Source organism: Peromyscus californicus, unplaced genomic scaffold (assembly GCF_007827085.1).
Source record: "Peromyscus californicus insignis strain IS unplaced genomic scaffold, ASM782708v3 Scaffold_9__1_contigs__length_137607984, whole genome shotgun sequence".
Classification (NCBI taxonomy): domain Eukaryota; kingdom Metazoa; phylum Chordata; class Mammalia; order Rodentia; family Cricetidae; genus Peromyscus; species Peromyscus californicus.
In genome coordinates this window covers 19,074,783-19,218,961 of record NW_026294617.1, presented here as the reverse complement: position 1 = coordinate 19,218,961, position 144,179 = coordinate 19,074,783, and the positions used below count along the sequence as shown (strand labels likewise).

Sequence of the window (144,179 nt, the reverse complement as noted above, 5' to 3'; positions counted from 1 at the left end):
ATGGGTGATCTTTCCATCTTCTGATATCTTCTCCAATTTCTTTCTTCAAGAACTAGAGGTTTTTATCATCCAGGTATTTCATTTGCTAAGGTAGAATTACCCCCAAGATAATTTTTTATTCTTTGAGGCTATTGTGAAAGGTGTTGTTTCCCTGATTTCTTTCTCAGTCTATTTGCCATTTGTAAATAGAAAGGTTGGTGATTTATTTATTTATTTTAACTTAAGATTTTATCCAGCCACTTCGCTAAAAGTGTTTATCAGCTCTAGGAGTTCCCTGATGGAACTTTTAGGGGCACTTATATGCACTATATATCATTTGAAAATAAGAATACTTTGACTTCTTCCTTTCCAATTTGTATCCCCTTGATCTCCTTCAGTTGTCTTATTGCTCTAGCTAGAACTTCAAGTACTAGATTGAATAGATATGGAGAGAATGGACAACCTTGTCTTGTTCCTGATTTTAGTAGAATTCCTTTGAGTTTCTCAACATTTAATTTGATGTTGGCTATAGACTTTCTGTAAAATGCCTTTATTATGTTTAGGTATGTTCATTGTATCTCTGATCTCTCCAGGACTTTTATTATGAAGGGGTGTTGGATTTTGTCAAGGCCTTTTCTTCATCTAACGAGATGATCATGTGGGGTTTTTTTTCTTTCAGTTTGTTTACATGGTGAATCACATTTAGTGATTTTTATATATTGAACCATCCCTGCATCTTCGGGATGAAGCCTACTTGATCATGGTGGATGATCTTTTTGATGTGTTCTTGGATTCAGTTTGCAAGTATTTTATTGAGTATTTTTTCATTTATATTCATAGGGAAAATTGGTATGTAATTCTTTCTCTTTGTTGAGTCTTTGTGTGGTTTGGGTATCAGGGTAACTGTGGTCTCATAAAATGAACTGGACAAAGTTCCTTCTGTTTCTATTTTGTGGAATAATTTGAGGATTATTGGCATTAGCTTGTCTTTGAAAGTCTGGTAGACTTCTGCACTAAAATCATCTGGCCCTGGAATTTTTGGTGGAGGACTTTTAATGACTACTTTTGCTAGGGGTTATAGGTCAATTTAAATTGTAAAACTAAATTTTTTTAAAGAAAAAAGTGAACAAGACAAATCATGGAAATCAGAGGATACTCCCACTTTAGTCACTATGAACATCAGGTGTTAAAAATGATGGGTAACAGTGGCGGGGCTTGCCACCTGTGAGGATGTGTTACCAAAAGAGTGAAGACAGAAGATCAGACACCAGAACTAAATATGACCAAAGTAAATTGGTAAGATTGCAAAAGGATGTAAGAAAGAAAAACAGCCAGTCCCAAACTCCCTTCTGTGCCTGCTGCCCCACCAGCCATCGGGTGTAATTTACATATGAAAAGATATGACACACAATTGTGTATCTTTAGAAGTTCAATTGTGCCTGCTTGAAAGATGCCAATAATAGCCTGGAGGTGGTGTGGCTGGGTGTGGTGGTTCATACCTTTAATTCCAGTACTGGGAGGCAGAGGTAGGAGGAGCTCAGTGCCTTTGAGACCACTGCTTCCACCACCACCACCAACAACAACAAAATGGTGGGGTGCAGCAGGTGTGCTCACTGTCTCGAGGTGTTCATTGGTACTTAGGGCTTTCTACTCTTTGATATTGCAGCCACCATCTCACTACAAAAAGATAAAGTATACAAATACACCTGAGTGACCTGACCTAATGATACAGGTCTGTAATTCCAGCTGCTTCAAATTTGATTGCAAGATCAAAATCTGCTGGGGCTACAGAGTGAGTTCAAGGCCTAGACTGGGCAACACAGTGAGACCATGTTTTAAATAACATTGAAGGACAGGATTGACATCCAAGGTTGTGTTCTGACCCGCATAGATGTGCCTGCATTTATACACACAAACATATATACATAAAAACATGTTTCACACACACAATGATTTACAAAATAAAACACTTATTAGTACTGAAAAAAGAATATAGTGGGCATATATACCCTATATACCCTAAGCTATATACCTTGAGCAATTACATTCATAACAGTACCCTCTAAAATTAATAGACTTTTGTTGTTGTTGAATGAGTAATAAAGTTAGAGGCAAACTACTAACACCGCTATAACTCAGCCATTGCAAAAACAACAATTTCTCTAATGTTGTATTCTCACAGACGAATCTCCACAGACCTTTGCATCTAGGTTCCAAAGTTCAAGGTTGATTCTCGAATGTTTAGTTCCTGTCTATTGGATGTGAATACTGGGAGAAATTTTCTTGACACCCCATTTACTAAAACTAAAAATATTACCTAAAAGATAGATTTATATTTTAGACTGTTTAGTATATTTATTTTTACAATTTCTACATTTATTTTTACTTCAGTTTGCTTTTAACTGATTCATAAAAAGTATGTATGTTTGTAGAATATAATATGATGTTCTGGTACATATTTAAAGCTTCTTAAACATCTCTATCTCCCTAAATATTTGTTTCTTTAGCCAAAATCAGTCAAAATTATTTCTTCTAGCTTTGTGAAACACAGGACATCGACAGTATCTGTGAGCTAAGAGGCAGGTTTCTGGTTTGGTGGATTTTTTTAAGGCTGGAGAACACCTCCACCTCTTCTCTTCTGTGTTGGCTTCCACCAAGGGCTTCCTGCCAGGAAATGCAGCTGTCCGGAAGCACTACAGAAGACATGTGTTGTTTTCACAGAGAGCAGCCTTGGGAAAAGGTGATCCAGTCCCCACAGGAACTAAAGTAACTATGCTTTGTTTAAATCAACATTACTAGTGTGAGTTTAACATGCAGTGAAATGTTCCCAAGTCGATCAGATTTGCAAATCCACCGGAGGAATTGTCATCTTATCAGGGCTTCTAAAGCCCTCTGCTCAGGCCCTTTGTGCTCCAGCCCCGGGCTTTCTGAGATCACTACTGGTTCCATGTGGAGTTCTGCTGGGTCCATGTGGCTTCTGGCGTCAAGGGCGTTTCCTTGCCTTCATCCCCTTCTGCTGCATAAGCTCTCATGATAAGCAGGGGAGATGGAGGGCTCTCCCCATCTGGAAGTCCTCCCTCCCAGTTTTGTGTTCAGAAACCAGGGGACACCCAGCAGGTGTCTGTGTGTTGGGGAGGACCCAAACCAAATGTGCATTTCTTTATCCCTGGACACTATCCTATCATGACAGAAGTGAGCAGCAGCTGGGTACCAGTGCATAGACCCTGGATCCAACATGTATGTACTCTAGGAAATGGTTACAGGTATCTTTCTGAAAGGACCAATGTACCACCCCCGTACACATGACACTATTGTGCTCGCTCCACAGCTGAACACATTTGTCACAGTGTCACCAAGAGTCCTTCCTCCTGCTGTGGGGAGGTCTAAGCACTGGCTCAGGGCTGAAACCGGAGAATGAACTGTGGCTTTCCCACGGATGTGGGTGACCTCAGTATTCACCCACCCAGTCCGTTCTATTTTCATTTCTGTAGCTGTGATAAAATACTCTACCCAGAAAGCAGCAGAGGGAAGAAGGCCTTTAGTTGACTTATGATTCCTGGTTGCAGCCCATTATCTTAGGGAAGCCACCTAGGAGTTCAGGCGTCACAACCACAGGGAAGAACCAGGAGAGATTGAACACAGGAATATCTGCTTGCTTGCTTTTGCTTTTTCTACTGTCTGGAGGCCCTACCTAGGCAATGGTGACATCCGCATTCAGAGTGTGTCTTCCCACCTGCATTAACCAAGAAAAACCCTACTTCCCATAAAACCAATGACTATTATCAGAAACAGGTTGAAAGCAGTCATTGGATAATAAATAACATTAAATTCACTGGACATAGTCTGGCATCTTGAAAAGCATGTGCATGAATATATATATTATTTTTGACGCTGAGTCTCCAATTCAGCTTCAGTGTACCCCCAGAAACATGTCTACATGATGTATCTTAGACTAGGAGATTAAGAAAATAGCAAACAGGTTTCAAAAGGAGTGAAATGACTTCATTAGGGAATTGTTCTCTGCATTTTAAGGAGGAATTAGAGAAACCTATTATGACATCCCTCAACAAAAGGAAGGAAAGCGTGTTTCATTTCCCTAGAAGTGGGAAGGAGTTCTCTTCCTAAAATCAAATGTGGGGCTAACCGAGTGGGTCCCGCCACCGCCCCTGCTGTGTAGGTTTAAAGCATGGCCAGGTGGCTTTTTAATCAATCTCTGCAAAGCAAAAGCTTTTTGGTTCAATTAAAAGGTGCTTTTCCAAGCCTGTTTGTATATAGGATTTAGGCACCAAATCTCCTAAGTTGCACTAATAGGTGTGACAGGATTTTCATTTGCCAATTAAACATGCACCTTTTCATCTCCTGAGCTCTGCTTTACAGGGTTTGATCTTCCCTTAGTGCAGAGCGACTTTGAAAGGCCGACAAATGCTGTGGTCAGTCAGTCTTCACTCACCACCTCCTGTTTGAAGTCCCCATGCCAACTCATGGTCCACCCAGCCCCTTGAGACAGAGATCACACCCCTTTGTGATTACCCAAAATGACCACTAAAGGTCACTCTTACTCCATTTTCTCAACCCAATTTTGTAACCTGGGCTCAGGTATAAGAAAAATCAGGAAAACCTCCTCATTTACAGAGGCAGAGGAGACACAAGGCTGTGGTTTGCACAGCAATCCCCACCCGCCTGGGGCCTATGAGATCTAAAGTTTACATGACCTCTCTTCGTTAGTGCTTAGTTATCAAGATTATTATTAGCAAAGTTATCAAGATTCATAAAAACTTTATTTCCAAACGAATATAGTACAGATGTGAAAGCCAGCAGTTCTGTTCCGGACCCAGACTTTCAAAGGGAAAATAAGTCATTTTTAGGAAACACACTCAAACCTTTACTGAGTTCATAAATCATAACTGTCCCCATTTGAAGAGAGAGGAAGGAAGTTTGGAAATGGTACTTGCCAAGAATTCAGAGCCTAAATCATCTGTAAAGGACAGCTTGTATACAGGACCCACTTCCTTCCTGCTTATAGGGAGGGCTCAGATTTGAACATCTTGAATTTTTAAGGAACAGAGCACATGTTTTTCTGCATAATTTGTGAGCAACTGAAGTCAAATGGTTGATAGACATGTTTAATATCACTGGTAATAAAAGTTAAAACACTTCAACAATTATCATTTCTTGTCCAAAAAATGACAAAAAACTGAAATCAGCAAATGGAAATTCTTAAGACTGCAGGCAAACAAAGCCATATTTTGCTGTACTGTAAACATGCAGAGGCAGCCAGAGTAGAAAATGTCACTTTGGGAGCACCTCTTTACCTATGAGGATTAACATTAAGGAAACATCCCTTTGTACCAGAAATACCTACAATGAAATCAAGGAAAATGAACAAACAGATGTATCACAACCCAGAAGCTTGTATTGACAGCATAGATAAGTATCCTATACCTATTACTATGGTCATTTATTTTCTAAACATGACAAATTCAAATTCCATCTGGTAAGTACTCCTCGTCTTTCATACTTCTGCTCTCAAATATATTTCTATGCATTCTTCCACCATTTCCAAAACAGGAATGTCCCTTTGAGAGCTAGGACTGGAAAAACAATTAGCTTTGTATCCTCTTTCTTAACTTGTTTCTATTGTTTGCAACGCACTTGTGTATTATGTGAATAACAGCATTAAACAGAAGCATCTTATGATTTCCCCCTCAAAATGTAACATTTAAAATCATCATTTACCTGTGAAGTTCTTAAATTGACAGGACACACAGCAAAAGACAGAGCCTCACATACTCACAAGCATGTTAACTATTTCTGCACACAAGCATTAGGTGTGAAGAATCCATGCTAATTTGTTGTGGTGAATTAATGAGGCTGACTGATCCTGATCCGAACAACCAAGCAAAGCTCACATTCTACAGGACTTCCTAGAGTGAGTATGAGGAAAGTCTTGGGAATCCACCAAGTAGTCTTCCTCATCAAAAGAAATCAGTGGTGCTGGGAACACGGCTCAGTGGCTGAAGTATGAGCTATGCATGAAAGGGGACCTGAGTGAGTTCAGATCCCTGGCACCCACATAAAAAGCTGCAACCCCAGAGCTTGAGAGGCAGAAAAAAGCAGACCCTGGATGGGCAGCCTAGCCAACTGGCGAGCTCTAGGTTCTGAGAAATTTTCAAAATGTGAGCTAGACTTGATTTCTCACACACACATTCCTCCAAGAACTAGAACTTGAAAGATCAACAATAGATGGGTGACCATCCTCTGTATCTTAGAGCAGCATCTGTGACTGAGAACTTCCAGTTTCTATTTTTAATCTTTTTGCTATGCTTGTTAGGATATCTTCTTGGTTTTCACTCTGATTCTGCCTTCCTCTGTACATCTATCCATTTCACTGTGTGAATTCCAAAATGTATTGTGTGTTAGCATGTGGGGGAGATATTTGGCAGGAATGAAAGACAGGCTCCTGGATTGGACTGGATTGGATGTCAAAAGTGGACTTGTGTGAATCTCTGACAAATCAGGAAGTATTCCAACCCACCAATCATGAGGAACTGGAATTGATTCTTCCAGTGAGAACAATCTGGAAAACTCATGCTTGCCTAAGTTGCCTACTGGTCAACAGACACACAGAGCTCTCCTACACTTCCTCCCCTTTCCCTCCTTAGTGAGGCTCTGAGTTCCTTCAAAGTCTTGAACACCTTGAATGCTTATGCAATGAAGGTCTTGGTTTCGTCTGCACTATAATCCAGTTCTTTCCAATGTGCTGTGGGTTTTTTGTTTGCTGTTTGTTTGTTTTTAAGCTTCTAGAATTTTCTTTTTGTCTTTGATATTGGTAAATATCAGTATAATGTATCTAGATACATTTGTCCCCATCCTTCCATTGTTTACCCTAGATCCTCTCAACCTGACATGTCTGTCCCTTTGTTAATTTGGGGACTGGAGCCTTTATTATTTATTCAAAATTTCCCTCTTGTCAATATTTACATATTCTTCCTGTTAATTAAATTAATGATTTTGTGATTGTTCTTCTTTCATACATCACTTTACTCTTCCTTCAGATTTCTGCTCATTTAGACTTTTCTGGTTCTTTTCAGAATGTTCCCCAGCTAATATTCTGAGTCTGTATCTGTCGGTTGCTTTCCCCATCTACTCTGTACTTGACTGCTTGTGTTTCAGGCACGATGCTCCAAGTTGGTTTTTTCATGGGTTGCATGCTTTATGCAGCTTATTTCAGCTTTATAAATTATTGTGCTTATTTTATAAAATTATTTGTTTCTTTGTTCTGTTCCCTCTATTTCAGTGGAATAGAAATTACAATTTAAACAGTCGTAGTTTTTTACTACCTCTCCTCTGTCCTTGGTGTCTGTGGCCCATGTTCTCCAAAGTTACAGGACAGTGTGCGGAGACATGCTTCAGGGGTCCTGCACTCCCTATTGGCTCAGGAAGTTAATGGAAACTGTGATACAAGCCTCCTGTCTACTGTTTCTGCTTTATTTTTCAGATAGAGACCATATGCCTCAACCACAGAACAATAAATTTAGGATTTAATAATAAACAGATAAGGAAAATTATCTTGTACTTGGAAATTAAAAGAAAACCTTTGCCAAATAATTCATGAGTTAGGATGAGACACAAATGCACACTGGGAAAGAATTAGAAATGTAAGATAATGCACTACATTTCAAAGCACACAGGGGCACGAAAGCCACCCTTTAAGGGATTTTTTTTTTTTTTTTTTTTTTGGAGACAGGATCTCTCTGTATAGCCCTGGATGGCCCAGAGCTCCCTTTGTAGACAGACTGGGCTTGAACTCAGAGACCCTCAGGTCTCTGTTTCCCAAGTGCTGGTATTAGAGGCATGTACTACTATGCCTGGCCTTTATTCTTCTAAGCACATCTGTCAGAAATTAACATATGTTTGTGTTGTGTGTAATTTTAAAAATTTAGAAAATGAAAAGTAAAATACACCTAAATAAGGCATGAGGAAAAAGAAAACAAAAATGATAGCAGAAGTCATAAAATTGAAAAAGGAAAAAAATAAACAACAGAATAACAAGAATATAGTGGATCAGCAAACTCAAAACTTGGCTCATTGAAACAGAACATGTAGTACTCAACATGACTAACAAAGGAAAAGAAAAACATCATAAGCATCATAAATAGAAAACATGAGACAACTAAAGGTAGAAAATAAAAAGAGAAAATGATCTCCACAAATATTTCAATCCTGAGAACTCTAAATCAGAATCAAGAAGAAATGAAAAGCCTCAATAGTTCTGGAAAGCCCCAGAAGCACTGAGGGCTTGAAATTGTAGCTCAGCATAAACACCAGAGTGATCTGTTAGCTACCATCTCATTGTGACATCTTTAACATCTGAAAGACAAATTACCTGCAAGTTCTAACCCTGAAAGTCCACATGCTGAGAATTGATCATTCACTGCCATTACAAAGAGGAACTGGGGTCATGTGATCAAGCTTACTCAGTAGATCAGTTGCAAGTCACTTCAGTTGACCCAGGTCCAAATGCTAGCCAGTGACTTCCCTACACTTGGAGCATCACCACATTGGCAGCTGACTTACCACAAACCATGCCTAAAGATTGAACCACCCTGTGTGCTTGTGTGGGAACATCAACAAACACTTTGAAAAGCATTAGAAAATATGCATGAACGACCGTTGGCAACCCATTCCTGCTTCTGTGGCCAGTGGAAGACAGGCATTAAGAAGGACTGAAAAAGCTGCCCCATACCTCCACCTTCATTTAAACCTCACAGCAAATAAGCAGTTGGCACCTCTCAATTAGATCTAGATTGTAAATGAGACCTCCAGCCCTCCATAAGGTCACATTCTGTGGACTCTCCACCCCATAAGTATGTAAGCATGGTAGCTGCCCTATAAATATGTAAGCATGGTAGCCACCTTATAAATATGTGAGGTTGGTAGCTTTTGCCCAAATTCCATCTGTCCTTCAAATTCACAGCCTGATGAATGTAATAAACAAATAAGCACTGATTTGACTTGCTGCAATGTTGTTATTTTGCTAACATCATAGTGATAACCAGTAAGGTCTTTATTTTTGGTATACGAACATGTTTGTATGTATACACACATATGCGTGGGTGTTTGTGCATATGTATGCCCATGAGTGTGGAGGTCAGAGGTTGATGTGGAGTGTCTTCTTCCAGCATCTTTCTGTTTTGTTGTTTGTTTGTTTTCTTTTGAGATAATGTCTCTCACTAAACTTGGGGCTTGATGACTAGCTAGACTGGCTGGCCAGTGAATACTGGTATCCTCCTGTCTCTGCCTTGCTAGCAATGAGATTGCAGATACACATCGAAGTACTTCATTCTTACTTGAGTGAGTGCTAAGGATCTGAACTCAGTTTCTCGGGCTTGTTCTGCAAGCACTTGACTAACTGCACCATCTTCCTAGCCCCTCAGTAGGTCTTTAGAGATGTTAATTAGGCCAAATCGTGCTACCTGACAGGCATTTTTCTCATTTCCTTTACCTTGTAAGGCAATTAGACATTGGCCTTTGTTATAAATCATTAGCTCTTTTGTGGCAATATCTGGTCATGTTTTTACTTACTCTGCATATTCTTTTCTTCCTCTTTTGTTTGACTGTCTGAACTCTAGTCTCACGTGTTTTTGTTTTTCCCTGGATTGTCTTGTTGAACATAGAAGGGAGTCACTTTCCCTGGGAAGGGGAGACATGTTGGCAGATCGTTAATCTTCACAGGAAGCAATGATGAAAGTCTCTAAACAAAGGCCCCTGATAGGGTAGAAAAACAAATCCACTGAGTTTGGGGTTTGCCTTGAAATTCCAAAAGAAGACACTGGGAGCAGTCTAACTGCAAAATGCTTGAGGTTACAAGAACCCCAGATAATTTTAAACAGAAATATGGCAGAGGTCTCCTCTGACAACTGACCACAGTTGGTAGCCCTTGACCTCATGAAACAAACTCTAAGGAGAAAACCTTTCCAAGAACAGAGATGATCCATTCACACTTCAGCTGTGATGGTGTCATTAATAGACATGAGATACCTTTAATTATAGCTGCATTCTGAGTCATCTAATGACACCTAATAATGTATAGAATAGAATACTAAATGATCCTATGTAACTTCTGTCCCACTGAAGATTTGATGATGAGGAAAAGCCTCAAACAAAATAAAATTACCATGAATGAAACTCAACAGAAGCCAGATTTCTGCAACCCAATGAGAATTTCAAGGGAGAAATTAGCAAATGTGGCAGAAAGGTGGAGAGTCCCCATGGTCTCCTGCAACTTTGATTAATGAAAGATAGGAGAAACTGCAACTTTTTGAGCATCTAGACTAGTAGAAAACTAGTGACTGTTCTGTAGAACATGATTGTGGGCATATACTTACAATAATAATTATACATCCACTTATACACATATACCTATCTATAGATGTGCATAGGCTTTGACCTACTTGGCATGGTACTTCCTGTGAGTCAGTGCTTCCATTAAGATTGGTGATAAGTGATAAGCAGATCCATCTTCAATCTCTGGAGAAGGGCGGGGAGCTGGGATTTGAGTCCCCTCTGGTACCCAATAATCTTATTCACACCTATCTAGGAAGCCTCAATAGAACTTCTTGAGTGATGCTGTCTGGTGAGTGTACCGTTGTTCTGGGAGGGTGGCTTTCCAGACTCCCAAGGAGACCCCAGGAGCCTGGGACCTCTTCTCCCACCATGTCTGTCTTCACACCTCTTCCATTTGTCTATGCCTGAATCACGTGATTTCAAACAGAACCATGATTTTAGGTTTAGGACTTCGCTCAGTTCTGTGAGTTGCTGGAAAATCGAAGGTGGGATGGTGAGATCCCTTGACCAGGAAAGTCAGAAAGAAGCACAAACAGGTCAGAGATCCAGGGTTTCCAACTGGCATCTGAAGTAGAGGCGATTCCTTTAACTTGTCAGGTCCAGCTCCAAATTAGTGTATGAGCTGAAGCAGATCTAAGAAAATTGTCAGACTGAAGAACAAGGGCTCTTCAACCCACTTACCTAGTCAATGGCGCGCTGGGAGCACACACCTGAAAGTTGGCCACCCGCTGTCAGCACCATCACTCAAGCCCCATTCTAAACTGAGTATTAACCCAGCCCTCTTCTCTGAGCCACAGAAACCAGGCTCTTGTAAACTTAGCATCAGCCCACTCTTGCCTCAAACCATTTGTTCTAGTTAATGTGATTATTCAAATTGGTCAGATAAAGACGAAGGAAACAAGGCTTTTAGCAAAAAATGACATGTGATGCTGCTTGCCATACCTTGATACTTATGTGAAATCCCTCTTAAATAACTTATGCAGATTCTCCTTCAATAGTGAAAAAGCAGCGTGTCTCAGCTTGTTCTGAGATGTGGCTCTGACCTATGAGATGAAGTTAGCAAAGGATATAATCAGAGCACACATTTCCTTTGTACATATAGAAAACAAATAAAATCTCTAAGCAAAGCATCTGCAAGGCCCTCTACTAGAGGACAGCTTGAGGTGTGGCCAAATCCGATTTGTCCCTGGCATGTATATGAAGTCCTAGCTCACTGTTAGCAGTTTGCCTCAGATCAACAAATGGTAACAGTTAAGTCTTTGATGTAGCTAAAGTTTTCCTGCCTGGCCCACAGTCAGGACAAATCTCTCTCACCTGCCAGTCCCACAGCCACTCAGATCCAACCAAGTAAACACAGAGACTTATATTGGTTACAAACTGTATGGCCATGGCAGGCTTCTTGCTAACTGTTCTTACAGCCTAAATTAATCCATTTCCATTAATCTATACCTTGCCACATAGCTCTTGGCTTACCGGCATCTTCACATGCTGTTTGTCATCGTGGCAGCTGGCAGTGTCTCTAACTCAGCCTTGCACTTCCCAGCTTTATTCTCTTCCTTGTCCCACCTATACTTCCTGCCTGGCCACTGGCCAATCAGTGATTTATTTATTGACCAATCAGCAACACACTTGACATACAGACCATCCCACAACACTTTGATTTTTTAAAATGTCTGTGTAAGTTGTAAATGCAATGCAACTTTTCAAAACTAATAAAAAGAAGAAAGCTTACCACAGATGCCATGGTCAAGGGGAACTTCAGAAGCATTCTGCACAAAGTCTAGACAGACAAGGCACTTAGTACCAGAGCATCCTTCAGCATCCACTCAAACTCCATATATAATGCAGGAAAAGAGCGTTATTATTAACTAGAATGAAAAGAGGAAAATTGTGGTGGTATTGTGTTCCCAAAATATTGTGCACCCTAATAAACTTATCTGGGGTCAGAGAACAGAACAGCCACTAGATACAGAGGCCAGAAAATAGTGGCACACACGCCTTTAATCCTAGCATTCCAGAGGCAGAGATCATCTGGATCTCTGTGAGTTCAAAGCCACACTGGAAACAGCCAGGCATGGTGACTCATGTCTTTAATCCCTGGAAGTGATGGCAGAAAGTGAAAAGGTATATAAGGTGTGAAAACTAGGAACTGGCTGGTTAAGTTTCAGGCTTTGGAGCATCAGTTCAGCTGAGATCCATTTGGGTGAGGACTCAGAGGCTTCCAGTCTGAGGAAACAGGATCAGCTGAGGAATTGGCAAGGTCAGGTGGCTGTGGCTTGTTCTGCTTCTCTGATCTTCCAGCTTTAACCTAATACCTGACTCAGGTTTGATTTTATTAATAAGACCATTTAAGATTCATGCTACATCTGGCACCCAACGTTCGTGGTACGAATTTGCGAAAAAGCCACTTGCCTGTGGCCTTGCGGGCCCCAGCTCAGGCCCGAGCTACACTCAGCAGGTTGTGGTAGTTCATGCCTGTAGGATTTACTGAAGAAGACAGAGGCAGGAGGATCCCGAGTTTGAGGCCAGCCTAGGAGGCTTGCTAAGGAGAAGCTTCGACCAGGAGCAAGCCACAAACGGTAGTGGTGGAACCATGGAGGCAGTGACTACTGCTTTGAGTTGCTGGCTGCTTCTCATCATGTTGGTGACTGCGGTGATGCTGCTACCTGGGACAAAGGGTTTACTACTGCTTGTTCAGAGAAGAATTGCCAGGACCTTCGTGTTACAAGAAAGCATCGGCAAAGGTCAGTTTAGAAAAGTTTGGCAAGACAAATGGTGGGGAGAAATTGCTGTGAAGATTTTCTCTTCTAGGGAGGAACACTCATGGTTCTGAGAGACACACATTCATCAGACTGTGATTGCTCCAAACCACAGAGGAGGCACAAAAAAAAAAAAAAAAAAAAAAAAAAAAAAAAAAAAAAAAGTCTGCAGGGAACAGCAACTTTGAAATCTTCAAAAGGATGACGGGACCCCACAAAGATGATTCCACATGGACTATGCTAAAGCCATTAAGCTGATTAACACCACGGAAAGATCGACTTTGGACTACAAACTACTCAGGACAATTTTGAGATGGCTAGCTGAGATAATTCAGCCTAACAGACTACTCGAGCAAGGACTTGAGACAAGTCCTACATTTTCCCATTATGCAGAGACTGGGCAACAAATGATACAGCTACCTCTCTCAGGACTTGACAATTAACCCTAAAAAAAATTCTTTTCAGGATTCCCTAGAGATGTCTTTACCCCCAGAAAGCAGGAAGTAATTTTAAGAAAACGACGCCCACATTCCCAAGAGGTGGGATGGGAGGTTTTTGGTTGTTTAATGAGTTATGGATATCGTCATTGTTTATGATGGTTGGTTACAAGTTGTTAATTGTTAATGGTCAGGAAAAAAAGCTAAACAAGGAGATTAGATTCAGAGTTTTTGTTTGAAAAAAAAGAAAAAGAAAAAAGAGAATATAGATATGAGGTAGATCATTGAATCTACTCTGAGAAAGAAGATAAAGAAATAATAAGATAAATGGGTAGATCATTGAATCTACTCTAAAAAGAAAAAGGGGAAGATATAAAAATGATAAAAGGTAGATTATTGAATCTATTATGAAAAGAAAAAAGAGAGAATATGGATATGATAAGATAAAAAGGGAGATTATTGAATCTACTTTTAAAAAGGAACTACTTGTTTTAAATAGGATAAGTAATGAAATTTTTTGTCTGAATTCATCAAATATTAATGGACTGGACATTGTTTTATATTAATGGAATTTTTTGTCTGAATCTGTCAAATGTTAATGGACTAGACATTGTTAATGTAATTCTTGACTATATATATATTGTATATACTTATTGGATATAGTTTTTCTTGTATTAGTTATAAGACTTTTTTTAATTTTAGACTAAAAAGGGGAAATGTGGTGGTATTGTGTTCCCCAAAATATTGTGCATCCTAATAAACTTATCTGGGGTCAGAGAACAGAACAGCCACTAGATACAGAGGCCAGAAAATAGTGGCACACATGCCTTTAATCCTAGCATTCCAGAGACAGAGATCATCTGGATCTCTGTGAGATCTCTGTGAATTCAAAGCCACACTGGAAACAGCCAGGCATGGTGACTCACACCTTTAATCCCAGGAAGTGAGCCTTTAATCCCAGAAAGTGATGACAGAACTATCGAGGTGAGGAAGCTGTGACTTGTTCTGCTTCTTTGATCTTCCAGTATTCATCCCAATACCTGGCCCTGGGTTTGATTTTATTAACAAGACTCTAAGATTCCTGCTACAGAAAATCGAAACTTTTAACTGGCAGGAGCTAAAGAAATTACAGGTAATTACTAGGACTGATGAGAAAATTTGAAAAAATGGAGGGACTTAAGATGGATAGATAGGTTGGGGCTGGAGAGATGGCTCAGCACTTAAGAGCACTGGTTGCTCTTCCAGAGGTCCTGAGTTCATTTCACAGCAACCATATGGTGGCTCACAACCATCCATAATAGGATATGATGCCTCCTTCTGGCCTGCAGGTAGACATGCAGAGCACTCATGCATAAAATATAAATAAATAATTAATTAAAATTTTGCTGGACGGTAGTGGCTCACGTCTTTAATCCCAGCTCTCAGGAGGCAGAGGCAGGCAGATCTCTGTGAGTTCAAGGCCAGCCTGGTCTACAGAGTGAGTTCCAGGACAGGCTTCAAAGTTACACAGAGAAATCCTGTCTCGAAAAACAAAACAAACAAAAAGATTAATAGATTATATATATATATGGAGATATTGACACAAAGTCTCATGCGGAGATGGTAGGGTGACTGGGACCACCTCGTTAGATGCAGGACAGTGAGGAGGGGTGTCTGGAAGACCGTTCTGAGGATACAGTGTTTTACTACAGCTGCAGGAGGAGCCAGAGGAAGGCCTGGTTCCCTGGACAGTTAGGGGGTGGGGTATGTCCTTCATTAGGACACAAAGAAGCATAAAGGTCAGAGGTACCATGAGAAGCTATCCGTGTAGGTCAAGGAAATAGCGACTCGAGAAAAAAAGAGAATCAGTGTCACATGTCAGCTCCTAGATCAAGTGAGACAGGGGGAAAAAGGAGGCCTCTGCCCCTTATGTTCACGTCAGGCATGAGTGCACACACATCATGATGTCAAATGTTCAAGGGAAGCCTCCTGCCAGAAAGACCAGCAACGCTCGATGGCTCTCATGGTGTGACAGTCCTGGTCTAATACACAAGGCAAAGAACATTTTTAACATTCAGTACAAAGGGGAAATTTGTAAAGTTTTTGAGTATACGAGCAACACGATCCTCCTTTCCATGCCTCTTATTCCCCCTCCCTGGCTGAGCCTAAAGTTTGGTCCTAGACTGGTACATTTCCCTGTGTGTGTATCCTCTCTTGAGGACCTCTTTAGGCTAAGCCTCTGTGCAGAGAGGCAGAGGTTGGGCTGGACCCAAAGGCATCGTACAAGAGAAGAGTGACTCTAAGGAGTCTCAGCCTTTCTAGACAGGGTTTCTCTGTGTAGATCTGCCTGTCCTGGCACTCGCTCTGTAGACCAGGCTGCCCTCATACAGATCTGCTTGCCTCTGCCTCTAGAGTACTGAGATTAAAGGCGTGCGCCACCCAGCTAGCCTCCTCTCTCTTGAAAACAGCTTATTCTCTGCTCTATTTCCATGACAACTCAAACACTGTCAAGCTGGTCATGCTGTGCAGTGACTCTTCAAGATGGTCACAGTAAGTACTCACAGACTCTTCCTACTCCTCAAAAGCTCTCAGAGGAGCCACAACTGTCTACACAAGTTTCTCTTGCTCCAGCAGACAACATATAACAGAGTAAGAATAAAGTGTCGCTCTAGAGCTATTAAAGTTCATCTATTAAAGTCAATTGATTTTTAAAATTATTTACTGTGTACTTGTACTTGTATGTGTGTGAGCATGTACATGCCAGTGTTCACGAGGAGGTCAGAGGACAACTTATGGGAATCAATTCTCTCCTTCAACCATGTGGACCTCAAAGAGGAACTCGGGTCACCAGTTTTAGAGCAATTGTTTTGTTTGCCCCAAAGAGCCAACTCACAGTCCCAGTTCACACTCTAACTCAATGTGTCTGTTGCATTCTTCTCCAGGTCTGTCTTGCTCCCCAAGTCATCATGTAGCACAGACCTAGAAGGCAGGTATGCTGATTTTATAATAACCTGCTTTCTCAGTAACTAACTGGCAAGGGGTCCCTAGAGTCTCTGGGAAGCTACACTAGAGAGCCCTTTCACTAGATCCCTTTCTCAAAAGCTGCCACAACCTCAGCACCATGGCCTTGAAGACTGTACTAGAGCATGGTCCTCACAGCTGCATATTCACCATATTGTCTGTGTCTGCTTGTAAGACTCAGTCACTATAGGGCTTGTTGACTGTTGACATTCCCTCATTGAAGAAGAGGGTAGGGACAGTTATTTGACCCTCTGCTGAGATTCCGGCTGCTTTCCTTAACCACTTGTGTGCAAGTCTACCATAATTGTACATATGGTTGAGGTCTGAGAATGTGCTAGAATATGTAAGCTGGGGAAGGTTTAGTAAATGGAACTTTTCTATTGCTGTGACATAACACCATGACAGAGACAATTTATTTTAAAAAGCATTTAATTAGGCTTATTGTTTCAGAGGGTTAGAGTCCATGATGGTAGAGAAAAGGCATGGCAGCAGGGACAACTGAGAGCTCACATCTTGATCCAAAAGTAGGAGACAAACAGAGCACATGTGAAACCTCAAGGCCCACCACCAGTGACATACTTCCTCCAGCAAGGCCATACCTCTGAATCCTTCCCAAACAGTTCCACCAACTAAGGACCAAGTGTTCAAACATATGATCCCATGGCATGGGGCATTTTCACTCAAACCATTATACTGTCTATGACCACAGGGGGAACCATCAGACATTCTAGGGAAAAAAATCTATTGGTGCAGCTGCTTTAGGGCCCTCTGTTTTCCTGCCTATGACCCTTCACCCATGCTGTATAAGGAAGTCTTATGGATTCACTTGTTTTCCCCAGGGTAAACTTGGACAGAATCATACTTGGTTTGTCCCTGGGACCTTATGAAGAAGGGATAGAGTTTGTTTGTATCTCCCCAAGGAAAAAAATTTCATGTGATACAGGTGTTCACTATAAATTAAGAGATACATTTTGTACCTAACGTTGCTAGCAGAGAATGGAATAATATAGCAGGTAAGATTAGCAGAATATAAGATAGAAGAGGGTGGGTGTCAAGCACTGTGAGCAGTCTCACAGGTACATCATGTCCATCTAGTAAAACAGCAGCAGTTGCTTACCAGCTAAAGCCTGTGACCTCCTCCCTAGCTACAGGCTTTTCTGGGTCTATAGTCCCAGGCATAGGTTCCCTTCTTTGGATAGGCACCGATTCCAAACCAAAACCAGTAGGTTACTCCAATAACAGACATTCTTTGAGTGCACTGCTGGACTCGCTTTGCTGGCCAGGCAGTATCTCCATGCACAGGGCCCATAGCCTGCAAAACTGCCGATCCAGTTCTCTCCCAGCCTGTATAGCAGCTCCTGGCACTATAAGGGCTATCCAGCAGGAGGGAAGGTTCCAGACCATTTTGAATTTAATTTCAGGTTTTACTCAATATTAAGGCAACGAATTAGCCTATTATCTCATAGATATGGCTAGAAGATGTTCAGTTACACACAGGAGAAGAGTGGGCCACAAGATTATCAAGTGTGTCCTAGGTTCCCTACTCCACTGTCTACAGCATGGCAGAAAGGACCCAGGACACCCACCTGAGAGGAAACTAAAGTCCAGAGAACTCAAAGGTTTCATACTGATCAGTGGATATGGCTCCCCTTCACTGTGACAGAAGAAATCATACTTACTATCATAGATAACACAACTGCCATCTGTTCCAAAGGGAGCAACTATCTCATCTGCCATGCCTGCAAGCAAATCCGCCTCCTCATTCTGGAGGAAGACTCTCTTCGTTTGTAGTTATTTTCTTTCTCTTCATCCTTTTAAAGAGAGTTTACAGCCAAACACAATTGGTCCCTGACCTGTAAGATGAGACTAGGATTCCCACAGATGAGTTGCATGGCACCCATTGAGAGCTATCTCCAGACGACAAGGTGAGCTGTGCTTCATGTGAGTGAAATATTTGAGGTGGAAGCGGCTCCCTGACTTGAATTTCTTAGCGTTCTGGGTAGGTAAAAAGTCAGATATGTTGCTTCTTTGAAATTTCCTGTGAGTTGGAAGGAAACAGGAGCAGAAGTCTCAAGACAAATAGGAAGATATAAGATGTAATGTTGGTAAATGAGGGGGGTTAGAAAGACCACAGTGTCATTGTCAGATCCAAAGGGGACTCCAATTCCTTAAACTCTAAAAGACAGTTCAAATATCCAGAAATGAGCTCAACCTGGCCTATAGGAGGATTTCTGGTCCTTAGATTAAAGCCAGCATTCCTCAGGAACTTGTGAAACCTGCTGGCATCTGGCAAAAAGAGCCACTTCCCTTGCAACTGGCAGAAGGGATGGATGGTACTGTGGCACCTATCAGCATATCAAAGCTCCTGCTGGCCTCCAGGCTCCCTCAGTCTCACAAGCACCTGTTACACATTTCAAAGCCCATGCTATCCTTCTAGCCCCTCCAACTCCCCCTCTACCCTACCCCCAGCTACTCATCTTTCCTTTGTTTTGTTTTGTTTTTTGAAAATATGTTCTTCTCTCATACAGTACATCCTGACCACAGTTTCCCCTCTCTCACTCCTCTCACCTCTCCTCAACCTATGCTCTCCTCCAGATCCAACCCCCCCCACTTCCCTTCAGAAAAGAGAAGGCCTCCAAGAGACAGCAGCCAAACATGACAAAACAAGATGCAATAAGACAAGACAAAGGCCCTCATATCAAGGCTGGACAAGACAACCAAATAGGAAGAAAAGAGTCCCAAGAGCAGGCAAAAGACTCAGAGATACACCCACTCCCACTATTAGCAGTCCCATAAAAACAGTAAGCAAACAGCTATAGCATATATGCAGAGGACCTGGTATAGACCTTTGCAGGCCCTGTGCTTACCACTTCAGTCTCTGTGAGCTCATGTGAGCTTTGCTTAGTCACTTAAACTCAGTGGCCATGTTTTCCTGGTGTCCTCCATCCCCTGTGAGTCTTATAATCTTATTCCTGCTCTTCTGTGTGATTCCCCAAGCTCCAAGGGGAAGGAGCTGATGGAGACCTCCAGTTTAGACTCTCTCTCCCCATAATGTCCGGCTGTGGTTCTCTGATTTTCATATATTGAACAATCCCTGCATCTCTGAAATAAAACCCACTTGATTGTGGTGGATGATCTTTTTGATGTGTTCTTGGATTTGGTTTGCAAGTATTTTATTGAGTATATTTACATTTATGTTCATAAGGGAAATTGGTCTGTAATTCCCTTTCTTTGTTGGGTCTTTAAATGGTTTGGGGTGTCATGGTAACTGTGGCCTCATAAAACAAATTGGGCAAATGCTCCTTTAATTTCTATTCTGTGGAATAATTTGAGGAATATCGGCATTAATTCTTCTTTGAAAGTCTGATAGAATTCTGCAGCAAAGCTGTCTGACCTTGGGCTTTTTTTGGACAGGAGAATTTAACAACTGCTTCTATTTTCTTAGGCACTATAGGTCTGTATAAATCGTTTATCTGATGTTGATTTTACCGAAGTGAGTGGTATCTCTCACTATCCATCCTTCTCATAACCCAGCTATTCTCACTTTCTCCGCTCCTGTCATTCTCACTGTGCTCCCTCTCTAGTTTCTCTCTCTGGTTATTCTCCTTTCTCTCACAGACAGCCCTGGCCATGTCCAGCCTGCTGGCCATGCTCAGTCCTCTTCTTTCTCTCTCTGCTCTGGACTCTTCCAGATGCCTCTGGATATTTTTCTGTCTTATGCTCAATCAAACCTTCACCATTACCACTGAGCAGTCATGTAGGTAGTTTCTTTACTGCATCCTCTTGCATACAGCCATTCGAGTAGGCAGTACAGTCTTAAACTAACTAAAACTTAATGTAGTAAGTATAGTCGCTGGAGCCAGAAAACAGTTGTATGTTGAGCGAACTAAAAATTAAAGCAAAGAAAGGCCCTTTTTAAATGTCATCAGCATCCTCCTCCCAGGCTCTCCCAGATGCTCCTACCAGAGACTCACCTCCATGACCTGGAACTCATATTCTGTCGTCTTAGAACCATCTAGAATAAAGTGATTTCAACTAGAACACCTGTGAAACAGCCAGTGAGAGACATTCCACATCCTCCCAACTTTCAAGTCCTTCAGGAAGGCACTGTATTGCAATCATTCCCAATGCTCTGGTTGAAAAAAAAATAACCCAGTCATTTTGTTTTCCCACCAAACAATGGAGCCACATCTTAATGAATACACTGATACACGTCATGTGTTAAGAATCCAGGATTTGGAATTACTCAGAATTAACTGTGGTTCCCAGGTGTGACCCTTACTGGTTGTATAACCCAAAAGAAATTAAATTCTGCTTATTATTTGTTTTCTTCATCTATAAAAATGAATGATGAGAATACACAAAGATGGAGAAGAAAAAGAAATGAGTGACATTTGGTTTTTGTTAAATGAGACAATAAACCATGTTAACACTGCTATCCTTTTAGTATTAGTTGATACACCTTTATCATACCAGCAACAGAGTTCTCCTTATCCTGAAATCCAAGAAGTTGGTCTCCAAGTAACATGAAGTCATATTTGAAGTTGTGAGGCACCCTGACACAGCCCATTAGGGTACTGCATTCAAAATTATATCTTCAGTTAAATCAGTTAATCAAGTCAACATAGTAGATGATTTTTAAGAGCCTATTTCTGTTCCCAAGTTTTTGGAATACACACACTATGAAGCTGTTGCCCTGCTGTTGAAGAATGTGAAATGCTTCATGGGATGTCATCTCAGGACGTTTGTACTCCAATGGCCATCTCCTGAGAAAGGGTAGGGGATGATGAACACTCAGTGCTGGAGCCCTTGCCTGGCATGCCCCAGGCTCAATCTGAACAGGGCAACACAAACAAAATCCCTACAAGAATTAAAGTCCACCTGTTTTGAGTTGCTCCCTAAAGACCCAAGAAGAGCCAGAGTGCATCTTCAGCCAGACGGGGCTGGAACAAAGGCACAGCTACCTTATCCTTTTGAGGATGACCTCATCACTGTCCTGATGGTCAGACATTTGAGTTGATCTTGGAGAAAAGAAGACCACAGAAAGTTGACAGAAGAAAAGTTGAAAAAGCTGGAAAGAATATCAAGAACTTGGGGGAAATTGTCTAGGAAGCTAGTGAATTCCTATAGGGAGGGAAGGCACAGGAGTGGAGAGGAAGTGGGCTTGAGAGTCTAGATGGATCGGGAGGTAATGGGAAGTACCAGGATGACTGCAAGAGCAAATCCATGAACAGGTCAGGCATTGCTCACTACGACTGGCAACAATCCACAGCACCAAACCATTCAGGAAAAATCAGGGAGTGGAAAGGAGAGGTATGCAACTGATAAGCCCAATTAGATGTGAAAAACAGAAAGGCAATCCTAAGTAAAACCATTCCTCAAGACATGACTAGTTGCAGGACATGACTAGTTGCATTCCTTAACTCACAGCAGCTGTGGTTTCCTGCACAAGACCTACACAAGGTCAAGCCAGTCATGAGGGGGAGGGCCATCAGCACCCTTCCCCAATTGATGAACCAAGTAGAGTTGACGGCCGCTGGGGGAGGGAGCCAGCTTCCTTTAAGGGTTGTCTCCTGGAAAGCAGTAAGTACCAGTGGATGGCCCCACACCCAAGAGTTTATGGGCAGCACAAATTGACATGAGAGAGAGAGAGAGAGAGAGAGAGAGAGAGAGAGAGAATCAAGTTGAGAGGGAGTGGGAGATAGGATGGACCTGGAAGGAGGTAGGGACAAGTGAGGGAGCATAATCAAAATACACTACATAAAATTCTCAAAAAATGAATGAAAAAAAACCATTTAAGGCTGCTCAAGCATTTGGCTAGAATACATTGAGTTTTATATTCTTGGTACTGCTTCATGGAGAATTGACTGTGTTCCGAGTAAAGTGCTGACATTTGTTTTTGTTCTTAAAGTGAATATTGCTGGCTCTGCAGACCCCCACAGCTTCTGTCAACTATTCAGTTGTGCCGTTGCCACAAAGAAGAGGCTAGTCAGTAAAGGAGTGCAATTCCACTTCAATCAAACTTTATTTAAAAAGCAGATGACTGTGGACAGGTCTGCATTTCAGGTGATGCCTGGAGATTTGGCTTCTGGAAAGGGTACCATAAAAACAAACTACCCATACCACAGCTGGGTGACATGAGGCAGAAATAACGTAACTAAAGACACAGGGAAAGTACAGACTCAGATGTAAGAACTTAGGCAGCAGCATGTAGCTACATCCAAACTCAGGACATGGTTTTAGGAGGAGGAAATGGTCACTGTGTGTGCTATTCCAACATTGCTAATGTCACTCCACCAGGAAGTGATTTGAGGAGTCCAATCATATACTTAACTCACTTTTCTGATATCTCAGACAGAGAACATTTCAGAATAGAAAGTTCTAAGTCCTTTCTACTTTGAATGACTTCAATAAGACAATAATCCTCCCCTATGTTTCCCTTATATTATCTGAATTTACAAAGATGATGGAAAGTGGTAACTATTGCAGATCGAAGAAACACTGAGGAGGATGGTCCACAGCTCCTGAGAGTGATGTTACAGCTCCCCACACCAAATCACAGAGATACCATAAGAAATTTCCCATAGGAACAGCACTGTTGTGTGGCGACATTTTATTTGTGCTCTAATAAATAAAGCTTGCCTGGAGATCAGAGGAAAAAGTCAGCCATTATAAATAAACACAAAAGTCATGCAATGGTAGCACACGCCTTTAATCCTATCACTTGGCAGGCAGGGATCTGTCTGGATCTATGTGAGTTCAAGGCCACACTGGAAACAGAGCCAGGCATGGTGGCACAAGCCTTAAACTCCAACACTAGTTAACCATGGAGGTCTGGAGGTCTGTACAGACAGACAGGAAGTGACAGAGCTGGGCAGGAAGAGGAAGTGATGTAGCTGGACAGAGAGAGCAAATCAGATGGCAGAACAGCAAGGCATGGGTAAACAGAAAGTATCATTCATTTGGAAGCTGCGCAGTTGGTAAGATGAGGTTAGCTGTGGCTTTCCCTATTTCCCTGAACTCTCTCAGGCTTTCACCCCTATTTCTGGCTCCATGTTTTTTGTTGTTGTTGTTGTTGTTTTTACTTAATAAGTGTATTCATCTACACTGTTGATTATTTGGTATAAACAAATACAAAATTATTTAAGAAATATTTCATATATTTATTTTTAAAAACTACTCTCTTTTGACTTCTTATTTTTTGGGGGAAAACAGGGCTCAGTAGTACATGACTGAGGAAAAGAGTCCTTTGAACAATAACTATAAAAATTAAATTCCAACTGGATAATGAAAAGAGAGGTTCTAGGGCCATAATCAAAGCTAGCTAGAATTCAATGGATTTCCCTTTGAGGAAGGACAGAGGGATATTCAGGATTTCAATGACTGTACTGAATACCTAAGAGAGACAGACATAAGGCCATCTTCTCTTTGTGGTAATATTTTCATGGAACCAAAAGCAAGATACACTCAGCAAAATAAGTTGGATTGCTTCATATTCCAAACCTTGAAAAAGAAAAGAAAAGAGGGAAGGGGAGGAAAAGGGAGAAAGAAAAGAAAGGAAAAGAAAAGAGAAAAAAAGAAGAGAAGAGAAAAGAAAAACATTGTTCACCAAGGCTGACTTAACCACAACTCCCATTGCTTTCCACGGGAGTTTTGCCATGGCTGAAGCCCACAAATAAGACCCATGCTTCTGATAATTAAAAAGGCTGCCCTGATACTGTGGAAAAACTTCTGAACCTCAGGGCGAAAGAAAACACTTTCTTGTCACTGGAGACAGCTCCAAGTTGACTTCCATTAAAATGTAACCTGAACCCAGGATGCGGATGATTAAAATGTGCTTAAAATAACGGACAAAGGTTACTTTACCCTAAGAGGAATCTTCCAGAACAGGGGTGTGTCTAGAGGGAACCCCGGGGGTGCTGGCTTCGTTCCCATGCCGACTCGAATTTGACTTGTCTTCTTTGGCAAGTCGCCTCACGTTTCCCTGCACCCCTAATCCCTGGGCTGAGTCTGGCTTCAGAGCCGTGGTCTTCCCGATGCTGGTTTCCAGTTCCCCATCTTTCCTGCAGGCTCTGCCTCCTGAGTCTGCCTTCTCCATTCTAGAGGTTTCCATACCCGCTTCTTTCTTCAGTCACGTTCCTTGGCCCCCTAAAGTTTCTCAGTTATTTCCCATCTGTTTTCAGAAAAGCCACTTTTTAGCTTTAAAAATATTTTTGGCTTTCAGTTCTTCAAAGGCAAAAAAGCCCACTCGCTGCCTATCACCCGATCTGACAAAGAATGTGCCGAGGAAAGTCGGCCACCAGCGATGCCCCAGGGGCGAACTGCAGTGCTCAGTCACTCTGACTCGGTCACAAGGGGAATAATACAGCAGAGAACAACTTGTTAGCCCCCCTCCCCCCACACACACACCTCTTTTTATTTCATTATCCAAGAAGTGTCTCCTCTGATTCCCCAAACCCCTCTTGTGGATGTTTCTCTGCATAACCACAGCCAAGTCATTGGGGGACATCTGGTATTATCTAGTTCTGGGTGGAAAAGCTCTGTTTTCACAGTGCTGTTTATTAAGACACCTTGGCGTTCTCACTCAGGTAGGTCTTCAATGCTTGTTCTGACTGTCTCAAGTCAGAATAATGGGTTGGGGCTGTGAGATGCCACCAATACATTGTAACATCCACAACTTAAAGTTGAAAACACTGACGTTGTGAGCTTGGAGTTAAAGACAGAAAGGATAGAAATTAAAGTGTCTCAACTCTGAGCCTAATTTCTCCCACTGTGGATTTTATTAATATTCCTTCCCATTCTTCACTTGAGAAGCCTTTGACCCAAGTGGGATGTTTCTTTGTTTAATTTTTAGCTAAACCAGAGAAATTGACCCCAGTGTCTCTGCTGAGAATTCTGTGATGTCTATAAAGAATGTTCTAGACATTCTCTGGTCAACAAACCAGCAGCACAAATTTGGGTGATTTCTATTAATTGTTTAAGCTTCTTTAGGGACAAAGATAGAAATTATGAGTCTTCAAGAGAATAGGGAGATCCTAGGTTCAAGACAGCCTCAGCTCCATAACAAGTTCCAGCCTGGACTGCATGAGACCCTGTCTCAAGAAAGGTCAACCAAAAAAAAAAAAGATTCATGACTAGCACTTGACCTACAGAATGCATGTCTAATAAGTTGAATTTATAATATAAAACTACTTGAGAATGTCCTACATGGTTGAGAAAAGAACACAAGTAGAAACTGTTTTCTATCAGGCCAACCTCCACCTTGTGGGTCTCAGGCCACAAAGGAAGCCTGTATCTAAAGACTAACAGGCTAGACCTGGAAGCCATGCTGACTTCCTCCCCCATGGCCCCTGCTGTCGGTTCCCTAAGGCTCCCTATTACAGTCCTGAGGCCTTGGGGTTCCCGAGTTCACCCTGGACTACCCTGGACTGTCTTGAATAAACGTTCTCTTCCCCAAGTGGACCCTCTGCTGTACCACAGAATGGAAGTTGAGGTTGATCACAGGCTTCCTGGATGAGTAAATTCACAATCCTCGATGAGACCAACCTACACAGGACCCCTCAGTAACCAAGTATGTATACATTTCTCCTCATTTGCTTATGTGACACAAGACTTCCTGGCTCAGAACGTTTCAAAATTGTCCCTTGTTCTATCAGTTTTAATTTTTACATTTTTCCCAAGCAGAACTCAACTAGATGAGTGATTGGCTCAGTACATAAGCTAATCAATTCTGATTGTGAACACAGAGAAGAATTTTAACAGCTTATTTGAAGTTGATATTTCACTTTTGTATTTATTTAATGGACTCTCATGTGTGGTACATAGGAGAGATAACCTAGCCCCCTTCTGATTAAAAAGTAACAACTTGTTGCATGGGAACTTCCCAAACCTGGGGACCAGAATATTGGTACACTACAGCATGTAAAGTAGATTTTGTGTTCACCGAGGTAAAGAATTGTTAACCCTGTAAATAAATAAATAAATAAATTTATAAAATAAATGGCATTGTATTAGTTACTCCTGACCTTACCATATGTGACCATTCAAACTGAGGATGACTCTCATATACAGTTCCTTATGTGTGTCCATGTATATGGTGTGCACCTGTTCCTGTGGGTGTGTGCAAGTGTGCCCATGCACATGGAGGCCATTGGTTGACATTGTCTGTCTTCCTTAACTGACACCTTATCTTCGTCTTTTGAGAAAGGGCCTCTCACAGAACTTGGAGCTCATCATTTAGGCTCAGCTAGCTGGCCAATGAGCTCCGTGAACCCTCCTGTCTTTGCCTCCCCCAGGATGAGAACATAGGTGCGCACCACTAAACCCAGCTTTTTACGTGGATGCCAGGGATCCAAACTCAGATCCCCAAACTTACACAGCAAGCACCATCTCCAGCAGGGCTAACACTCCAGCCCTGTGTACCACCCTTCTAAGCCCTCCACTCCTGAAATGCCACTGCTGAATAAAACATGAATTCCTTAAACCCTCAGCTAAATTCAGTAGCCAATGTGGGCACTTGAAAAAATGAGACACCCCAAAGCGCATGGCTGCATCAGAAACCAGCTCACATCTGTAATGTTTCCGCTCACGCTGGTATTTTCCACCAACAGGTAAGAGTGAGGTTTTGACACACTTAATGTAACACAGGGTGTTAATCTTATAATCACCCTGTCAGCACTTTCTGTGGCTGTGTTAATGGCCACCTTTCAGCCACTCAAAACTCTTGCCAATAAAAATAATCCAGAATTCAGTCAAGCAGAAGTCAAGCAGCTACTTTTTTCTCTTCATTTTTTAAAGCAATGAAGTGTTTTTAAGGGCCAGCTTTAGACGTGGGGGTTGGCCTCTGTGCTGTACATCTTGAATTTGCAAGCAAATCCAAGCTTTCTTCTTGGTCTGAATCTTAATTTTTCACAGGAAAAAAAATATAGTTATGACTGAAAGCTAAACCATCCTTTTCTTCACCCAGACCAAAAGCCATGACTATTTGCACATATCTAAGGAACACCAATGAATTGATGCATTTAGAAACAGCACAGCCATTAAGACTGACACTTGGGTTGGCACATAGTGAACAGGAAGGTGGACTCCAGCTCTCAGAGAGCATGGATCCATCAAAGGAAATTGTGACTACATGGTTTGTGTTCCTGCAAAGGGCAGGGTGTGAGACCCAGTGACGCGGCGGTGACTGCCCCCTGACCTTGCTTCTCTGAACTGACTTCACATCCATCACACTTGAGTTTTCTCCCTCGCTCCTTTTTGAGGACATCGAAGAGTGTCTGAAGACCTCCATTACCTGTCAATTTTTCTCTTCCAGCTCAGCCAAGCTCTACACAGCTACTCTCTCTGCTTAGAGCTCAAATTCATTTGTGTTTCATTTCTGTGACTTATGAAAATACCTTGACAAAAGCAACTTAAGGAAGATAGAGTTTAACTTGGCTCCCAATTCCAATGAAAATACCTTGACAAAAGCAACTTAAGGAAGATAGAGTTTAACTTGGCTCCCAATTCCAAGTTAGAGTTCACTATGGAAGAGTGGTCACATCAACAGGGCATTGAGAGAGCCCTTCACATGGCATCCATGGTTAAGAGCAGGGTACATATAGATGAAAGGAAGAATGCATGGTTAGCACTCAACTTGCGTTTTCTACTCTCATATGGTCCTGAGCCCCCAAACCAGAACTTGGTGCCACCCACTTTTAAGCTAGATCTTCCCACATCAATGAGCAATCAAGACAATTCCCCACAGACATGTCCACAGGCCAACCTGATCTGGACAATCCCGCATTGAGACTCTCTTATCAGGTAGTTCCAGTCAGTGTCAAATTGACAATTAAAATCAACCATCCCTGTGGGGTTTTTCTACTCTGTTTTCTTTTGTTTGGCTCTAACTTACTTATAACACCGTTGTCAAGAAGTGTGTCAAAAGACATCAGAATTTACTCCCAGATAAAACACTCCACCTTGGAAGGAAGCTCATTAAGACTCAAGATGTTCTAAAGGGAGGAGAAATGTTCCATCCTTTTTGGGAAGCTGGTTAACATTCTGAAAGTAAACAACTCAAAAGGCTCAGGAAGTCCCTGAACCTGACCAATGAATTGACCTCCCCAGCCCTCCCCCCGAAGTCATATAAGCATTAAGGAGTGCTGAGGCACTCTCAGACCAGTGGAGCTGCCTGGAAGAGACACTCTTCAATCAGTTGAGGTTGTGCAGTAACTTCGGGGGTCCAGTTTTCATGAGCTACCATCATGTTAGTGTAGCTTTGGGTAACATAGCTGACTGAGTTACTTCTGCTACTGTAATTAACACCTCCCCCAAACTTCTGTAACCTCAAATAAATTCACTGTCCACCATGACAGACTTGGGAGGTATTGTTACTCTGGTCTGTCATTGGTTCCCTGTTTGTAGCGAGTTAAACTTGTTCACATCTTCCCAGAGATGGTGTCATACAACCTGGTCATCTGACACATTATTTCTTGCTGAAGAATCAGGGAACTTAAACATCACAAATGCACTTTCCTAAATGGAACACCTGCCCATTGACCCATAATTACCATTACCACAAACATCAGTGTAGGAATCAAATTCATAGCTGAATTTTTTGTTTTTTATTTCACATTAGTGCACATGCCTTTCACATCTCTTATGTACTATTTAATAATAGATGTACCCACAGCAGTCTGTGGGTAGTATTGATCAAAAGCACCAAGATTCTCTGAAGCACCTAGACTGATTAATCAATGTTAAGGATAAATCTGTCACCCTTTTCTTTTTAATCCTAATAGCTTTGGGGTGGTGTTTTATTTTTCTATGTACAGAAAATGTGTTTCCAAGAAATAAAATCCAAAGGTATTCCCAATATCCTCTTCTGATTGAAAATTAACAGAAAAGCCTTTTCCCTGGTTTGGGCAGTAAAGCGTGGACAATAATGAACTGCCAAGAATAAAAACTCGGTCTTCTGGTACACACGCTTTTCTGAGAGAAGGCCTCTTTCTATGTACCCATTAAAAGAGGGTGAGACTCCAATGTGAAACTACACAAGTTCATTTTAGAGGACGAATGCCAGATAATCCAGCCTTCTTTGGATTGTGCCTTGTCTAGACACAGAAGGCAGCAATGGAAGAAGGGGAGTAAAACACTGAATTATGTGTAAGTATATATTATATAAATATATCTGAACTTCTCATTTGAAGCAAATACATTTGTTTGAAAATAAACTTTGAAATCTTAGTTGGTTGGAGGACTTGTTCATCTCACACTGTAGAATTTTAGTGAGGTTGTGGAATATATAAATAATGCAGCTTTAGTCATTTTTACTTTTTATGTTTTTATTTCATTTATTCACTTATTTGTATGTGTGTGTGGAGGGGTATGCACCACTGAGCACCTATGGAGTTCAGAACCAATCTCTTTTTCCACCATATGCTACCTGGGAATCAAACCCAGGTCATTGGGCTTGACAAATGGCAAGTAGAGCCATCTTGCTGGCCCACGTTAGCCATTTTTCAAAGATTAATCATTTTTATGCAAAAGAAGATTGAAATGGCCTGTTCTATGAATCTTTAATATCAAGACATGAGGACAGATTAGTGCTAATTCTGTCCTTTGATCAGGAGCACTCTCCCTTGATCAGGAGCACTCTCCTTTCAGCACCCTGAAGACCTAAGTGTTCCAGAAAGAAAGCAATCGAGTTGGGAAAGAGGGATACTGTTTGTGATGGCACTAATCAACAGTGGCACACCACTGTCTGTCTCTGGGGGCAAGGTTTGGGGTTAGATAAAATTAAGCTCGACCACAACCAACAAAGTAAAGCACTGGGAATAGTTCGTATGTGACACAGGCTTTCTGCAGCAATCCGCTGTATTAAAGTACTCAGGGTCAGGACACAACATTCACAGAACAAGCAAGGCCTCTTCCTGTTACATGCTTTGTTTCAAACAGAACATCCTTAATCTTCAAAGGAATTCTGCAAATCTATCAAGCAGGTGTATGTGAGAAAGGCAGAGAACAATTTTAGATTTCTCCATCTCAATCTCCATTAGATATTTTAATTTGTATTTCTATTCATTACTCCAAATGTGTGATGAATAACGTAATTATATTCTTATCAAATCAAAATGCATTAAAATCAAATTACCGGCAGGCATGGTCCTTGTGTTCCTACCTTATTCCATCATATCCCCATCCTCAGAACATGGAGAGACTCTAGTTTACAACCATTTGTCTTGCCCCTGCTCCTGGATGGTCCATCATTCCCACCATCTAGCCCTGTAGCACCAGAAGTTTGGAATACTAGGACATCAGATGACATTGGAATCATTGCTTTGTCTCTTTAATCATGGTTTTGTTCTTAGTTCAATGTGCACCTCTTATCCACATGGGTCGCACACCAAGACTCCCAGGATGATGCCTCAAATCATAGATAATTTCTAACCCCATAAACACTACTTTTCTACTTTAATTCATTCATTGTCACAGTAAGAGTGTAACAAAAAATAAAGTAGAAAATTCACAGCTATATAAAGCTGTGGGAATACTGTATCTCAAACTACCACATGATACTGTAGCCACGAGGAACCTCAGCCTGTAGTTTTTTCTTTCCTTCTTAGGTTAACAGATTCACTTCCAGGAAGTCCTTTATGGCTTCCTTTGTCACATCAGAATTTGAGGCATCATTTGATTTGTTTTGTGACCATTAGTAAGCAAAACAAGGTACACAGAGGCTCTGACTGTTGACACCAAAATAGTTGATCTGATAACCAAGATGGACACTGAGTAGTAGTGCTTACCACAAGAATACACTAGACTGAAGGATGATTCATGTTCCAGGAGAGATGGAGCCAGGTGACGCAGGATTTCATCCTGCCACTTAGAATGATAAACAATTTAAAAAGTATGGATGATTTATGTCTGAGTTTCCCACGTAATTCTTCAGACCTCAGTTAGGCCACAGGCAACTCAAAATACAGAAATCAAAATCATGGATAAATGGAGATACTGTAGATGTAAAACACATGTAAAATAATCCTACTGAATGTTAAATCATAAAAATATAAACTATAATTACAGCTTATGCATCTCTGATAGGAAAGTCTGAATTCTGGAATGTTCAGAACACTGAAACTTCTCATGAGCTAACATGACACAAAAAGTAGAAAATCCCACACTGTAAAACTTGGTTTCATGTATTATATTAAATAACTAATAATATTACGTTACCTTCAGCCTGTGTTAATGAGATATACATGAAACATGTAAATTTTGTATCTAGACATGCTTCCATCCATGAAGTAACTCATCATGTATATACAAATACTCTGAACTTTTAAGAAATCTCTAAAATCTGAAACACTGGTTCTCAGCATTTCAGATAAAGGAGACTCCACGTGGGGCAATAAGGCCAACGTGCAGCTATATTTCTTAGGAGCAGCTTGGGACAGAAGGAAAGAGAATTACAAGGAATGGTGAATTCACTGTGCAAGTTCTTTTATTCACAGGCAAAATAGAAAGACTAGATTCCCTGAGAGAACTGGCGGTGGGAAGAAGGGCTGAGTGACCCAGAACTGGAGCAACAGGAGGTCTCTCAGCAGCAAGGATGTGGTGATATGACTGCAGCGACTGTCCGCAGCCCAACCCACTCCCTTGGCCTCACTTCACACCACTAAGACTTCAAAGCCATTGCTTTCACCAGCGCGGTGGGGCGCAGAAGGCATGTCTAATGGTCTGCAAGCAGCTTGGGAGGAAGGAGGGTAGGCGGCCCCTGAGCTTCGGGTTCTGCCCAAATGACTTTCCGCAAGCAACGAACTGTGACCAAACTGTGAAGATCTAGTCCTTACTGTGAAAGGACTACAGTTTCCCCGGTGAGAAAGAGACGTGAGCAGGCACATGACCACTAGGTACTACAGCTTCTCCAATGAGAAAAAGATGAGAGCAGGCACGTGACCAGTGACCACTGGATAAGAGGAAAGGACAGAGGCAAAAAGTGCATGTTTTTACAACGTCCTCAAATCAAGCAAATACTATTTATGTAAAAACTCTAATTGCTGCAAAGTGCTAGTGACTTAGGAGTTTGAGGTAGATGGCAGTAGAGACTGGTGTTAAGACCTTACGAAGCCTGATGACAGTGTGCTCAGTGAAAACCTTAGTGGAGATCTGTAGTGTTTGGGCGGTGTGCAGTATGCACGGCTCTGCCCCTCACACCGGGTTTAAAGGAACACTCTCGGTTTCTTTCTATCGTTAAGCAAACTCTTTTTAATTAGCAGTCACCTCTCAGGTTTGCCAAACATTGCTTGGCATTCAGTCTAACTAAACATCAGACAGACTCAGGATAAACTTGAACCAAACTACTTTATGGTCTTTTATGGAATGTGCCAGATAGAAACAGGAAGCCAAAATAAATTTTAAAGAGATCAAAATCTCTACAAACATATCAAAAAAATAATTTTTAAAACTTGGGAACACTTGGGAAAGAAATGATAATGAAAACTGAGAAATTTTATGCAAATTGGGCAAATGATGTCATTAGCTAGTTTATCATCCTATAAATATAAAATATTAAAATCATCAGCAATGCAACTGGGTTTTAGCCATGGTCCCAAACAAACCACCTAGAAAACACAGCATTTTCTTTGTGGGACCTGGAGAGATGGCTCAGTGGTTAAGAGCATGGCTGCTCTTGCAGAGGACCTAAGTTTGGTTACCAGCGTCCACATGGGTGGCTCACAACCACCTGTAACTCCAGTTCCACAGGATTGGATGCCCTCTTTTGGCCTCTATCAGTAACTATGCATATTTGGCATGCATACAGTCAGATACACACAAATATACATAAATAAAAATGAAATCTTTTTTTGAAAAACGTAATTTTTCATCCTGTTTTGATTCAACTAAACAAAAAAATTAACTTCCCAAATGTCAGATAAAACATCTCAGGAGGAAATGAAACTGATCCCTGGAAATGCTCACTTCACATAAAAAGACTGGGGAGGCACTGTGCCAGTTGATCCCAGCTGTCATTGACATGTGATTTAGAATCACAGTGGACCCTAACCTCTGGGTTTGTAGATTCTCAGTTTTTAGACCACATTAACTGAGCTGGGAAAACCCACACTAGATGCGGTGGTACCATTCCATGGGCTGCCCATGTGAACTGAATGAAATGGGAAAAGCAATTGAGCACCAGCGTTTGCTGTTGCCAGTGTCCTGAAAGTGAATGCAACGTGGCCAGCTGCCCCTTGTTCCTGCTGCCTCCCCCATCATGCTGGACCGGACGCCCACAACCCATGAGGCAGAATAATCCCTCTTTTCTTCGGTTGCTTCTGTCTGGTCTTTGTCACAGTGACGAGAAAAGTAAGACCTTTGTAAAACCGTGTTCAGAGCATCTGAGTTGTGAAACATGAAAAGATGAAAAATGGCTTCTGTTCTAAAAACTTCAAGTCCACTTCAGGATGGCGTGAATGATTGTGGCAGGAATCAACAGCGGAACAAGATGAGCCCAGGCATGCTTAGGTTGTACAAGCAGGTTGGGAGCTGAGTGGGAAGCTGAGGGTGACTGGCAAACAAGAGTTTAGCAGCAAGGTGAGCTTCCCGAAGAAGGCAAAGTCAGGGAGACATCATGTCCTGGGCCAGTGGGCCTCCAGGAGTCAGTATTCACCACCATGGGGAGAGGACATTGTCTTTGATCATTTATTTACATTTCACTTTGATTTGTAATTATGTGCATATGTTTGTGTGCAGAGACCGAAAGTGGGTCATATCCCCTGGAACTGCAGCAGTAGACACTCTTTGAGTTGTTCTGGGTGGGTGCTGGAAATAGAACCTGGGTCTTCTGCAAGAACAGTACACCATCTTAACTGCAGACATTTCTCCAGCCCTGAGAACTCTTACTTTAAAAATACTCAGAACATTTACCTGGGTTGACAGCAAATCATATTGATAAGACAGGGACATGCCATAGGAAGCCTTGAAGCTTGGGGGTGGGCGGATATAGACATATTTGTACTTCAATAAGGCATAGCAGAATGGTAGGTAGGAAATAACAGAAAAACCATGAGAGGGGTTTGTAGAAACCAAATTTATACCTTTGTTTCTTTGACATGACTAACATCAGTGGGTTTTAAACAGAAACCAACATCAACTAAACCATGCCGACCAGAAAACATCTTTCCAAGACTTAGAAAGCCTTTGCTTTCATCAACAGTGTAACTAAAACAACAAATGTTGAGTTACTTGAATTTAAATTTTTTATTATGGTTTATTTATATGGTATGTGTATGTGTTCACACCATGTGTGTGCAGTACCCATAGAGGCCAGAAGAGGGCATTGGATGTCCTGGAACTGCAAAGACAAAAGTAGTGACCTGCCTAATATAAGTGTCAGGAGCTGAATTTAGGTCCTCTGCAAGAGCAGCAAAGACTCTTAACCAATGAGTCTGAGTTGTCTTTTGTTTGCTTGGTTTGTTTTATATAAAGGGCATTATTTAATGAGGCAACTGAGTGAAACCGTCACTCAACTCAAAACAGCCCAACAGTAATCAATCATCTTTTGACCTCTAGACCCAGGCCCTCTCCTCTGAAGCCAGTTCTACATTAGATCAGGTGGTGCTGGTGTGCTATATTGTTGTATCTGGTTTAACATCATAGCAGATATTGCCATTTCTCACTTCACTCTTTTCAAATTCTGCTTTGTTAGGAGTGAGGAGGGGGAGAGACAAGGAAGCAAGAGAGAGGTCCAATAGACTAACAATTTCACCACCTTTGATGCTTGGAGTACAGAAGCACAAGGAAGGGTCACAGGGGGTAGTTATGAACCCTGAGTCTGCAGGCAAGAACTTCCTCTGCGGAGTTTCTTCCTTGCAGGTTAATAACTTGACAGAAAATGCAAGAAAAGACATAGACCTGAAAACAAAAACTGCAGAAAATCTGTGTTCAGAATGATGTCACATGCAGCCATGTCCACATTGCAGAAAACCTGTGTATGGAATAGCATATCACATGGTCACCCACGTCCACCATGCCTCCTGAAGTGCAGGTAGCCATGATCAGATTCTCTCAACTCAACCCACTCAAGCAGATACCACACACCACCATCATCTCCCCAAGGGGATCATGGCACTGCTGTTTGGAATTACTGGATCAGATAGTCCTAAACTTAACAACAACAGGGACCAAGAAGAATGGTGGTGGGTGTCCTAGAGACAAATGGAAAATCAGTAATGAGTGGCTGGGGATGGGACCTAGCATGCGCCAGACCCCTGCTTCAATCCCCATGAAGAATCAAGTGTGGTGGTGCTCACCTATAACCCCAGTACTCTAGGGGCACAGGCAGGAGGAAGAATTCAAGGTCATCCTTGGATATGTTGTGAGTTCCAAGTCAATCTGGGCTACATGAGACTCGGCCCCAAATGAACAAAGAAATGAAACTGAGGACGCCAACCACTTTCCCAACCACCTTCTCAGAATTTCAGTAGCTGGAAAAATAACTCAAGATGGCAGTGGGAGGCTCCTTTCCTGTAGAAACATGAAAGTTGTAGGAAATAAAGGTTGGTAGATATTGACATTTGGATGTCACCCAGGGACATGTCAGTTTTCTCTCTAACCACCCTATGAACAGTCCACCTGGACACGCAGCATCCTGTCCCAGACTTCCCTGTTTAAGCACCAGAAAGAGCCATGAGCTACCCAACATTTGAGAAAAACTTTCAGTGTGAAAGAGATATGGAACCATGCTCATAAAAGGAAGAAAAGGAGCACAAAAGCATTGGGTTTTTTAAAATCTATGTATTACCAGCTACATATGAGGGAGATTTCACCTTTAGAACAGATGCGTTCAACAGGCAACAGGTCCACAGAGAACTCTTGGGGACCATAGGCATGACTTTTGGGAGCAGTACTCTTCACATCAACATCTATCATCCCTTCACAATGAAAATATTCTCAATCTTTGCTTTTGGTTTCTGGGACTGTACAGTGACTTGCTTATTTCTAATGATCCTGCTGAAACAGCTCACTGGGGGGCCTGTTCCTGACTGTGTCCTAGTACCCGCTGCCCCTCATTGCTCTCTCGCACTGCTCGACAAGACTTGGATAACCAACATCCTACAATTGGGCTTTAGAAAATGGAGGTTGGATGTCCTTGGGAAATTAAAGACCACCCCTTTCTAGCTAGGCTGTATCCCTGCTTACTCTTCTGACAGTGTGATTGTCTCTAGGCAGCCAGAAGACCAGAGACGGTTTCGCCAAGTCCCACAGTGGCAGTGGAATTTAGTTCTGGAGCACTTACATTCTTCATTGTTGTATTTTCTAAAGTTTTTTTGTTAGTGTGGGATGATGTAACTGCACGTAAGGAACAATATGACAACCACATTTAGCCAACACGGAATGATGGGGTCACTGTCGTCTCCTCCTCATTTCTGTGACTTCAGAGTTTCAAGTTCCACATTAATTATAAAACAATATTTTATCATGAACTGTAGTTGGACTGCTGTACTCTACAACACTAAGAGCTGTTCCTTCCTTAACTATTTGGGTGTTCATTATCTACCCTTTAGACCATCCCCAAACCTTCCCTTCCCGATCTCCTTGCCATGTGACAAAGTGCTGTCGTTCTGGGTGTGGCTCATTTCGCTTAACAAAATGCCTTCAGGTTCCACGCACTCACCGCTCCAGCATCTCGGACTCTACACCAGGGAATAGCAGACTGGTGGCTCCAGACTTTGATTTCCCACTCACCTCCAGCTCAGCGCTTCTAAACTCCGTGTTCACTCTTGACTGGTGAGGTCTGCTCCTGGCCTCTGGTGGTGGAGGTCACTTTCCTGCCTGACTCCAACCCTCTGCTACCTGCACCCTTTGACTTGTCAGCATCCAGACCTCCTGCTCTTCGTAACTGCCTCCCCAGGTCCTTATTGAGGCTCCTTGACCTGGTCTTGCTCCCTCTTCTCAGACCCAAGTAGTTTAGTTTTGTTTTTTTAAAGCTCCTACCTCCAGAAGGATAATACAATGGTTTTTCTAATGGCTGCTGTCCCTTCTGCTGGAGGAACCATTCTCTCACCAGAACCTGTAATTGGATTTCAGATGCATGAGGGCTGTGGGCTTGTCCTGGCGGGAGGAGGGGATGGCCTTCTTTCACCCATATTGCCATTTGGAAGAAGCATTTGCTTAACCTCCATGTACCAGGGACATGGAGCTATGATCAGCTTCCACTTATTGCCCTGTCTCCCATCTTTCTTTCTCTGTGCTTCCCAGGCATCCTTTCCTTTCCTTTGGAGACTTCTGAAGCGCTTCCTCTCTTTAGACTCATCATTTTTCTTACTCTGAGTTTTTCACTCCCTGGATCACACAGGGGCAGCCTCTAGCCTGTCATCTTACCCAGAAACCCAAATGCTGTAATTCTTCTAACGACTTGGTGTGGGGTGATGGAGAGGCAGTGGCTAGGAGCACATACTACTTTTGAAGAGGACCTGGGCTCAGTTCCCAGCACCCAAATCAGGTGGTTTCTAATCATCTGTCACCCCAATCCAGAGGCTCCACCGGCCTCCTCTGGCACTCAAGCACCACAGTGGTGCACATATCGCCATGCAGGTATTCACACATACACATAAAATAAAAATAAGCAAATCTTTAAAGTAAATGTATACACGCTTGTTGAAATGTAGGAAATTACACTTTTTCTTCTAAGGGTGAGTTTAAACTAAATTTTAAGGGGAAAATGTATATAAACCAGACTAAATGTGGATTAACTTGACATTGAAAGAGGCATCAGCTTTCCACTTATAACCCACAAGTGCTTCTCCGTGAAGGATCCCACCACCCCCTGACTTCACCGGACTATGTAGACAGCATTATAGACTACTTCATTGGGTTAGCCCTTAGGACCTGCCACTCAGTGTGATGGGCATCCTCCTCAGGCTCATCACCCAGAGGCATGCCTATCATCACCCAGAGGCATGCCTATCATCACCCAGAGGCATGCCTATCATCCCGGATCCTGAATCTTCAGTCACTGTGTTCTGAGGCTCCTTCAAAGTTACCCACATTGTTCTAATTCTAAAAGTTTTCTTTCTTTCTTGGGGTGAGGGCCTGTCCCTAAACTGGGTGTTGGTCATAAACATTCTCCTGCTGTGTTCTATTCTCTCATAAATCCTTCAATGGGTAATCCTCTACCGATTAAATACCACTAATATTAAAAAATGTGGTGGTGCATGCCTTTAATCCCAGCACCCAGGAGGCACAGCCAGGAGATGTGAGTTTGAGGCCAGCCTGGTCTACAGAGTGAGATCCAGCACAGGCACCAAAACGACACAGAGAAACACTGTCTCGAAAAACCAAAGAAAAAAAATAGGGAAAAAAAGAAAGAAAACGTGTAAATGAGGGTTTAAGGAAGAAGTTGGGCCTTCCATTGAGCCTGCTACAACACTGGTTAGCTAATTAGAACATCAATAATTGTGGGGAGGTTGGAATGTTGCAGGTCTAGCACACAACTGCAGTTCATTTTGGGCTACCCTTAGCCTCCTAAACAGGCATTCCTTGCTCACCTGTGTGACTAACAGGTAAAACATTTCAGAATGTATTCACTTAACAAAACTCTAGTTTCCACTAACCAGAAGCCAGCGACTAGCATAAGACAGCATCTTAGGCCTACAGCTGAGAGTTCTCTGCTTTGCTTCAATCCACCTACTTAATGTTTCCACCAAAGTATTTCAGAGTGCCTTGACTTACGATTTTCTTTGTTCTGTACTATTACTACTTCCTTAAACTGTTACCATGTTAGATCACAGAATTTAGGGTAACCTAAATCTGTTTCCAGGCCGTGGTCACTCATATTCAGATCCAGAATCAATTACATCGTATCCCCTTTGAGGTGAGAGCTGTAGTTTTGTGTTTACACCTGTGTGATAGACTCTGAAGTTTTACTTCTTACATGAGTACAGGACCTCACTTACATCCAGATGCTATTACTTAACATATTCCAGGTTCCAGGAAGTTCATAAATAGACCCTTTGTATTAGCCAGCTTTTTGTTGCTATAATAAATACCCTAACAGTTAAATTTATCAACCACAACAGAGAGAGAGAGAGAGAGAGAGAGAGAGAGAGAGAGAGTTTAGGCTGGCATCCTCTTTTCTGTTATGTGGTGACAGACTGCAAAGACAAGCATGTGCAAGGTGAAAAAGAGAGAGACTTGTATCCATCTGGTCTACCAACTTCCACTCAAGCACTGCTAATGGGTCCCATCTAGATTCCTTCAAACTTCCTTGAGGGCAGTAGCTTTCCATGCTGAAGGTACTGTACCATCTCCAAAGACCACAGGGTGTGGCCTCAACACAGGAACCTTTGAGAGACACGCAATATTCAAGGCAGAGCAGAGCAGACCTGGTGTTATAAGCACAAAGCCATTTTAGAAATACACAAAAACCAGTCTAAAGAAATGGCTCTAAAATAAATAAATAAACAAATAAATAAATAAAGGAAAGAAAGAAACAGCTCTTAAGTGAGAACTAGAATACAAACACGGCTTACTATCAAAAAAGTTAAATAGATCCCATTTCAATAGTCCCGAAGATTTAACCTTTAAAATATTTTCAGTAGGCCGGGCGGTGGTGGCGCACGCCTTTAATCCCAGAACTCGGGAGGCAGAGCCAGGCGGATCTCTGTGAGTTCAAGGCCAGCCTGGACTACCAAGTGAGTTCCAGGAAAGGCGCAAAGCTACACAGAGAGACCCTGTCTCGAAAAACCAAAAAAAAAAAAAAAAAAAAAAAAAAAAATTTTCAGTAGATTTTCCCCTATATAGAACAGTATCCATTTTTATAAAGGAGTCAAAAACTCTAAAACATACTAACAAATATTTTCATAAAGTGCATATATTTTATTTTCATGCAACTTGCAGGTATCTAGATAATCTTAAATAGGAAGCATAGCTCAGAATGCTTTAAATAGGAAGGTATTGCTCAGAATGTTTTAAAATTTGGACAGGTTTGGTGCAGTTCACATAAAGATGGCTGAGAGATCTATTCAAATAGCAGTGGCTTGTATTTGAATTTTAGCCTAGATTATTAAAACCTCAAATCGCAAAACTCCCCCAGGAAATCCTGCTTAAGAATTGTTCTCACTGAGGATTGGATCAGAAAGGAAACGAGGGGTTCAAGCTGGAGCTGACTCTGAAACATCAAAAGCCAAGAAGCCAAGTCTCCTTTAGATGTGTGTTCATAACCCCTTTTAGAGGCAATGGAAATTATATGTGAGGATTTGAGGAGAACATAACCAGAGTAAGCAAATTAAGAAATGCCAAAAACAACCAAGTTTTATGCTTCAAATATCTGGCTTATACAATAGTTATTTAAACAAATAATTTTATGTAGTATGTCAAGAAAAATCCATTCATCCATGATAGGGTTTCTATGACCAGTTGGAAGGAAGACTTAAAAAGAATTTGAACCATATTCCCCTTCTGGTTTTGACCAGGAAAAAAAAAAGAGTGTGCTCTTGTTTTTGAAGACATTGTTGTTTATGTTTCTCTAAAGCAACAGAACTGTTGTAACTCAAAGCACCATAGCCTGATGGGAAAGTTTTCCATTTGCTGATGGCATGGGATACTGAACAGTGTTGGCATGGAAGGAACTTCTGGACCAGCCATGTTTTGGACATAGGTCCTATCACCACAAGAGGAAGTCATGTTCTAGAATATTCCTCAAGATATATTTAGTAGACAATATATTGCCCTAGCATAGGAGAGGTAGGGAAGGACAGATGCACGTAGAGGTATTATTTTTGAGGAAGTGGGTAGGGAGTTCTGCCAAAAAAGAAAACACTACTCACTAGATCCAAACCACAGAGGCTTACTAAATAGAAATTTAAATGAGAAGGAAAACAGGATGCTGATCTGGGACACATTCTTGGACACATACTTCCAAAACCACATAAAAGTTGCGCCAACCAGATGGAGAAACAATACAACAGAAAGCCTGACAATAAAGTAAGGAGTGGGCTGGGCAGCTTTGCATGGTGTGGATCACAGACAGCAGCTCATGCTGAGCAAGATGTAGGGCAGGTCCTCATGCTTGCAGCTTCTCAAAATGGAAGAAGTTAAAGGCAATCTGGATTTAGGAAAGAGCTTTGGAACACAGCTCTCTGAACTGTAGTTGTCTATCTTTAGCCAAATGGAAACTTTTTTAGGCCAGTTCTTCATGATTAGATGAGCTGCAGGATGGGAACAGACAAATGTTTGGTACATGTTGTACCTAAACACTGAGAACCTAGAAATGAGTGACAGTTCCTGGGATTATACCCCGGACACTCTAATCTAAAGATGAGTAGTAGTTCCTCACACTGTACCTGAATACTGTGAGCATGGAGATGAGCAGTGGTTCCTCATATTGTAACTGAACATCATGAACCTAGAGATGGATGATAGTTCCTCATGTTGTTCTTGAACAACATAACTTAGAGATAAATGATGGCTTCTTATGTTGTATCTGAACTGTGAACCTAGAAATAAATGATTTTCAAATGATATATAACTCAAATACAATTTTATTTGGCAAATAATATTTAGTTTCTACAATGTTCCTCCATTTATAGAAAGTAAAGATGGTTTTGAATGCTTTTCCAAAGTTTGTAGTCTGATGATGAGACACTAATACAGACACAACATGTTATCACCAACATGAGTACACTGCATGCTATGGGAAGGTGTGGATCTGGGATGAGCTTTCATGGAGAATGGTAGTAAGCCAACAATATCAGATGGAGTTCACAGTACATGCAGGAGAGAGGAAGAGAGAGTAAGCTCATGGAGCTGATATAGGGGCAGATTGCAAATAAGTCACTTACAAGAAACACAGCATATCAACAAAGAGTTGCACAATAATAAAATATCCAGTTGAGCAGAGATCATCATACAGGCACTGACTGAAAAATGCAGACTTGCACCATGCAAAAAATGAGGTATACACAAAAGATGTTAAATGAGACATAAAAGGGCTCCCTTTCTGCTTTGGATGTTTATCTGGTAGGAGATAGAAAATAGAGGTAAGAACCCAGCACTTCACCCTGACCGGAGGAGGTAAAGGCTAAACTTCAACTTAACAGATAAGTATACTTCAGTCTCAGGTGTTCTGAAGGGATTTTTGAAAATATAAAAGCTTGTATAAAAAAATTACTGAAGCTCCAATTTCCTATCATAACCATCTTTAGCATCCTCCTCTTTCTTCCAGGATGTCTTTTATATGGGAGGAAAGTCATCTTCTTCATGGAGTTGGGAGGAGGTGCCCCTGTCATTGCATGCTGACTTCCAACCTGAGCAGGCCTTTGATGGGGTAGGAGCATGGCTGTGAACCTCCTCCCAAGGACACAGACAGAGTGGTTTAGACTTGATTCTGCTTTTGAGACGTCTCAGTAACATCTGCCACTCCTGGACCTGGCTCAGGGAAGGGAATTCAGGGTTAGATGTTTCTCATGTATACTTCACTCACGTCTGGCCCTGCAACAGTCCTGGGAAAGTGCTGTGGTGGACTTCCTTCATGGCTTCACTTCATCTATTGTTATCCCTGGCCAGCAGAAAATTAAATAAAAAATAATGTCTCGTTTCTTTCCTAGTAAGCTGAATACTCACGTATAGCAGTGGAACTAAGAGTTCTAGAATGTTCTTTCCTCCCAATCAAGTTTGGCTTTGAAAACTTGGTCTTGCTGAGTACTCACTCCAGTGTTTCATTCTACAGTCAACAGGTAAAAAGTAACTGCTTCTGGTTCATTGCATCTCAGCCTCAGCAAGTCCAGTTCTCAAAGGCAAGCAGATCATTCTCGAAGGAAGAAAGAGTCCTGCTCAGAAAACGTAAAACAGAAAATAACTCTTTTCAAAATGTTTATCATTCTTCATGAGAGAAATATGTCATGTTTTTTATGCATAACAATATAAGCAAAGTAGACAGGAGGAAACTGAAGTTATGTAAGAGAGGGCCAGGTAGAAGGTGGATTTGCCTAAAGCATGCCTGAAGTACAAAATCCAAGCCCAATTAAAAGGATTTGCCTCAAAGGAAGACCTGGCCGCTAGGCTGAAGTACAAGTAGAAAATTAAAAGCATAAATCACTGCTGGGCTGCCTTCTGACTATCCAAATTTCCAAATGATTTTAAAAAGAACGTTGTAATTGTTATATGCTACAAACAATGAGTAAATTTCCATGTTAAAAAGTGTGACTGTTGTGTCAAAAGATTTTAAAGAAATAAAGACATAACGAACAGAGCCCTGTAATGTATAACAACGTTCCTTTAAATGGGGATGTCCTTGCCATCAGGAAATTGCCCATCCCATTATCCTCCTTCAAACAAGTCCTAGTCATATTATTAGGAAAACAATAACTCCATCTACTTGCAACACCAACACAGTGTTTTATTGGTTTTGCTCAGATTTGCGCATCAGTCAGACAAAAGTCACACAAGTGGACTGCTTCCCACATGAGCTGGCATGTGTTTTAACCAGAATGGATGCCTTGTCTTGTATTTTCTTTCACTGTTTCCTTTTTTATGTTTCCTTTAATGCTTTTCTTTTGTTTAACTTTAGAGATGAAATATGACATCCAGATTTTAGATCATTAGCTCATCCAACAGGAAATACAAATTCCTGTTTCAAATAGGGCATCTGTCTGTTCTCAGGAATGTTAAATAATAACAATAGCAGCACTCCTGAGCAGCTTAGGGTCGGAAATGAAAACCACCAGGGTTTTGGAACACTTGGGAGGACACTCCAGGCAGAATGTAATTAAGTAGTCGGAATTTGTGGTTTGGGCCACCAGGGTTAAAAATATTGCCTCCTGAGCCAATGCCTTAGATTTTTCAAAGATCAAAAATACTGGCACATTTTTAGGATGATCAGAGCAACCCCCTCCTACTTCTAGACATATCCATCATCAAAATTTATTCTTTGTGTCCTACAATAAGCTTCAATCTTTCTGCAGAAACCGGAAAGGAGAAAATGGTTAAGTGTTCCTGGAACTAAGGGAAGGGAATCCCTTTTCACCCTTCCCAGAGAATAGAACCCATTTCTAGAGTAGCCATGTAAAATGAATTGCTAAATGGTCTTATTAATAAAAAACCCAGAACCAGATATTGAGGTGAAAGCTGAAGAATCAGAGGAACAGAACTAGCCACAGCCACAAGTTCTTACCCTAGGAAATCCTCAGTCCAAGAGAAGGCTACTTCCTGTATACTCACACCTATATCTTTTCTGTCCCTGCCATCTCACTTCCTCTTTCTCTCTCTGTACAGACAGACAGAAAGCTACATCACTTCCTGTCTGTCTGTACAGACCTCCAGACCTCCATGGTTAGTGCTGGGATTAAAGGCATGTACCACCACGCCTGGTTCTGTTCCCAGTGTGGCCTTGAACTCACAGAGATCTGGATGAATCTCTGCCTCCCGAATGTTAGGATTAAAGGTGTGTGCTACCACTGCTTGACTTCTATGTTTATATATAATGGCTGGCTTTTTCCTCTGATCTCCAGATAAGTTTTATTAGGGTGCACAATATATTGGGGGACACAATATATCCCCACATAGCCATGTCCCATATCACAGATATTGTTGATGGCAGGATCAAGAAAGGAGCAGCAATGCAGAGAGGAACTTTGTTGGTGAACCACTTTCCCATCACAGTTGCATTTCCTGCTTCTTCCACTCCACACCAGCAAAAATACAGTTAGGAGCTGGAGACATGACACAATGTGACAGCACTTGGGTAATATGCACAACACCTTGGATTCCATGCCCAGAAACACACATACACACACACACACACACACACACACACACACACACACACACACACACACACACACACACACACGCATTGTTACAGAGGGGTCTGCCTAGTGCACACCAAAACAACATAAAGTGAAACAGAACTCCTTTCTTGCTCTGTGATTGTCACAGAACTAATCCTAATATGTCACTTTATGCTACAGATTAAATGATGATATGCCAAGTTAGCCAGACCCTAATCTTTGCCAACTGTGATGATGAGTACTTGGCCACTGTGCTAGGGTGGGGAACTTGAAATGAGGAGGTCTTCCTAAATCATCTGGCTGGACCAAGATTTTGCCACCTAGCTTCCTATAATAGAGATGGAGGAAGATGGGATCATCAGACAGGAAGTCAAAGGAAGCAACCCCACTGGTAGAGCGCTTGCCCTAATTACGTGAGGCTTTGGGTTTGATCCCTTAGCACTGCATAGAATGGGTGCTGTGGTACCCACCCACAGGAGATAGACTCAGCGGGGGCTGAGGGGGAGTTCTAGGATGTAACCTGCTACATAGAGTTCTCATTTTATAAAACGGACAGGCACATGGATCAGCTCAATTCTTTATGCTATGAGGAAGTCCTAAGGATAACATGATGGAAAGGGACTCCAAAGGAATGACACTGTCATTGTTCTTGACACAGAGTGAGAAGCTGAATCAGAGAGGAAGTCACTATGGGATAGAACTCAGTACCTCAGCAATGGGCACTGAACAAAACTGATCCAAGCAACTTGTGCAGGTCAGGGTTACCATCTCTGCTTAATGAAAAATTACAGAGATTTCAAAAAGTAGAGAGCCCTGTCCAGTCACATGACAAGACTGTTGTTGCCCAGACCTAGTGGGCTCTGGTCACCCCAAAGCACCTGAGAAGCTGAGGAGTTAATTAAGCATCTAGTACATCCTTAAATTCTTTTTCTTAACTATAATGAAAAGGGAATGATTTGGATGAAATTACTCATGATTTTTGTTGATCACTGTATAATAGCTTGTACCTGCTTCTTCCTATATTATCATTAGTTTAACATTATAACAAACCATGAATTCTCCTGAGACTGCTATCATCTTTAAAATCTCAAGCATCTGACACCAACATCTCTACATGCCCATTTATCTCAATGAACAGGAGGTGGTTGGAGATTTCTTGATGTGAAATTTTGATGCTGACTGTGGTATCATATCTTAATCTCTCAGCAATTATTGATGATGTTTAGAAGCATGCAGGTCATAAGCAGCAAAACTATTAAAAAAGAAGTAAATGGAGAAGGCCACTTTCTATTTTCACGGGAGAGAAATAGTGTGGTTTGTGAATTCGTCTCTTAGAATAAATGTAATTTGACAATAGCATGGAGCACTCCCTAAAAGCACAGATTTGATTGGAATCATTAAAAGCTTTTTAGAATAATTTGTCCTCAGAAGTCATTTGCTATGATGTCATCACTGTGCAGAGTGAAAGCTCAAGGCATGTGACATGCAGCAGGTGGAATAACTGAGCTTGACATCCAGCAGGTGGCATGCACTGAGTGGCATGCAGTAGGTAGCAAGCAGTGGGTAGCATGCAGTGGATGGCATGCAGTAGGTAGCATGCAGTGGGTAGCATGCAGTGGATGGCATGCAGCAGGTGGCATTTAATAAGTAGCATGCAGTGGGTAGCATGCAGTGGATGGCATGCAGTGGGCAGCATGTAGTGGGTAGCATGCAGTGGGTAGCATGCAGTGGGTGGCATTTAGTAAGTAGCATGCAGTGGGTGGCATGCAGTGGGTGGCATGCAGTGGGCAGCATGTAGTGGGTAGCATGCAGTGGGTGGCATGCAGTAGGTGGCATGCAGTGGGTGGCATGCAACATGTGGCCTCAAGTCACCTCACTGGCCAATCTATATCTCATGTTAAAGTTTTGGTTAACATTTTGAAACAATCCTCTTTATTTTATTTTTCTTAGTTTATTTGACAACTTAAATACTAGTCACTGACAACACAGCTCCTTCCATGTGTCAAAGCAAGCAAGCAAGCAAACAAACACATATGGATATGGGGGGCAAAGGGTATGTACTGTTGATACAGGGTTAAGATAAGTAGTCACCTGTGGGTGCTAGCGACACTAAATGACAGGCCAGGAATGAAGACAAGACAGATGTCATGGAAATGACAAAGTAGTAACCAGGAAAAAATGTCTCTCCCTGTGATGAAACTGTCAGTGTTTTAGTTGTGACTTCAGAGTGAGCCACAGAATGGACAGGGAAGCCTGCTCAGCAGCAGTGGAGCTGTCCATGGCTCCATATTATGGTCTCATCCTTCCCTCACTTAATGCCATGGTGGTAACAGACCACAGTGCTTAATTCTGTGGGACAGCTTGATTGCTAGTCAAATGTGATTTGAGGATGATCTGAGAGAGTGATTTGTCAAAACAAATAGCTTTCAAATCAGTAGACTTAGTAAAAAAAAAAAAAAAATCTCTTGTCTGCACAATATCCAAACTGTTGAGGACCCCGACAGAAGAAAAGGCAGAGAAAGGCTTTCTTTTCTTTTCATCCCTACTGTCCAGTGCTGGATCCTTTGGGTTTCAGACTCTGTGACCCATATCTGTCAGAGCTTCTCTGCCTTTTCAATTAGTGATGGTGTATTACAAAACACTTTGGTCACCGTAGTCACATGAACACTTTCCATAATAAATGTGTCCACATTTCTACCTGTCTGTCTGTTCATCCATCTACTCACCTGTGGTGGTTTAAATAATAAAAAATAATTAGATACATATAATTGAATGCTTAGTCACCAGGAGTGGCATTATTTGTAAGGATTGAAAAGATTAGGAGGAGTAGCCTTGTTGGAGGAAGTGTGTCATTGTGGGTAGGCTTTGAGATTTCAAAAGCCCATGCCAAGTCCAGAGTCTGTCTGTCTGTCTGTCTGTCTCTGTCTGTCTGTCTGTCTGTCTGTCTGTCTCTCTCTCTCTCTCTCTCTCTCTCTCTCTCTCTCTGCCTGTGGATCAGCATGTATTCCTCAGATACTGCTCCAATACCTGCTTGCATTCTGCCATGATCCCCACCCTGCCTGATGATAATGGACTAGATCACTAAAAATGTAAGCAAACCCCTAATTAAATGCTTTCTCCTGTAATAGTTGTCTTGGTAATTCACTTCACAGCAATAGAATGGTGACTAAGACACCATCCATCCATCCATCCATCCATCCATCCATCTACTAACCTGTCTATTCATCTACCTACCCCCCCCCCACATTAATCTGTCCATCCAGCTATCCAGACAACCCACACATCCATCCATCTATATCCTATTGGTTCTGTGTTTTAGGAGAATGATAATCACATTTTTAATGAAAATCATAACAAATTTGGCAACACAATGAAAATAAAGTTTCCCAAGTCACCAAGTCAAAGTTTTATATGTATTTATTCAATCTATTTAACAAATCTCAGAACTAAGGGAGGGGGAATGTGGTAACTCATTGTAACTCATTCCTTGGAAAAAGTAAACACAGTGCTATACATTTCCCTGAATGTTGTAAGTAAGTACATCTCCCCATGGAAATCAGTGTGTTACATTTCTAAAATGAAACAATAAAACCAGATCTACCATATAATTTAGCATACAATGTAGACCCTGTTTCTGGGTCTACATCCAAAGGAACTGAAGTCAAGATCTTTAATAACTGTCTGCCCAAATTAGAGTTCTGTAATGGAACAGAACAGATAGAATGAATATACGTGTGTGTGTTTGTGTGTGTTTGTGTGTGTGTGTGTGTGTGTGTGTGTGTGTGTGTGTGTGTGTGTGTGAGTGTGTGAGTGTGTGTGGTTATTAAAGTGGGGTACAGGCTATGCTCTGACTGGGCCCAACAAAAAGGCCAAGAGTCTGATATTGGTTGAGTCCACAAGGCTAGGAGTCTCAGCAGTCCCAATTTGGTAGTGGAATCCCAGGGAACTCCTAGAGAGATGCTGGTACTCAGTGTATGCTAGAATCCAAAGAAGTAGGTTCTAACACCAGGGAAGGAATGCCTCAGGAATGGGATAGATGAACTTGCCATCGGGAGTGAGTACAAGCAGACAAAAGAGCAAAATTTCCTTCTTCTGTGGCCTTTTGTATGGGCTACCAGCAGAAGGTGTGGTTCAAATTTAGGGAGGATCTTCCCAGCTCAAGAATGATCCAATCAAGAAAACCCCTCAGAGATGTGCCCACTACTCAGGTTTTAGTCGAAGCCACGTGTAGCCAAGTTGACAACCAAGACTAGCCATCACACTACCTGTCCATTTTTTCATTCCATGCCTTAACTTCATGTTTTCTGTGACTATTTCAGAATACAGCAGATTGAATAACTTATAAATAAGAGAACTTCATCAGACTCATGATTCTGAAGGCTGACAAGTCCATCAACACAGAACTGGTATGTGAGGTAGGCCTTCATCTGCACTGCAGCATGGCAGACAGACCCTCGGGGCCTGCAGCATGGCAGACGGACCCACGGGACTGCAGCAGGGCAGAAGGTCCTGCAGGTCTGCTGTATGGCAGAAGGACCCGCAGTCACAAGCAGGAAATGAGGGAATGAGTGGACCTTATGCTTCCAGGAAGCTGCTCCTGCACCACTGCTTGACCGAGGCCTCCTGACCTGATAGGGCACTGACACTCTTGCAATAATTCCACCCTTGATCTAAAATTCCATCAGGAGAGTTCTAGAGGTGGCACTCAGCCTGTGTCTCACTCTAAAATTGCAATGTTGTGAACTGATGATCCATTAGCTGCTTCACAGAGTGTCAGGTCTTTATAGGAAATACATGGATTCCAAGGGATGTTTTAAATAGACATAACAAAGATTGGCTTTCAGCTGGATCCATCAATAAATAAATAAATTAGAAATTGTCGTTTCCTGTAATCTCAACTTTGGGGGTGGTGATGAGGAAGGAGGATGGGAAGTCTGAGGTCAGCCTGCTACAAATTGAGACCTTTTCTCAGAAAACAAGGGAACAGAAGAGAAAGGAAGGGGAGGGGTGAGAGAGGGGGAGGAAACGTGGAGGAGATGGGAAAGGAGAGGGCTAAGAGGAAAGGGGAGGGGAAGGAAGAGAAAGAAAACGGGGGAAGAAGGGGAAGGAGGGGAGATATGGCAGGGATGGGGAAGAAGGGGAGAGGGAGGAGAAAGAGGAGAATGGGGAGGGACTGTAATAAGTTGTTTAAAACCACTGAGTAATCTAATATAAACTTGATATTAAAAGTCCGGGCAGCTGCTGGCCCGTCTTCATCTTGAATGTCACCATAGTGTTCCATCCTCTGTTTTCATTGAGTAAACATTAATGATTAAGGCAAATCGTTCTGTATTTGTGCGCCCTACTACCCCTGTGCCCACTGCAGGTCTGAGGACCCGTCCACCTGGGTAGTCTCAGAGCAGCTCTGGACCGTCTCACTGGAAGCCTAGAGCGGTGCGCCAAGAACATGTCCTGTGTCTTCCCACTGTCTAACTAGAAATCTATAAACATGGGGGCTCCTCTCTTCACCTTCTCTTTGGTGCCCTTCCTGGTAAATCAAGAAACTGAAGCATTTAATACGACACGTTCGCACAATGTCTGTGCAGTGTGCCTGGTGTTGCATTTTTTCCAGCCAATCTTCAGAAACAGCCTGGGCATTGGCACAGGCTTAGGAGGGTATTTGTCAGCCACTTAGTAGTTTGGCAGCACACGAGCTTGGTGAACAGGGTGTGCTGAATGTTGTTGCTATTTCCATAGTGGGTTCTTTGCCGGAAATCTCTGCGTTTTTTTTGTGAGGCCTGGCCATTCAAATTGACTGTCCAAAATAATGGCTTTGGAAGGTTTTGCCTAATATTTCAGTCTTTTATACTGCCTCGATGATTCCACTAACCTTGCTGGCTGCTCCTTTAAAAGTTATTTCTCAGTACAGCGTGTTAGTACAGTGCTATCAGAATTCAACTGGACTACAAGTGGCTATTCCATAGCATTCTTTGACTTTGAATACTCCACCAAGCAAGACAAAGGAACCAGGATTTCAGTCTGCCCTCTCCTGTCATATTGTCCTTGTTTGTTCCCCCATGAAGACTGGGAGTATCTGATTCATAGCTCTTTTCGTCTGACCAAACACCACTTGGGGAGAAAGGAGTTCATCTGGCTGGCAGGCTGCAGTTCACCAGCTAGGGCAGCCATGGCATGAACTCAAGGCAGGAGCTCGAAACAGAAACCATGGAGGAACACTGATTATTAGTTTGATCTCCCTGGCTTGCTCCGCTGCTTTATTATACAGCTAAAAACTGCCCACCTAGGGAAGACCAGCCACAGTGGGCTGGGTCCTTCCGTATCAATCAGCAATCCAGAAGTGCCCTCCAGACAAGCCATCGGGCCAATCTGGTGGGAGCAATTCTTCAGCAGAGACTCCCTCTTCCCCAATAGATTTAAGTCGGTATAAAGTTGACACAAAGTAGTAACTATGACCATAACCAATTTAAATTCTGTGTCTTTTTAGCCACTACATGGCTTGTACATCTTGAAATGTCATCATTCTTTAGATTTTAATACTACATACTTTAACGTAACAGACAGTTCTTCCAAAAGTCCCCTGCAAAGTCAAGAAGTTATGATGTCTGAAGGCACAGGCTTATCAGCTAATCATGTTGCAGTCAGGGCAACTCTGATTGTTCATATCATCACTACTGTACATCTTGTAGGTTGTTTAGAGTGATACAGAATCTAATCTTTTAGATTAGCATCAAGCTGACATCTAAACACTATAGTTAATCACAAGATTCTCTACAGCCTGCACTCTGTATCTCTCCACACCTCCTTCTCCTCCCTGGAACAGAGTTGATGAACTCTTCCAGTGTCCAGGGCTGCTAGAAAAAGCCAACAACTCAAAACATTGATGATCCATGAGACTGAGAGTCACAGTACAGTTGTTCAATATACTCTTTCCATTTATGACCTTGATTCTTAATACCAACAAGAGAAGGAACTACCCTGACCCTTGGTATGCTTGGCAGTTGGTACTAGGACACCTTGTGGGTACAAATGTCACTTGTAGATTCATATGGGACACTTCATGGATGTCAGTATCCTTGGGAGTCTATATCAGACACTCCACAGATGTCAGGGTTCTTCAGGGCATACCAGGACATCTTGTGGATGTCAGTATCTTTGGGTGCCAGTCCCAGGATAGCCCATTGATGTTATAATCTGTGGATGTCAAGTACCTTCCTCGAATGATGTTCCATTCCCGTAAAGCCCACAAAAATTTCCCCATGTGCTTTCAGGTGGGTCTGGGCACATAGCTCAGTGGTAAAGCCTTTGAGGCTAGCATGAGTGAGGCACTCCTGATTGCTGTACACTGTGTTTTTAGGGAATAATGGGGGGTCTGTACATGTTCAGAACAGATGCCAGGTTTTTCAAATATTTTCTATCCAAGTCCGGATAAATTGTTGGATGTAGAACCATATATAAAGAATGGCAAACCGTAAATTCTTATTCAAAAAAGCATAATAAAGTCTAAAGTGTCCTAAAAACCTAAGATCAAAATGTCAGATCTAAAAACAGATTGGAGAAGGGAAAACCTCACACAAATGTTTTCAGGTGAACCACAAGCTAAAGGTCTTGCTGTTCTGAAAGCCGGCTAAGAAGAGAACATTTGTGTTACTTCTTCTCACTGGAGAAGAGCTGCTCCATTTCAGGACCTGTCGACAGAAGCAAGGAAACCATGGTGAGCTTTAAACACTGCCTGTCTTCGCCTATTAGAAAATGAAATGAGGGGCTGGAGAAATGCAGTTAAGAGTCCTTGCTGCTCTTCCAGAAGACCCAGGTTAGGTCCCCAGCACCCATGTTCAGCTGCCCACAACCCTCTCGAACTCCAGCTCCAAGGAATCTGAAGCTCTCTTCTGGCCCTCTATGGGTACACACACACACACACACACACACACACACACACACACACACACACGCACACATGCACACACACGCGCACACACACACACACAGACATGCACACACACAGACAGACATGCACACACACACACACACACACACAAACATACACACAGAGAGACACACACCTGCCATCCCTCTTCCCAGACACACATATACACATAAATAAAAATTAAAAAAATAAAATATGAAAGAATATGCAATTAGGACACTTAATTTAGTTAATAACCAAAGGGAGTCGGACTTAGAACCAAAATATCTATAAAAAAGCACTGCATCTTGAAATATTTAGAGCATATTTTTTCTATTGCTTTATGGAAAATCACTGGATGATTGTTGTACTGGAAGCAAACAAAACTCACATATTGCTTATATTAAAAAGTATATGTGTTAGAAATATAATTAAACATGCATTTTATATTGTTTGTGTTAGAGTATTATTAATAGATATGTCTTCAAATTTAATTATTGTTGTAATAGAATCATGAATATAACATTCTAGTTAGTTTTATATTATTTTGAATAGTGAATATTTATTAAAAATCATTTTTCTTTTTTTTTTTTGGTTTTTTTCAAGACAGGGTTTCTCTGTGTAGCTTTGCGCCTTTCCTGGAACTCACTTGGTAGCCCAGGCTGGCCTCGAACTCACAGAGATCCGCCTGGCTCTGCCTCCCGAGTGCTGGGATTAAAGGCGTGCGCCACCACCGCCCGGCATTTTTTTTTTTTCATTTTTTTTTCTTTTTTTTTTTTTCATTTTTCTTATTTTACAGAATGGCTCTTGAAAAAATGCACAAAATCTCAACACAATGGGCAACCCTCGGCTTATTTAAGGGTACTTGTTTTTTTACATGTCTTTATTATGTGGGGGCACACATGCTATGGCATGCATGTCAGAGGAACTTGTGGGAGCTGGTTCTCTCCCACCACACTGTGAGCTCTGAGATGTGTGAGCTCTGGGACTCGAACTCTGGTCATCAGGCTTGCTAACACTCCTCCTCACCTCTCCAGCCATTTCAGTGAAATTTGTCTTTATTGGACATAGCCAGAGCCCTTTACCCTCAGCTCAGTTGATTCTGTGAGATGTTTGAGGCTTTGGACTTTTTCTTACAGGCAGGAAATCTGCAAAAGCAATTTATGCATTTCTTTTCTTTTAGGCAACTTGGAAGTTAGGTGCCATTTCTATACCTGTTTGAACCCAGTGTGAGAAAAACCAGGCAGTGTAGAACTGAGCCTGATTTGGTGTTAAATGATAGCCCCTCCAGTGCCTTTGCCTTGGTTAGACAATGGCTGACCACCAGGAGCTAGAGTACCGTAACCAAAGCATTGTCTATAAACAAAAAGAAATGTCTTCTTTACCATGTGGTGCTTCTGTTTTCTATAATTGACTTTCTCCCTGTTCTAATGTTGTTCTGTTTCTACCTTAGATCACCTGTAATCACGTGCTGAGGTCACAGGTTGCGACTTCACTCAGTATTTACTACATCCAGCATGGGAGCTAAAGATGCATGGAGACCTGGCTGAGTGTCCCCCAGGAAGGAGGAAAAGCAAAAACTGCAGAAATGCAAGCACAGCCTTTGGAAGTTCTGTGGATATATAGTCCCTCTAATCCCTGGATAGAGACAAGTCCCATGCTGACTGTGGGCAGGGTCTACCTGTGACTGGAGTATGGCGTAGATCTGAACCAGGCTCCACCATGGTGAGGCTCACCTAGAAACATGGGGTCTGCCAGCTGCCAATCACCCACAGACTTTTATTAAATTTGAATGTTAAACAGACCCCTACCTTTTCTTCTTTTATAGTTCTTTCTTCCTCTCTGTCTACTAACTTCGTAATTTCCACCAAAAGATCCACCTGGAACAGAGCAAAGAAAAACCAACCACTTTGAATCCTGTTTGCAGATCATGTGAAGATTTGATTAAAGGAAAAAAAAAATGGTTCTCTTTCTGGAGAATGCATGGCTTAAAAAAAAATCTACCATTTGAGGTTCTGAAATTACCCTTAAAACTAAAACAGCAGACATTAAATGACAGTTCCCAATATTTACTGCTGGCAAACGAAAGCATAGTCTTCTAAAGTAGACTATTTTGAGTATAATCTACAGACATTTTACTTGTATTTTTCCTCAGCTCCACAGAAGAATTTGCCTGCCTTGAGGCTTTATGTATGTGTTACTTTCCAGAAATCTAGCAAAGGTGACATCACAGTAGAGTTTCCATTGCACAGACCTTGTAAGGCACAGTGTGTGCAAGAACAGACTGTTAACCAAGAGTCTTCTCAAAGTGGCCTGTGGAATCTGATTCTCTTTATTGTTGGAGGGCTGTCTATGAAGACACTGGCTTATGCATACACACATTCTTTTCTAATTAAGAAAACCTCTTCTCTCTTCTCACAATGACTCAAGAGGAACATGAAGAATGCACCTTAGTAAAAAGTTTCTATGGGGCTGGAATTCCAGAGGCTTGTGATTCCATTCCCAGCACCCACATGGCTGCTCACAACCATCTAGAACCCAGTTCCAAGGGATCTAGTGCCCTCTTCTGGCCTCTGCAGGCACTGCACTTACATGGTACACAAACATACATATAGTCAAAAACACCTGTACACATAAAAGTTAAAAAGAAAGAGAGAGAAAATAGGAAAGAAAAGGAAGGAAGGAAGGAAGGAAGGAAGGAAGGAAGGAAGGAAGGAAGGAAGGAAGGAAGGAAGGAAGGAAGGAAGGAAATATTGACCAAAAGCAACTTGGGGGAGTGAGAAGTTTATTTGGCTTACAACTTACATGTAGTCCATCACTGAGGGAAATCAAGGCAGGAACCTGGAGGCAGGAACTGAAGCAGAGACAATGGAGGAATGCTGCTTACTGGCTTGGTCCCCAAGGATTGCTCAGCTACCCTTCTTGTATAGCTCAGGACCACCTCACAAGGGTAATGCTGCCCACAGTAGACTGGGCCTTCCCTTGTCAATCATTTGTGAAGAAAATGCCCCCACAGACAGGCCCACATGCCAGTCTGATGGGGGTAATTCCTCAGTTGAGGGTCCCTCTTCCCAGGTGACTCTAGTTTGTGTCAAGGTGACAAAGCTCCCCAGCACAATGTGGGAACACAGAAGTCTGTGCTGATCTCAGTCAAGCATATCCTTCCTTGGAACTTCAAAGGCCTCAGAGATTAGGAAGTAGGGGGAGGGAACACACCAGACAACTTGCCAAGTTCTCAGGCATGCAACAATATAGAATTCTCTGTATCTATTTTTTAATAAGTACTTCTTTTATTTTTGAGATTATAATATAATTGTGTCATTTCCCCTTTATATCTTTTTAAGGCATTATTTTTCTCTTCCTCTTTCACTTCCTGCTTTTTTCTTTCCTTCCAGTTTCCCCAAGGAAAAACGACATATAAGAGTATACATTTGAAAACAGAGTCTTCTGACAATAATGTTTAAGTAAGTGCTATATGTAATAGTGTAATAAAGTCTCTTTTGTTTTGACCTAACTACAGATAAGAAAAACATCCCACACATTGAAAGCATTTTCATCTGCTCAGAGTTCTAGGAAAGCTATTTATCCAAATAGCTCATCTTTCAAGCCATCACAGAGTTATGGTCTTAGAGCAGAACGCAGAGCATCTGGGAGAGTGACTGCTCACCACACCCCAGGATTCCCCTGGGGAAGGGCAGAGCTTCCGGTGGCTGCTTGCCCTCTGCAGCTGCTGGCCCCATGGGCCTCCCCATGGGATTCTGGAACTGTTTGGCTTTGCTCTCTAGCCCCTTCTCCACCGAGGATGAACTAATACAAACCAAAGATGCCTACAGCTTGAACCTGCATGCTTCACATGTGGGAGCAGAAACTCAGAGGCCAGAGAAGTATTTCTGAAAGCACATAGAGATGACATCCTGTGGAAAGACAAGTGACATGGACCAAAAGGAACAGTTTCCCGTGGCTTCCATGTCTAGGAGATAAACTCTGCGCACTAAGAAGAAAGGAATACAAGGCATGCTGAACATTCCTTGCTCAGCTGACCTGACTCTCTATAGAAAGGCCAGTACAGGAAAGATTCTTTTAGACCAGCTTGGGTTTCTGTGATTTATCCTTCTTTAAATAATTACTTATAGACCAGGGACTCTCAGCAAAACCAAACTGAATTTATAATACACAGCCGGAGACTAATTAACTCTGTTTGAACAACTGATACAAAAAAGTCATAGAATCTTATTGAAATTATGGAAATATCTATTCTTTGTTTCTATAGTCCTAGCTGATGAGTCATAGGGTGATACCCTGGGATCTTCAATTCTTCTGCCAGAGCCTGTAATAAAGAGCAAAGATGTTAAAAGTCAAACGCCTAGAGAATTCTAGCACAGGTGCTCCCTGGATGCCCTGCTTCTGAAGGGATGAGGCTAACATGTAGTCTTTGTGTGATCTGAGTGGTCTTCAGGGACGCCTGTCTTTGGGTATGTTCACTCCATGATTTCCAATGTGTAGATTCTACTGGTTAACTAAAATACATGCTGATTTCCCAGTTCATGTAACAGAAATAAAGCGAGCTGCCCCAGGTTAGGAGTTGTCCAGGTTAATGGTTCCGTGCTTTAATATTAAGCAGGAGAGCTGATCATTGACCTTGAATAAGGAAGCGTGCAGGACAGTGAGCACACTTCGGGAAGAAAGAAGCCCCGTTATGTTAGCTGAGCGGGAAGGCTGCCCAGAACTTGTCCCCTGCCATAAGATAACTTTGGGAATTAGGGATTTATGGTGCTTATCCCTCTGGATGAGGCTTGGCAGGGTTCCCTGGGTCTGCAGAAATAAACTGCCGGGAGGGAAAGAAAGCAAAGCCTGGGGTAGCTGGATGGCAGCTCTCCTGTCCCTGAGCCACGTGAATGTCGAGCGCTGGAGTCTACCCAGGTGCTAGCCTGGGCAGAGTTTCTGCATAAGGACAGCGCAGCTGGCCCGCGGTGCGTCCTGATGGCCAGCTTCACGCTGGGAGTAGAAGTGAGACATGGGTGGCTTGGAGGGGCCATCCTCTCAGTCTCCTGCAGAGAGACATGGGTGGCTTGGAGGGGCCATCCTCTCAGTCTCCTGCAGAGAGACATGGGTGGCTTGGAGGGGCCATCCTCTCAGTCTCCTGCAGAGAGACATGGGTGGCTTGGAGGGGCCATCCTCTCAGTCTCCTGCAGAGAGACATGGGTGGCTTGGAGGGGCCATCCTCTCAGTCTCCTGCAGAGAGACATGGGTGGCTTGGAGGGGCCATCCTCTCAGTCTCCTGCAGAGAGACATGGGTGGCTTGGAGGGGCCATCCTCTCAGTCTCCTGCAGAGTGCTCCTTGGTCCCTCACCTCTTTTTAAAAAAAAAAAACATTTCTCATAATCTAAATCATTTATTTATTTATTTTTTAAAGATTTATTTATTTATTATGTATACAGAAGAGGGCGCCAGATCTCATTGCAGATGGTTGTGAGCCACCATGTGGGTGCTGGGAATTGAACTCGGGACCTCTGGAAGAGCAGTCAGTGCTCTTAACCTCTGAGTCATCTCTCCAGCCCTGGTCCCTCACCTCTTAAGGTGCCTGTATCCACCAGATTTGAAAGGAAGACAGAATGGGTTTGATAACAGCCACAGAGATGATGGGCAGATTTAGAAATGATTTAAGATTACAGATATTCCTCCAAATCAACACCCAGCTGCATGAAGGCAAGGGAGAGGGATCTGAAGCAATGTCAACACTTCTTCAAGGGTGAGTCCATCAGAACACACCTTCATCCAAAGCCAAAATGAGCAAGACTCATTGCAGTGCAGGGAGACCACTTTTAGGAGCTGCTGTGAAAGGGGGTGCCTGGATCAGGAGGAGGGTTTTCTTTCTTTCTTTCTTTTTTTATTTAAAAGGATTTTTTCCATTTTACATACCAACCACAGTTCCCCCTCCCTCCCCTCCTCCCACTCACCCCCCACCTTACTCCCACTCCAGCCCTCATTCACTCCTCAGAAAGGGTAAGGCCTCCCATGGGGAGTCAACAAAGTCTGGCATATCAAGTTGAGGCAGGACCAAGCCCCTCCCCTCTGTATCGAGGCTGAGCAGGGTATCCCTCCATGGGAAATGGGCTCCAAAAACCAGTTCTTGTACTGGGATAGATTCTGGTCCCACTGCCAGGGGCCCCTCATACTGCCCAAGCCACACAACTGTCACCCACATTCAGAGGGCCTAGTTCAGTCCCATGCAGGTTCCCCAGCATCAGTCCAGAGTCAGTGAGCTCCAGCTAGTTTGGGTCAGCTGACTCTGTGTGTTTCCATCATGATCTTGACCCCTTTGCTCAGATAGTCAGGAGAAGGGTTTTCTTGTTATGGAAAATGAAGCAGTTTTTAAAGTTGGCCTAGATAATCTCTTCATCATTCCCAAATACCACGTGGAACGTCCTAGCCTGCTCTTTGATGCCCTGTTGTCCTTTAAAACAAGAGAAAAATCTATTGCAAATATATCGTCCATGACCTCATTTTCTAGCATTTTAATAGAACATATATATATATAACTTACTGATGTTGTCCTCCATGTCTTCCTCCCTCCCTTCACTTATTCCTCCCTCCTCCTCCTCTCCTCCCGTCTCTTTCTCCCTCTCCCTTTCCTCCCCCTCCTTGTTTTCTTTTCACCATTTTTATTTCTCCTCCTTACTTTCCTCTCTCTTACTTTCCTGTCTTCTTCCTCACACCCCTCTTCCACACTAAAAGAGACCTAGTAGGTCAGAATAGCCTGGATTTCATGGTCTTCATTCAAGAGCACGTCGTCCATGTGTGTCCTGTGCGCGTGTGTGCATGCAACTGCCCATGCCTGTGAAGGCTAGAGGTCAAGCTAGGCTTTTAGCAACAGAGTCTTGCACTGGCCTGGAGCTCTCCAAGTAGGTTAGGAAGGCTGCCTGTCAGCTCAGGACCCTCCTTTCTCCACCTCTCAATTGCTGGGGTTACAGGTGCATGCCACTCTGCATGGCTTGGTTTGGGGGTATGGAAGTCAAGTCCTCAATAAAGTCCTTACACAGTAAGCACTTTATATTGACTGAGCCAGTTACTTTGTCTTCCAGAGCATATCTTTAGAAACTAGAAGAAGCCGGGCGGTGGTGGCGCACGCCTTTAATCCCAGCACTCGGGAGGCAGAGCCAGGCGGATCTCTGTGAGTTCGAGGCCAGCCTGGGCTACCAAGTGAGTTCCAGGAAAGGCGCAAAGCTACACAGAGAAACCCTGTCTCGAAAAACCAAAAAAAAAAAAAAAGAAAAAAAAAAGAAACTAGAAGAAAAGTCAAGTTCAGACTCCTGAGTATGAGTTGCTGCTGTGACCCCAGCTCTTCTTCCAGATGCAGAAACATCAGCTGATGGCTACTTTCCTTAGTACACCTGAGCTATGAAGACAATTTTTACATTGTCAACAGTGAGTAGAGGCTATGTCGGCCCCTTCAAAACATTGTGCATGTTACTGAAGGAAACAGCCATTGCATGTCTTCTGAATGTTTAGTGTAGCAATTTCTATGAAGATCTCTGCTGTCTGGATAGCATCATTTTTATGGGGCGTCATATCGGCTCACAGTGGACTGTTAAAGTACAGTCTGGTATGTTTAAGTGACATGTTTCTCCAGCTCAAGAATTATAGTAACTTAGCTTGATATGCTAACAAACACCTGTGATCTTAGCACTTGTGAGATTGGAGTGAGCTACATACCAAGACCTTCTCTCAACAAAAGAAGAGAAAAGGAGGAAGAAGAGGAAGAAGGGAGCTGACTTGAAATTACTGTGCATGGCTTCCATCTGGCCTTGAGCATTGGACTCTGGTCCCCTCATAACCATCAACTCAGCATGTGACTCCAGTGTGTTGGAGCCTATAAGCGCTCAACACTGAATATCATAGAAACTATGGACAGGCCTCAGTGTGTGAGGAAAAGGCCCATGGATATGGTGATGGCAGGATGGTGCAGCTCAAACTACCTCACTTGCAAGCAAGGAGCAATCCTAGTGTGAATGTAAGCCCTTCCCCACACAACGGGGTGATAAGGGTGGACAGATCCATGTGGGTGTCTCACCTTGAGCTCTGCACCCATTTAGGACTGCCAGGCAAAGTCTAAGGCTGCCAGTTCTACTGAATGCAACATAAGCAACAAAACATTTTCAATGCAAGACCCATGCATGTGTCTTTCTTACACTCATGTGTCTTACCTACATGCATGTGTCTTACTTACATGCATGGGTCATACTTATTCCAAAAATATACCCATTAGTCATTTGAAAATCAGACTTAAATAGTAATTCTGATTTTCTTTTCGTTCCTCAACATAGCCACCCTGTGATGTGACATACTCACCCATCATACTCAGTCACCTGGCAACTACGGTGCATTTGTCTTCACTCTTTTGTCCTACTCAGCCTAAATCTTTTTGTTGTTGGTTTGTTTTTTGTTTGTTTGGTTGGGTGGGTTTTTTTTTCTCTTTTAGGGGTCTGCCACCCAGCTCCCAAATAAATCATACATGGAGGGTTATTATTACTTATAAATGCCTGGCCTTAGTTTGGCTTGTTTCTTGTCAAGTTTTCTTAACTTTAAATTATCCTGTCTATCTTTTGTCTCTGGGCCTTTCCTGTTCTCTTACTTCTGTAAATCTTACTCTTACTCTGTGGCTTGCAGTGTAGCTGGGTGGCTGGCCCCTGATGCCCTCTTCCTTCTCTGGCTACTTCCCTCTACCTTCCAGAGTTCTCTTTCTATTAATTCTCTCTGTCTGCTAGCCCTGCCTATCCTTTCTCCTGCCTTTCTATTGGCTGTTCAGCTCTTTATTAGACCATCAGGTGTTTTAGACAGGCACAGTAACACAGCTTCACAGAGTTAAACAAATGCAACATAAACAAAAGTAACACACCTCAGCATAGTATTCTACAACATTCTTTCAAAGATATGAATGAGACTAATTTTTATTGACAACTTATTAGCTGATTCCACCCACAATTATGTTGCTTCCATACTCAGGAAAGCTGATGAAGTCTGAACATGTTTTAGTCTCAGTTTGGCAAACACAAAATGAAGCCTAGGGTCTGGAAGGATGGTTCAGTACTCACTGCTCTAGTAGAGGACCAGAGTTCAGTTCACAACATCCTTATCCAGCAGCTCACAAAGACCACTCCAAAGGATCTGGCACCTCCTTCTGTTTTCTCTGGGCATCAGCATCCACACACTGATATACACACAGAGACACTTATACACACCCAAATAATAAATGTTTTTAAAATGAAGCTCAGAAAACATCATGTACAACCTTATAGAAACCAATTAGTAAGTGTGCCTTGATTAATCAATTAATTGATTGATTGATTGATTGATTTACTGAGACAGGCTCTCCTATAGCCCAGGCTGACTCAAACTGTATCCAACGATGACACTGAATTTCCAGTCCTCCTGCTGCCACCTCAGGAGTATAGCATTCCTAGAGCACCTCACCACACTTTGTTCATGTGGCCCTGGGGTTCAAACTCAGGGTTTCATGCATGCTAGGCAAGCACTATGCCCACTGAACTACATTCCCCACCTCTGAGACCTCATTTGCAGCTGTCCACGTGCTCAAATCTCTTCTCAGTGTGTATTTTATATTGTTATTATCTTAAGTTCATAAAACCCTGAAAGATACATGAGCAACATTCTCACTCCTTTTTTTTTTTTTTTTTTTGACTTTTTATGAAAATGTGTCTTTACAGATCCTTGCCTGGAACACTGGCGAAAAGCCAGGGAGAAAATTCACCAGCCACCAACTGACTGGAATGAATTACGGATGAAGTACAACTTAGCATTACATTCTCCAGAGGTGAAACTGTATGGCTTTTTAATTAATTTTATACACATATTATAAATAATTAAATGCCGTAGTAAACAATCCAGTTTCTGAAGCATTTTCACTCTGAGTTACACAAGTGCATTCAGAGAAAAGCAGGAGCTTGGGAGGGGAATGTTTCTTAGATTATTCCATCTCCTTCAGGCTTCTGGCCAAGGCCTGCTGTAAAAAACGGAGCAGCCCCCTCCCAAGTGGCCTCCTACTCCAGATCCGCTAGACCTTGCCCCCGCACTGTGTTTTGCTTCCTTCCCTTTCCTTCCGCCCACAGGCACTTCACTTGTGGAACGGCCTTGGATGGGAGGCTGGGATGGGAACCTTGGCTGGGGAGCCCTGGCTCTTCCCAACAGGGCTCTGGCCTGCATTCGACACAGACTCCAGCAGAGGCCTCTGCCTCACAGGAAATGTCCCGTTTTCCGTGGGTCACCTTCAGAAGTGGACACAGGCGGCCTGCTAGGGACCAGGGGAACAACAAAGACGCTTGATCTTCCTCATCCCTCCATATTGTAGAATTTTCACAAATAAAGACAAAGTGATTGTTTTTGGCATGAGCAAGAAGAAAATACATCAAAGGCACAAATCCAGTCAATTCAAAGTTACTTGTGAAAATACATACATGCTCAATCACAAGTTAGGACGTCAGAACAGCTTTTTTCTTTTATTCTAAGTTATTTTAATAACTGCAGTGTTATGAAAGTCATTGATATTGGTCACAGTGTCCATTCTATGTTGTTTCTTTGGCGCCCTGTCACAGGAGCAGATGGGGTACAGTCAGTGGGGTATTCAGCTGTCTTTCTAGTCTCAATGGATACAGAGCTGAGAGGTGCCACATGGAGTCAGCATGTACCTAAAACACCCTTGCTCTGAATGGAGACGGGAGCAAGGAGAAGGTGGGGGCACCTGCGTGAGCGCTCAGAGTGTGCAGACTTAAGTCTGACAGGCCACGGACCACCTGGGATTGGCTCCCGAAGAGAAAGCTGGGTCTTGGAGAAGTGGGTGCCGTTGTACCGATTGCTTGTAGAGGATGTACGTAGGCGTTCTGGCAGCTGCTATAATACTACAAATATTGCCCCATAAACAGCAGAAATTTATTCTTCTATATTATTGGAGGTTCAAACTCTGAACATGGTTGTCACTGCATTGAGATCAAGGGGACAGCAGGGCCCCACTGCTTGCAGATCCCTTAGGAGAGGAGGATTTTTTTCCTTTTTATCCTCAGGGGTCTCTAACATTCCTTGGCATGTAGCTACATCTTTCCAATCTCCAAGGCCAGGAGGTTACAGATGCACACTGCCCCACCCCAACACACCTTCTCCTCTGCAAACATGACCTTCTGTACAGCTCTCTTGGGGACACTTGGTGTAGACTGTGTGAGTTTGCCTGGGCCGACAGAGTAAAACTCCATCCTGCCAACTGTGTGGCTTACACAGAAGCCTCCTGTGTTCCCACATTCCTGGTAGCTGGAAGTCCAAGACGGAGGCCAGTTTGTTCCCCAGGGTCTCAAAAAGCTCCTCATTGGGGTCTTGCATGTGGACAGCTGCACCCTGGTGTCTTCCTGTGTTGGCCTACTCCCCTCCTGAGAATACCAGTTAGAGTGGACCAGGCTCATCCCAGCGGCCCCTTTTTCACTGCTTTCCTGACTGGTTGCCACTCTCCTCACTCCAAATGCAGCCATACTCCGAGATGCTGGAGGGGTGGTACTTTAGCACATCCATTTGGGAGACACAAGCCAGTAAGTAGAGGCCTGGGATACTTTCTTTATATCAACATTCCCAACACACTTCCGTGTGTTCGCCATGCAAGGAACCTCAGGTCCCAAGGATTAAGGCTTATGTCTTTGAAATCCAGCGTTCAGTTACGAAGGTGGATGTAGAACTGGACCAGGCAACCACCACCCAGCATCTCTGCTCATGGTGGTAGATTCCCACCTCCAAGGGTCATTTTTACCCAGAGCAAAAGGAAATAGCATTGAAGAGAATCTGGGCTAAAACAAAAAGCTGATGGGAAGCACCAGGTATCAGGGTGAAGGAAGGAGAGCTCAAACCAAATTCCAGTTTTGAGAATGTTCTTTCTACTTTGGTGAGCACTAAGATTGGAGGCCAGGCAACAGCCAGGAGCTGAACAGGTAACACTGTTATGGTGGTCCATACACCACGTGGCCAGAGCCAGAGTGGTGGCCGAGAGAGTGGAAAGCTTGGACCGGAGACTCCAAAGAAGAAATGTCGAGACCCGAGCCTGGGTGGAGCAGAGAGGCCAAGGAGACAGGAGAAAGTCCAGTCCTTCCACATTTATAGACACTGTCCTCACCACCGCTGTGTGGACCCACATACGAGGGATTAGCTCACAGCTCTTCCGACTTGAGAAGCACACCGTAATATAATACAAGAGTCTGGTGATGATGGAAACCACACATGCCTGGGACAGTGTTACGGTCTACCTGGGAACCCACGCAAAGGCACCGGGGGGAAAAGGGGTGTGATGCCCCAGATCAGGTGACTGCAGGTGGAGTTCTGCTGCAGCAGCCCTGAACACAGATCCCAGGGCCAGTCAGAGTAAGACGGGGAAACGCAAATGAGAGAAACAGGATGGAGAACTGAGTGACAGCAACGAGGCGCATTTCAAAGTCATCAGTGTGGGTCCCTGGACCACAGTCCTGCCTGCTGCCTCAAGGGGTTGGTGTGGAGAACCTGCTGTAGGGTGGCCCACCCAGTGAACACGTGATAAAATCGGCTGCTGTCATTGTCACACTTAGCAGTAGACTTAACTAATAGAAGCTCCTGCCTTCAACATGCAAGTCTTACTTCCCAAGCTCTTAAATGAGATGTCAGTATGGATAAACCAGCAGTGGGGAGTCTGGCACTAAACATGTATCAGGAATAGGCGGTCCAAGATCACACTCTATGGAAAGCCGTCTCTAGCTCTGGGAACAAGGGCGCTGTCTGTTCTGTCTCCTAAGATTTTTCCCACCTGGGGCTTTGGCTTCTTACCCTCTAAGACTGCATTCTAGCTCGGATGGATATTGACTGCAAACCAGGCATCCTGACCCTGATGTGACAGATCCTTCCCTCATCTCCATTTCAAGTTGCCAGTGAAGTCTTTCTACTTCTGTTTCAGATGGAAGACTACTTCATACTATGATAAGGATTCCTAAAGGCATAGGACTCAAAACAGTGCACTCTGGGAATTATCAAGGGTCCCAGGAGTGTGCTGTCAACATCACCTGCGGTTCTCCAGGCTTAGGTCTGAACGCCCTGACACAGAGACCTTCAGGCAGCTCTGGAATGTGGTCGTTGGCATTTCTGGTATCCTTTAAATGTCAAGAGAGCAAAATTTCTCTTGTCTGTTGTCACTGTAGGGCTGACAATTAAAGCCGTCTGCTCTCCATTCACTCTCCAGGGGCATCTGCCATTTTTTACCAACTTCCTGCTGCTGACAGCTGAGTTCCTCTGTCTCCCGACACTGTGAGGTCACCTCCAGGCTTAGACCATTCAGTGAACAGCTGACCCCTCCCCCATCCGGCCCAGGGTGCCCTTTGCCTCAAGAGCTCCAGGCCCCTGAGCATCCACCCACCTTGAGCAGTGTTGACCAGGGCAGGGATGTGATCCCAGGGCCAGCTCATGGGTCTGGCCTCTTTAAGGATGTTTTTATATAAGAGAAAGACATAAAGAAGGGGGAAAAAGGAATACAAAGAGAAGGAAGAGGAAGAAAAGGGGAAGGAAGTGGCAGAGAGTACAAAAGGGAAGGAAGAGGAAAGGGGGAAGGGAAAGAAAGAAGAAAGGAAAGAGAGAACAAAACGGGAGAGAGGAGGGAAAGGAGGCTGGAGTGGGTAGGGATCAGGAAAAGCAAGTAGTAACGGGGACAAGGTGTTCTCTCAGCTCCGGCTAAGACTTTAGTGATCAAGTGTCTTTCAGTCACTGTATGTCTTTATCATGGGGTTTATCGTAAAAGAGCCTTGACGTTAGAAAGAGCAGAAAGTGTATGGATGCCAAGTTTACAGACACTAGAGCACACTGCAGTGAACCGGCTTAACAGTCAGCTAGCCGGGTTTGCTGGCCTGGGCGTGACTGCTCCTTACCCCTGACTCTGCAACCCCAGGATCAAGCAACTGTAAAAAGCATCCTGCTACCAAGAAGAAAACCATTTTACATTGCCGGGCAGAATTTTCTCTCTGTTCAAAACCAAGACCGCCGGGCGGTGGTGGCGCACGCCTTTAATCCCAGCACTCGGGAGGCAGAGCCAGGCGGATCTCTGTGAGTTCGAGGCCAGCCTGGGCTACCAAGTGAGTTCCAGGACAGGCGCAAAGCTACACAGAGAAACCCTGTCTCGAAAAACAAAACAAAACAAAACAAAACAAAAAAACCAAAACAAAACAAAACAAAAAAACCAAGACCAATGGATGTCAGATACTTGACAATTTCACAATGTGAAATTGAATGAACTTATAGGCCCAACTGTAAGAAAAGCAAAATTTCTAGAAATTCTTAGGAATCAAGTTCACATATTTCACTGATTCAAACACAATTTCCTATCAGATGTGCTAATGGGCTTTTTTGGTCTTATTTGTGCATTTCTAGCCAAAGTTGGTGAAAAAAGTTTAGTGAAAACCTCTTTTTGGTTTTGTGACTCACAAAATCTACAGGTGGTATTTGCATAGGGCTGACAAAATTTGGCGGACTTTTGGTGCGGCAAATTAGTCACCTGGGGCCTGACTTAGTTTGGGTCCTGACTGTAGATGGCACCTCAGCCTTCAGTGACACACTTGCAGAAGAGCTGTGTGGTCAGCCTGTGTGGTTCATGAACACAGAACTACTAAGACCAACTTTCTCTTGTTTCTGAGCCCATGAAGGTGGGTGTCAAGAGCATGGGTGTGTCCGAACGATGTGAAATCACATCCACTCTTTACACTGCAAATCCCAGCATCACTGAGGCCATGGAGCAGCTTCTGTCCCCTGGGCAGTAAGAGAAGCTCCAGGGTCCTCTGCTTTCACAGACAAGGAGCTATATATAGTCTTTGAATCTTCTCTTTGAGAAGGGAGGTCAAAGTGATTAAAATTTATTTTCTAGACCCTTCTTTAGAACTATTAAACAACTCACTATGAACCCCCCAAAAGAAAATGATATCTCTTTTTATAAATTTGATTGATTTTATTTTAAAAATTTTTTATACAATGTATTTTGATCATGCTTTCCCCTCCTCCAAGCCTCCCTACCCAACTTTATGTCCTCCCCCCATCTCTCTCTCTCTCTCTCTCACAAAACAAAAACAAAAGAATCCCCATAAAAATGAAAATCAAAAAGCAAAAGACAAAAAGTGCCAAAATGAAACAAAACATCCACAAAAAGATCAGTAGACTTCATTTTGTATTGGACAGCTATTCGTGAGCATGGGGCCTGTCCTGAAGTGTGATTGATATACCCAGTGAAACTCTATTGGAAGAAGATGGCCTTTCTTTTGTCAGCAGAAATCAATTGCAAATAGGTTGTTGGTTAGAGGTGGGACCCATGCCCACTTCCCCCTCTCAGTGCTGGGACCCCTTCTGGCTTGAACCTGCGTAGGTCTTGTGTGAGCATCTGGTAGAGAGCTCCCTTCGCTCAGCCCACATCAGAGAAGTGTGTTCTTGAAGTAGATGGGAACTAACACAGAGACCCACAACTGTGCAGAATGAGAGACTTTGGGAAACTCAGTCCTAAATAGGAAGCCTTCGTCAAACCCCTTTCTTCAAGATTCAGGGATCTATGTAGAGGAGGAGGCAGAAAGATTGTAAGAATTGTAAGTGACAAATGACTCCAAGGAAACAGTGTCTTCCAGATACCACAGGAGTAATGCATGAAAAACAATTCTTTTTTTTTTTAATTTTGATTTTCTCAAGACAGTTTCTCTGTTTAGGCCTGTCTGTCCTAGACCTTTCTCTGTAGACCAGTCTGGCCTTGGACTCACAGAGAATCCACCTGCCTCTGCCTCCCTAGTGCTGGGATTAAAGGAGTGTGCCACTACCACTAGGCAAGAAAAACAATTCTTCAGCATATCTACAGACATGCTTTCTCATAAATGGTACCTTTAAGGGGGCAGTGCTCTGACACCTCAAGGCCACTTGCCACCTCATTCCAGGAAAGTCACAAATGCAAGACGGAGGACCATGGAATTAGTCTCCAAACAGAAGAAAGGAAGAGAGAAGATGAAAAGGAGGGAGGGGAGAGGAGGGAAGGAAGGGAAGGACTCTCGTGAGGAAGCCGTAACCTGGGAGACCCATTTGCTGGAAAAGGAGAACAGGCAGTGTCCACACAAATGAGAACAAACCAAGGGAAAAAGAGGCCTTACGTGGAAAAAGACGGTCTTGAAATGAAGCCATGTGATTATCTCAGTCTCCACTAAAAGACAAAGAGAGCGAGAAGTGTACATACAGGAAACCAGGATGAGAGCCCATGTGTCTAACGGATGTAGCTCAGTATAAAATAAGAACGTGAGACTGGAGAGGTACTGAGAGCAGAAACAGGAGCCCTGAGCGGAGGTGACAGAGGATCCAAAGCAGACAGAGACAATGAGTAAAACCAAAGAGTCACAGTGGAGTCAAGATCTACGATCAGAGGTTTGGAGAAGACACCGCTGTAAATTGTTCTGCAAAACCCAAACAAAACAAAGTCCACGGCTGGGACGGAGTCCTGGCTCCTGGTACCAACATGAGTGCGTGAGTCCCCACCTCAGTGTGACTGCTCAAGTGGGGGACAAGTTCAGAGTGGTGGGAAGCCACCATAAAGACTTGCCGGGAGAAATGAGGACATTGTCTGCCACAGTAATGTAAACCAGTAACACAAAGAAAATAAAGACAGAAAGTGAGAGTGGTCTCCTAGGGCAGCACAATAACTCTCTTGAGGGAAGGCTTTCACATTCCTCTCATCAGAACGAACCCCTGTATTGGTGCCATATTTACTGCCTGTGCAGAACAAAATCAGGTTTGCCACATATCCATCGGCAACAGTATAGAAAGGAAGATCCACGTAGGGACTCACAAGCCCAGAAGAGAAGGCCAAGAAAGAGTCAGTCGTGATCCTAGCCCAGCTATCAATCAGCCAATCATCTTCTTTTGACTCAATGCAAAACATTCCAATATCTGGAAGGATAGTCCTTCATCTTTTTGAACTATGTATCAACTGATAGTAATGCCTGGGAATAGTACCATGGATGAGGGGAAATCTCACCTTTGGGTGCTGAAATGGTAATCACATGATATATTTGCTCCTCCTAACTGGCCTTTGGCAAGCTAGGATGAAGAAGACTCTTAGGCAGTTAACTTCCTTAAATCACATGAATATTTATCAAAATCAGCCAAAAATACAAATTAGATATAAGAGCAAACCGTAGTGATGTTTAAGCCCCCGTATTGGCCTGGTTTTGATGTTTAAATGGAAGCACACATTATGTTTTGGAACCACAAAGCTCTCCATGGCAACAGTGCTGCTCTGCTCTGATTAGCTAGGATGGCAGCACAATTCCAGCAGCGCCTGCACAACATTGGATCAATGATTTCCCTGAGTTTGGTGGACAAAACAACACAAAGTTGGGACCTAATCTACTTACCTTAGAATATGTTTTTAAAATGAGGATCAAGCTGAGTCTGTTGACCTATACCTATTGGAAGGCTGAGCCAGGAAGACAGTGAGTTTGGAGACTGCCTGGGCTACAGGGCAAGATCCCACCGTACTTGACAAAAGCTCAGGAAGAGAGCATGCCATTGGAGACTCCAGTCTTTATTGTTGCAAATATTCATACAAAAGCAGCAGCTGCCAGCTCCACGCAGAGCACCATTTCTACACTAATTTCTTTCACTCTGTTCAAGAAGTTTCCAGAAGAAATTTTGAGTCAGAGTTTTATAAGGGTATCTGAATCTCTTCACACCTTTTATGGGTTTGAAGTTCATAGATATCACTATTTCAGAATGGAATAAATGCTAATAGCAAAGGTAATGGCCTCATCGAAGGAGCCAGAAGCAGTGATGTTCACACTGTTTGTCTTATACTTTTTTGCTTTCAAGTTTGCCTGCCTGGATTTTTCTTTTACTCCCCTGGGCAGCATTGTAGAAAACCTCGTGGCTTACCCAGTCAGTTTCAAATATTGGCAAAGCCTGAGGTTCGTATATTAAAAATTCCAAGCTGATACAAATCAAAACATCTATGATTCTGCAGAATGTGAGTCTGCCAAGCCAACAGCTCCAGGGGAAACTGGGGGGGGGGGGGGGCGGGGACAGCCTATGTGTGCTTTGGCCTCTGTCCTCTGAAATAAGCAACTATAGGAGACTGCCCAGTTTGTAAGTGCTTGTGTTGGGGAATAACTGGAAAGATTGTGAATTCAGGAGACTATGTACTTCTAAGCTAAAAGTGTGAGAAACATTTGAAGGGTCTGTTAGCAACAATAAACAGTGGAAACAAGAGGACTTCTCTTACATCTTTGGTGGATGTAATACATGAAAGAATAGAAAATTTAGAAAAAAAAAGAATAATAAAAAAGTACTTCTTAGTGGAATCCGGGGATACAAGAAAAGACAAGGTAAAGGATGTCTCCTCCTCCTCTTCCTCATCCACTTGCTCTTTCTTCTCTTCGTCCTCTTCCTGATCCCTTCCTCTTGCAACTCCTCCATACCCTTCCTTCCTCTCCATCCTCTTCCCACTCCTTTGCCTCCTGCTCTTCCTACATTCTTCTGGTGGGCAGGCTCAAGCAACTGTCCCTGAACTGAAAGAGAAAAAGGGTTTGGAGGCCTCTCTCCACACACCATCTTTCTAGGGGAGCTCCATTGCCATTGCACAGCTCCTGCATCAACTCAACCTGAGGCAGTCTAGACTGTCACATCAGACACGCTCAACAAAAGCAGTCCACATGCCCAGTCACACCACAAAAACACACACAGTATGAAAGGCCAAGATAATACCTCCCAAACCCACTAGTCCCATAGAAATGTTCTCAAATAAGAATTACCTATATGAGCCTCAGAATACAGAATTTAAAAGAATAATCTTAAGCGTGATCAATGGATTCAAGTATTTCAAGGAAGACCCAATCAAACACCCAATAAACTTGAAAACTAACAATAAACATCTGAGTGATGTCTAAGAAAACACAAATGTACAGCTGAATAAAATAATGAAAATAATTCAGGATGTAACTCTGAATTCAGTAAAGAGAGAGAAATAACGAAGAGGACTCAGCTGATATGAAAGTGGGATTGAAAAACTCAACAACCCAATTAGAAAGGTTAGGGGAAAGCCTTCTAAGAAGATGAGTCAAGTAGAAGACAAAATATCAGGACTTGAAGATAAAGTAGAGGAAATAGACCACATATACAAAGAATATGAGAAAAAATGAAACTATGTCAAAAGAACATGCACTTTGAGATACCATAAATAGATCAAATCTTCTGATTATAGGCATAGTAGAAGGAGAAGATTCCAGATATTCAACAGGTTCATAGAAGAAAATATCTCCACATTAAAGAAAGACACACCCATACAGACAGAAAAAGCATGCAGAACATTAAGTAGACAGGAACAGAAAAATGCTTCTCATTGCAAGTTTATCATTAAAGACTAAACATACAGAATAAGGAAAGAGTTCTCAAAGTTACAAGAGAAAACAAGGTAAGTCGTGTATAAAGGAAAACCTATCAGAATAACAGCTGATTGCTCAATGGTGAACTTAAATGCCAGAAAATTCCAGAACAGTGTGCCTTGAATTCTAAAAGACACAACTGCCAACCGAGACTCACAGCACACAGATGAGGAGAAGGAAACTTTACATGATCTAAACAAATGGAAATAATTAATGTCCACCAAAACAGACCTACAAAGAATGCTGGAAGCAGTATTTTAGACTGAAGAAGGAAATATGATAGGCAGAAAACAATTGAAAGAAAACAAACTAAATCATGATTGGAGAAACACAAAGTTGGACTAAAAACACACAGAGAAAGAAAAAGGCAGCAACCAATACATAATAACTTTAAATATTTATTGGTGAAATTGTTAAGGCCACTCCACGTAGTTAAAAGGGAGGTTTATTAGTGGCGTAACTTACAAATAAAGGGATAGGTAGGTTGCAGGGTCTGGGGAAGACTAGCGCAGTCCAGCGGTGTTCTCTGGAGAACTCTGCTTGGTCTACCTCTAGCATTCAGGGTCCAGGAACTAAGAGAGTAAGAGAGTGCATCGCATCCAGATCTCGGGTCTTCAGGGCCCTCTCTTGGCCCCGCCCTGTAGGCGTGACAGTTACTGAAGCCTCAATGGGGGTTGGAACTTCCAGATCAAAGTTGGAATGGCTACCCACTACAAATATTAATGGCCTCAATTCTCCAATCAAAACACAGAGGTTAGTTGACTGGATGAAGAAACAATGTCTTTAATCCCATTACTCAGAAGGCAGAGGCAGGTGGATCTCTGTTTGAGGCCAGCCTGGTCTACAGAGTGAGTTCCAGGACAGCCAGAACACAGAGAAAACCTGTCTGGACAGAAAAAAAAAATGAAGGAAAGAAGGAAAAAGAAAAGGAAACAAAATCCATTCTCTGGGAACACACCCACTGAGCAGGCCAGGGAAGCAGGTAAGCTAACTGAAGACCTCCACTGCTCCCTCCTCTCCTCCAAGCCCAATCCCTCAGTCTCTCCCCTAGCTCTGTAGGAGAACACTGATGAAGCCTTCCTTACCTTGCTGTCCACATCTCCCGTGGATCCGCAGACTTCTTCCCTCCTAACCTCTCTCCCTCCATTCCTCCCCCAAAATCCAGCAGGTACTTCCTGCCAACTCACAGGCCACTCCTACCAGGGAAGGAAGTAGGCTGTCTGTAGCTCTTCCCCTCTCCTGTTCCTCCCAATCCAACCCCCAGTCTCATGCCCAGTGCTATCACAGACCTCCTTCTGAAGTAGTCTCTCTTCATTGGCTTCACCTATTCCAAGGAGATGAAATAGACAGACCCTGGTGGAGCACTCTGATCTCCTCCCTCCTGTGAACCCATTCAGACCCCTAGCCTGTCCCCATTCCTAAGTGTTAGCTCCCAATACCCAGAAATATATTTTATGTGAAACCTCCAATGACCAGACCCATTTTGAGAACTGAAATGTCATCTTGGTGGAGTTTTCATGTCAGGCAACACACAGCCATCACACTCTTCCAAAATCCAGAGAGGAAACAAAAACCAAAGAATAAAATAAAACCCACCCAACAAAGACAAAACCAAATATCAACACCTGGACCTATAATCATCCCAATCACAGATGGCAAGATTCCAATGCAAAATCATGATCAATGACATCCAGGGAAATATGTCTCCTTTAGAGCTAAGCAACCTTAAGACAGCAGGCCCTGAATATTCCAACATAACTGAAGCACAAGAAAAAGACCTTAAAACCACATATGTGAAGATGATAGAGGTCCTTAAAGAGGAATAAGTCCCTTAAAGAAATCCAGAAAAACACAAACAGTGAAAAGAAATGAATAAAAATGTTCAATATCTAAAAATGGAAATAGAATCAATAAAGAAAACCCAAGCTGAGGGAAATCTGGAAATAAAGAATTTAGAGAATCAAACAGGATCTACAGAGACAAGCTTCACCAACAGAATACAAGAGATGTTGAAGATAGAATAAATGAAATGGATATATTGCTCAAAGAAAAGGTTAAATCTAAAGAACTCCTGACACAAAACATCCAGGAAATCTGGGACACTATGAAAAGATCAAATCTAAGAATAATAGGAATAGAGGAAGGAGAAGAAACCCAGTTCAAAGTCCCAGAAAATATTTTCAACAAAATCATAAGAAAAATTTACTAACCTAAAGAAGAAGATGCCTATAAAGACACAAGAAGAATACTGAACATTAAATACAATGGATCAGAAAAAAAGTCCCTTCTGTACATAATAATCAAAATATTAAACATACAGAACAAGAAATAATATTAAAAGCATCAAGAGGAAAAGGACAAATGATATACAAAGGCAGACCTGTTAGAATTACACCTGATTTCTCAATAGAGACTCTAAAAGCCAGAAGATCCTGGACAGATGTGATGAAGTCTCCAAGAGACTACAGATGCCAGCCCAGAAGACTATACCCAGTAAAACTTTCAACAACCATAGATAGAGAAAATAAAATATTGCACAATAAATCCAAAATTAAATAATACTTGTCTACAATTCTAGCCCTATAGAAGGTGCTAGAAGAAAACTCAAACCTAAGGAGGTTAACTACAACCATCAAAACACAGAGAATAAATATTTTCAGACCAACAAAATCAAAAGGGAAACACACACACACACACACACACACACACACACACACACACACACAGAGCACCACCACCACCACCACCACCAATAACAACAACAACAGGAATAACAGGAATCTGTGGTAGTATTGTGTTCCACAAAATATTGTGCACCCTAATAAACTTATCAGGGGTCAGAGAACAGAACAGTCACTAGATATAGAGGCCAGAAAATGGTGACACGCCTTTGATCCTAGCATTCCAGAGGCAGAAATCCGTCTGGATCTCTGTGAGTTCAAGGCCACAATGGAAACAGCCAGGCATGGTGACACATGCCTTTAATCCCAGAAAGTGAGCATTTAATCCCAGGAAGTGAGGGCAGAAAGCAGAAAGGTATATAAGGCGTGAAAACCAGGAACTAGGCTGGTTAAGCACTCAGGCTTTCGAGAAGCAGTTCAGCTGAGATTCATTTGGATAAGGACTCAGAGGCTTCCAGTCTGAGGAAACAGGATCAGCTGAGGAACTGGCGAGGTGAGGTAGCTGTGGCTTGTTCTGTTTCTCTGATCTTCCATCATTCACCCCAATAACTGGCCTCAGGTTTGATTTTATTAATAAGACCTGTTAAGATTCACGCTACAGGAATCAACAATCATTGGTCATTATTAGCTCTCAATATCAATGGTTTCAATTCCCCAATACAATGACACAGACTTACAGAATGGATGTGAAAACAGGATCCATCCTTCTGCATCCAAAAATACACCTCAAAATCAAGGATAGATATTACCTCAGGATAAAAGTTTGTAAAAATATATTCCAAACAAATGGACATAAGAAGCAAGCTAGTGTAGCCATTTTAATATCTAACAAAATAGACTTCAAATCAAAACTAATCAAAAGAGATGTAGAAAGACACCACTTATTCATCAAAGGAAAAATCCACCAAGACCACATTGCAATTCTTTACATCTATGTCCCAAACACAAGGACACCCGCTTTTATAAAAGAAACACTACTACAGCTTAAATCACATACTGACCCTCACACCCTGACAGTGGGAGACTTCAATACCCCATTCTCCCCAATGGACAGGTCATCCAGACAAAAACTAAACAGAGAGATATTGGAGCTAACAGACATTATGACCCAAATGGACCTAACAAATATTTACAGAACATTTCATCCCACACAACAGACTATACTTTCTTCTCTGAGCCACATGAAATTTTCTCCATAATTGACCACATGCTACATAGTCTCTACGTATTCAAGGAAATTGATATAACTCCCTGCATCTGATCAGACCATTATAGAATAAAGCTGGACATCAACAAAAAGAGAAACAGCAGAAAGCTTACAAGCTCATGGACACTGAACAACTCTACTGAATGAAAAATAGAGACGACAGAAATAAGAAATAAATGAAAGACTTTCTAGAATTGAATGAATATGACTAGGCAACATACCCAAACTTATAGGACACAATGAAAGCAGTTCTCAGAGGCAAGTTTATTGCATGAAGTACCTACATAGAAAAAAAAAGGAGAGCTCTCATACTAGCAGTTTAACAGCTCATCTGAAAGCTCTAGAACAAAAAGAAGAAATCATACCCCAAAGGAGTAAACATCAAGAAATAATCAAAGTCAGGGCTGAAATCAATAAAATAGAAACAAAGAGAACAGTCAAAGAAGCAATGAAATCAAGAGTTGATTCTTTGAGGAAATCATTAAAATTGATAAATCCTTATCCAAATTCACTAAAAGCAGAGGGAGAATATACAAATTAACAAAATCAGAAATGAAAAGAGACACCAAGGAAATCCAGAGAACCATGAGGACATGCTTTAAAAATCTGTACTCTAACAAATTGGAAAATGTAAAAAAAAAAAATGGATAATTTCCTCAACAGATACCTTTTTCCAAAGTTAAATCAATATCAGACAAGCAACTTAAACAGACCTACAACTCCTAGTGACATAGACATGTTTATGAAAGTCTCCCAACAAAAAGAAGCCCAAGGGCTAGATGGTTTCAGCACAGAATTCTACCAGACTTTCAAAAGAGAGTTAACATCAATACTCCTTAAATTATTCCACAAAATAGAAACAGAAGGAACTTTGCCCAATTCATTTTATGAAGCTACAGTAGCCCTGATATCCAAACCACATAAAGACCCAGCAGAGAAAGAGAATTACAGACCAATTTCCCTTATGAACATAAATGCAAAAATACTTGCAAATAGAATCCAAGAACACATCATAAAGATCACCCACCATGATTGAGTAGCCTTCATCCCAGAGATGCAGGGATGGTTCAACATACACACATGAAAATCAGCCAGTGTAATCCACTATATAAGCAAACTGAAAGGAAAAACAAAAAACAAAAAAAAAACCCACATGATCATCTCATGAGATTCAGAAAAGGCTTTGATAAACTCCAGTACCCCTTCTTGATAAAATTCATGGAGAGATTAGGAATATAAGGTACATACCTAAGTGAAGGGATGGGAGGCGAAAAAAAGGTCTCCTAGCTAATGGGGCCAGGAAGCAAACAGGAGTCACCACCCTATAATCTGACAAATAAGACTTCAAAGTAAAACTAACCAGAAGATATAAAAAGGAACATTCCATTCTAAACAAGGGAACAATTAACCAAGACATTGCTATCCTAAACACACATGCACCAAATTCTGGTGCGCCCAATTCATTAAAAAAAAAAAAAAAAAAAAAAAAAAAAAAAAAAAAAAAAAAAAAAAAGTACTACCATATTACAGATACAGACTAACCCTGACTCAAGAAGAGCCAGTGATTTTATGGCCCTTTCTCCAACAGACAGGTCATGTAGACAAAAAATAAGCAGAGACACATCAGAATTACATGATGATATACATCAAGCAGACTTAAGAGAGATCCACAGAATATTCCCCCCAAACACCAAGGAATAAACCTTCTACAGTGGCACTCGGCAGCCTCCCTAAAGCAGACAATGTCCTGGGACAGGAAACATAGCTTGAATAATTCAGAAAAAAATGAAATAGCTGTGTGTCCTATCTGACCACAGTGTAATAAAACTTTAAATGGACAGCAAGCACATCTCTATTAAGTATACAGACCCATGGAGATTAAACAACTCTCTCCCAAATGATGAGTATGTCACCGAAGGAATCAAGAAAGAAATTTTAAAGTTCTGAGACTTAAATGAAAATGAAAACTCCACAACAAACCCCGAGACACATCACAAGCCGTCCTGTGAAGGAAATAAACAGCTCTAAGCCCACATGAGAAAAAAATCAGAAAGAACACATGTGAATAAGTTAATGATGCCACTCAAGAATTTGGAAAAACAAGAACAGACCGCATCCAAATCTAGGAAAGGACAAGAAGTGATTTTTTAAAAATAGCAAAAATAATTAAAATGAAACAGAAAGAAAATATGAAGAATCAAAAATCCAAGAGCTGGTTCTCTGAGAAGATAAGCGGTGCTGAAAGACTCTTGGCCCAATTAACCAAAAGAAAGAAAGAGAGGATCCACATTAACAGAATCATAAATGAAGAGGGAAACATCACAACAAACACAGAAGAAATTCAGAATATTATAAGGAAATACTTTTAAGGCCTGTACTCTTATTCAATTATAAAATCTAAAAGAAATGGATAAATTCCAGAATCATACATACCACTGAAGTTAGACCAAGATGAGATCAACAGCATAAATGACCCATAATAAATCAAAAAAATAACAAAAATCTTTTGGCTAAAAATAATCCCAGGTTAAGATGGATTGACAACAGAATTCTACAAGAATCTCCATGATCTATAGCCAATCCTTCTTAAATTATTCATAAAAATAGAAACAGGAGGAATTCTTCCAAACTTCTTCTATGAGACCAGTATCACTCTAATACCAAACCCAGGTAAAGATAGAAGGAGGAGGAGGAGGAGGAGGAGGAGGAGGAGGAAGGGAGGGAGGGAGGGAGGGAGGGAGGGAGGGAGGAAGGAAGGAAGGAAGGAAGGAAGGAAGGAAGGAAGGAAGGAAAGAAGGAAGGAAAAAAAGAAGGAAGGAAAAAAGGAAGGAAGGAAAAAAGGAAGGAAAGAAGGAAAGAAAAAGAAAGACAAGCAGAAAGAGGTAGAAGGAAGGAAAAAGAAAAGTACAGGCCAGTATTTCTGATGGACATAGATACAAAAATCTTTAATAAAATACTTGCAAACTGAATACAGGCATATATCAAAAGAATCATCTACTATGATCAAGTTGGCTTCATCCCAAAGATGCTGGGATAGCCCAACCTGTGTAAGCCAATAAATGTAATAAATCATATAAATGGACTTATAGACAAAAACCACATAATCATCTCAATAGATGTAGAAAAGACCTTTGACAAAATCCAATATGCCTTCATCATAAAAGTCGTAGCGAGTGAAGGACTAGAGGGAGTGTGTCACAACACAGTAAAGGCTGCATCCGACAAAGCCACAGCCAACACCATCCTACATGGAGAAGCGTGTGTACCAAGAACTCAGCCTGAAACACCTGGGCTCAGACCGGAGACTGGAGCATGTTCTGAAGATTGATGCCATGACAGTCCCTACAAAGTTTACTGCTCCTACAAAGAGAAAATGGTTCGGTGACAGAAAACAAAGACAGCTCCTGCCACTATTTCTTAGAGTGTAAGCATTAAATTAGTAACTCTTTGCATTGGATCTTTAGACAAACAAGCAAACCCATCTCATTAGTATGCAAATGTACTTTAGTTGCCAGAAAAATAATGGCAAAATTAGCAAAGAACTGTTTTAAAAAAATAAGCCTCCTTATGAGTTATGCTTAGTAATGTTTGGTTTATATACCTGCTTTGTTATAGACCTGTGCAAAGTTTCCCTGGGTGAAAGAGGCCCTGAGTGCAGAACGTTGAAAAGACTTGGTGTAAATTCACACTCCACAGATGCCCTGGACAGCTATGTGGTTTTCCATTTCCACATCAGTTCTGAGAGCTGCAGCCGTTGTTTTTCTCTGTTTTATCAATTAATAAGAAAACTGAGGATTAGATAATAAGCTAAGTGGTACTGGTAAGTCGCAGATGAGCAGGCCCGTGCTGCATGCCTACCCATGATGCAGGGTGTGGGAAAAGCTGAGCATGTCCACAGACACATGGCTGCTTTTGTTGTCTGGGTAGGAATTCTAGAAGACACAGCCTTTCCCCAGATGCTCATAAGACAAAGACTGCAGTTTGCTTGGTCAAATATTTATAAATAAACTTCATTTGTTCTTTGAGACAGAGCCTCAGGAGTGGCTATGGACCTGAAGGTAACTTTGAACTTTTAACCCTCCTGCGGCCATCTTGCAAGCACTGGGATTACAGCATTCAGTTGCATAAGACCCGAGTTAAATTATGCTAGAGGATCAACCTCTGCTCCATGCTTGCTAGACAAGTACTCTACCAACAGAGTTCCATCCCCAGTCCTATTAAAAACCTATCCCACTACTCTCTAAAATTTCCTAAAACTCACCATATTTCTACTTGGACATGTCTAAACCTCCTCTTCTAACAACAAACTCTACATCTTCTGTTATAGTCACCTTCATTAACAGTTTTAAGTCATCTGTGACTTGAAGACATAGTCTGCTGTGTGGCTTTCAACACAACCACAAGCACACTAGAAGACAGAATGAAGCAATCCAGTGCTCATGCCTTGCTTGTACTAGCCTGAGACTGGCAGGGGACACCATGCAGTGGACGGACCGTTTGAACACAGGGTCACATATCCCAGATGAGATGGGATTGTCTGAAATGCTAATCTATTTTTGGCAACGTTCCAAACAATGCAAAGTATAATCATCTCTCAATTTGCATGCCTGTTCTGTTTCTGGAACACACAGAGCATACAAAAACCATGCAAGAATGTTGAGATTATTGTTACACCGTGGTTAGATATTGGATAATTGTAAACAGGTTTTCACGTACACTGATGTACATGAAAGACATTTAAAAAATCACAAGAGGTGTGGGACAGCACTTGGGGGCACAGAGTAACCCACATGTTATAGGACACGTCATGAGTTATATTCCTTTATAAGAATTCCCCTTCAGTCCCAAGGCAGATATGTCACATTCTAAGCCTGAAAATCCCAGGTCCAGGAGGCCAGTCTGGAGTCTATCCAATTCTTGTGTCCAGCTCCATGTCTGGGGTCTCTGTCCAAATGAGCTGTCTGTGGTTTGATGGCTTTTGGACCAACACACAGTGTATCTGTCTTCAATATACCCAATACGAAACATTGGATAAACAACAAAGTAACAGTGTGGGGATGGCTCTGTGACTAGAGTGTTTGTGGCCAAGCCAACTAGGGATCTGTGTTCATATCAGAACCCATGTAAAAAAAAACTGGTCAGGATAGCAATGCCTGTGAATCCAGTGCTGTGAGGACAGAGACCTCAGGGAGAAACCCTGCCTCAAAATGTAAGGTGGAGAGTGACCAAGGAAGACATCCAATATCAACCTATAGATTCTACATGTATGTACACACACCTGTGCAAATACACATGAACATTCCAGTCTTGCATTTCATGGACTCTGCCCTCTCCTCTGATCCCCAAACTGGCTGCTGATTTAAGGATTACTGGGACAATACCTTTGAGTGAAAAGGTGGGCAACATGGCCAATTCCATCTCTTGTAGTAAACTGCGTCTGTCTATATTTAATTCCTAGTTTGATAGTGATGGTCTATTGCTGCTCCAATTTGGGGTTAAAAAAAACCATTGGGTTTTTCAACTTCACATGGATTCCATTTGGAGAAGCTTAGACAGGAGGCTTAGGGAAAAACAGTTCCCCTGTGCTTAAGAGGAGAGTAAGGTTGAATGAGGTCATTGGGTGGGTCCTGATCTCATGTGACCAGCATCCTAATGAGAAGGAGGGGTGCCAGGCATGATCTGTGGGTAGGAAAGACCATGTGAGGGCAGGAGGAAGGTAGCAGTCTGTAAGCCAGGGAACCTAGACATGTTGACCCCTTGATCTTGGATAGTCTACCTTCAAAACTGTAAGAAAATGAGTTTTAATTTTTAGCTACTTTGTTGCTGGTAATTTGTTATTTAAAAAATAATCTGGATTTAATAAAAGGAAATAAATGTCTTTTAAAATGAAATATATCTTTGGATCTTAAATTTTCTGACTTCCAATGTTAGATTTGTGTCTTGACACTTGTCCATATAGGGATACTTCAATGACATGAAAATACAGCTTCCCAGGCTTGGGGTTGTGTTTTGTTAAAATCACTAACCTGAATAATTGGAGTGAATATTTCACTCCAATTCTCATCATTCTAATGTCCTGGGCCACCTTCAGAAAAGGCTGTATTCCCATCTAAACTGCCATGGTAGGGGACAGCAGGGGACAGCAGCAAGAAACCTTCAGGCTGTGTGTGGCGGTTTGAGTGAGAATGACTCCAACGGGCTCATAGATTTGAATGTTTGGTTCCCAGTTGGTGGACTGTTTAGGAAGGATTAGGAGGTGTGGCCTTGTTGGAGGAGGTGTGTCACTCACTAGGCATGGGGCACTCAGGTTTCAAAAGCCCCAAGCCAAGCCCAGTTTCTCTCTCTCTCTCTCTCTCTCTCTCTCTCTCTCTCTCTCTCTCTCTCTCTCTCTCTCCCTCCCTCTCTCTCTCTCTCCCTCTCTCCCTCTCTCTCTCTCTCTCTGCCTCTCTCTTCCTCTCTCTCTCTGCCTTTGCCTCCTCAAAACTAAAGGTCATGTTTACCTTGTTGACAAAGGCTTTAAAGATAAAAGCACCTTTATTAGTGCCACTCTGAGGTTCTCAAATTATTTAAGTCCCAAAAGGACTTTTTTTTTGGTTTTTAGAGACAGGGTTTCTCTGTGTAGCTTTGCGCCTTTCCTGGATCTCGCTCTGTAGACCAGGCTGGCCTCAAACTCACAAAGATCCACCTGGCTCTGCTTCCCGAGTGCTGGCATTAAAGGTATGCGCCACCACTGCCTGACCCAAAAGGACTTTTAACGATAGTAAATACTTGATGCTTTTGAGAAGTGGTGGCGCATGCCTTTAATCCCAGCACTCGGGAGGCAGAGGCAGGCAGATCTCTGTGAGTTCGAGGCCAGCCTGGTCTACAAAGTGAGTTCCAGGAAAGGCGCAAAACTACAGAGAAACCCTGTCTCGAAAAACCAAAAAAAAACAAAAAGAATTAAAAAAAAAAATTTACCCAAGAATTTTAATTTGTCTTTACTGGGTATATTTGTTCATATAACATAGTCTTACATATTACCAGAAATTAAAGTCATCCCCAAGTAGGAAAATCATTGTTTTTACTTATTGGATTTATGGAAATATTGAATAAGCTTGAAACATTGCTTAGGCCCTTCATGTGACCTCATCTCCCTCAGCATCTTACATTATCCTCTGACCTAGTGGACACTGGAAAGCCAGCTTGAGCCAGCTCCAGGGTTGTGAATGATGCTTTGGAATGGAGTCTCCTGTGTGGAAGGCATTCCAAGCTCAGGCCCTGCTGACTTCATTCTATTGCTCAATGGCTCTGATTGTGCTCTGTCTCTGATTGAGGCCAACATTATGCTCCCAAACTTGCCCCACATATGTTTCAGTGCGTGATGGAAATCTCTCAATGACGAGAAGGGAAGTTTGGGGCCATTATGACCAAAGGGATAAGCAAAGGGGCTCACTCTCAACTTCTAAATACAAAGGAAACATGAACGCCATGGTGGGGAATGCTCTGTTCACGGTGAAAACATTAGTCAGTGGTTTGGAAAGGAAAGCAACCACTTCTTTCAGCCACCGCACAGTGAAGCCTGCAGCGTCCTCACACCTCACTTCTCTCCTTTTCCATTCTTCCTGACATGGAGAAAATTTACAAGTGAAATTCTTTGCCCATGGTATCTGCTTCACACACCCTTAAGAGCTGGCAGCAAAGACTGAGACTGTATCAGAGAATATTCCTTCGTGTTGTACGTTTCCATGGGAAGGAACGTATGCAAATGAGAGTCACAGACAAAACATACCCTGGTGACATCATGATTTTACTGGAAACTTTCCAACACTTAAGAATGTTTTTCCACCTCCTCCCCACCTCCGTGGGTGCAGCAGACGCGGCCAGCTGCTGTTTGTGCTGTCCACTGAAGCCCCGCCCTGTCTTTGCTGGTCTTATCCCTCAGCATATTTTCACATAGTGCCAAAATCAGTTCCTCATGTTACAGCCAGGGCTGGTGTCCTTTATTCTGTGACTTCCTTCTGATTATGATTTTCAAGAAGTTATTAAGAATAATAAACGAAGAATTCAGAGCAAATGGCCATCCGGAGAAAATGGTAAGCAGGTGCAAGCTATTAGGGAAAAAGATGAAGGCATCATTAAACTCATGAGGCGAATAAATTAAAGCCAGTATGATTATCATCATTATGTCCTGTACTAAAATCAAAACAAGGGAAGTCGAGAACGCCATACTCCTAATCTTCATCGCTGATGTTCCAAACAGAAACCATTTTAGCGAATGCAGGTTAAAAATAACAAATGCCTCTTTCCTTAGAGAAGAATAACTCTGGCTGTGCCCATCATTGTTGTAGTGGCTAGTGACAAAAACTGTCACCAGTTTCTCCCCAAATCTGAAAGACTGTCAGTGGACACATGGCAGAGTGTGTTCTTTCTATACAGCAGGTACTTAGTGCTGAGCCCTCAGACAAAATTGTCTCCCCAAAGGAAGGCCAGGGCTGCCTGGCTCAGCACCCACTCCACACTGCCTGTTGCCACAAAGGGACCCAAGCTACATAGGATTCTTGGAGAAACAGATAAAATCCAGATGCATAGGATTTCTGAGTTGTTCTTTTTTTTTTTTTCACAAATAAAAAACATTGCGTCTGTTATTTTTCTCCTGAAGAAATGAGAAGTGATTTAGAAGGTGTGTGTTCATGTTGCCTTGAAGCTCCCAAGGGCACAGTCCATTGGGTGGTGACTGGGTGGTCCTGTCCGTGGTGGCAGCTTCTTGCAAGGGTCTTGTCCACATTTGGGCTCATCAGAAAGTGCAGAGCCTGGGGCAGAAGCAGAGGCAGCGGTTGCTCCCAGCTGATGGTCCGGTCCGGCAGAGCCCTGCTGAAAAGGCAGTGGAACACACTGGAGGACGGTGCAGGAGGCGAGTGAGAGAGAGAGAGAGAGAGAGAGAGAGAGAGAGAGAGAGAGAGAGAGAGAGAGAGAGAGAGAGAGACAGCGCTCTTAGCATTTTTGAAGGAAGAAAGGAAATAAGGAAGGAGGAGAAGGGACAAGAGGAAGAAGCTTTTCTCATTAATGTGAAGTTAAAAAAACAAAAATCTGTCTCCAGTTCACCCTTTCTGGCATTTTGAAACACTGACTGATATTTTCCCCAGGTTGTTTTCTGTTAAAATGGAATGGGGGGTGTCTTTGTTTTATACTATTTTCATTGTATTTTCCTCCCAATCACACTACAGAGATCATTCACACCGCTCAGTGTGAGTAAACATCTTCTCTCCCTCTTCCTGTGTAACGGAGCTCTTACTCCAAGTTTGTCTGAGAAGGACCACGTGTCCAGTGCAAGCTGTTATCCCCTCAGACTGTCCAGGAGGCCTATCTAACCACACAGCAGATTTCCAGCTAAAGAGACAAAGGCTTAGACATAAAGGTTCCAGAAAATTACTGTGATTTTAATTCCTTTAGACACATTAGTCATGGCTGAAGAGACGTCTCAGCAGGAAAGAGCACTGGCTGCTCTTCCAGAGGATCATGTTCAGCTCCCAGCACCCATATGGCATCCCAGAACTGTTCATAACTCCAGTTCCAGGGCATCCAATGCCCTCTTTTGGCCTTCTTGGGGACAGCATGCATGTGGTGAATAGATATGTATTCAGGCAAAACACTCATAAATATGAAATAAAATATTCTTTTAAAAATGAAGGACTCTCTCATCGATTTGTTGAGTAGATTCTTGACATGATCGTTTGCCCGGATTCTTTCTTCTTCACTTCTCCATAGACAATGAGTCCTGTCCTGAGGGCAGGAGAGAACGGTTATCTGTTCATGACACCACAGGCAAGTGCCTAATGACAGAGAGTGAGAAGCCTGGGTGGAACTTGGGGTTCATGTCACGACCTTAGCTTTTTAAGGGATGCTCTCTGGGTGGGACTTGGGGTTGATGTAATGACCTTAGCTTATTTAAGGGATGCTCTCTGGGTGGAACTTGGGGTTCATGTAACGACCTTAGCTTATTTAAGGGATGCTCTCCGGGTGGGACTTGGGGTTGAGGTAATGACCTTAGCTTATTTAAGGGATGCTCGCAGATTCAACGGGTTTAGACTTGCATTGTGTCTTCACTATTCTATACATACTTGGGGTCATACTTATGACACAGATTTGGGCCAAAAAAGAAGTTGAAATTTGTCTCTTGCAGTTGTACGAAACTGAGTAAGAAAGCAGAATTAAGGACAAAGATATGATCTCTCCCTCTTCTGCGTGCACACACACAGACACACACACAGACACAGACACAGACACAGACACACACACACACACACACACACACACACACACACACACACACACACACACCTTCTTTGCAAAGAAAGTAAAGACATAGAAAGCCAGCATGCCAATGCCTTAGTGACTTTGCTTATGACAAAACACCCCAGACAAGCAATTTAGAAAAGAAAGGGTTTGCTTTGGTTCTTGAAGAGTAACACTGATGAGAAGTGAGTGGTATTACTATACAAAGGGTTAAATAGAATGAGCATGTTTAAAATTCGGGTCATGGTTCTCTAAAACACTTGGAACAGAACGTTTTGCTGATTGGCTTTATATTTTCTTAAGAAAAGAAGTAACTGCCACTGAAAGAATATTAAAGAAATGTTCTGCATATAAAATATGTAATTTATGGAAACTCATATGGCAGAAACTGTGTGGATTGTGGTTTCAGGAGCTGAAACTGTTATTAATATATATCCTGTCTAATCAGTTTGATAAAGCATGGGTGACCTTGGAACTCCACAGAGATAACAGGAGATGCTGAAGTTCTCTTTAGCTAAAAGAACCTGATTGCTAGGACTGCTGTGGTCGCCACATTTATTTAGTGCACAATAATTAGTTTCATTATGCTATTTTCATATACGTGCATATTTACCTGCCCACTCTTTTCTGTAGATCCCCTCTTGCTAGTCCCAACCTCCCCCAGAAACCCCACTTCTGCTTTCAAGTGTATTTGTACATATGTGTGTGCACATGTATAAATGTACTTAAGCATGTATATATCAGGATTATCCATCTGAAAGAAAGCACGGGCCACTTGGTTTCACTCCCCTCAACATCCTCTCTTGCAGCCCCTCCCATCCCTTTAGAGCGCTTCCTCCTGTAGATGTAACCAACTGTCTTATTAAATAAGAAACACAGAGCCGATTCAGAGAAGAAAGCCAAGAGGTCAGAACTAAGAGCCTCACCCTTCCTGATTCAGCCAAGAGAGCTCTCTGAAAAGGGAGCTACTTCCTGTCTGTTCATCTTTATATAGACTGTCTGTTCTGCCTTCTTATTGGTTGTAAACCCAAACATAAGACTGCCTTGTCATTGCCTGTATGTACAGCCCTCCAGGTCCTCTATGGTATTGAGATTAAAGGCGTGTGTCTCCAATGTTGGCTGTATCCTTGAACACACAGAGATCTACATAGCTCTGCCTACCAAGTGCTGGGATTAAAGGCGTGCACCACCACCGCCACGCTCTTGCTATGGCTCTAATAGCTCTGACCCCTGGGCAACTTTATTAACATACAATTAAAATCACATTTCAGTACAAGTAAAATACCACCATATCCTCCCCCACCTCAGTTCCCTCCTGGTCTTTATCAATTCATCTGTGAGCACTGTAAATACAGCAGCGGTTACTCATGAACGTCTCTGTGGTGTGCTGCTCTCTTGGAATCACTCAGACACTGGGAGTGATGCAGCTGGGTCCTGGGGCAGTCCTGCTTTCTTTTGGGAACTTCCATGTTGTTCTCCATAGAAGCTGTACCAAGAGTGAACAGGGTTCTCCTTCCCCTACAACATTTCTGGTTGTTGGTGTTCCCTGAAAGAACCATTCTGACTGGAGTGAGAGGAAATCTTAGTGCATTTATAATTTACATTTCCCTGAAGGCTGAGGATATAGGATCTTTTTTTCAAGCATTTATTGGTCTTCTATTGAAAATATCTGTTAAATCGGTTGCTGCTTTATGGATTGGAGAAACTGTTACATTTTTGGTGTTTAATTTATAGAGTTCTTTATAACCCCTTGACATTAGATATTAATCATCTGTCATATGCATAGTTGGGAAGAACTTTCTACAGTTTCTAGACTGATATTCATGCTGTTAATAGCTGTCTTCACTGTAAACTTTTACAATTTCAAGTACTCCCATTTGTCAATTCTTGGAATTCTTTTCTGTGCTATTAGAGTCATTTTCAGAAAGTCTAACCTGTGTTTGCATTTTGAATTCTTTTTGTCTCTCCCTCTCTTTTTATCTGCCAGTTGTTGCTTTAAGTATTTAGTGTAGTTGTTCACATGGGTGGACCCACACTGGACACCCTTTCCTTTCCTTCCCCATCTGCTATTTTTGCTGCTTATCCTTTGCTCTTGATTGTTTTAGAGTAGGTTAGTCAATGCTTTTAACATTCTCTTTTAAAGTGTTTCTATTGACTTTTTAGTATATTTTGCATCTTAAGTTGTTGCTCTTATAATTATAATACCCTTCGCTAAGTATTTACAAAACATGTGGGAGAGCACTTGATGGTATATAAGTATTTAAGAAACATGGCAGTGCAAAGTCAGTAACATATATATATAATATATTATATTATATATATTATATATATACAAATATATAATATTGTATAAAACAGAATTTGTAGACAGGCAATAAACTATACCATTTCATGATTTGATTTCTCCTTTCTATAGACATAACGTGTTTTAAAACAGGGTTGCTGTGGGATGTTCTGTATGTTAAAGGTGTTGCTCTGATTGGTTAATAAATAAAACACTGATTGGCCAGTAGCCAGGCAGGAAGTATAGGTGGGACAAGGAGAGAAGAGAATTCTGGGAAGTGGAAGGCTGAGTTAGAGAGACGCTGCCAGCCACCGCCATGACAAGCAAGATGTAAGGTACTGGAAGGCCATGAGCCATGTGGCAACTTATAGACTAATAGACATGGGTTCATTTAAGATAGAAAAACTAGGTAGCAAGAAGCCTGCCACAGCCATACAGTTTATAAGCAATATAAGTCTCTGTGTTTTTGAATCTGAGCAGCTGTGGGACTGGTGGGTGAGAGAGATTTGTCCTGACCACAGGCCAGGCAGGACTGGTGAAAACTCCAGCTACAAATGGCACCCAACGGCTCCAGTTTCCACCTTAAACCTGATAATATTTAATAAAACCAGGTTCCTGCTTCATGTCTCATACTGGCAGCTGGATGCTACAACATGCAGGCTTGAGCTACTCTATGGCGGGTTCACAACATGTGGGCTTGACCTATTCCTGCCGAGTTACACAGAGGTTTCCGTAAGCCACACAACATGGTGCATGGTGGATTTAGCCTTTACTAGTATAAAAAAAAAAAAAAGGTTTCTGGGCTACACACTGCCTTGATAAAAGCATAGACCCACTGTTTCTAAGAGTTGATGGCTCCCAGAGCTGGCAGTAAACTGTACCACTGTCATGTTGGGAAGCTGAGGTGGGCAGAGCCACCAGCCAAAGCTGCCATTTCAGTCTTAGAATGCTGCAGGTTAAAGCAATAGATTCACAACAGACAGATTCAGATAAAACAAGACTTTAAATGCTTTACAATGTGTGTATAAATGTACGTAGGCTTGAAAGAGAGAGAAAAAGGAATATATACAGTTATACAAACAAATAGATAGTTTTTAAAAGTAAAGTCTTTAAAGAGACAGTAAAGGTAGTATAAAAAATAAGCCATGTAAAGATGGGTATTACACATAGAACCTGGATTGTGTTCTCTTTGGGATTTTTAACTACAAAAAAAATTTTGATTGTAAAAGCTGTGAAGTTAAGCCAATATGAATATTTTAAAGATACCTTGACTTCAAAATTTGGATGTAAGGATATGTTGCTTTGGAAAGGAGTCTCTGCTTTTGTTTCCACAGAAAGCCAGAGGCTATGGATTTGTTCCAGATTAAGATACATCAGGTTTGACCAGCCAAGACCTCTGGAAAGGTCTCCGATGACACCATGGCCCAGATGATCCAACATCCAGAATGGTTTGAAGGCAACTGGCTCAGATGATACACCCTCACAGACCACTCCATAATCCTAAAATTTTCTTTGTGTCCCCATAAGATACAGCGCCCCCCTCCAACAGAAAGTAATAAGAGAAGCTACGCCCAAATTCCCAAATATACCAAGCTGGCTTTGGAGATATGGAATTGGCTCACTCCTTCTCTAAACCCAAGTATACTACAAAAAAAAAAAAAGTTGAAAGATTCTTGTGTCCCATATCAGAAGAGCCCTCTGGTATGGGACAGAGAAAAACCAATATTTTTATTTAAAACAGGTTATAAATACAATCTCTTTCTAAAGAAGAAAAGGGGATATGATATAGATATGGTAGGATGAAAGGGTAGATTATTAAATCTACTTTTAAAGAGCAACTTGTTTAAAATGTTTTACATTGCTGTGGATTTTTTTTTTTTTTTTTTTTTTTTTTTTTGGTTTTTCGAGACAGGGTTTCTCTGTGTAGCTTTGCGCCTTTCCTGGAACTCACTCTGTAGCCCAGGCTGGCCTCGAACTCACAGAGATCCACCTGGCTCTGCCTCCCGAGTGCTGAACATTGCTGTGGATTTTAGTCTACTGATACAAGTTTAAACTTAATTTTGTTGTACTGTATATATAGTTCTATTCTCATTTGAGGTATTATGTTTATGTAACTCATTTAGATTGGAATGGATAATTAAGAAACACAGATTAATAATTAGTCTTCTATGATAGTCAAACTTGTAGCATGTTAGTTAAGTTTACTAGGTATACATAGATACATTTCAGATAGATAAGTAATCTTCAAATACTTCAAAGACCTACAGAATATGCCATTTAAAATATTTTTAAAATTTTAGACTTTCTGGATAGTGAGACATATCTGCTCCTGGCAGCACTGATTTACTTCAGAGAGGAGGATGGGCATCAGAGACACTCCATATGAAGTTTATCTTCACCTTGGCAAAAATAGCCATTTGGGCAAGAAACTGTTCTTGCCTGGACTGCCTGATTGACTGAACATACAGGACCCATAGAAAGGTGACCACTGAACTTTTCTCGGCAAAATGGTCCTTGAGGTTCCTGCTTCACAGAGGAAACTGCCAGACATTCTACAGGACACAGAGAGAAGTGACTAAGAGACTCCAGGCCTGTGGGCTAAAGACAGATGTCCCAACTTTACAAAGGAACATTAGGTGGCTGTCCAGGCTGCCAGCTGTCTCTGTCTACTCTTGCAAGACTCCCAAAAGTTGCTTGCGTTTGTCTCCCATTTCTCAGATATTAGTATATCCTTCTGAGGTCTTTGATGTAGTTGAAGCTAGATAGTTATAATTTTCCTTAGTTATGATAAAAGATAAGTTAGATATGAAACCTTAGACTCACAAATATAGGATAGATAGGATATCTTCTTTAATTTTGCCAAATACAAATAGACTAGATATTATAAATAGACTAGACAGTTAAGATACTGGTAAGCCACAAGCCACGTGGCAACTTACAGATTAATAGAAATGGGTTGATTTAAGATAGAAAAATTAGATAGCAAGAAGCCTGCCACGGCCATACAGTTTGTAAACAATATAAGTCTCTGTGTGTTCACTTGGTTGAGTCTGAGCGGCTGTGAGACTGGTGGGTGAGAGAGATTTGTCCTGACCGCGGGCCAGGCAGGACTGGAGAACACTCCAGCTCCACAGGATTGTTCTCAACCCTGGGGCATTTTGTTCTCTTCTGGCCTGGACATTCGTTTACTACATTCATGATTCTTCTAAATTCATTTGCATTCAAACCCAAAGAGCTATATCCTCCCAGCTCATGAGAGGTACATATTAACTAACAATTTAGTTGCTCACTGAACTTGCTGAGTGAAATCAGTCACATTGTATGCATGAAAAATTTAAAGCTATTGGGAGAAATTCAAAGATCCCAACTAAGGCACCTCCTGGACCAGCCATTTTCTTTTCCAGTTTTCCCCCTGGTTTACAAATACCATCTAGTGACCACTGGTAGGTTATCTTCATTCCAGAGATACAAAAGAAGAGGTTACAAAAATGTCTCAACACAATTATATTGCATTCAATGTTTAATATTGCACATTAGTGTCTAATGTTGCATATTAAAGAAATCCTCATAACTTAAATGCTTCCACAGAAAATTATCAAGCATTTTAAAATTATAACTCAGTAGGCTTTCTTTTTCAAGGATTGTCTTAAGCTTTATTAAATGCACCACTAATGTGGCAATGAATTCGGCTTTGGGAAAGAGCACACTGTTTCAAGCTAGACACGGTGTGACTATCCATCATTCCGTCATTCTCCATTCTCTTAATTTAGCTATACTGTCCTCCCAGCCCTTACAGAAACCTCATTTTATTTTTATATTTTAGTCTGGGAAGTATAGATAATACCTTCCTCAGAAAGCACTTGACAAATACTTCTGTTACTCTAGCATAAAGAGTTTAGCTAGTCAGGTCTCCATTCTGTCTCAGGAAACTAGTTTGTCAGCTGTGGCTTTGTCCCTGTAGTGTGATGAAGCCTATTTTCTTAGTAAATTGGAGCCTGAGCTGAATGATCAGTACAGGTGTCTGCATCCAGGCCCCTGGAGACACAGGTCTGCCTTCTGAGATAGGACACAGATGCTCTCTGCCACATGGGACTCATTTTAATCAAGCCTGCAGCAAGCAGAGTGCATGGCAAAGGGCAGCAATGCTTTCACCATCTTTCCAGGAAAGTGCAATTAGTTCATTCTTAGAAAAGGTCTATTTATAACGGCCAGCAGTCAGCTCCTACCCAGATGTCCCCACGACCTGCTGTGCGCCGGGAAGGCTTAACTCACAGCATACTCTGCTCCCCATGCTGGAATCAAGGCATCAGGCTCTCTGCTGCAAGATAGTTTCAAAAGTGACACCTATACAACAGCTTCGCACAGCCTCAGGTTGCTGAGAGGGGCCATCCTCAATCCTGGGGGAAGGAACAGATCAAAGCACGCTCTCACACACAAGCACAAGCAGTCGAGCAAATGGCATATCTCCCTTTCGCACACCTAGCCCCAGCTGCCTTGCCAACAGGGCATTCAATCATACAAGTGTCTTCTGTTTGAAACCTGCTTCCACCTCCAGTCAACACGTCTGACAAAACAGGCCAGATTGCACAGCCCCCTCGGACAGGAAGTGCAACAAGACACAGCCGGCTATGCTGAATTAGGCCTTCACTCAATACCTGCCCTCAGCCACAGGGCGCAAGCAAGCTGATGTCATTTGCAAGAAATTTAAGGGTATTATTATTCACCTGTAATTAAAAAGAGTGGTTTGATTTGGCATACAGCCTGGGGGAGTAGGAATACTTTGATTTTGCCAGGTTATGAATTTTTCCACATACCGAATGGGTTCTAAGAATGAGGCAATCTGATTCAGGGGCCTTCCTGAGGTAAAATTTTCCTTAACCTGTATTCACCTGCATCTTTGTTTGTTTGCTCTGACGAGTTTTCCTTCCCCTTTGGAAAAGAATTCCCAGGAAATTAAAATATTGAAATTGTGGATCCATCACGATGAGAAAGCCCACATTAGAAGCTTCAGGTGACTCAACAAGACAAGAATCTGAAGAAATGTGTTGTGGAGGCAGAGTTGTTTTCCCCACATGAACAACTCAGACAGGCACGACAAGGGGTCCTGTGTATGAAAAGCACAGACGACATCAATAGCAGAGGTAGCCAGTCATGAAATGGGCTGATGCATCCACAGATCTGGGGGATAGATAGAAAAAATTGCCAAGTAACTTTTCAAACAAATTCTTCAACTATGCTTTAATTATTCCAGGAAGAATTTGAAGCAACTTGAAGATACATTAAAGCACATAACTATTAACTGGATGAGAAAAACAGAAGGAAAGGAAACAGAGATGTAAGAGAGGTAAAGGAAGCCAGGACTGAGATCTATAAAACAACTGCGTATCCAGTCCTGGTGTGTTTTGCAGAGTTAAAGCACTTGGGGGGGACCTGGTTTCCCAGCAGCCAGCAGAAGCATACCTCGACATCGGGGAAGTGTGACGGTTAGTTTTAATTGTCAACGTGACAGGACGTAGAATCACCAGGGAAGAGGCTCCTTGGGAAATTGCCAAGGTCAGGTTGGCCGATGGGTGTGCCTGTGAAGGATTTTTCCTAAATGGGCTAATTGAGTTGAAGACTGGGGAGCCATTTTAAAGGCTGCCCCCCCCCGAATTGTGTAAGAGTTGAGGAAGTAAGCTGGGCAGAAGCTATGCATCCATTTCTCTCTGTTCTTGACTGTGGACATGATGGGACCCTCTGTCTCAACTTCCCTGCAGTAATGGACCAGAACCTGGGATCCAGAAAAAAAAAAAAATATGCATTTTCAGGTCAGCATGAGGAAATTCTTGTTTCTAAGAATGAGTCTCATGTTAACGAAGACTCCAAATCTTCCTCAAGCCTGAGGCAGATGCCACTTTCTTCATCAACTATTTGTGTGACCCAGAGTGGGGTTGCCCTGCCCTCTCTGGAACTCTGTTTCTCCACGTGTACAATGAGGATGCAGAGGCTGAGGAGCCCCAAACTTAAAGACAGGTTAGTCAGATGGCCTAGCTTGTGAGATGGGTGTGGACCCTAGACACCGCAGATGACCTTTACATCAGCCTGTTTCTAAGAATGGGTGAGATGGAGAAAATCACCTTGTCTTAAATCTGGGTCCTGTCATCCAAGCACTAAGCATTCCAAGCACTAAGAAGGGTTGTAGCTGGAGTTTTCTCTCCGAGTCCCACCAAGCCCCGGCAGTCCGACAGCCCACTTATAATAAACACACAGACGCTTATATTATTTAAACTGTTTGGCCTAATGGCTCAGGCTTCTAGCTATCTAGTTCTTACAGCTTAAATTAATCCATTTCTGTAAGTCTATACCTTGCCACGTGGCTGGTGGCTTACTGGCATCTTCACATGCTGCTTGTCATGGCGGCGGCTGGCAGTGTCTCCTCCTTCTTCCCGTTCTCTCAATTCTCCTCTCTGTTAGTCCCGTCTATACTTCCTGCCTGGCCACTGGCCAATCAGTGTTTTATCTATTAACCAATCAGAGCACATACAGACCATCCCACAGCAAAGGGGGCAAACGTGTTTATCTTCAGAACAAAGCTGCTTTCTCAGACTGCACGTCAATACTAGAAGGAAGTAGCCATTCACCCTCAACACACTGTAATCTGAGTAGGATTTAGAAAGAAGAAGCTACACATAAACAGTTCTACCCTTACACATCACTTAGTGCCTCTGGAAAATTCCAATTCTAAATCCAAGTGTGTCCATGACAACAGTGGCATATTAAAAGGAGCATATTTTTCAAATACTCATCCAGTAACCAGAAAGGTGTCTGATTTTTAGGAATATAGTTTGATAGTCCTAGCTATGGCATCACCCACAGAAATGATGCCCTCAAGACCTGGAGTTTATCTGTGGAAGCAGTGGGGAAACTTATCACAACTAAAAGTAGAACCATCATACATAAATAGTGATCCCTTCCTCCCTCCCTCCTTCCCTCCCTCCCTCCCTTCCTCCCTTCCTCCTTCCTTCCGCCCCCTCTTACCCTCCCAACCTCTCTTTCTTTCCAGGTCTTATTCTGTATCCCAGGCTGGCTTAAGACTCACTGCGCAGCCCAAGCTGGCCTCAAACTTGAGGCCATCTTCATGCCTCAGCATCCCAAATGCTGGATTCACAGTCATGAATGACTGCAGTTCTTGATGACTTTACTGGAACCAGCTGCTGAAAACCAGATGATCCAAGTCATTAGTGCCTTGGGCATCTCTGCTAAGGGCCTGCGGGACTGAGCAAGCACCATTAATATGGAGCTGTCAAGGGAGCCCTCCACAGGCCCTCCACATAGCAGAGGAACAATGGTTGCCGATTCTTTCATTGCTCTTCAGGGTCTCAGAATTTGTTGAGTCTTGCTGGCTCCTACCCTGAGGGACTTTGGTGACTTAATTAATTTACTGGTTGCAGACATGGAGTAAATTCAGTTCCAAATGTCAATACGTGCTGCCCTTCTAAGTCTTCAATCAAGAGGTGAGCCACAGCTGGGATGAGCAATGGATGGTGAGTGGTGCAAATCAAATTAAATCCAAGGTACAAAACAATAGCAATAAAAGAAGAGCAGGACCCTGCACGCAGCTTGTTTCACTAGCCAGCACCCTCAGTGCATGATGATGACCGTTAAACTACTAGAATGGCTGACGGGTTCACCGTGATATATGGAACACATGGAAGCACATGCAGTACTGAGCTCAGTCTTGAGTCTGGCTCCACCCAGGTTCACAGATTTTGCACCTCCGTGAAGCTGGCTCCTCCGAACTTCCCGCAGAACCTGAGCTGGCCAGTCACAAGATGGAGCCTTGAAGCTCTGAGAAGCTTCAGGGTCCCACAGTAACTGATCTGTATAATCCAGGCCCTTCCTGCTGAGTTGCTAATAAATCCTACCTGCCTTTTTGAAAGAAATCCTAATTTCTATACTGAGAAATTTAAATGATGGAACGGGAAATGGTAGTAAATATGATTCTTGATCAGTCTGGGCCTTAGGCGTCCAAGGTCATGCTCTCCTGTACCTCCTCTGGGCTTCTGTGACAGAAAATCGACACAAATACCATCTCTTTCCCAGCTGGAGTAGAAGGGCCTTCATTCATGGCAAACACAGCCAACAGTGGGTCTGCCCCTTAACATCTGTGCATGCACTCTATCAATGAGGCCAACTCCAGGAGAGCCACAGAAGAGGCTTCTAAAACCAGGCTTCCAGCTTGGCTAAGGTCCGAATTGTCCTTGCACATTTCAAAGGCTGACCCAACATCTCCAACTGAGATCTCACCAGGGAAGCTTTTCAACCCATCTGGATTGGCAGGTCTGTGACTTTAATAATGCCCTCCTCTTCTTCCTGGGGCTCACCACCACTGCCAAAATGGAAAAACCCTGCCTTGTCTATAAAAATCTGCCACGTACATGAGCTGCAATAGCCTTTCAAGGTGAAAATCCCATGGGGTTCTGGCTAAGTTCTAAATTCACCCGAATACCCAGAAACACTCCAAAATATACACGGAGCACACTGCTGAGTTACAGGTCCACAGGGAGTTCAGACAGAGTGCTGGGCTGGAGGGCCCTAACTCCAGGCCCTCCCCAAACTTTTCCATATGTTTGTTTGTCTGAATTTGATGCCGTCTTCGATTTCACAATGAACCAGACTTCCCAGGTCGGGGTGATGGCATCTAACAACCCTTCTCAAATGAGCCGGGCCGAATGCTTGAGACTTACGCTTTCACCCGTTCAGCTGGGAGAAGAGATTGAGTTAGTGAGGAAAGAACTCTGGACTTTTGCTTTGCCCTTGAGAAACTTGCCCAGCTCAGTCTCAGTCCATGAGCACACATGCTGGCCACTGCCTCTCTGCAGAGAGGGCAGAAAGCGAGATCCTTAGAGGACTTTGCCAGCAGCGAAGCCTGCCTGTGGGCAGTTTGCTTTACCTGCCTGGGTGAAACAAGGGGTGTAAGGGATGAAAGGATACAAAACAAGGGATGAAAGGGACTACTTAGTCTCACTACAGAGTGTCCCTCCAAATAGACAGACATCCGGCATCACATCTGAGCATATCTGCACAAACCCGAGGAGTTTTGCCGTGTCGTGTCCTTCGCTACTGACAAGGACAGGGTTCACGCTGTAAGCCTCTGTGTATTTTTCTTTTCCAGAGTTTCAAAAACAACTCAAAGCGAAGTGCATTGTAGAAGTTATTCTCATGTAAATGCAAGTCAACTGTAATCAACTCACAGCCATTCCATTGTTTTAGCAAACCCAAGCCTTCCAGGTGTCAGTGACCCCTCCGCTGAGGTCATCCATCTAATGTGATTTACAACAGGATGTCACAGGATGACCCCTCCACACAAACACAGCCCACTGGTTGTACAAAACTGTTATCAACAGAACTAAAAAACCATAATGGCTTCCTCCATTCTTCAAATTTGGGTTTCTGTTCTCATTCTCATCAGGGCTACAGATAATGAGAGGACCAGAACCATGAGCTGACAGACATGCCAGTTCACAGGCATTTTCTTCAGCCAACTTTCTTTGGAGATTAAAAAAATAGAGACGAAGTGCAGTAAAATATAAAAGTCCTAGTGGGAAGATGGTCCAGTGGATAGTGCTTGCCGAGCAAGTGTGGGGACCCTAATCCGAATCCCAGCACCCACATAAAAGCCAGGCAGGAGTGGAGGCTTCTTGGAGTCCCAGTATTCTGGAAAGTGAAGACAGGCTCTTTTGGGCAATCTGGTTTAGAAGATTTAAGCCAGAACTGGCGAGGTTTGGGTTCATGGAGAGCATTTGCCTAGATAAATAAAGTGAAGAGGGGTTGAGAAAGACACGGTGTCAAACTTGGGCCTCTACTTGTACCCACACTCATGAAAACATGCAAACCCCATTCATGCATTCCACGGACATAAACAGAAGGACACGACCATTCTTTTATGGGGCTGGAGAACACTTAAGCTCTTGGAGAGGACCTGAATTCTGTTCCCAGACCCATGTCAGGCAGCTCACAGCCACTTGCAACTGGATGCAACTGGAACCCTCCAGCACCAGGGATCTGCCTTCTTCTGGCTGTCGAGGGCACCTGCATACATACAGCATGCAGACTGACTGACAGACAGACACACACATACATACACACACACACACACACACACACACACACAAAAAAAAGCAAACAAACAAATTCTGTTTAAAATTCTTTGTGTTACAGGCCCAGTACTTTGCAAGTCACTAGCAATGTTGTTTGTTTGTTTGTTTGTTTGTTTGGTTGGTTGGTTGGTTGGTTGGTTAGTTGGTTGTTTGTTTGGTTGTGAATGGCTTGAAGTTATTTGGTTAAATCAGTGACTTTTACAAATAGAGGAGATGAAAGAAGGTATCTTTAATAAGTGCATTTTATTCAAGCACTCCATGAAGGTCAAATGTCAGTGTGGGTAGCAACATTTAGTCTTTCTAAAATCCTTTGCAGGGAGTCTCTGCACACCAGTTTTCTCCATTTCTGGGACAGCACCATGGCCTACAGATGATGTTTTCAGCCCAGCAGATGTTTTTGTGTCTAAATTGTGATTATCACAGACAGAGCTTCTTTACTCTTCCTTCTCATATACAGAAAGAAACTTCCTTCAGAAGACCCGGAATGGACAGCCACACACCGGGAGGGCACGGATGGCTTTAATAAACATTGTTACCCAGGGAAGGAGGGTTGCTCAAGACCCACTGACATGATTTGATATAGTTCCTGTAAGAGCAGCATCCTCAGTCGATGGAATCATGAAGTCATAGAGCCCTGAGCTGAGGTGGGTGGTAAGGTGAGTCACATGTGGAACGCTCTGTAGGAAAGTGCTACTTAAGCTCATTTCCATCCATCTGACTTAAGACACTCTTCCTAGAGTGTTGCTTCAATATTTGCAACCATCAAACTAGGGGTGAACTTCTGGTGCCTCGGCTTCCACCACTCCTGGCTCACCAGCAGTACCCCATAGTTCAACAGCAATGTCACTCCAAAGACCAAACCCTTCAAAGGTCCAGCTGTACAAGCAACATTCTCCTTACATGTTGTGGATTAAATGAACACACAGGAAACACTGTCGAGCACACAACACTCATAACAACAGCCATTGCTTTTATTACTTAACTCCAAGCCACATAAACAATAAAATTCAAAGTAGACTTTATTTAATGTGCTTTTTTTTTTCAGTGAAAGTGTATGAGAGACATTGAGATCACAGAACATTCTTTTAACAGAGTGACATTCTGAAATGTAAAACCCTTGCCTGGGTTCAGAACAACTAGAGCTCATATATAATTGACCCTTTGGCTAGTGGACCAGTCTTCAAGCCGTAATACACCCAGGCACCTAACTGAAAATGAATTAGTATGGGTCTTCTGCTTTTATAAGCCAGGAGAGTGCTCGGGGTTTAGTGGCACTGAGTGATGGAAAACCACTCTGAAAAGTCTGGCCAATGTCTTTAAGCTGTTAGTGCACCATTTGGTGGTTTGTACTGTTAATGCCATTTGTCTCTGTTAGGGTTCCTATTGCTGTGATAAACACCAGAACCAAAGGCAACTAGGGAGCAAAGGTTTATTTGGCTTACAGCTTATAGCCTATCACTCAGAGAAGCCGGGGCAGGAACCTGGGGGCAGGAGACGATTCAGAGGCCTTGGAGGAGTGCTGCTGACTGGCTTGTTCAGCCTGCTTTCTTACTCATCCCAGAGCCACCTGCCCAGGGATGGCACCATTCACAATGGGCTGAGTCCTCTCTATCAATCATAAATCAATGACCTACAGGCATTTTGCTGGAAGTATTTTCTCAATTCAGGTTCCTCTTCTCAAATAATTCTAACTTGTGTCAAGTTACCAGAAGGAAAAAAAAAAAAAACCCACCAAGACACGTTCTATATGGTCAGTAAAATTAACCGGTCAGGAGCTGGGAAGATGGCTCCATGGTTAAAGTAGTTGCCATACAAGCATGAGAACCCAGGTTCAGTCCCCAGGACTCACATAAAGCTGGACACAGAATGGCTCGTGCATCTGTCATCCCAGAACTCCTCTAATGAGATGCGAGGGAGAGACAGGAGAGTCTTACAGACCCACCAGAGGGGAACAACAAGAAAGACCCAGACTCGGAAACCATGAAATCAAGAACCTATCCCCAAGCTTGTCATCCAACCTCCACCAAAGTGCTGTGGCATGTGAGCACACTACACTCATATCCATGGATATGCACACGAATGCATACACACGCACCCGAGTGTACACACACACACACACACACACACACACACACACACACACATGCACAAACACATGAAATTAATTAATTAAGGCATGCACCTCCCCATGTATAAATCTGCTCAAATGTCACCACGAGGGTATATTCCAGTATAAAATGACTGGCTATCAGTGTGGCTTGCCCTGCTCTCTGCTGTCTCTTGCACCCAAGTTCAAACACTCCTCTACAGTTTGTGCCTCCTGTGACCATGTCATACTGTGTTCATTGCATTTTCAACTGAGATAGAATACATGACCAGACAGTAAACTTTAATATTAACTGCAGAGAAAACTTGAGCTCAGTGTTTAGAATCTTATACCTCATTATACAAGTGGTGTGTTTTATGATATGCATGTGTGTGTTCTCTATTTACTTGGTCGATGATAACTATCATTATCACTTATTAACTTTCCGCTCCATAAGCTTTTCATTACCATCTCCTACTTAATGGTGGTGAGGGCAGTGCCATCATGGGAAGGGGAGGGAGGAAGTACCAACGTGTCATGCCTAGAGCTTGAGCCCTCTAGTCAGAACAGACCATTTATTTTGTAAATAAAACATTCCTTTGGTTTCAAATGAAGAATCCCTGATAATTCTAACAAAATTGTTTTGTGGTTTTAGGTCTTTGTAGCTCTGGGATGGAAACGAGGGCCTTGGGCTTGCTGGGTATAATGGGTAATCTTGTTGTTGACTTGACTGGATCTAGAATCAGCTAGAACAGAAGTCTCCAGGAGTCCTGTGAGAGAATTTCTTGATCAGGTTATCTGAAGCAAGATAGCCCACCCTGAATGTGGGTGGCCCTTTCTGGTGGCAGCCCAGACAAAAGGAAATGTTTGCTTTTTGCCTGCTTGCCCTTGATCTTGCTGGCAAGTCCATCTACCTATGGCTGGTGTATTCCTCTGCTGATATTAGAACCAGCTTCTTCGGGTTTGCTCTCCCAGAATCCTCCAGGCCTTCAGTGTCAGATTGGTACCTCTGAGACTTGTATTCTGAGACACTCCTGGATTCTCACAACCTCCAGTGTGACACAGATATTACTGAACTACACCATGGAAGTAAATGAAATAAATCCTGTGTATAGCGCTCTCTCTCTCTCTCTCTCTCTCTCTCTGTCTCTCTGTCTCTCCGTCTCTCTCTGTGTCTCTGTGTCTCTGTCTCTCCCTGTCTCTGTGTGTGTGTGTGTGTGTGTGTGTGTGTATGTGTGTGTGTGTGTGTGTGTAGCCTATCACTCTGTTCCTTTAGAGAATCCTGACTAATACATTAGGCTAGCACTCTACACTGAGCCACACCCACAGCAAGCTGAATTAAGTATTTTATAAGGAATACTGGATGAAGCAACATTTTCATTGAAGAAACTGTCATCAGATACCACCTACCTTTGAAAGAGTGTTCTGAAGAGGAAAACTGTTTCATACAGAAAACGTGTACAGAGCAGAGACGTGAATTCACCCGTTCTCATTCAAAAGCTCCATCTCTCAGCCTCTTAGCAGAAGCACAGACTATAGACACACACAGCCCTCACCCAAGGGCTCCGCAGCTGGGAGCTAATAACACTGAGTGTATCTTTCATTTTTGAGCAACACCAGCATGACTAAATAATTCTTACTGGCATTTTTCCCCATAAAGAATATCTATGATAGATTCATAAGATAGATTTTAACAGGATATCTACAGGTCTAACTCAAGGTTATAGGATATTTGTGAAGTTGAGCAAATCTGAGGCCTGGTTCTCTTTCTAAACTCACCCTTTAAATGGCCAGGAAATAGTGTGCCACAAAAGAAGTAGAGATCTGATGAGGTCTTAGCATCATGTGCCATGAAGACAGTTGTCCTTCCCAGAAAGGCCATCACCACATCTTTTAAGATCAACTCTCACTTCTGTGTCTGATATTGTCTCTTGCTTAACTCTGTGTCATATTACTATAAACCACTTGATAGTCTAAGAGATTCTGCAGCTGCTCTATCAATTTCCTCTCTGCATGGAGTCTGGATAAGAAGACAGTGCTCTCTCTCTCTCTTTGCTGTGCCTAGGTCCAAAATTGACTCCACAGCAAATACAAACCCAAAGCGTTTTCATGCACTGAATTACAGGAAACACAATTTTGTCTGCAGGTGTTTCTATTGTGACAAGAAGTTTTATTACAGTGCAGAAATTTATAAGCAGCTGTTTCAATTAAGAGGAGCAGGTCTTGGACCTCAAGGATACGCATGCCAAAGTTTTCCAACAATGAAATCCTCATCTAAAGGTTTGGCATAGATGTTGCTCGTATTTTGAAAGTATTTTCCACATTTATAATCATTGATGTTCGTCTTTGATTTATTAAACATCAACTAAGAATACATGAAAAGGACTAGATCCAAGGGCACAGATAAGTTGAAGAGGGGGTGGGAGGAGGGCAGGGAAGTGTTTTACCTCCATAAGCCTCCACTTCTCACAGGCTAGCTGGTGGTTCATCTGTGATGTCAGCTCATTAGAAGATTCTCCAGCATGCAGACACCCCTGAAGCCTTAATCTGTTGCTGTCCCTTTGACTACAGCTGGTCACAAGGCTGGTTTACATTTAATAGAGCAAAGAAAGGTCCTTCTCCCTGGAAGACCTGCAGACCCATTTACTATCTATGACAATTGTGATATTCCTCTATCCTTGTCTTTTTAATACAGTGCTTGAGTATCTCTCAAATCTGCCCATTTCTGTCTCCAGGGAAATTCCCTTAAAGGATACTCAACCTGCAGCTTATAGGCCACATATGGCCCAGCTATGCATGCATACAACACGAACTCATAAACTTACTTAAACTATTTTGAGAGGCCGGGCAGTCGTGGTGCACGCCTTTAATCCCAACACTCAAGAGGCAGAGCCAGGCGGATCTCTGTGAATTTGAGGCTAGCCTGGTCTACAGAGTGAGTTCCAGGACAGGCTCCAAAGCTACACAAAGAAACCCTGTCTCGAAAATCAAATATATGTGTGTGTGTGTGTGTGTGTGTGTGTGTGTGTGTGTGTGTGTGTGTGTGTTATGTGTATACATGTTTGTGCATGTGAACATCCATGTGAAGGCCAGATGTCAGTGATACCTTCCTCAATTGCTCTCTGCCTCACTTTTTTGAGACAGGGTATCTCACTGAAACAGAAGCTTACAATTCAGCAAGTCTAGCTCACCAGTGGGGCCTAGGGGTCCTTCTATCTCCATCTTCTCAGCACTGGTATTATGGGAGTCCTCCATTTTCCAAGCACTGGGATTATGGGAGTCCTCCATCTTCCCAGAACTGGGATTATGGGAGTCCTCCATCTTCCCAGCACTAGGATTATAGGAGTCCTCCATTACACACATTTTTTTCAGTGAGGGTGCCAGAGATAGAACTCCAATCTTTCATGCCTGTGTGGCAAGCACTTTATGGACTAAACCATTTCCCAAGCTCCATGATTGTTTTTTAGCTCAATTATAAGGCCCTCGAATATGGACTCTGTTGATGGCAGTATCAAGTCACAGTGTCACACGAAGTAAACATATGTATGCTTTCACAACCCACAGGCCACAGACTAGAAAATCCTGGATTTCACTTATGGCCGAAGACATTTCTTCTTCATCCTGTGTGGCCCAGAGAGGCTAGCATTGGACAACCCTACCTAGAATGAGCAACCAGCTGCTCCCATTTGCTTGGGGGCAGCCTCCTGTCAAAGCTTCCCTAAGCCAGGCCCATTCCTTACCAAAAGACACCATGGATCCTATGAACATCTCCATGACTCTGTTACCTGAGTATAGACAGAGACACAAATTCTTGTCCCGGTCAACGGCATTCCTATAGTCTGGCTCACCTGCCTCAGACATATTCACTGATCTTTCCACAATGGGGAATAAAACACATTTGCACCCTGGGGAGAGATATGGCCCCGGCTGCTCTGTGGAGAGGAAGTTCAGCCCAGGTTCAGCAGCTCTGCCAGAAGCTGGGAAGTCACATGTGTATTTACAATACCTGGAATTTCCCACTTACTTTTATTGTTGATGCTCACTGCAGACTCATGAACACATATTTCTTACTTTTAGCTCTCTAGCGCCTGTCACAGTGTCTGACCAGTGACTTCTCACCAACACCAGATTCTCCGGCATCAAGAGTCACTTCTGCAAAGACGAAAATTTTGCATTTAGCTCAACATTGCTGTTGTATGATTAAAGTTCAATATCAAACCACTGTGCACTGTAGTTGTTAGAATCAGAGCTGGACCCTCCAGCCCTAAAGAACCAGGTTCAGACACCTGTCTTCAGTAGGCCAGTTGGACAGTAACGTAATAAAGGAAGAAGGAAAAGCTTTATTCAATGTGGCCTGATTCCTGAGAAGAGGAATCAGGAGGTTCACTGACTCCCACAAGGCCATCTTAGCGACCCTAACATGAGACTTAGGCTTAAATAGAGAGTAAGAGGTGTGCCTAGCTTAGCAGTCCTGGTCAGGGTCTGGCCCCACCATCATTATTGTCTGGGCGTGATTCCCCTGCAGGGTGCTCTGACAAACTGTCAACACTGGGTGAAATCTCTTCCTGGAACGAGGTCTTCCTCTGACCAGCACCAGTAACCCAATCTTTTCTCTTCTGTCTCTACATGAGACACCTGAAATTCCAACCCCTTGGAGACCACTGTCTTAATAAACTGAAAGCCCAAGGGAGAGGCAAGCATGTCTCTCTTTAGAATAACTTCACTCCTGTCAACATAGTTACAATGATACACAAAATCATCAGGTGGGCTGAGGAGATAGCCGAGCACATAAAGTACTTGTTACATAGGCGTGAGGATGGAAGTTCTGATCCTAGGTCCAGCATAGACACTTGAGGGCTCTGCCTCAATGAGTAAGAGGAGCAGTAGAGAAAGACACCTGACTTCAACCTCTGATCTCCACATGCTTACACACACACACACACACACACACACACACACACACACACACACACACATACACACACACACATCTACACCACACACATGCAAAAAGATGGTATATGCTTCTGGACATTGTATCAGAAATAAAACTTGGATTCTGGAAATCACTGGGCTGTCACCCACTTACACTCTCAGGCTTAGATTCCTCATCGGAAAAGCGACAAAGCCCACAGACATGGCTTCGAAAGCTCTACCCAATATATTCATGTTGTATGATGCTCTGAATCTGAGATTTAAAACCACTACAATGTGCTAGCATTAGGATGGCCACCTGCCAGAAGTCCACACACAATCCATTTATGTGCTTTTATGTTTCCTCATTTTAATAGTCACAGGGTATAGTTACATATGAAATTAAAAATGGCTCAGGATGTTAAAATGTCTCTTATAAAAACAAAGAGTAGACAATGACTAAATTAAACATATAATATTCAAACAATAGGGTGAAATGCAATCCAATGCTGAGTTGCCCTGTCCACTCAAAGCAAGCCTCTCAAAACTTGTGACTGCTCTGGGCCTCACTTTAAGAAGAATGCTGGATCCCACAACTGTGAGCACATGGGATCTGCTTTGCAACATCTGGAAACCCCAAAGTCAAAACATGCACTTCAGCAGGACCATTTCAAAAGTGCATAACCCAGAGGCGCTGGCCCCCAAGCTGAGTGTCTCAGGAAGCAGCTGGACCCCCAGGAGTCCCAGCAACGCATCTGCCACAGTCCCCACTAGGACCTTTCAAGATGGGAAAAAAGCAAACTGGCCACACAGCAGTAGGTAGTTTTTAATATAGTTCAGATTTTACTCAAACAAAAACAACAGCTGGGATGATGAACTCCTACTGCAGAGAATCAAATACGAGATTTTGAACTTTTTGATCCACAAAGTAATGGATTTATTCTCGTAATTTGGGGAGATTTCAGAGGTGGTTCCTGTTTACTGAGGACCCTACCTGGCCTAGAACGTGAGAAAAACAAGTGTTGAGGTTCAGCCAGTTGCTAGGATCTTGGGTTTTCTGTTTGCAGCAATGAAAAGCACAGGTGATAAAAGAGCAGAATCTACAGTCAAGGGTTCCACCTCAGCATTGGGAAGAGACGAGAAGGGGCCATCTAGAACCTTCCACAAGTCATCTTTAAGAAAAATGGATTGAATAATTTTGGATTTAATAATTTAAATGCCACATATTTTAGAGGAGCTATTAAGACTAGGAAAGATTAAATTCCAATTTAAGGATTTTTAAAAACTGAAATGGTGATGATTAACACAAGTGCAGAGGGAACTGACAGATCTAAGAGCTGGGAAGAGACAGCATCCGTGCGAGGGACACAGCAGAATTTAACCCACGATGTTCAGATAATTGCGTTAATTACAAGTAAATTGTATGATACTCACAGAGAATGATAAGCTAAGAAACAAAAACAACACCTTATTAATGATGTAAATAAAAAGAAAGGTGCAAAAATAATGAAGATGTTTATACTGTGCTGGAGCTGTACTCACTGACAAGGAATAATGAATGCAGAGAAGTGCGGGGGTCCAGGACCGTCCAGAGATGCCTTCGTAGATGATGAGCTGATGCAAGCTTCTTCATAGGCTGAGAACGAAGGTAAAAATAATGTGATAAACATCGGCAAAGGGACCCAAATCACTGTGATTTAGACTGTGGGGTGCCATGCTTCCTGCAAGTCTCCCACATACAACTCTGAGCCTCGACTTCTAAAGATGGAGGAAAGCCCAGGACCTCCCACGATGGTGATGAGGGTCCCAGGAGCTGACCGCTCTCAGGTGCTCTGCTCGGGCCTCCATCGAGGTGGCCACAGGAGTGGGCTAAGAAAATCATCGTGAGGCTTCTAGAAAACGTAAACCTCCTTCCAGAGGCATTTTCAGTTTTCAAGACTTATAACTCTAGTTTCACTTATGAAAGTAATTAACCTGAATCTGCAGCCCACAGCAACTAGCTGGAATCCAGGAGGGCTTCCAGGGCACTGAAGAAGAAAGGCACCCTCTCCACATATGGGTCAGTCGCACAGGTGGGCTAGACCATCGCTGCTTCTCAACTCTGGAACACTCTGAGGGTGAGATGTATTGAGAGGTGGTGTTGATGTCAGTTAAAAGCACCAGACAGTTAAAGACCTGAGTATTTCCCCCCTGCTGTTCCTAAAACTCTGTACGAAAAGAACATTAGAAGAGGAGGCTTCACCTCAGCCAGACAAAGGTCCTATCTTCACAGCTGTCTTCAGTTTAGCAGTCAAGTACACACACCACGAGGACCAGGGCTTCAGAGTTCCATGTCACACTGAGGTGGGGCAGAGACTGCCCCTGCTACCAAATACTGCACTCTGTTCCTTGGTGGGTAGTAGCTGAAAGGTAATTTCTCAGAAGGGACATTTTTCTCTTTTTTTAAAAATTAATTTTAAATGTTTTTAGATTTGATTTTTGTGTGTGTGTGTGTGTGTGTGTGTGTGTGTGTGTGTGTGTGTGTGTGTGTGTGTGTGTGTGTCTGCTGTGTGTGTGAGGGGCCTGGGGAGACTAGAAAAGAGCATCAGCCCTCCTGGAGCTGGGATTGCAGGGTGTTGTGAACCAAATGCGAGCCCTCTGGAAGAGCAGCAAACATTTTCACCCTCTCTCCAGGCCCTTAGTCAACTCGTGTGTGTGCACATGTGTGTGAACACATGTGTGTGAGTACATGTGGATACCGAGGCTGATGTGGAATAGCTTCCTCAGTTGCTTTCTAACCTTGTTTTTTGAGAGAAGGTGTATTCTAGAACCCAGAACTCACCAACTCAGGAGGACTGCCTGACCCCTGTCTCTGTGTTTAAGGTATACATCACAATACTTAGATTTTTTACATGGCCTCTGAATTTTGAACGCTGGTCCTGGTGTCTGAAGGCCAATACTCTTCTCCCTGAGCCATCTACCCAGGCCCCAGCAGAGACTATTTTCTCATCTTAGTCCTAAAGGCTTCCGTAGGCCCAATCTGCACAACCACAAGGAACCTGGGTGTGCAGCATAAGCAGTTAGAATGGCGTTGCTAATGGAGGGTTAGACTAGAAACAGTCCCCACCCAGCAACAGCCATAACTCAACATGCACCACACACACCCTCTAAGGAGCAAGGCGTGGGGAGGTCACCACAGTGAGATGGGTACTCTCGGAAGCCTGTCACAGGTTAGGAACCAGTGTGGTCCCAGGGTCTTCTAGAAAAATCCAAAGCTACAAAACTTGCAGAAATCTTAAAGATGTGCACAAATTTCACTGTTTTCAGACACAATATGGATAAATATCAGATGTCTAGGCTTATTTGACAACACCCCCCACCCAGGGCTCGCCATATTGATAATGACTACCATCATGGTGCTTATGGGATGCATCTGCAGCGAGACGAATCTGTGGCAGTTGTAGGCTTTCTGGTCAGGGAGGGAAGTAGCTTACCCTCTGCAGGCCCCACTACAGAAGCTCAGTTCTGCACAGCCTTCAGAAGATGTGGGTGGACGCCTGTCAGAGGCAATCACCAGGGTGGAAAGACAAGGTGTCTGATTTTAGTCAGAGAAAATGTTTATAAAAAGGGAAAGGCTCCATGAGAACGTTGTAGGTCAATGTCAATATAAAGAAATGGTATAAGCCGAAGTCCGCAGACTAATAAAAGCACACAGCCTGCTTTCCTTAGTAGACCCTGTCGCCAAGCAAAGGCTTAGGCAAAGGGCAAGGCACCCCAGAGGCAGCTTTACCGTCCCATTAACCCAGCTTTATGGCCCATTTGCTGAACCATCCTGGGTCCTCCCAGGTGTGTTTACCATTCATTCTCACCTTCACTCAGTTGGACCATTATCAGTGACAGTTCCCCTCACCAAATGGAATGGCCTTTTCAGGCTCAATCTTCCCTTCACTTATCCAAAGAAACAAGTTTCTATGTGATCCCCCAGACCCCTAACAGTCAGTCCCAGCTCTATAAATGGAGGTGACACAGGAATCAGTTCCGGTGTCAGAGGGGCTACATGTGGGCCGGCCTGCTGTTGAGGAATCCCATCTCGACCCCTTTGTCTTCCCCTCTTTCTCATATTATTTTTAACTGGAGCACATTGCTTGTTTATGAGAATAAAGTTCATGACTGTTTTTTTAATGGAGTATATCACCTGATGTGAGTGTAAACTTCAAGGAGAAGGTGGTTTTCTTACAAATACGTTGTCAACGTGGGTGAAGAAGCAATTGACTCCTATGATGACATGATTTTTTTTTCAGGGCACAAGGAGGCCTCTGCCCTGCACACAGCAGCCATTTATTCTAAGTTTCCTTGTTCTGCTGAAAACCTCCTAACGATGTCCCAAAGGAACCGCACCCTGCCACCGCTCTGCAGTCACGGAGTTCATGACTGACCCCATCCAAACTCAAAGGTGGCTACTGAAAACATTGTATATTTCCAGTGACAAATTTTATTCAGGACACCAATTTCCAGTCTTTTCATAGAATATGGTTAAAAAAAAAAAAGAATCTGAATTCTGCTGTTAGGATAGCAGAATAGAGCCACTGAGGGCATAGGGAGGGGGTTGAGTTGTGTCCTGAGCACCCTGACCCCACTGCACCTGAAGTTAACAGGATTCAGAGCTCTCACCCAAAGCATCCCAGCGTGCATCTATACACTGAAGTTCTAGGCTAAAACGGGCATTCCCAAAACAAGTTAGACCAAGTCAAGATGATGAGATGAACTTGCAGTTTGAGCTATGGAGGAAACAGAGACTACTTTACTGAGGGCTTGCAGTGACCTTATGGGAAAGCATTTATGTCACAGGGGGGAGGGAGACATACCTACCCCAAAATGCTCCCTTTATATGAGCCAGTAAATGTCAGTTTGGGCTTAAGCCCCTTCTGTGATGTGCAGTGGCAGCTGATAAACCTCTGTGTTTCTCGGCTTCCCGCTGGGATATCTGTCCAGTCTTTGCTGCCCCATCTCCACTGCTGAGAAGAAAAGCCAGACAAGAAGTCAGGGCTGCACACCCGGCAAGCGCCGCCACAGCAGGACGCTCGCCACCGCGACACAAGCTTGTCGGCATGCATTTCAGAAGACATGGTTTTTAAAACTGTGATAAGAACAGGGTTGGAATTGTCTTACTGTATTCCTTGGGTGTCGGAAGAACTCTTTCGTTTGGTCATTTGATGCAGCACACATCTGTGTCAAGGGACCCAAGTAGTGACAGTGTTATGGCTTCCACTTTTCTTTTTTTTTAATTTTTCTTATTCATTTTACATACCAACCACTGATCCCCCTCTCATCCCTCCTTCTGCTCCCCCTGCCCCTGCCTTCCCCTCCTGGCCCACCCTTTATCCCTTTCTCCAAAAGGGTAAATTCTCCCATGGGGGTGGTGACAGCTAAGCCTGGTACCTTCAATTGAGGCAGGACCAAGCCCCTCCCTGCTCCATCAGGAGTGAGTAAAGTGTCTGACCATAGGTAATGGGATTCAGAAAGCCAGCTCATGCACTGGCAATAGATCCTGATCACACTGCAGGGGACCCCTCAAACAGACCCAGCTACACATCTCTCTCCTGTATGCAGAGATTCTATTCCGGTCCCATGCAGGTTCCACAGCTGTCAGTCTAATGTTCGTGAGTTCCTATTGTCTTGGATCAGTAGTCTCTGTGGATTTCCCCATTATGATCTTGACCCTCCCTTGCTCATATAATCCCTCTTCCCTCTCTCTCCCTTGCTCATATAATTCCTCTTCCTTCTCTTCGACTGGATTCCTGGAACTTGGCCTGGTGCTTGCTTGTGGATTTCTGCATTTGCTTCCATCAAATACTGGATGAAGGCTCTATGATGACAGTTAAGGTATTTACCAATCTGCTTACCAGGGTAGGCCAGTTCAAATACCCTTACCACTATTGCTAGTAGTCTAATCTGGGGTCATCCTTGTAGATTCCTGGGAATTTCCCTAGCACCAGGTTTCTCCCTCACCCCATAATGTCTCCCTCTACCAAGATATCTCTTTCATTGCTCTCCCACTCCATCCCTCCCCTAGCTTGACCATCCCATTCCTTCATGTTCAATGCAGTCCCCATCAAAATCCCAACACAATTCTTCACAGACCTGGAAAGAAAAGTACTCAACTTCATATGGAAAAACAAAAAACTCAGGATAGCTAAAACAATCCTGTACAATAAAGCAACTTCTGGAGGCATCACCATCCCTGACTTCAAGCTCTACTATAGAGCTATAGTAATAAAACACAGTTTGGTATTGGCATAAAAACCGACATGTAGACCAATGGAATCGAACTGAAGACCCTGACATTAATCCACGCACCTATGAACACCTGATTTTTTACAAAGAACCCAAAACTGTACAATGGAAAAAAGAAAGCACCTTCAACAAATGGTGATGGCATAACTGGATGTCAGGATGTGGAACACTGCAAATAGATCCATATCGTCTCCATGCACAAAACTTAAGTCCAAGTGGTTCAACATAAATCTCAACATAAATCCATCTACACTGAACCTGGTAGAAAAGAAAGTAGGAAGTAGTCTTAAACACATGGCACAGGAGTCCACTTCCTAAATATAACACCAGTAGTATGGCTTCCATTTTTCAATGCTGCTCTCCTTAGACAAAACCAGCAAGGGTGGAACTAGGTTGGGTGTGCCTGGCTCTCAGGTTTCCCCTCAGCAAATCACTATTACTGATCTAACACAACCATTGGGCTTTCTCTTGCAATTTTAAAACTTATTAAGATGGAAATTAAGATCATTTCAAATTAACTTTCCACTTTAAATGATAAATTGAAGTTCAAATAAGGACTTGGGAGCTGGGGTGAGCTGCAGGATTGAAAGTGCTGAATTTGAAGTGATCTGACTGAGAGGGTTGAACAGCAGACAAGGAAAAAGATAAAGGATGAGACTGCTCTCCCCGTCTCTAAGCAGCCCATGAATGGAGCCTCGAGACTCTATGGGCTTCCCGAGCTTCCTCAGGGTGGTCCCAGTTGTGAAACTGTTTCAGCCTGGGGCTTCAGCTCCTTAGTTAAGGCCTCCTGAGCCCTGTGCTGTCATCTCCACTCATTACTCACGTACTTGAATTCAGAATCCCCAGATACGAAAGTTAAGGAGTGAGTCTCAGCGTTAATTACAGGGAGACCACAAGCAAGGCCGTCACCACTCAACTTCCGGCAGAGAATGCCATGGCCCCCAGGAATAAATATTAGACAGGCAGTAGCTCCAGCTCCTAATATCTTCCATATTAAATTAGCTTACAGCTCTCTGCGGGCTTCTTTTGAACTGTGTTGACCTCAGGCTCCATGCGCAGAGAACCGGTCTGCCTTTCCCCACTCTCATGATGCTAACTCATCATGGCTGTGCCATTTGTCACCAATAGTGTGTAGGACATCGATAAGGTCCAAATCTGAGTTGACGTAGAAGCTGCATTTGTACATATTTTCTCTCCTAACACTAAGGACATGCTTTTACAGGTGTGACACAGGCGTGAGGTCAGAAAAAGAAAATATTAGGTTTCACTAATTAAACACACATAGAAGACTAATTATAATTTTTTTAGATTTCTATTTGTTTTATGTGTATGAATGTTTTGTTCACATGTATATACACCCCATGCATGCAGTGCCCACAGAGGCCAGAAGAGGGTGTCAGATCCTCTGAAACTGGAGTGACAAGTGGCTATTAATTAGGTCCCAAAGAAACTCAGGTAAATGGCTGTGGTGCCTATTAACATCTCAAAGCAGACACTGGCTGGTTGCAGGCTCTCTAAGCATTGTGGGTACCTGGTAGAGTCCTGGCCCCTCTCAGCACTTTTCCTCACTCAGCCCCCTACCCTAAACCTCTCCAACTCCCTCCCCCCAACTCCACTTTTCTTCCTCCAGCTCCTTTTTCCTGTCTAACCCAGCCATCTTGGCCACAGCCTCTCTTGGTTTCTTGGTTCGTCTCTGCTCTCTTGGTTCCTCTTGATCCTCATTCTCTTGGTTCTTCTCCCTCTCCTGGTCCCCTCATTTCCCCCCCTCTCTCTTCTCGTCCATCTCTCTCCTCTCATGGCCCAGTCTATTCTGCTGGCGGTGTTCAGTCTGGACTCTTCCAGATGCCTCTGGCTGTTCTCTTTTCATATCTACAATAAAAACCTTTTCATCAGCCACACCTAGGAGTGGCCATGTCCTCATTCTCATTCTGTAATGAGTCAAACTGTGGGTGCTTGGAACCAACCTGGGCCCTCTGCAAAAGCAGAACGTTCTCTTAACCTCTGATCCATCTCTCCAACCCACTAATTATAAATTTAATATGGAATTTATTTTCCTAATTCTAATGAAATATCCCCCAGCTTTTCACTAAAATAGCTATGTGTGCTAGAAAATTAATACCATATAATCAAACCAATCCTCAAAACCCAGAACTAGGAATCACACAACTGCCAGATTGTAATCCTAATAAGATTGCTATAATTAGGTTGAAATGTTAAATAATATGGCCAATAGAGTAGGAAAAGAAAAAACTAGGCACCAAGGCCTGGTCTTTCTGGCGGGGTTTTACTACACCCATGCACACACGTGTTCCTAACATGTTTTGATGAATTTAGAAGAGGTTCCTGTACTTTCAGATGTAAGTTCTTGACCTGTCTGTGCCTACTGGGTGGTGATTGACAGGCAGCGGTGTCTCTGTATCTGCCCTCATAATGGAGTCAAATGTCGCTTATTAAATGAGTCACGTGGGCAAGGCACAGCCTGAAGAATCTTTGACACGGTATGAAGTGTGAGCAGAGCACAGCCTAGTCTCCATGACCACGCATTTAGGGGTTAAGACAAGATGCTTGTTCCCTTATAGTTCTGACCTCTGACAAGGGTGACAGGAAACTAAGGTTAAGGAGTCAGGAAGGCTGTTCGTCTTTCTGGGGACTTTGCCATCCATATCCAACACCTAGTGGCCACCTGTCCACCAAGGCATGGGGTCCCTTCATCTTTCAAAGTCAAAGCATGACATATCTCTGAACCTCTCCCACATTTACACCTCTCTAAATGCAGCTATGAAATGCTCTCTAGTTAAGGACTTACAAGACGGCAAGAATGCATACAAGCAGCCCATGGCCATCTCCTGGTCTCCACACCTCAACCTTAACCTCCTCACACATGCCAAGTCTGTGTGGCTTTCTTCTACCAGGTAAAGTAACATAGGGACTCTGGAGCAGACCAAGTTATACGTTAGGGATTAGGGAGGGGAGAAACCTGCCTCTTCTCTTGCTTGTTTCCTTTAAATTCCATAATGTGTAGTTTCTTAAATACTCAAGGTTTGAAAACAATACATTCTCCAAACTGGAAATCTCAAGTGCCCTCTATGCTATAATTCCAGTTCTAGAATTCGAACTAGAATGTGTTAGCCATATTGGGAATGAATATAAGCAACTGTTTTTAAATTCAAGGATTGTCAGGAATCTAAAGATGCATTAATCAGACCGTGAAATAAATTGCACCTGCATGTAAAATGGAGTCGTATGTAATCATTTAAAAAGAACGAAGAAAATATTAGGTGCTTAGAAGCAAAAGTAGCAATCTACAGAGTCAAAGGTTAATAATAAACAAGGAGAAAGAGAATTGGGTGTGCATGCTCACGTGTTCATATACTGCACAAAAGGTTTTCATTTACCTCTGCAAGGGTGGACAAAAACTGAGCACTAGCAAGCTTCTGGAAGGAGGAAGCACAATCAAAGTCAGACATAGAGACTGAGTATGCCATGTTATAAATACAATTTTTAAGACAAAACACTCAGCATAGTGTTTATAACAAAATCTATTAACTACTAAAATACTCATATCTCAAAATATATAACTAGCTATGTGTAAGAAGCAAATGAAGTCCTAAGTTAGTGTGTTGTTGACATGAGTACGACCATGTCAAGGACCCCAGTGCCTCAGGACCATGAGTACAGCAAAGCCTTCCCTGCATCAGGCTCAGGAATTGGCAAAGCCTTCCTTTGGTTCAGGTGTAAGTGTTTGCCAACGATTGCCCAGTGTGTACAAAGTCTAGCAGCTGCAGCCTCCTCTTCCCAGATGACTGCAACCTGAGATGCTTCCTACAGAGGCCTCCCAGGCAGACCAGCTACGACTTCTGTGATTGACTGCACACCACAAACCTCCTTGATTGAAATGTATAAAATAAATGTACAGTGTTTCTAGGTTTCCTAGTTTCTTGGTGCCCTCTGTCTGAGGCAGCACAGCCCATCCAATTCCAGCCTTTTTTTTGTATGTATGTCTGTCATTTCATTCCCTTATCACTCTGGGCAAGTCAATCTCTGAAGCCAGGCAGAACTTGGCAGTTACAAAAAAAATGCATACTAGTATATCAACAAGATATTAACTAGTAATATTAACAGACTTTAAGAGGTAATATTAAATCAGAGCTAGTACAATTCAAGGTCAATATCCATAATCAAGAATAAAATAAAAGTTATTTCCCATTGTTAAAATATGTAATTCTTGAGGCTGGAGAAACAGCTCAGCAGTTAAGATCACTGATTGTTCTTGCAGAGGACTTGGGATCAGTTCCCAGCACCCACATGATGGCTCACAACCTTCTGTAATTCTAGTTCCAGGGAATTCAATGCCTGGTTTTGGACTTCCATGGGCACTAGGCATACATGTGCAAAGACATACATGCAGGCAATACAGCCATTCATTTAAAATAAAAATAAGATGTTTTTTAAAAGATGTAACTCTCAAAACTGCTATGAATGAGAAGCAATACATGAGAACTTTCTGTGTGTCAGGAGGTAGCATAGCTGAGTGTTCTGAGGCTCCGGGTGTAGAATATCATGCCTGTGTCTTTATGAGTCACATATCTTTATCCACAAGACAAAGAGGGTTTGAGAATGATCTGACTGATTTGCCACACATAGGCCTCAACACAGCAGAGCCAACTCATACATAAACTTAGAAAGTTCTAATACATCTATAAGATTTGAGATATATATATATATATATATATATATATAGATATATATATATATATGCTTTGTTTGCTAAACTTCAAAAAAGCTGTAGAATACATTTTCCTCCACATATTGAATCATACACTGAGAAGGTTTTCTTTTGTGTTCTCTGCATGCTGTGGCAGAGACAACGGCCACCACTGAGGTCTCTGGTTTGCTCATCACCTCTTAATGGATCTTGCATTTTGAAAGAACATCTTCTCTGCCTCTTGACTAAGATCAAGTGTGATTTTAAAGGACTTTAGTTACACATACATTCCTCAGAAAAGAAAGAAAGAAGCTGGATAGGTCCCGTAAGTTGAAGCCACCCATGAACCAACAGATTGTAATGTTAGGCACGAGTTCACTAGGGTAGAGTGAAGGTCACCCGTGAACAACCACACTGCCATGTTAAGTGTGATTTCACTGAGGACATGACCTTGGAAGGCATTGAGGCACAGACTGAGAACATGGATACAGGACAGAAAAGTCACCTCAGGTAAGTGATGCAGCAGGGGATGCCCGGGCCCTTTCTGATCACAATGCAGAAAGAGCAAACACCAAAAGCAAACCGAGGCGGTGCAGACAGGCTGGAAAATGAGTGATGAGGCCTGAATGGTCATAGACACAATTCCACAGTTGAAAGAAAAAGAAGAACCTCGTAATTCAAGGAGAAGGTGGATATGAGCCTGGAGTGAGGGTGTACGCCTCTAAGCCCAGTGTGCAGGAAGCAGAGGCAGGGGATTTTGATGAATTCAAGGCCAGCCCAGTGAAAGCCTACTTCAAAAATAAATAAATGTAAATTGACATTCAATTGTAAACATTTTTAAAGCAATAATAAGCAATCTTGAGAGAAAGAACACTATCGAAATACGAAAATTGAAGGAAATATTGGCAAACACACACACACACACACACACACACACACACACACACACACACACACACACGTGCAATGGAATTTTACTGTGGTGGTATTGTGTTCCCAAAAATACTGTGTACCCTAATAAACTTATCTGGGGTCAGAGAAGAGAAAAGCCACTAGATACTTAAGTTAGGCAGTGGTAGCACACGCCTTTAATCCTAGCATTCCAGAGGCAGAAATCCATGTGTTCAAGGATACAGCCAAGCATGGTGACTCACGCCTTTAATCCTAGGGAGTGATGGCAAAAACAGAAAGATATATAAGGCATGAAGACCAGAAACTAGAAGCTTTTGGCTGGTTAAGCTTTTAGGTTTTGAGCAGCACAGTTCAGCTGAGAACCATTCGGATATGAGGACACAGAGGCTTCCAGTCTGAGGAACCAAGATCAGCTGAGAAGTTGGCCAGGTGAGGTAGCTGTGGCTTGTTCTGTCTCTCTGATCTTCCAGTATTCACCCAATAACTGGCCTCAGGTTTGATTTTATTAATAAGAACTGTTAAGATTCCTGCTACATTTCACTCTGCCTAAAAAAATGAAATGAACAGGAAAGTGGATGGGGTTGAAAAACATTATATTAACCAAGGTAGGCCAGGCTAAGAAATACAAGTATTGTCTGCTGTCTGTCTCTCATAGGTGGATACTGGCCTTTAACTATGAAGTGTGTTTATCTAGGTGGGAAAAACTATGGGGAAAGTCCAGAAAACTAGAAAGGATCCCAGGAGACTGGAACAAAAGAAGATTTGTGGGGGGAGAAGGCCCCCACTAATGAAATAGTGATGAAAACCCCTTAGAAAAATTTAAGAAAACCGAAAATAACAACACTGATGAAAGCTGTGTGAAGAAGGTAGCCCGCTTCTGGGGCCAAACAAAATTAGTCCAACCACTTTGGAAATCAGCACAGAGGCTCCTCAAGGAGCTGAAACTGAATGTGACCCCCTATATCACTCCTGGGTGCTTACCCAGTCCATGTGAGGCTGGGGGGCTCTTCAGACAGGTGAGAATAGTGAACATGGTAACCCCAGGGTAGGAGAGTGGGGAGCACACCAACCTCCATGGGGGGGGGCTTTTTAAATGATTTTTGCTGCCAGCAATAGGCAGCAAGTTCCATCCTTCCAGCACTGTCGCCCCAGCAGTAAGTTTCTGTTTCTCTGGGACATGCCTGCTTCACCTTGCCCCCTGTGGCTCTCTCTGTACCTACTACAGCACAGCAGAAGTTGGGCCACCCTCTCTTACCCTAGCCAATCACCAATTACAGAAACAGAGATCCAACCAACCCCCTCTACAGAAGGAGCGCACAGACACCACTGGACCAATAGAAAATGGAAGGGAAGGGAATCACCATGTAGGGCACTCTAAACCCACATAAAATCCTAAACCTCCTCTGAGTGGGTAGTCTCCCAGCTCTCTCTGAGATTTCTGGAATACTTACCAATAAGCTTTCACTTTGCCCTCTGCCACTCTTTCTGTCTTTTAACTCTTTAACTGACAAAGAACCTGTTATTTATTAAGCAGTGCAATGTTATTTACTAAGCGGCACTGTTCACCATACAAGAGAAGCCACAAGGTACAACAAAACCCACTATAAGTCTATTAAGGGAATAGAGAGGGGGTGTGCATAGGCCTATGGAATGACCTGCAGGAAGAGAGAGAAGGTGGGACCCGCTTTTATAGGTCTCCATCCCTCCCCTCCCCAAGCATGCACATATGTGTAGCTGGAGTTTTCTCCAGTCCCGCTCAGACCCAAGTAAACACACAGAGACTTATATTACTTATAACCTGTATGGCTGTGGCAGGCTTCTTGCTATCCAGTTCTTGTATCTAAAACTAATCCGTTTCTATTAATCTATAAGTTGCCACGTGGCTTGTGGCTTACCAGTACTTTACATCTTATTTCTCATGGTGGCAGCAGCTGTCAGCGTCTCCTTCCTGCCATGCTGTAGAACCCGCCATAGTGTAGCTCAAGCCCACAGGTTGTGGCTAACTTGAGAGAGACAACTAGGAAGCTGTTTTTAGCTCTGTTTTAGAATCTTCTTTCTCAGTTTTTAGGTGGAAATTCTTGCCCCATGTTGGGCACCAAGTAGATGAAATTCTAAACAATCTTAGTAAATAAGAAACATGGAGCCAAATACAGAGGTAATAGCCAAAGAGATCAGAGAGCCACAACTACCTTATCTTACCACCTTGCCACCGTCAGTTCCCCAGAGCAAGCTTCTTCCTGTCTGATTTGTGTTTTTATTGCCTTTCTGTTCTTCTTTCTCATTGGCTGTAAGCCCAGCCACATGACTTCCTCATCACTACCTGTCTATACAGACCTCCAGGTCTCTATGCTTGGTACTGGTTTTAAAGGCTCGTGTCACCATGCTTGGCTGTGTCCTTGACCACACAGAGACTCTGCCTGCCATGTGATTAGATTAAGGGCGTGTGCTACCACTGCCGGACTTCTGCTTATGGCTCACTATGTGACCTCGCTATGTGACCTCTGATCTCCAGGCAAACTTTATTTATTAACATACAAATAAAATCACATTTCAGCACAATTAAAATATCACCACACATATGGGCTTATATAGCTACACCACACATGCGCATAAATTACGTGATTACCCTGCATGCAGATTACGTGTCACTCAGTGCACGAATTACGTAGGCTGTGAGGCCCTAGGATGACTAAGCATCTTGCCTGGCTACTGGACAGCACACGCTAGGAATTCTAACAGAACCCTCATAACAGATAATAATTAGTATCCACGTTTACTGCAGCTCTTCCACAAGACTAGGGATGCTGAGGCAAATCATTCCTCTCTGATGCACCTCCAGGACCAAGAGTCAAAGGAAAGAGGAAAAAGCTCACGACTCCCTTAGCCTCCATTTGAGGTTTCACACAAGATTTCTCTCAGATCTCCCAGATCTCCCCACTCCCTCTCATTTCCACTCTGAGCAATGGGGACAACACATTCACACCTGGGAGCTCAGTAATTTTATGAAGTAAATGTCATCGACCTGTTCACATCTAGTCATAGTTAAGATTGGTTGACTAGAAGTCCCAAGTGTCATGTGGAAAGTAATCTAATAAACATTGAGCACCGCTGATATTTCAGATGAAATCTGAGTAGTTTTTCACGTTACCCTGTCTAGCTCTCACTCATGTTTAGGTTCCTTTGGCAGTTATTATGGTGTATACTGGGCTACATTGACAACGGAGCTTGGAATCCAGACTGAACCTGGACCTTTCTTACTTGAATCACAGGTTCACTGTCGGTTCTTAAGGTGCATTGCTTTTCTACCTGTGTCCTTTCTCTTTATCTGGGTTATTTTTCTCCGTGTAAAATTATCTCCTCTTAGTCACAGGACTCTCTAGTGGGGCTCTAAACCTCCAGTGGATGCTTGGAACTACAGATGGTGCAGAATTGCACTATATTATGTTCCTTCCCAAACATACATGTATAAATAATATAGCACAATTTGTAAATTAGACCCAGTAGAGAGTAGCAACAATAATGAATAGGCCAATCACAGCAGCGTTCTGTAGTGAAAGCTCTCTCTCTCTCTCTCTCTCTCTCTCTCTCTCTCTCTCTCTCTCCATTTTCTCTCTCAAAGCATCTTTTTGCATTAATATTTATAAACTACCGCTGAGTAACAGCACTTGAAACCACAGGAAGTAAGGCCTCAGATAAGAGGTGCTGCTGGACCCATCTCCTGTGTATGATTCTCTGATCTGGTTCCTTTCCTTCTACAGGCCTGCACCGTGGTTCTCAGCCTCTACTTAGCATCCCTCCTTTAACCCTCAGCTGTCTCTAAGATGTGTCTCCAGTCACGGAAGCAGTGACAGCTGGTGGAGGGCTTCTCTAGGGTGCATGCTTTGTGTTCTATGGGGAAAAAATTTGGAAAGCATTTATAATATATTTTACATATTTTTCTAAATGGAAAATTGCAATGATCCTTCTTTTTAAATGGGATTTCTTTCAGAAATGGTTTATGGGATGGAGAGTTGTTGTTGCCACAGGGTCTCACACTGTATCACTAGTTGACCTGTCACCATATAGTCCAAGCCAGCCTTGAACTTGTGGTAATTCTCCTGCCTCAGCTTCTTGAGCTCTGGGAATTGAGATGTGAGTCACCATGCCCAGCTTTGGTCAACAGTGTTTTATTATTTTCTATTGTCCTGAGTTTTTATGACTATATTCTTGAAGAGTATTTAATCTTCAACCTTTGTTGCCCAGAGGTTGCTGTTCACTCTCTTGGTTCTCCAACTGTCCAGAAACTATAGGGCATTCTCTACAAATCTTCAAAGTCCCAAAATGCCTCTAGGTTGTTCAGGAAAGGAGATAGACCACAGATGGACTGAATGGACAGACAGATGGGATAGATGCAGAAAGCTGACTGGGTGGGTGGGTCAGTAGAATAAAAGTAAAATCAGCAGATGGTTGACGAACTGCATGGATGATGGTAATAAGGCAAGAGGGGATAGATGGGAGGGAGTGTGGTTGGGTGAATAAGTGGGTGATTGGGTGGATGGGTGGTTGGGTGGTTGGGTGGATGGGTGGGTAAGTGGGTGAACTGCATGAATGGGTAAGTGTGTAGATGGGGGATGAGTGGGAATGTAGATGTGTGGGAATATAGATGGGTGAATAAGTGGGAGGATGAATGGGTAGACTGGATGGATGGATGGATGGATGGGTGGGTGGGTGGGTGGATGAAAGGACTGGTGGATTCAGCATATGTAAACTGTTGAATATTCTCAAATATCAAATTACTCATAATAAGCTAACAATTACAAATATTGGGACCAATAAACAAAAGTATTATTAGATTTGCTTCCCATTCCATTAATCAACTATTAGACCTGTGAGTTACTGAGAAGTATGCCATTAAAATATAGTAGACAATGTATTGAGCCACAGGGTGGGTTTTGGTGTAGTGTACACATGAAAATGCCTCACTATAGCAACTGACCTTATGAATACAACTAACACTAAATATTTAGATGGAACTCTGAGTAATTTGGCCTTATAAACAATTCCTTTCACATTTGGAAGAAATGTTCCCTCCATTACAGAGACAGAACCATTTTTTTAGAGGATTGCTTTGAAGACTTTCCTCAACAGCTTGGTGCAGGTGTTAACAGGAAAGAGAGCATGGCTGGGGGCAATTCTCTAACAAGAGAGGGTGTAACAGGACGCTTGGCAAAATATGGTCCCCATCTAGAGACAGGAAGAGGCAGATGAATCATCAAACCACAGGGGAGAGACTTGGATAATGCGCTGAGAGATGGCCTCACCCTCCCAGGGCCGCCAGCTGAAGGAGGAAGCACTGTGGCTCACACTAAAACACAGGCAGCCTTTGCTGGAATAATCCTGGTGCTAAACTTCACTAAAGTCAGCAAGTGATGTTACAAATTTCCATCCATTTAGAGCAACAACTGAAAGCAATTGACATTTTAGAAAAACCATCTGTAGTTGTGAAATGGTCCATTGGGGGATTGCACATCTAAAGCCATGTTAACTACATTTGGTGTGGTTTTCTCAGGAAGCCGGGATGGGAAGGATTCTAAGTATACTTTAAAATAGACATTTATGTTTCAGAGGTTTTTTTAAATTAAAAGAAACAATAGCAATTTTCTTGGTGTTTCTAATAAATGCAGGTGTGATATAACGAGTACAGCTGTTAAAAACTGTATTTAACCACTTTCATCTACAAAAATGCCAATTTCTGCAATACTGTGGTAGATAAAAGGTTAGAAAATATGCCATATATACATGAAATACTGGATCATCGCTCCTATCCATCCCCATGCTTAGAAGTAGTAGACAAGGATGAATCTGTCATTTTCTGGTTTAATCATTTTACTAACTCAAAAAGAAAAAGTAACAGAAGAAATAGAAAAGGAGAGAAAGGGAGCAAGAAAACCAGAGGGAATGGAGTCTCTGAAATAATAATCACACCGCCTTAAAATATAGACACACAGAAAGAGGATGGGGGTGATACCAAGGTTTAAGGGGAATCTCAAAGGACATCAGAGACTTGGAAAGGATGGCTCCCACACACTGTGTGAACTGAATGCACCCATTTGCTTGTTCCTAGCAGAGGGTAGTTTGCTATTTGAGGCCACCATTTCCTCACAAGTTCCAGGAGGTTAAAACACACTTGAGACCAAGACACAGAAAGTCTACAAGACCTGCCTGCTCCTGCACTAATCTACCAGATGGAAGGACCCCTGGCTGCAAGGGTCCATTTCCTAAGACATCATGAACCATGGGATTATTAAGCCAAATGATTATTAAACCCAAACATACTAAATGCATATCTGAGTCAAATCAGATATTACTTTGTATTTGGGCTTAAGGAATTTGCAAAATGTTATTAGAACATTTGAGAGAATCAAGTTTGTTCCTATGCTCCATTTTAAAATTGCCACACTGTGACTCTCACAGAAAACAGCTCCTGAGCTGTAGAAAACAGACTTTCTGATGTGTGTCAGAATAACCCTCTTCAAGTGCTTTTCTTTTTCCAAAGGAATGCATGGAAATACAAAATAATAATGTCTTAAAAACACAAAACATTGTCCTGTCTTTAAATTCCTTCGAAGATTCTATTGAGGGCTTGGTATTTTTTTTTTTTAAACTGGGAATAAGGTATTCCTTCAAAAAAAATAAAATAAAAACTTTTAATGGGATTCTGGATTCTAAACAAACATTAATTGTAAATATGTTTGATAGCTAAATGCAAGACACACACACACACACACACACACACACACACACACACACACACACACACAACACACACAATCAACCTGACGAGGTATCTCTCCTGGGAACTATGAGCAGGATATGTTAGCTTAGAATTCCGGTATCTTGCTCTTCTTGAAACTTTTCTGTTCCAACCGTACACTGGTGAGCTGGCTTCTATTTTTAATGAAAGGGAAATGAAACAAAAGCTTCCATAGTGGTGATCAGATACCTCAAACATTAAACAAAAGCCTGTTGACACACAAGAGAACCAGACAACTGTTGTGATTTTCCTACAATTTCCGTGTTTTTATCATGTCTCCCCAGGGGCTGTTCTGCTTTTCCCACTCTGGACCAGGGGCGGCTCCAACAAGCAGCTGCAGATCCTTGGCAGCCTACTCTGAGAAGCCTCCCAGGCAGACCGAAGACTCCCCTCCTGAGCCCCTTCTGGAAAGATTTCCTCTGTGTGTGACAGGAAGCCCTCCCAAGGTGGTCTGAGTGTCTCGATGGCTGTAGCAGGAGCTGAAAATAAAATAATGTTCCATGAGGCGACTATAGATAGTACTTAACTGTCTCCTTAGTTCTGTCCAGCTGGACCTCTCCATTTAGGACTGGCAGAGAGCAGCAGGCCTTGCCAGGAGTCTAGTCAGATCCATAGCAAAGGAAAGCAGTGTTCTCCTGTATAAAGCCAGAAGACACCCACACAGTGAGCACCAGGCTATCATGATTTAGCAGATAGTCACAATCTCAGACTTCTAATTACAGATTTTTACGGTTATTTCAAAATAACTCCCTTTCCTTCTAGCATGCCTGAATTTCTTTTTTTCCTTTTCTACTGTGGTACATTAACCGCTTCTCTATGTGGATAAAGGCCTGGGTTAGATTGTGCAATACCAGGTATGAAGACGGGCCAACAGTTCCCATACTGGTACCTGGATGTGGACTAGAGATATTCATCCATACATTGTTTTCATTGTTTGGCTGATAGGACAAATTATCATTTTTAAAATACTGAACCTTATGGAGGAAAGGAAAGAAGCAAATCAAAACCGTGAGTATGGAGCTGAAGAGAGCCAGCCAGGCCTGAAGACCTGAGTCGGAGCCCCAGAACCCACATAAAGCAGGTCTGGTAGTTTGCACTGTAATCCCAACAGCAGCAGGAAGACAGAGACAGGAGAGCCCATGTGCTCACTGGCCAGACAGTCTAGCCAAGTCCCAGTTCCAAAGGAGACCTTCTCCCGGACACTAGGTGAGCTGTGCCTGAGAAAGGATACCAGAGATTGACTTCTGGTCTGCGCTCACGCACGCACGCACACATGCACACACACACCCCTCTGAGTGTGATACTGGCCTTACCCGCCCTTGTAATTCACCAGCAATACAGAATTAATAGTTTCCTGAGTGAAAGCCATGAGCTGAGTAACACAAGTTTTTCCTACAACTTTTATGGCCCCTGTTTGCAAGTCTGTGGGTTATAGTCATGTTAATGACAAACACTTGCCGCTGGAGAGAAACTGCATGTTAATGAAAGCCCACACAGCCTGGGGCTGTTGCTTTGAAGTCCCGCTAAACATGTAATATCAGCTTGTGAAGCATTAGACAAGGAAATGAGCTGGATAAGGGCTCCAGTGTAATAGCTCCAAATTGATTATTTCCTTCCTCAAATAAACTCACCAGGCAGCCCTGTGTGCTTACTTCCGGAGACTTACTGTGCCCAGGACCTTATCACCAGGAAATGAGAAGAAGCCAGACAACTGTGATAAGGCACATTCACGAGATGCAAACACGGTTATGAGGGTCAGTCTTAACAAAGCCGGGATCTCTGGAGTCTACCACCAGTTCACTGTTCATTAATTACCCTCTAAGATGGGGAGGAGAACAATGCCTTCTAAGTTATTGAGTTAAACAGTCAAGCACAGAAACCCTTGGGGAATAATCAAAGGAAGCAGACTCAATCCCACGCATGTCAGAATGTGTGAAACTGTTGTTTACAAGTCATATGAAAAGCTACAGAAAGCAAAGACCCACTTCTGACTGTGGCAAGAATGTGAGTCGCGTGCACACACATCTCCTGCTTACAACCAGGACCCAAGCTCACATCTTCTGTCAATAGTTTTTAAATTTTGAAACCTATTCCCATCAAACGCCTGCAATGTGGAAATTGCTAGAAGCGGAGGACAATACCAAGAGATCAGCCTAGGCGATGATTTCCGGGGCAGGAACTCAACAGCTCTGGAAATAAAAGAATCCATGATGTGATTACAGCAGCAAACTAGAACACTTCCGCAGAGCATAGACACTATCAATAGAGCCAGCAATGGTCTAAAGAGCGGGAGAAAATCTTAACTGACTGATCATTTGACAGAATAAGTATCCAGAATATATAAAAAACTCAAAACAGCAAAAGAATAGAAATCTAAAAATGAGTGTAATCTAAGCAGATACTCCTTAAAACAACTACAAATAAATGGCCAATAAATACCTGAAAACTCTCTATGGCTTCAGGCATTAGGGAAATGCAGTTCCAAACCAGGTGAGATTCTGCCTTCCTCCAATTAGAACAGCTGTCATCAACAAGAGCACGTAGGACTTCCATTCAATTCTCTTGTGCCAGTCTGGAGACACTCTGGAAGGAAATGAAGTCAGCATATATAAGACCCACACTTACCGTGGTGTTATTTACAGTAGCCAAACTGCAGGAGCAGCCTAGATGGTAGGGACAAAGGAATGAACAAAGAAATTATGGATTATATATCAAATATACATATCTATATATTCAAGCATGAAGAATAACAGTCGCATGTCACTTGCAGGGAAAACTGGTCGACAGAGGACATCATGTTATGTAAAGTAAGTCAGACAATAGAAAATGAGTGATGCATGAGTTTTTTTGGTTTTGTTTTTGTTGTTTGTTTTGTTTTGTTTTTGAGACAGGGTTTCACCGTGTAGTCCTGGCTATCTGTGAGTCTGTGTCTCCTGAGTTTCACTTCCTGGTTCATTAGAAGGTTGTCTTTTTGCTGTGTGGGCACAGGATGCAAAGAGTGTGCGATCTCTCTGGGATGTCTTTTAGAAGCCACTTTCAAAAAGATCTGCATTAACTAATCCATTTTCCCAAGCCCCATGTCTAAAACCCTTTAACCAACGGACACTCAACTCCTAAGTCCAGTTTCCTTCTCTTTCCCTTTCTAATGCTCTGCAATTGTGTTGATGAGAACCACGTGAACAGCTGTGAGATACATCGGTACTGACGGTGTCATTTTTCAAAATTCTAGACACCTAGGTAAACACACGAGGTGTAGTAAGTCATCTAGAGATAAAGGTCCTCTATGGAAGGCTGTGTACAGGTAGCAGGCAAATTTTATCACATTTTACAGAAGGAACCTGTACCTATACAGATTTGGGTGTCACAAAGGCCCTGGGTACAGTATCCTGCAGATGCCACAGGAGGAGGTGTATGCATTTTCAGCTTCTAATGTGTGGTGAAGTTGTTAGATGGCAATGAAAACAGCTACACTAAAACACACTGTACAGTGAATGTGTAAAAAAAGTGTGCTGCATCCAGGGCTAGACTGAAGGGTGGTCCAAACAGTTTTTCCACCTGCAGTCACCTCCAAAGGGACACTCAAGTGTCAGAATACATTAGCATTCATCTCTGTGAGGACTCCTTCTCACAGCAGGGTGCTGGGAGTTTCCGGACCAATGGCCTGTGCCATCCCACCACTCACTACGAGAACCCAAAGTGCCTTGAATGTTCCAGATGCCTATATGTTGTTTTGGAAAATGTAGAAATTTATTAAGAACAAGATTTAAACACAGTTGTTAGAAACCCTGTAAGAGGGTAGGTACAGGATTTGCTTTTAAAGAGTGAGTCTCCAAAAGTCCATCTTGAAAGCTCTCTAAGATGTAAGACACAGAAGATGTCCATGAAGTTGAATAGGGGTGGTGGCTCGTCTGTAGTGTCAGCCCATGGGAGACTGAGATAGGGTTGCCACCAGTTCAAGCCCAGCCTGAAGTGAAGAGTGGAAACCTGTCTCAAATAAAAAAATAAAGATTAAAAGAAAAGAAAGAAACTGAAGCAGCCATTGCTGAGGCTGGAGTCTAATTCCACAATTTAAGTGGTTTCATAATTTTTGTTGTTGGTGGTGGTTAATGGCAATTTAAATGCATGAGTAAACAGCATCAAACCCATTCTTTTCCTGGCTGAAAAATGAAGAGAAAAATAATAACCGATGTTTTCATACATATGCGGGCTACACAGAATCTCCTAAGGAGCAGTGACTGACTCTTCCTGAGTATGACCTCATACTCAGAAACTTCAGAGATGGACCGTGAAGGGCAGAGCAGGGAAGCCTAGGATGGAATCTTTGAGAAAGGGAACAACTGAGACTCTTCACACAAGAGCGCTGAAGTCCTGATCAGTCACTAGTCCCTGTGAACAAAACATTTTCCTTGTTCATTTGCTGACAAGACATGACTTGAGAAACTGAGGAAGCTTGGGGGGAAGGCTTAGATAATGAAACAAATTACAATCGTTGCTGTTGGATGAAAACTTTAATTAGAAATAGAGACATAGCATGTGTTTCCTATCCTTCTGTCCTTTATAGCCAGCGACAAACATAAGAAGTAGAAACTTGCACTCTGAGGGGCAAGAGTGAAATTCTTGGTGTGAAGAGTGAAGGCACACTCACCGGCATTTCGGGGAGCCTTCTTCCTCTCCCACGGTCCATGGTTATCCTGTGGGGTATATACCCCCCAATTCTTTTCTTGTTTAAATAGTCTAATTTTGACTTTAATATTTTTTTGAGCTCATTACAAGTCAAAGAAATTAGCTGGACTGGTTTTCCTGGCCTGCTATTGTAAGAGCCAAAGTTAACTTGTAAGCCCCACTTGCCCAACGACAAGATTAGTTCCTGGAACGCTAAGAGTCCTAGTTCTTGAAAATAACATGCCCCATGTTTTCACTCCCCTAAACAAGTTTGTTTGACCCATCAGCACTGGACATACTTGATCACACGTGGGTGGGAGGGAGGGAGGTGGGCAGGAAATACATCAGGATATATATTTGTCCCTAATTGGACCCAATGGGAAATGCAATGAATTCTGGGTTTTGCCTTTTTTACGTCCCTGCAAAATGTGACCCAGGGCCATTTCCTGGGAACCCAGGGGTGGACCTGGTCAGAGTCCATCAACCTGGCCAAGCTTTTCATTAAAGCTTGCTTCAAATTTGCCTCGAAATTATGGAACTGGTTTTTCTTTCTAGAAATCTCAGGATTAGCCTTATTACAATTTCACCCCAAAACATGTCAGTTTGTTTGCTGACATTCTTTTCCTCAGACCAATTTCATTGGAAGGGTGGCCAGCTTGGCTTCTCAAGGTACCTTATGAATTTGGGGCTTATAGCATTTATGAAATGTGCCTGCACAAAAAATTATATATGAAATTGGGCTGGTTTTTTTCCCCTGCAATTTTTATAGGTTTTGTAAAAACATTGAAATATTTGGTATAAGAAGTAAGGTAAATAATACCCAAGGTTTTTTTCCTAAATACTTAGTCACTTTATTATAAATGACATTTTCTTGTGAATTTGGGACTATTGTTAGTTGTGTTCTTTGGCTACTTTGGAGAACTAGAGACTTTTAATTTTTGTTTCTTTATCAGATATTTTTTTCAGAAACAACAAGACTAGCTCCTCATTGTGAATTCTCATTTTCAGAATCATTCCAAACACTGGTATCAGAGTCTGCTAACAGATGACATCGTGTCTAACTTGTACATGAACCCAGGCACAATGGTGTCTGTACACACTGACTCTCACCATAGGCACACAGAACATCTTTGGTTTGCCCCGTTATCCTTTGCCCTCCTCCGGAAGGCTCCACCTGTCTTCAGGCAGCATCCACAGCTCTGATGAAGCAGATCTCTGGCAAGCATATGCTTGGAATCGTACTGCAAAGGGAAAGTTGCTACAGAGAATTTGCTACTAGGACAATGCCAAGCAGAGGCCATCTTTGCCCCAGCTGACAGTTTTGAAGACGTTTGCCACTCTCAATCTTCCGAGTGCCAAATTTTCAAGGCTTTTAAGCTTTCCTTTATTAATGGTCCAGTCTTTTTCTCACCTTCTCTTCCTTCAGCTCACTATGTGGCTGAGGCTGGCCCCTGAGAACTCCCACCTGGGCAGACTCACACTCACTTTTAAGTCATAAGCTCGGGGACAGATAAGTTGCTCACTTTGCACAGGTGCCAGCGCTACAGGTTATGGAATAAACACACCTGAACATAATTAATAGAAATTGTGAAGCTGGAAGATGGTGGTTAAGAGAGCAGACTGTTCTTTTTGAGTTCAGTTCCCAGCATCTGCATAGGGTGGTTCACATCTGCCTGCAACTCCAGCTTTAGGACCTTTTAGCCTCTCCTGGTCTTCTCCAGCCTTGCATTGCCTACATGGATAACCCCACACAGAGACACACATGCAAATATCAATTTAAAAAAATTCTTAGTAATTTTTAAAAAAAAATAAAACAAAGACATCAAATTCATGGAAATGACCAATCAACTGTGAATAAGGTCCAAGGCAGAATTTTTTTCTAATTCTTGTTCTCTTGTGAAGTGTCAGGTCAAATTTCTTAAAAAAATACTTGTCTGAGAAGTGAAAATGAAAACTTACAGACATCCTAAATATTCAAGAATAAGCCCTAAGCTTCTGCCTCCAGCCACTGTACCTGCAACTTCACACAACACTGATGGACACTTAGCCCTCTGGGAGGGTAAACCCAAATATACCTTTTCTTTTATAAGTTGCCATGGTCATGGTGTTTTATCACAGCAACAGAAAAGTAACTAACACACCTCATAACCCTTTGTTGTTATTCTGTAACGTGTGTGTGTGTGTGTGTGTGTGTGTGTGTGTGTGTGTGTATGTATGTATGTATGTGTGTATGAGAGAGAGAAAGAGACACAGAGACAGAGAGAGATTTACTATGTGTAAGGTGTGATCTGAGAGTTAATTAGTAGTTAAGATTGGAGTAGAAGAAGTTGTTTGGCTGTAGCACTGAGGCAGGAAAGCATAGGGAATAACTTACCAACCTGGGACTCCACTTGGCTTGGACTATGCACACACCCCTCTCTAAACAAAGCATCTAGCAACCTGTTAGCAACTTGGAGGCCTCCCTGTATCAGGCTGCACATACACCTACTTTAAACAACAGAAAGAAGTTACTCCCATTGGTAACCTCTTGACAACGCCCATTTCCACCCAAATACATCTTGAAATGTATCCAGGAACTATAGACAACGGGCCAGTTCAGTCTGAACCAGTCTTGCGTGCATGCACAATAAGGTAAACTGTGTCCTCTGAGTGAACTTTTAGGGAGAGTCCCATACTTATGATCTCATGCTTAGGCACCATTGAGAGTACATATCATTAAAACTGAATGCCTTGTGGGAAGGGACACATATACACATAATCTGAGTCTGTCAATCAAAACAGCCTCCCATGCTATCTCCCTTAGCAACAGAACTCCCCTGTCTCTTGAGCCTGCATAAAAGAAAGGCCCCTGAGCTGCCCCATTTGTGTGGTCCACTGTCACTCTTGACAGAATACCTGAGCTGTATTTTGCTTTGTGTTGAATTAAGTTTCTTTGATACTCTTCTTTTCCTTTCCTGTGAGACACTAAGAGCTTGGAAACAGCTGCCCTAGTCCCCAAGCACTGGAACAGAACTACTTGGCAAGTTGCTGTCAACAAAACTGTAGGGCCCTGGACCCCCATTTTGAGTAGCTGTTGCCTTGCTTGCTGACCTTGACCAGATGTCCTCCCTATGCTGATTCCCTGCTGGTTTCCTTTTTCCTGACCACTCACCGGAGGTTCTTTGTTTATGTATCCTGCATTTGGTGTAAACAGCTTAGATGCAAGAATGTAGACATCTGTAGCAAACTTCTGCCCTCCGGGGATCCTCCATTGTGCTGTAAGCCTGTATTTAAAGTTTCCTCCCTCCTTCAATAAATGGCATTCGGCATTCTGCTGGGGCGAATGACCCGCTGTCTCTTATCTCTGTTTTTTAATCCACAGCCCCTCGCTCGGACATGGTGAACGGGTGGTGGTAGCGCAGGCTTTACCGCAACAAGGAACCACTGTACTTTGTGAGTGTGTTGTCATTAAATAACTTCTGGCACTGTGGAAAGGCACAATGTCTTCATTTGTATCTACGTCTTGACATAGTATGCTTACCTCACCACAATATGTAAACATAAAAATAAGCCAAGAAGAGACTCATCAAATCCGTACTATCACAAAACAATAGTTGTAGAATGTGTTCAAAATTCTATTGGTCTTTGCATATAGAATTTGTGTGAACTGTATTGTTTATTTACTTACAGTACTTTTTTGCAGACCACATACCATTTTTGGGGTAAGCAATCATGTCACCTGTAAGCATCAACAGTCTGGCTTCTCTTTCTAATATTCCTTTCCCTCCATGGTCTTATTGCACATCCTAGAACATTCTATTCATATGTTAAATAGGAGTCTTGGAACCCCTTGTCCTTTTCCTGGTCCCTCAAAAACTGTTTCCCTCTTTCACAGGGTCTATGCTGCTAGCTGTTTCTTTATGTAACCATACTTTACCCAGTTTAACCAGACTTTACTAGGTTAACAAGACTTTACCTAGGTTAACCAGACTTTACCCAGGTTAACAAGACTTTACCTAGGTTAACCAGACTTTACCCAGGTTAACCAGACTTTACCCACGTTGGGGAAACTCCTGGCTTCACTGTAACATTGCCATTCAATTTTGATAGCTTTTTTTTTTTTGCGGGGGAGGGGGGCTCACACTTCATGGAATAGTAACATTCCGTGAAGGATTCTTCCCTGTGCATCTGCTCAATCTGCAAGATTATAAATTATCAGAATGGACTGATTGTTGCACTCTTGGGTATGTCCTTCCCTCACGTTTATACGAGAGAAGCACAGGTCTATTCAGAGTGGGGCTGCATAGTCACTCTGCCCTATGGGCATTTTTCTGTCTTAAGAGGCAGATTTTGAACCAAACCAACTTGCAAAGCAAAGTGCAGATACTCATCATCCATCAGAACCAAGGCAGAAATGTAACCACACGAGATTACGGAATGAGGGAAATTCTGGCAAATGCCATCATGATGCTTGCTTCAGCACTCACTTAGAAAGCAGCCCGGCTCTGTCAGATACAGTGGTCTGGGATTTGTTTGAAAATTACGTTCTCACTTAGCGCCCACTGTAAGCAGTGGTACTGACTACACAGGCTAGGATGCCTGTCCAGGGAGCCCCCAGGAATTCTCCCGTCTCAGCCTCTGCAGTACTGAAATTACAAGCGGGTGCCACCAAGTCTGTCTTGTGTGTCTTGGGATGAAACTCAGGTCTTCACGTTCACAAGGCAAACACTTCACCAACTTCGATACCTTTCCCAACTACACTAACTTCCCTGCCCACCCCACCCCCTCTGGTTTTTCGAGACAGGGTTTCTCTGTGTAACAGCTCTGGCTGTCCTGGAACTCACTTTATAGACCAGATTGGCCTCAAACTCACAGAGATCCGCCTGCCTCTGCCTCCTGAGTGCTGGGATTAAAGGTGTACTCCGCCACGTCCCAGCTCCCTGTCTCTTCTTACATTTAAACACGTCATCTTTGAGTTGTCTGACTCCCCATCTCTTCCCGCTCCCTTGTCTTTTTAAAGGTAGTCGAGTGTCTCCTCACTGGAATCACGTCCACGCAGTCCCGGTTTCCCCTTGTGTTGTTTCCTCCTGCACGTTTTACCCGTGTCCTCTTCGTCTATTTTCCCGTCAGCCTTTTCTTTGACTTATCCTGCTTCCTCCCTCTCAGTGACTGTGTTTTGTCTAGTTCAGGTGTGCTGCTGTACCTTAGAATGTCTGAAACCAATGAGCTGGCTAGTCCTTCCTGAGAAGGTGCAAGACGCTGAAGGCAGGCATGGTCCTCCATCTGCCCCCTCTTAGCTCACTCCCGGACCGACCTCGGCAGTATTGTCTTAACTGTCTGAAGGGGTCTCTCAGTTAGGGCTGCGTTTATCTTCCACAGCCCAGACGAAGGAAGGAGAACGTTTCTTCTGCTATTAATGTTAGCTGTGCGTTTGAAGCTATCTGGCAATACATACACTTGAGTCAGCATGAAAATATTCCTTGTTAGATATGTGCAATATTGAGAGGAAAGTTTTTATACCCAAAAGACGAAGCTGCATCTTTGATGCCTGGATCACAAAGGGCTGGTCCTGTCTCCATGAGGAAATGCCAGATCCTCTCTAATAAAATGTGACACTGTACAAAGTATCAGCTGGTGTCCACCTGTTGAATTTATTATCTCACATAATGGTCTTTGCAGGTAAGTCAGCAGAGGAGCCTAAAATTACATAAATTTGTTCCCAGGTTTGAAATGTGCCAGAATAGCTGATTTCCTGGTATCTAAGTCGACCCAAAAGCTGAATGGTCCCTGTGTTAATGAGTAATCAATACTAGCGGCTGAGCCTTGCTCTGGCCAGATGCCAAGCAAATCATCTACTGCCTAGGCCCACGCAGGCATTCTCCTTACAAACCACTGACGCAAGCAGGAAAAAAAAAGACTTAATCCCTTCTCTAAATGCAATAATCTACAAAGTCCAGATAAATGTAAAATGAGCGATAACCACAATTTTAAAGCAAATCACGAAGTAAGTTCACTGGCAGTCTCACTCTGCTGGGGACCAAGTGGAATGTTGATTCCACCATTTTCTGACACTCAAAAGTCTCTGAGGACAGAGGAGGAAGTGAGGAAACCAACCCATCAGTATGAGACTTCTCATCTGATTTTCTTTGTCATGTAATTGGGGGATGGGGGACAGAGAAGCCATGTGTGGGTGTTGTGTTGCTGTCTTCAACCTCTGTCCATCCCTGTTTCTGTTTACGCTACACTGAGTGTCACTACATTTGTAGCCAGTGCTAAATCTCAATGTTGAATGGTGAAAAGTGTTGTAACCAGAAATTATAAGGCAGATTTCTACTTCTTCAGACCTTATTTATGCTAAATAAATAGATTTTAGTAGATCTGAGTAAGAAATGAAAACATCCCTTTTTAAATTAATAGATGTAAAAAGAGAAAGTGTACTACAAATTGCACTAAAACCTTATAAAAGCATCTTTCTAATTGGGGAGATGGTTTAGTGGGGAAGAGCAAGGGCCACGTGGACATTTGGACCTGGGTTTGGATACCAACACTCATGCAAACAGCCAGGCACAGCTGTACACAACTGTAACCCCAGCACCATGTGGAGCAGAGACAGGAGGGCCACAGAGCTTCCTGGTCACCGGCCTAGCTTCAGGCCCTGTGAGAGATCTTGTCTCAAGAGAAGTGGGTGTTTGGTTGGTCCCTGGATTATTTCTGGACAAGTGGTGACTCTTTTCACAAAGAAAATACAGGAATAGTCTCACTCAAAATGGAGTAAACTGTGTTTTGTACAATGGTGTCACTTGGGATAGGCTTGTCCCAACAGTAGCTTCTAAAAGCTACTGTTTTATATTGTACCTTTCAGCAGGGCACAGGCTGACCTCCACAGGCATCACTGTAACCGACACTTGACAAGGATTCTTAGTGTGCACAGTACTATTTAAATTTGACTGCCTGTGTCTAATGAATTTGTGTCATTTTAATCAGTTTTTAGTCTATTCAAATTTGCTGTAAGAATGTCAGTTAAAAAGAGGCAGTAATGTCTAATCAAATCCTAATTAGTCACATTTAATGTAAACTTCAAGTATGTCACTGCTAAATTCAGTTCAATGTGCACAGAGGTACCATTGGCAATACACATTGGGGTGTCTGCTAAAAGTGGTTTTCATAAACCACTCTAAGAAGGACAGAAAGCTGTGCTTTAGTAATTGAATTTCAGGGTGAAAGCACCAGCTGTGGACTGATTCATTTCATCAGCATTCTGTAGCTCATCTACCGCTCCTTCAAATGGCTAATGCCGAACGGAATCCAGACTCATGTGCTGTAAGACAGTCTAGCTCTGCACCCAACAATATACAACGTCACATAAATTAAGCAAGAGCAAAGGAGTTCAGGGAGGGCGAGTTCAGTATCTGATGGGGGCCTTGCCGTTTCCTGGAGGAGGAAGCATTTAAACTGAAACTCGAGGGATAGCTAAGATTTCTGTAATTAAAGAGGAGGGTTTTCTTCAGAGTTATAATTAACAGTTGTGTGGAAAGGCAGGAGGTATGTAAGCATGGAGAATCTGCCAGCTGTGGCAGTGTGTGTGTGTTCCCATATTGTCTGACCTCTGAGCCCCTTAGGCAAGACTAGGTGGTACCTATCCAGCGATTGAGAAACTTAGAATGTTCCTTTCTTTCTTCTCCCCAAAGACTACAGCAAGTATTAGCTCATTCCACGATTCATCTGTACATTTTTTCTTTTGGTTTTAGTTTGTTTTGTTAGTTTAGGGTTGTTTTTTGGAGGGGAGGCTGGTTTTTAGAGACATGGCATCTTGTTCTATAGCCCAGAGTGCTGGTTAGTTTTATGTCAGCTTGACACAAGCCGTAGTCATCTGTAAGGAGGGAGCTTCAACTGAGAAAATGTCTCCAGAAAATCTGACTGTGTAAGCAGACAAGGGCATTTTCTTAATTATCAGTGGAGGAGGGCTTAGCCCACTGTGGGTAGGGACACCCCTGGGTTCTATAAGGAAGCAGGCTGAGCAAGCCACAGGGAGCAAGCCTGTACACTTTGCTCAGGTGTTCTATTACAGCAACAGTAAGCCTGACTGAGACACCCAGGTTTGCAGCAAACTCACTATGGGGCTCAGGCTGACTTTGAACTCCTGACCTTCCTGCCTGGTTCCTCCATTTTCTATATAGTAGCCAGTAGAGAGAATGTTTGTGAGTGATAATGGAGCAAGCACATTCCTCCATTCAAAATGTACTAACATTTTCTTGTACTAAAATTCCTGAAGTAAAAGGAAAATCTAAGTTTTATCTGACGCTGAAATTGTGAAAATGTTCTTGTTATAGTTTGGATGTGAAATGGCTCCATGGGTTCCTGTCCTTAAGCACTTCTTGCCTAGCTCATGAAGCTATTTGGGGAGGGTGTGGAACTTTGAGTTCATGAGGTACGAGCACCAGGTAGGGACTCTGAAAGTTATGACATGGCCTCCCCTCTGGCCCAAACTCTCTGCTTCTTGTCTGGTGTGAATGGCTGCTACAAGCCCCGACTGCCATGGGCTCAGCTGCGCTAGCCACCGTGCCTTTCCTGTTGTCTTGGAATGCTGTGTCTCCTGAACCAGAGATGGAAACAAGCCTCTCCTTCCTAGGTCTCTGTCAGCCATCCAGTGTCATGGATAGAAGAGAATGGAGAGCACGTCTACGTCTATGTCTAACCAAGACAGAGCTGCTCACTTCAGAATGCTGTTCTCAGCCTCCTCCGATCACAGAGCTTCTCCTCCATCCTACAAGTGGGCAGGTTCCTTTGTCAAGTCCAACATGGCCTTTCCCAGGCAGCTAGGACACTTCCCCAAATGACAAAAGCACAGCCTTTGCCATTGTGGAGACCAGGTGGATGAGGGCAGGGTCCCGAGTGATGGAGAACAGTCAGTGCTAAACAGACAAAACCCTTGGTCTCTGCTTTTTAGAATAAAGTGGATTTTCCTCCCATGTGTCTTGGCAGCTTTCAGCCACCTGCACCCCAGGCTGGAGGGTTCATTCAGCTCAGAAATCCCTTGGGAGAATATCTTTGCTCGACGACGACGGAAGACTCAACCCTGGAAACAAAACATGAGGGTCCTGAGATGCAAACCACAGCAATCCTCTCTGACGAGTGCTTGTGACATGTGGCTCGCAGAAGGAGCTCTTCTCTGGGAACTCAGGGGGACACGAGCTCTGTAGAGCCTAATGACAAGATGCTAGTCCCTACCGCCATGCAGCAATCGCTCGAACACACAACCCAGAAACAGGCAGAGATGACACAAAAGTGACCCCAGACAGTTGCCTAGTCTCTTAAGTGAAAGATGACGCACCACCTGACGCCATGAAAAGGGGAGTCCAGGTGAGCAGAAGACCAGCAAAAGGGTCCCTTCTCCATAGCAGGCTGTCTTTCTAGCACTGGTATTACACCATACTCCAGTTTCACATGGAACTGTCTTACCTTTTTTTTTTTGCTTTCCTTTTCTATTTTTCTTAATCTGAATTTATTGTCTATTTTTCTATTGTCTTTCCACTGTGTGTCTTGTAACAGAAAGGACTACGTGTATTGGATTAACTCCACACTTCCACACTGGTTCAACACATTCTCTAAGTGTTGACTGGTTAAGTTACAAGGGACTCTTTTTACTAGAAAAACATATTCTAACATCTTGTAGTGTTAACTTAATGGTAAATACTTAAATACAGTATGGGGGAAACATTAAACCAGAAAATATAGCTTTTGAAACCACAAAATCATAGCACATGCAAAATTAAATTTAAAAACTGAAAATAAAATCCAACTGAAACCAATAGGATGAATTTTATATATGGCAGATGCTGTCTTGAAATTAAAGCTCCAATATTCAGTTTAGTGGTAGAAATACTTGTTCACTCAATTTATGGCATAAAATATCATTCCTGCAACAATGTCATTCATGTCTGTACATAATTGTAGTAAATTTGGTTTTATGCATCATAATAGATCTAAGCCCAAGGTCAGCAATGTTTCACTTTATAAATACAACAGAATATTTTGTAGAACCCAAATTTTCCCCAGTGTGCTAACTAGTTTTTCTGTCAACTTGATACAAGCTATAGTCATGAAAGGAGGGTGACTCAGATGAGAGAATGCCTCCATAAGACCAGGTTGTAGTAAGCCTGTAGGATATTTTCTTAATTAGTGAATAATGTGGGAGGGCCCAGCTCATTGTGGATAGTGCTACCTACCCCTGGGCAGGTGATCTTGGATTCTACAAGAAAGCAGGCTGAGAAAGCCATGAAGAGCAAGCCAGTAAGCAGTGTCCCTCAATGGCCTCTGCATCAGGTCCTGCCTCCAGATTCCTGCCCTGTTTGAGTTCCTGTCCTGACTTCCTTCAAAGATGAACAGGTATATAGAAGTATAAGCCAAATAAACCCTTTCCTCCCCAGCTTGCTTTTGGTCATGGTGTTCCATCACAGCAATAGTAACCCTAACTAAGATACCCAATGTGAATAATTAGTTTTATATTCATTTGTTTAATTAGTACATTATGTTCATTTACTTAACTTGGTTTGTGAATAGTATAAGGCAAAGCATAACTATTCTTACAACTTATTATGGTCTGAATCTGAATTTGAAATATCTTCCTCATGTTTCAAACTCTTGTTTCTCTCTGTGTAGAGACCCTAGGAGCTAGGAGCTTACTGAAAAAGTAAATGGGGTTGGCCCTTGAGGTTTCAGTCACCCCTGGTTATTACCCTGAGCTCTCTGATCTGTTTATAGCATGCAGTATGAGCAGTCACTGTCTCCAAGGGCTGGCTGTTTCTTTTGTTGTGGAATAATCTTTTTGACCTCTGTGGAGATGTGTCACTCTGATTGGTTTAATAAAAAGCTGACTGGCCAATAGCTAGGCAGAATTTCTGGGCTGGGAAAAAGAAGGTGGCATCACCAATCAGATATGGGATAAACAGGATGGACATAATGGAGATGAGGTAAAGCGCGAGGGTGTGGAAGAACGTAGATTAAAAAATATGGATTAATTTAAGTTTTAAGAGCTAGATAGAAACAAGCCTAAGCTAAGGCTGAACTTTCATAATTAATAATAAGTCTCCATATCATTACTGGGGAGCTGATGGTCCCGACAAAAACATCCAATTAGATTCTTTCCCCACTGGGGTGGGTGAGAAGCTCTGACACCATGGGCCTGAATAAATCCTAAGTTGTTTCCATCAGAAAATTTGTCACAGCAGCAAGAAAACTAGCTGATACGCTATCGGAAAGCAACTCAGTCATGGCTGGTTTAAAACCTGGCATATCATAGACATGAGTCTATACTCTGTTAACTCAGGATTTATGTTCTGTTAGTTCTATTACTCATATTTAAACTCTTTGCTGCCTAAGAATATCTATCCATTCCTCCTCATCCTAAGAAACATCCATGGATTTACAGGTGTTTGTGAATAGCCTGGGAAAGATGGGGCTAGGTGCTTAATCGACTCAGTTTCCATCATGGTTTTGACCTGGACGGGGCTTAGCCTTCCTGTCTTAGCTGCAGAAGGGCAGTGTACTGTATGAGGAGGAAGGACTGGCTGGAGGCAGGAGTCATTTTTTGAGCCTCGGGATTCCCAGGGTAGACCTGAGGAGGGCACTGTGGGACCTGGGTGGAATTAATGCCTGGCCTGTTTGCACTGGCTTCAGATAAAATTTGCCAGTCTTCAGACTGTGGTTTGGAGGTCTTCAAAAGGACTTCGAAGATTTTAAGAGCAGGCCTGAACAGGAAGGAGTAAGCTGGCTCTTTCCAGCCATTGCTCTTTCCAGTCACCTGGTTATGAGTTCCAGTCACAGTACTCCAGAACCTCCAGGCTGGTGCTTCACTTTTATTCTTGATTTCTAGTTATTTTCCTATGTTCTCTCAATACAAACATGGTCCTTTGCTATAACTATGTTTTCCAGGGTTTTATGTGCCTTGTGTTTTGCATCAAAAGGCTGTTAGTTTACTTATCCTGTCAGAGACAGACTGTACCTAATGAAAAGTACTGAAATTTTACATTTCTAAATGCTTGCCCTGAATAGAACTATATCAGTTATCTACTGATATGCAGAAAACTACCCCCAAATACAGTAGCTCAAACCTCCAGCGTGGCGTCTCTACCAGCATTCTGTGCTTTGGCTGGCTGGCTTATTTGGCAGCTGCTGCCTAGTTCATTTGAAAAGTCACATTCATTTGAGGGTCCCCAAGAGCCCTAGGTCAGCAACAGCCTCTTTAATCAGACTAAGGCCTGCTCTTTCCACGTGGCTCTGCAACTGAGTCCCAGTCTTGGACACACATAGCTACAAATTTTCAGGAGAGTGAATATGGCAGCCACACGATAGCCCAACTGCATGCCCTGGTTTGCACAGCATCTCTTTGGCTGTGTTTTATGGGCTGAGAAATAAACATCACATAATCAGTCTGACTTAATGAAGTAGAGAAAGAGACCACTGTTAGAAGGAGCTGCAAAGAGGCAGGATGGATAGGAAGAGACATGAGGACAGTCTCAGGAAGTAAAATACAGGGAACCCCGTTACATTTGAACTTTTAAGAAGCAGCTGAACTTTCTAGTTCAGGTGTGGTCCAGATATTACACAGGACACACACAGGCTAAACAAACAAACAAAACCCTTCATTGTTTATCTGACTCCCAATGTACATGTGTTGATTTCACCTGGAAGTGCTAATTAATGGGCATCATAAAATCTGCTTACAACCAACATTGGCTTTCAACTTCTACATAAAACAGCCATAGCGTGCTTGTTTAGGAAGTCTCAATCAATAACTGTCACTCAGTATACGAGTAGAAAGAGTGTGTGAGCTTCCGGGGTCCTATCAGGAAACTAATAGACCATAAGTAAAGATAGTCAAGCTGGAGTGACTATTTCTGTTTTAGTCAGCTCGTCATCTTTGGATGCATGATTCCTCAACGAACTGGTTCACTCACATCCATTCTCTTGCTCACCTCTCTTTCCAGTCCACTGTTCAGCCCATCAGAGCTGGTCTCCCACACGGCTGCCAGGAAAGGGGGTTCCCAGAGATTGCTTTGGTCACACTCAAGTACCCTCTCTCACACTCGAGGCTGTGAGGGACAAGCACGGATCCCCAATGGAAAACAACAGCATTGTGACCAAAAAGACAGCATCAAAACCCAACTGGCAGGAGCCTGGTTCAAAGGCAACTCAGACACTTTCAGGGAATGCACCATAGATGTCACAGTATTTCTGACAGAGCTTTGAATAGCACCATCTAATATTGATTCTCTCCTCTGATTTCTGTTGCCTTGATGTTTGCATGGATGCTACTTAATAGCTGTCTCCAATCTCCACTGCCTCCCTTCTTGAGCCTAGGAGCCTTGAGCGCTTATCAGAATATCATGGTTTAAATGAGAAATGTCCCCAATGAGTAGTGTGTTTGAATGTATCTGGTCCCCAGCTGATGGCTCTGTTTGGGGAAAGTTGTGGAACTTTTAGAGGTGGAGCCTTAGCAAATTAAGTGGGTCCCTGGGGGAGAGTTTTGAGAGCCTGGGAGTTATAGCAAGGCACCATTTCCTGTACCATCTCTGTTTCATGGTATGCAGAGATGTGAGCAAGGAACCTCCCCTCCTGCTGCCACAACCTAGAGACACCATGCCTTCCCCACCATGGTAAAGAGTATCCTGAAACTCGGGGCAGTGATGATGCACACCTTTAACCCCAGCACTTGGGAGGCAGAGGCAGGCAGATCTCTGTGAGTTCGAGGACAGCCTGGTCTACAGAGTAAGTTCCAGGACAGCCAGAGCTACACAGAGAAACCCTGTCTTGAAAAAACAAATGCTGTGGGATGTTCTGTATGTTACATGTGTTGCTCTGATTGGTTAATAAATAAAACACTGATTGGCCAGTAGCCAGGCAGGAAGTGTAGGCGGGACAAGGAGAGAGGAGAATTCTGGGAAGTGGAAGGCTGAGGCAGAGAGACACTGCCAGCCGCCATGATGAGAAACAGATGTTAAGATACTGGTAAGCCACGAGCCACGTGGCAACTTATAGATTAATAGAAATGGATTAATTTAAGATATAAGAACAGTTAGCAAGAAGCCTGCCATGGCCATACAGTTTGTAAATAGTATAAGCGTCCGTGTGTTTATTTTATAAGTGGGCTGTCAGACTGCCTGGTCTTGGCGGGACCTGGAGAGAAAACTCCAGCTACAAACAAACAAACAAGCAAACAAAAGAATATCCTGAAATGGTGAGTCAAAATAAGCCCTTCCTCCCTTAAGCTGACTCTTGTAGGGAATTTGGTCCTAGAGACAAGAAAAATAAATAATGAACTAGGCACACAGTCACCCAGATGGGAAGAAAGCATTTGGTATGGTGTTTGTTGTGCAAACATGAAAATCTGAGTTCAATCTCCACAACCCAAGACTAAAGGAAAATAAAGCCGGGCGTGGTGACCCACGTTTGTAACACCAGCACTAGCAAGATGGAGAGAGGCAGATCCTTGGGGCTCACTGCCTAGCCAGCCTAGCCTAATGGGCAAGAACCAGGCCAACAAAAAACAAGGTGGATAGTTCCATGGATGACAGCCAAGATTGTTCTCTGGCCTACACACACACACACACACACACACACACACA

General features: G+C 42.8%; 1 long non-coding RNA gene across 2 annotated transcripts; it reads right to left on the bottom strand.

Moving 5' to 3' along the window:
• Positions 1 to 48,736: 48,736 nt before the first annotated feature.
• Positions 48,737 to 117,103, bottom strand: LOC128106355 (uncharacterized). 2 transcript variants are annotated; one of them, XR_008216671.1, is made up of 8 exons: positions 115,866 to 117,103; positions 112,628 to 112,762; positions 111,380 to 111,436; positions 111,080 to 111,225; positions 108,206 to 108,342; positions 107,774 to 107,867; positions 55,006 to 55,074; positions 48,737 to 52,976 (listed from the first exon to the last, which is right to left on the bottom strand). It is a non-coding gene; the product is annotated as an uncharacterized LOC128106355 (long non-coding RNA). The 2 variants fall into 2 exon arrangements; XR_008216672.1 differs by lacking the exons at positions 48,737 to 52,976; positions 55,006 to 55,074 and adding an exon at positions 83,671 to 85,407.
• Positions 117,104 to 144,179: the final 27,076 nt, after the last annotated feature.